This window comes from Somniosus microcephalus, chromosome 24 (assembly GCF_052327205.1).
Source record: "Somniosus microcephalus isolate GS21.2 chromosome 24, FLI_Smic_1.0, whole genome shotgun sequence".
Lineage (NCBI taxonomy): Eukaryota > Metazoa > Chordata > Chondrichthyes > Squaliformes > Somniosidae > Somniosus > Somniosus microcephalus.
The window spans coordinates 33,237,433-33,359,734 of NC_141010.1; the positions used below are offsets into that span (position 1 = coordinate 33,237,433).

The 122,302-nt window shown below is 46.4% G+C and overlaps 1 protein-coding gene across 2 annotated transcripts; it reads left to right on the forward strand.

Moving 5' to 3' along the window:
- The first annotated feature begins 25,248 nt into the window (after positions 1–25,248).
- Positions 25,249–92,058, forward strand: cavin1b (caveolae associated protein 1b). 2 transcript variants are annotated; one of them, XM_085966451.1, is made up of 2 exons: positions 25,249–26,027; positions 88,193–92,058. In XM_085966451.1, the coding sequence occupies exons 1-2, from the start codon at positions 25,602–25,604 to the stop codon at positions 88,922–88,924; spliced, it is 1,158 nt and encodes a 385-aa protein (XP_085822577.1). In that variant the 5' UTR covers positions 25,249–25,601; the 3' UTR covers positions 88,925–92,058. The 2 variants fall into 2 exon arrangements, 1 of the variants encoding a protein (XP_085822577.1); XR_015073458.1 differs by lacking the exon at positions 25,249–26,027 and adding an exon at positions 35,817–37,841 and having other exon boundaries at positions 88,193–88,278.
- Positions 92,059–122,302: the final 30,244 nt, after the last annotated feature.

Consider the following 122,302-nt stretch of genomic DNA (forward strand, 5'->3'; position numbering starts at 1 on the left):
CTGTTAGCGCCCCAAGAGGGACGCGGGATGCTACTGGAAGCGTGCTACGTGCGGCGGTACTGCAGGCCTCCCTCCCCTTATTAAAGGGGAGGGGCCTAGTGCAGCGCAACCTGGGGCCCAGCTGGGCCACCAGGGATCAGAGTGCCGGCAAAAGAGCCAGGCACTCAAGAGAAGTGCCGGGCTCATGGAGAGCAGCTGGCACCCAGTGGGGTGGGGGGCTTCACAGGAGGCCGGGGACAGCAACAAAAATGTCCGTCCGGCACCTCCCCTTTAATTTGCGCCACCCTGGCCGCAGGTAGGCCCCCCTGACCCTGTTGGACATAGCGTCCGGCGGTAACTCAGGGGGTGCTACCGAAGATCGCGGCCGGGGCACGAGCGGGGCGCTGCGCACGGTGATTACGTCATCGCCGGAGGCACAGTGCCACGTGGTGCTAATGGTTATCGCCGCCGCTAACCTCCCGTTGAATTAAGCAGGAGGCGTTAGCGGTGCAGCGCCCGGGTGCTAGTTGCTTTGCGCCCCGTTAGCACCCTCTTAGGGCACTAACGGGAGGAGCAAATCAACCAAACTTTCCCCCCCATATCTTTTGTTTGTGTTACAGAATTCTACAGTAGAATTTGGAAACATAAAATGGGTTCCATTTGAGAAATGAATACCAAGAGTTGTGTATACCATGCAAGTCATGTACAATGATTTTTTGCTATGATTAACTTCTCCAATAAGGAGGAAGAAGTGTAATAGCGCCACCTCGTGACTACTGATGTATATAATAATAAAGCACATGGGTGGTACAGTTCTTACCGGAAGCCATGTTGTACAGCTGTATATATATGCTGTGTCCCAAGATATCACAACTATTAACCAGAAACTTAACTGGACCAGCCACATAAATACTGTGGCTACAAGAGCAGGTCAAAGGCTGGGTATTCTGCGACAAGTGTCTCACCTCCTGACTCCCCAAAGCCTTTCTACCATCTACAAGGCATAAGTCTAGAGTGTGATGGAATACTCTCCACTTGCCTAGATGAGTGCAGCTCCAACAACATTCAAGAAACTCAACACCATCTGTGGTGTATGTAACCTGTTCCACCTTAAGAGAACTACCTTAAGAGATGTACTACTTTCTCTTGGCTGCTGTATACTGTAATACTGTAATACCGGTGGTGACCACACCAGTATATAAGTGTTGTGCAAAGATTTGCTGGGCAGTTCAGCCCTGACCTCCAAATAGTAAAGACCTGTTAAAAGTTATTCTTGTTGTCTGTGTCCAGTGATTGATCCTAAACATAACTGGGACACACAGACTCAACAGTGGCGACGAGTCCGATCTTACCCTGTGGCAATTTTACATCCAAGGCAGCTTTGTCCTCAAAACGGGCGTCGAGAAGAGGCATCCGCCCTCATCATCCTGCTGAGCACCATCGCACGGGAGGCATCGAGAACCCGGGTTAAAAAGAAAAAGAATTCTGACCACGAAGCCCTCCATCAGCGACAGGCAGTGATCGTCCCTTCTACCACGGTGGTGGGTAAGCCGATCAGCGACACGAGCAGAAAGTTGGCCGCGTTGACTGTGGAGTAGGGGAGGGAAAACGGAGGAATAAGGGCGGAGAGCTCGACCACGGCCGGTAGAAAGGGCCGGGCTGCAATCGAGGCCAAGAGGCGCAGCGACTGGGGCAGCTTAAGGCTCGAGAGCCGCGGAGAACTCAAACGCAGCCGGTGTACAGGACCGGGCTGCAAGCGGGGCTGCGAGGCAAAGCAGCGTCGGGGAGTTGAGAAGCTTAAGGCACGAGAGCTGCGGAGAATTCAAACGCAGCCGGTGTAAAGGACCGGGCTGCAAGCGGGGCTGCGAGGCAAAGCAGCGTCGGGGAGTGAGAACCGCTGGGGAGGCGAGAACGGCAGCAGCAAGGCAATCGCCATTGCAGCCAGCGGGGGAAGAAGGCAAACGCGGGAATCCGCCATTGTAGTCGGCGGGGGAAGAAGACGAGCGCGGGAAAGACCGCCAAGCACGGGAAGCCGCCATTTTAGTAGGCGGGGGAAGAAGACAAGCGCGGGAAGCCGCCATTTTGAGAAAAAGAAACATTTAAAAACTTGCAAGGATGCCTAAACATGGGAGCATTAATACCTTTGATAGTGATATCGAAGATTGGACCACGTATGTAGAACGCATGGAAGTTTATTGTAAAGCAAATAAGGTACCAGATGATGAGAAAGCACTAACCTTATTAAGCTCAATGGGTGCGAAGACATACGGGCTATTGAAGCACCTTCTATCACCAAATAAACCGGCGGATCAGACTTTCGCGAATATTGTTACTGTCCTGAAAAATCATTTAAACCCCACGCTGCTGATGATAGCGGAACGATTTAAATTTTACAGGAGAACGCAGTTGAAAGACGAAAGCAACGCTGAATTTTTAATTGAACTACGTAAGCTATCGAAGTACTGTCAGTTTGGAACAGGACTAGCAGATGCGCTGAGAGATAAATTTGTGTGTGGATTGTTAAAAGAAGGAACACAAAAGCGACTGCTTGAAGAGAATGATCTTACGCTTGATAAAGCTGTCACTATTGCAGCATCGCAAGAAGCCGCAGCGAGAGGCACTGCGGAAATGCAGCTACGGTCACCGGAACTCTGCACCAATCAAATGGTCTTGAGTACAGTAAAATGTTATCGTTGTGGAAAGACAACGCACGATCAGAACCAGTGCTGGTTCAAAAATCAGGAATGCAGAAAATGTGGCAGGCTTGGTCACATAGCTAAAGTATGCCGGTCAGGAAAGAAGATCAGCAACAAAAAGTCACCGCAGGAAAAGTACAGAAAGGTACACAAGGTGACAGAGAACAGTTCGAACGAACAGAAGTCAGATTCAGACTCCAGCAGTAATGAACTGGGTAGTCTAAGAGTACACAATGTTGGTAAGGAAGCAGACCTCCAAACAATTTGGGTCACACTTCAGGTAGCAGGAGTCCAAGTGAAGATGGAATTGGACACTGGATCGGCATTGACGGTCATGAATAAGAAAGATTACAAAAGGTTATTCCCACATATTCCCCTACGGGATACGGAGATTGTATTGAAAACATACACGGGGCAAAGAGTATACCCCATCGGGAAGATAGAGGTAAAGGTGGTCCACAAGGGCAAAGAAAGCCGAGGAATGGACTTATATGTGCTACCTGAGGGAGGTCCACCACTACTGGGACGGGAGTGGATTAAGAAAATAAATATGGACTGGCATTCCTTAAAAGCACTAACGGTAGATTCCGGTACAAAAGATGTCAAACCTAAACGATTGTCCAGAATATTGGACGATGCTAAAGAGGTGTTCCAACAGGGACTGGGAACACTGAGAGGAATTACGGCAAACATCAAGGTTGAAGAACATGCAAACCCGAAATTTTTCAAAGCCAGACCGGTACCTTATGCAATACGACCTGCTGTGGAAGCTGAGCTGGAAGGGCTAGAACGTTCAGGAGTACTGTCTAAGGTAGACTGGAGTGAGTGGGCCACGCCCATTGTCCCCGTCATGAAGCGTTCATCGAGCAACAAGCCGGGGGAACCGGGGAAGGTTCGCATCTGTGGAGATTTCAAGATCACTGTTAATCCGGTGCTTCACATGGTGCAGTATCCGCTTCCGCGGATTGAGGATATCTTCGCTTCGTTGTCTGGCGGGAAACACTTCAACAAGATAGACCTGGCGCAGGCATACTTACAGATGGAAGTTGAGGAAGAGTCACGCCAGTATCTCACAATCAACACGCATAGAGGCTTGTACCGGTATAATAGACTGGTTTTTGGAGTGGCATCGGCTCCAGCAATTTGGCAGAGGGCCATGGAGCAGGTATTACAGGGAATTCCAGGTACACAATGTTACCTGGATGATATTCTGATTACAGGAGATGATGACGAGGAACACCTTGCAAACTTGGAACTGGTGCTCACCAGATTGAAAGAATATGGTCTTCGAGTTAATCGCCAGAAATGTGAATTCTTTCAGAAGCGGATCTCGTACTGTGGTCATGTCATTGACCAGGAGGGGCTTCATAAGTCTCCTGACAAGATCAAAGCTGTTGTGAAGGCTCCCGCTCTGGATAATGTATCCCAATTGAGGTCGTTTCTAGGGTTGATTAACTATTACCATAAGTTTCTGCCAAATTTATCCACGGTGCTGCACCCGCTGAACGCTCTTTTGTAGAAGGGAGTACCATGGAAGTGGAGCGAGGACTGTAAGAGGGCCTTTCGCGAAAGCAAGGCATTGATCACCTCAGAGGAAGTGTTGGCTCACTTCAACCCAACGCTGCCTATTCGTTTGGCTTGTGATGCTTCTCCATATGGTATTGGGGCAGTACTCTCACACAAGTTGCCAAATGGCCAGGAGAGGCCAGTTGCGTTCGCATCCAGATCATCGACCTCCGCTGAGCGCAACTATGCTCAGATAGATAGGGAGGCTCTCAGCCTTGTGTGGGGAGTAAAGAAGTTTAATCATTACCTGCAGGGCCAAAAGTTTACGCTTCTGACAGACCACCAGCCGTTGGTATCCATTTTTAACCCTAAGAAGGGTGTTTCGGTGATGACAGCACAGAGACTCCAGAGGTGGTCCCTTTTCCTAGGGGCACATCAATATCAGATAGAATTCAAAGGTACAAAGCAGCATGGTAATGCTGATGGGCTGTCGCGCCTGCCACTACCTACAGAGGAGGAGGCACCGACGGTTGACCCTGTTGAGTTATTTCACTCGACCATCATCGAATGTTTACCAGTCACCAATGCAAGTATTGAAAGAGAAACCAGGAACGACCCAACACTGTCCAGGGTCTACGAAGTGACAGTGAAGGGATGGCCAGCACATGGTGATCCACTGTTACCGGCATTCTCAGCAAGACAAGAACAGCTGTCCGTCTGTCAAGGAACATTGATGTATGGAACAAGGGTGATTATTCCTCCTAAGTTAAGAGAGAGAGTTCTAAAGGAACTGCATGAAGGTCATCTGGGGGGAGTCAAGATGAAAAGCCTTGCTAGGGCTTATGTGTGGTGGCTGGGTATCGACCAACAGATAGAGGAGCTGACGAAAAGCTGCTCAGGGTGCCAAAAAGTGCAAAATGCACCTCCGATTGCACCGCTGCATCCATGGGAATGGCCTTCAACCCCATGGCAACGTGTACATATTGACTTTGCTGGTCCTTTCATGGACTCCATGTTTTTAATTGCGGTGGACGCACATTCTAAATGGCCAGAAGTGATTAAGATGACTACCACTACCTCGGAAAAGACGATCGCGGTGTTAAGAACGATATTTGCAAGAAATGGATTGCCAGAACAAATATGTTCAGACAACGGGCCGCAGTTCGTGTCAGAAGAATTCCAGAGGTTCATGAAGAAGAATGGGGTGAAACATTATACCTCTGCCCCATATCATCCGGCTACAAACGGGTTGGCCGAGAGATTTGTACAAACGTTTAAAAAAGCGATAAAGGCCATGAGCGAAGATCAGATTCCACTACAACACAAGGTGGACAAATTCCTACTGGCATATCGAAACGCCACTCATGCAGTGACAAACCAAAGTCCTGCCATGATGTTCTATAACAGGAGGTTGCGGTCCAGGTTGGACTTGTTAAAACCAAATGTGCGGAGGGAAGTTGAAAACAAACAGTTCCAGCATATAAATAACAAGACCACTCGGAGCTTCGAAATAGGACAACCAGTGTTAGCCCGGGACTATAAAAACGAGAAATGGCAATCTGGAACAATTCGGGCCAGACAAGGACCCCTGATGTACACGGTAGATATTGGTGAAAATGTAATACGGCGTCATGCTGACCAACTGGTAGAATCGAGAACAAGGGTTGAACCCATGGTTACGGCAGAGACAACCGTGGAAGAAGTTAGTGAACCTGAAGCATCTACCTCAGAAGTGAATGTACCTGATGATGATGTCCAATCCATAAGAGACCAACTAGATGAGTCACCCCAGCAACGAGAATCAGAGACCCCTGAAAGGCGTTATCCAACTCGAATCAGGAGGCCTCCTCAGAGACTGAATCTTTGAACTGTTTTGCATGAAGTTGTATATATATATATATGTTATTATGTTATGTTAAATGGGGATATAACTGTTAAGCTAAAAAGGGAGGATTGTGGTGTATGTAACCTGTTCCAACTTAAGAGAACTACCTTAAGAGATGTACTACTTTCTCTTGGCTGCTGTATACTGTAATACTGTAATACCGGTGGTGACCACACCGGTATATAAGTGTTGTGTAGGGATTTGCTGGGCAGTTCAGCCCTGACCTCCGAATAGTAAAGACCTGTTAAAAGTTATTCTTGTTGTCTGTGTCCAGTGATTGATCCTAAACATAACTGGGACACACAGACTCAACACCATCCAGGACAAAGCAGCCCGCTTGATTAACACCCTGTTCACTGCCTTAAACATTCACTCCCTCCACCACCGGCATACCGTGGCTACAGTGTGTACCATCTACAAGACGCACTGCAGCAACTCGCCAAGGCTTATTCAGCAGCACCTCCCAAACCCGCGACCTCTACCACCTAGAAGGACAAGGGCAGCAGGCGCATGGGAACACCACCACCTCAAAGTTCCCCTCCAAGTCAATCACCATCCTGACTTGGAAATATATCGCCGATCCTTCATAGTCGCTGGGTCAAAATCCTGGAACTCCCTTCCTAACAGCACTGTGGGAGTACCTTCACCACATGGACTGCAGCGGTTCAAGAAGGCGGCTCACCACCACCTTCTCAAGGGCAACTAGGGATGGGCAATAAATGCTGGTCTTGTCAGCGACGCCCACATCCCAGGAATGAATTTAAAAAAAAACTCAAATCGCAAAGTGCTGAAAGGGTGAAATTCAGGTTGGCGCTGAGGATGGTTTTCTGAAAAGCCAGAAAATGTTTATTTCTTTTGGACTAATGCACACCGATGCCATTTTTCAGAGCGAAGATGTTAGATGATCCCAACTAAAACAGGAACAGTTGGGAGCTGTGGGGCTGAATTTTCCTTCACGGAAACCTGGCAAAAATGGCAGGAAAATAGGGCAGTGAGGCCTATCATCGCCTTCCTCTCCCAACTTCAATTTTCCCAGCTCCGCCCCACCAGGACCACTGCTGGCTGTACCTTCCCTGCAAGTCATATGTAACTACCGGTGTTGACATTGCCAGAGCCTGGTCTGCACTGCCATTTCCACCCCATCTATCCCAGTTATTGCCACTTCCCAGGACTGCCTGATGTAAGGTGGCAGTAGACCCAGTGTGCCAGTGGTCATGACCCCACAGTGGACCGAGTAAAGGCCTCCTGTCCATCCAATCTTGTCCCGCTGACTTACCTGTGAAGGCCATGATCTCTGCTGAGGCCTACAAGGCTGCAGCTGTTGTCGACTTTGGGGCTTTTCTGCCCCTTTATGGTCCCTTGCTGCCACAGCGACGCCCCCACTGCAGCACCGCTGCAGTTTCCTCATTGACGCTGGCAAGCTTCCTTTTGATGGCGGGAATTCCACTGGGAGGCCGGCAGGTCTTTGTAATGAACCCCGACCCAGGAAGATGGGTCGAGGTTGGACAGTTTTGGAGAGTCAGGCAGAAGTCCCGCTCTGCATGACGAGGAAAATCTGGCTGATGGGAGGGAATTTTAACCCCATCTATGACGGGAGGGAGAGGGTCGCGGGGAGGCATTAAATCGTCAAATTTGCGAAACATGACCCCAATCCAGCTGTGCGCACGCCTGTCCCTGTTTTAACCGCAGTTGGGAGGCTGATTTAAATTTGACGCTGCGGGCCTGGTTTCCCAGGGCTCGGAATACCCGGCAGCTGAAGGGAGGCAGGAGCAACCGGATCAAGCAGGTAATTGCCTTTTATAGCACTGTGTGTGAGCCAGGAGGAACAGGAGCGCTTCCCTGCGGCCCCTCAAGCAAATCTTCTGCCGCGATTGGCCGAACCCCAACCTCCCCGCCCCTGTTTCTGCCCCACGATCTCTCCCAGCTCCCCCCTCCTCCCAATTGCAGGTGCGTCTCCTCTCCCCATAACCCCCGATCTTTCCCGGTTGCCGGGGACCATCCCCAACTGCTGGCTTGCCCACCTGGCAGCCTCTCAATCTGGCCGGCTGCCGGCCTAGAAATAGGGTACAAAATGAGATTTGAGGTCCTGCTGTTAAATTCGGCAGGATCTCCATGTTCCTGGGATTTCTAGGTTTTCCCCCCTTCCCCCTGCCCCCTGGCAACCCCCACCCTCTCGGCAAACACGTGCTCCCTCCCTCCCCGCCTCACCGTGAACATCGGGGGGCCATAGGGCAGGATTTTCACTGGGCCGTGGAGTTGGGATTGGAGGCGTTGGGAGGGGGTTAAAATCCCGAAATCAGGGGTCCCGACCTTTTCCTGCACCCAAACCCGCCTCCACGCCAGTTTCAAAGGAGGCAGGTACCCGCCCCGCACTGGGACCTGCCTACCCGAGCAGGAAGGGATTAGTGCCAATTAACTGCCTGTTAACAGGTAGTTAACTGCCTGTTAACAGGTAGTTAACAGACAGTTTTTAGCCTAATCCCTATTTTTGATATTGAAGTGTGGGATTCCCGACGGCTCCAAACCACGTCAGGTTAGAGGAATCAGGCCGTCGGATTGAAGGGCTTGGAGGGGTCGAGATGTCGGTGTTCAGGTGAGTGATATGTGCATGAGTGCAAAGGTAAGTGTGTTTGGTGTGTCTAAAGTGTGTAAAGAAGTTTAAATTACCTTTTCTTACCTTTTCAGCCTTCCTTCCTTTAGGTTCCGGGAGTCCCTCATCTCACCGGAACAGAAAGCAGAATGGCTGCGAACTGTCAAAAGTGACAGCCTTCAGCTTTCTGTGCAGGAGAGATTTCTAACTGAGTCTGTGGAGAAGGACTCAGGTTAGAAGTAAGACTGTCAGTGTTTGACAGCTTCAAACAGCTGTAAAACACTGATATGTCATCTGTCAAAAGGTCTTGACAGATGAAATTTCAGTCTGTGACATCACCTGTTGCCGGGTGGCCCTTAATTGGCCTGCTGAGCCCGCTGGACGGGCTCAACAAGGTCAATCAAGTTAAAATCGCGTGGATTGGCCGCATCTCGATGGAGGCGGGACTACAACCCCGAAAGTTGTAGTCCCGCCTCCAACCTGACTCCTGAGTTAAATTCCTGCCCATAGTGTCTACACTTTGGGCTTCTTTCACTAGAGTTAAGGGGCAACCTGATAGAGATCATCAAGACTCTGAATGGATATGATAAGGTAAATAGCGATAGATTGTTTCCATTGGCTGCCAAGACAATAGTTAAAAGTCTCAAAGTTAAGATATTACAATAGATGTTAAAGGAGAGGTCGGAAAATGTTTCTTTACACAAAGGATGGTTAAAATGTAGAATTTTATGCCACAAACAGTTTTTGAAGGAGCGCCCATAACTTCTTTAAAAACAGAAGCAGATGGTTGCTCGAACAGAAGTAAAACTGAAAGTTATATACGGGTAATGAGCAGAAGAGTGAGATTAGACCGGGTGACTCGTAAAGAAAAAAATGCCAGCAGAATCTTGATGGGCCAAATGGCCGCTTTTGGTGCTGTCACTCTCTATAAATCCATCCTTATGACCATCGAACTCATTGTCGATCAGATATTCATTAAAATCCTTTTTAAAGCAGTCAATCACGAGACCATTAAACACTTTTGCAGGGAGTCGATCCAACTGAATGTAACTTTTGGGGGGGGGGAAACATTTCTCCCAATCTCTAGTCTCACTTGACACTTGCCAATTTTAACCTCACGTCCTTTAATCTGGCAAATCTCAGTGTAAAATAAATAAATCTGGCTCTATCCACATTATTAACGGCTTTCTGCATTTTACTCACCTGCTGAGGAATACTAGAGCTGACTCCATTGCCCCACACTCCCCAGCAGGGAGCTGTGTCCTCAGGGAGGGCTTCGCAGAAAATTGCAGGCCGTGAATGTCTGACCGGTAATTTTAATGTGCGGCCTCAATTTCCCATGAAGCTCTCTGTGGAATCGGTCCTGCTGGTCACATCTCCTGCGGCGGAAATGTCGCGAAAAGCATTATTGAGGAGATCTGCTGTACTGTCCACCCACCGCCAGAGGTAATTCCAAGCTCCTGCCCTTTCAACAGGAGCCGCACTCACTGGGAGCGCGGGTTAGGGAGGTGGCATCAACACTGTAGCCCCAACCGGCGCCTCCTGTGAGAATGATCTCAACGGGCAGCATGGGATCACAGAATTCTCCCACCACCTCTTCTCCTCAAGGGCCCACACTTGGGCGGGGGTGGGGGGGGGGTAATTTTGACTTTGGGCAATAGTGTAAAATGAGCAATATCGATTCAACCGTTATTTTACGTCTCTACCGATCAGCGGCTGAATCAATATTGCCCAAAGTCCAGATTACCCTCTGGGCCTTTATACTTCAATTAATACAAACACTCTCAAAAAATCTCTGAATTTCCCTCACAGCCCACTGTGATTTCCTTTTGCTCTCTGGTTACTGTTCTTAATGTTTATATTTTCCAGCTTTCCTTCTTCCCTATTCTCTTAAATTGAACCTTCGCCCCGCGGCACATTACAGAGCAGGTCTTACGTTGGGGCGGCAGGTGGACACTTCCTTCGGCCTCCCTGGGCTGGGGAGGAAGAGAGGAAGAAAATGTGTTAAATCAGCCAGGGCTCCCACTGTTAACTGTTTCCCCATGATCCCAGCTGGGAATCTGAGTGTGCGCATGTTGGTTGAGGACAGCATGAGGTTTGCCTGGGCCGAATAGCCCGCCCGCACTTACTGTCAATGAAAACTGGTTCCTTGGATAGGAAGAGGAAGTCGAATATGTAAGGAAAGAAACAATCGTTTTTCCTTCATGCAAGCTCTTGGGGGGGAACATCCGGTTGCTTTGCGCTTCCCGTTAGTGCCCTAAGAAAGCAACTAGTGCCTGGACGCGGCGCCACCAACGCCTCCCGCAAAATTCAGCGTGAGGTTAGCGGCGGCGGTAACCGTTAGCGCCCCGGCGCTGGGCCGCTGGCGATGACGTCATCACCGTGCGCTGTGCCCCGGCCGCGACCTTCGGTAGCGCCCCCTGACTTACCGCCGGACGCTATGTCCGATGGGGCCAGGGGGGCCTACCTGCGGCCAGGGCGGCACTAATTAAAGGCGAGGTGCCAGGCCGCCATTTTTGTTGCTGCCCGCCTGCCAGCACCTGCCCCCGTTGCCGTCCCCGGCCTCCTCTGCAGCCCCCCGTGGGGTGCCGGCTGTGCTCCATGAGCCCGGCACTTCTCTTGAGTGCCGGGCTCTTTTGCCGACACTCCGATCCCTGGTGGCCCAGCTGGGCTCCGGGTCACGCTACGCATGGCCCCTCCCCTTTAGTAAGGGGAGGAAGGCCTGCAGTTCTGTGGCGCGACGTGCCGCAGAGCGTGGCGCTGTGACACGTAGCGCTGTGATATTCCCTCGCAGCGCCCCAAGAGGGAGGCGGGGCGCTTCCGGTAGATCCCCGCTTCCCTCTTGGGGCACTACTGATGAATTTCGGCCGCGGGAGCGCCCCTGCGAAGTTAGCGCCCCAAAGGGGGCGCAAATCAATTTTTCCCCCTCGGTTTGATTACTTCGGCCTACCGATGTCCTTTCCTCCAATTTCCGTTCCTTCCTTTTGGCCATTAATTTGCCTTTGTGGTGCAACCGACAGTCAGGCTGCACTCGAAAGAAAACCTGCCTTTATTAGAGCCTTTCACAACCTCAGGACGTCTCAAAAAGCTTTACAGCCAGTTAAGTACTTTTGAAGTGCAGTCACGGTTAGAAATGTAGGGAAATACAGCAGCCATTTTGCACGCAGCAAGGTGCCAGAAACAGCAATGAGTTAAATGACCAGATAATTCTTTTTGTTAGTGATGTTGATTGAGGGATAAATATTGGCCAGGTCCAGTGTTCCTGTTTAGCTGTGCAGCCACGCTTATTGCAGCTCCCGCGTCGGCTGCTTGCTGGCTTTTCACCGCAGATGCATGGAAGTTTGAATGGGCCGTGCAGCCCCCTAAAGGGGCCGCGCACCCCCCAAAAAATTACAGGGAACAGGGCCAGGACACACCTGTACTTGAAAAGTGCCATGGGATCTGACATGAATCAGTCATTCATGAAAGAAAGACTTATGAAATAATACTGAGCCGCCTACGGGTGGCGCTGTCCAGGGAGAGTATAAATACTCGGGCATGGGCCCAGCTTGCGCAGGACATTCTTAACAGGAACTAGTGAAGGACACAACTAGACCTCCATGTTGTAAAACAGTTGATTAAAGCTTTGTTTAATGCTTCGACCAAGTGCCTAGTAGTTTTCTTACGTCAGGATCTCCTTTTCATTCCACCTGAATAACCGGCATAAAAACCAGCGGCAGCGACCAGAGGCCCGAGACCAGCATCGGACCTAGGAGTGAGCAGCGAGGTCAGGAGGAGGAGCTATAACCGGCATAAAAACCAGCGGCAGCGACCAGAGGCCCGAGACCAGCATCGGACCTAGGAGTGAGCAGCGAGGTCAGGAGGAGGAGCTATAACCGGCATAAAAACCAGCGGCAGCGACCAGAGGCCCGAGACCAGCATCGGACCTAGGAGTGAGCAGCGAGGTCAGGAGGAGGAGCTATAACCGGCATAAAAACCAGCGGCAGCGACCAGAGGCCCGAGACCAGCATCGGACCTAGGAGTGAGCAGCGAGGTCAGGAGGAGGAGCTATAACCGGCATAAAAACCAGCGGCAGCGACCAGAGGCCCGAGACCAGCATCGGACCTAGGAGTGAGCAGCGAGGTCAGGAGGAGGAGCTATAACCGGCATAAAAACCAGCGGCAGCGACCAGAGGCATACCAAATCAACAGCAGAGGAGAGAGGTAAAAAATAATCCAAGAGTGACGTCACCAGGAAGCAGGTAGGTGATTGGTTGGATTGGTTGGTGAGTATTTCTTCTTTTTATTACAAGCTTAAATTCGGCGGTTTTTTTCTAGGGTCTGTGCTGTAAGGGAGACAGTTGGCTAACCATTAAACTGGTGTAATTTAGAGGGATTGATTTAATCTAATTAAATTTAAAAAAAATTATAATTAATTACATAGAATGGAGCAGATGATGTGTTACTGTTGCGAGATGTGGGAGCCGGTAGACCCCATTGAGGCTAACGGTGATTACATCTGTGACAAGTGTCTGCTGCTACAGGATCTCCAGCTCCGTGTTGATGAGCTGGAGTCTGAGCTTCAGATACTGCGACACATCAGGGAGGGGGAGAAGTACCTGGACTCTGTGTTTCAGGAGGTGGTCACACCTATGAAGTTAATTAATTCAGATGTAGCCCATGGTCAGGGACTGGACGGTGTGACCACAAGTGAGGCAGGTACGGGGATCCAGAAGGTAGTGTTGGAGGAGCCACAGCCGTTGCTCTTGTCCAACAGGTTCGAGCTTCTTACTCCCTGTGGAGACGGAAGCAGGGGCTGCAGGGAGGATGAGCAACCTGGCCACAGCACCGTGGAGAGGGGGGCCATTCAAGAGGGGGGAGTAAATAGAAATGTTGTAGTGGTAGGGGATAGTATTATTAGGGGGATAGATAGAGTTCTCTGCAGCCAAGAGCGAGAGTCCCGTAGGCTGTGTTGCCTACCCGGTGCCAGGGTTAAGGACATCTCCTCTGGGCTGGACAGAAACTTGGAGTGGGAGGGGGAGGATCCAGTTGTCGTGGTCCATGTTGGTACCAACGACATAGATAGGACAAGGAAGGAGGTTCTGCTGAGGGAGTTTGAGCAGCTAGGGGCCAAATTAAAAAGCAGAACCACAAGGGTAATAATCTCTGGATTATTACCTGAGCCACGAGCGAATTTGGCTAGGACAAATAAAATAAGAGAGTTAAATGCGTGGCTCAAAGACTGGTGTGGGAGAAATGGGTTTTGCTTCCTGGGACACTGGCACCAGTACTGGGACAGGAGGGAGCTGTTCCGTTGGGACGGGCTTCCCTTGGCCAGTGCTGGGACTAGAGTCCTGGCGGATCATATAACTAGGGCTGTAGAGAGGGCTTTAAACTAACTAGTGGGGGGGAGGTTCCCAGAGAGCAAATAATACAAATGACAACAGAGAAGGTCATAGACTTAGGTAGCAGTGGGGAAATTAAAAACCAGAGCGTGTCAGGAAGGGGTAGAAGGTGTGGAGTAAAAGGTAAAGTAATAAAAAGGGCAATAGCAGGAACTAAGTGTCACAAAACATATTTGAAAGTTCTCTATCTGAATGCACGTAGCATTCGTAACAAAATAGACGAGTTAAAGGCACAAATAGCTACATATGGGTATGATCTTGTGGCCATTACAGAAACATGGCTGCAGGGTGACAATGCCTGGGAATTAAACATACCAGGTTATTTAACAATCAGGAAGGACAGGCAGGAAGGAAGGGGAGGTGGGCTGGCTATGTTAATAAAGGAAGGAATCACTGTAATACAGAGAAATGATATTGGGTCAAAGGATCAGGATAATGAAACAGTTTGGGTGGAGATAAGGAATAATAAGGGGAAAAAAACACTAGTGGGTGTAGTATATAGGCCTCCGAACAGTCGCAACTCGGTTGGACGGAGTATCAATCAGGAAATAGTTGAGGCTTGTAATAAGGGAACATCTATAATTATGGGGGATTTTAACTATCATATAAATTGGACGAATCAAATTGGACAGGGCTGCCTTGAGGATGAGTTCATTGAGTGTATTAGGGATGGGTTTCTTGAGCAGTATGTAACTGAACCAACCAGGGGGCAAGCAACCTTAGATCTGGTCCTGTGTAACGAGACAGGATTAATTAAAAATGTCCTAGTAAAGGATCCCCTTGGAATGAGTGACCATAACATGGTTGAATTCCATATTCAGTTAGAGGGTGAGGAGGCTGTATCTCAAACAAGCGTGCTAAGCTTGAATAAAGGAGACTATGAAGGTATGAGAGCGGAATTGAGTAAAGTGGATTGGGAAAATAGGTTAAAGGATAAGACGATACATGATCAGTGGTGTACATTTAAGGAGTTATTTTACAAATTCCAAAAAAAGTATATTCCACTGAGAAAAAAAGGGTGTAAAAGAAAAGACAGCCATCCGTGGCTAAGTAAAGAAATTAAGGATAGTATTCGACTAAAAACAAGGGCATATAAGGTAGCCAAATCTAGTGGGAGGATAGAGGATTGGGAAAACTTTAAAAGACAGCAAAAAATAACAAAAAGATTGATTAAGAAAGGGAAGATACATTATGAAAGTAAATTAGCAAAAAATATAAAGACAGATAGTAAGAGTTTTTAGAGTTATATAAAAAGAAAAAGGGTGGCTAAAGTAAATGTTGGTCCCTTAGAGGATGAGACCGGGAAATTAATGGTGGGAAATATGGAGATGGCAAAAACACTGAATGAATATTTTGTATCAGTCTTTACAGTGGAGGACACCAAGAATATCCCAACACTTGACAAGCAGGGGGCTATAGGGGGGGAGGAGCTAAATACGATCAAAATCACTAAGGAAGTAGTACTTGGTAAAATAATGGGACTCAAGGCGGATAAATCACCTGGACCTGATGGCTTACATCCCAGGGTTTTGAGGGAAGTGGCTGTAGGGATTGTGGATGCATTGGTAATAATCTTCCAAAACTCCCTGGACTCAGCAAAGGTCCCGGCAGACTGGAAAACTGCTAATGTAACACCCTTATTTAAAAAGGGCAGTAGACAGAAGGCTGGAAACTATAGACCGGTTAGCCTAACATCTGTGGTAGGTAAAATTTTGGAGTCCATTATTAAGGAGACAGTAACAGGACATTTGGATAATCATAATTTAATAAGACAAAGTCAGCATGGTTTTATGAAGGGGAAGTCATGTTTGACAAATTTGCTGGAGTTCTTTGAGGAAGTAACATATAGGGTGGATAAAGGTGAACCAGTGGACGTAGTGTATTTAGACTTCCAAAAGGCATTTGACAAGGTGCCACACAAAAGATTATTGCTTAAGATAAAAAATCACGGGATTGGGGGTAATATTCTGGCATGGATAGAGGATTGGCTATCTAACAGAAGGCAGAGAGTTGGGATAAATGGTTCATATTCAGACTGGCAATCAGTAACCAGTGGTGTTCCGCAGGGGTCAGTGCTGGGTCCCCAACTCTTTACAATCTATATTAACGATTTGGAGGAGGGGACCGAGTGTAACACGTCAAGGTTTGCAGATGATACTAAGATGGGAGGGAAAGTAGTGAGTGAGGAGGACATAAAAAACCTGCAAGGGGACATAGACAGGCTAAGTAAGTGGGCAGAGATTTGGCAGATGGAATACAATACTGGAAAGTGTGAGGTTATGCACTTTGGCAGGAAAAATCGTAGAGCAAGTTATTATCTTAATGGCAAGAAACTTGAAAGTACTGAAGTACAAAGGGATCTGGGGGTCCTGGTGCACGAAACTCAAAAGGTTAGTATGCAGGTGCAGCAAGTGATTAAGAAGGCCAATGGAATGTTGGCTTTCATTGCTAGGGGGATAGAATATAAAAATAGGGAGGTATTGCTTCAGTTGTACAAGGTATTGGTGAGACTGCACCTGGAATACTGCATACAGTTTTGGTGTCCATACTTAAGAAAGGACATACTTGCTCTCGAGTCAGTACAAAGAAGGTTCACTCGATTAATCCCGGGGATGAGGGGATGGACATATGAGGAGAGGTTGAGTAGATTGGGACTCTACTCATTGGAGTTCAGAAGAATGAGAGGCGATCTTATTGAAACATATAAGATTATGAAGGGGTTGGATCGGGTGGATGCAGGGAGGATGTTCCAGATGATGGGTGAAACTAGAACTAGGGGGCATAGTCTTAGAATAAGGGGCTGCTCTTTCAAAACTGAGATGAGGAGGAACTACTTCACTCAGAGGGTGGTAGGTCCATGGAATATGCTGCCCCAAAAAGCTGTCGAAGCTACATCATTAAATAAATTTAAAACAGAAATAGACAGTTTCCTAGTAGAAAAGGGAATTAAGGGTTACGGGGAGCGGGCAGGAATTTGGACATGAGTCTAGGTTCGGATAGGTCATGGCCCTGTGGGTAGCGGAGCGGGCCCAGGGGCCGTGTAGCCTGATCCTGCTCCTGTTTTCGTGTGTCTAATGCTGTTAGATTCAGGAGATAGTCCTGTCATAGTGGATTGGCGGTTAGGATCAGATCAGCCATGATCTTATTGAATGGCGGAGCAGGCTCGAGGGGCCAATTGGCCTACTCCTGCTCCTATTTCTTATGTTCTTATGAAAGGCAAGACATGGCCTCGGTTTGACATCTCATCCAAAAGACGGCGTCTCTGACAGTGCAGCACTCCCTCGCTATTGCACTGAAGTGTCAGCACGGAAACTGTGCTCAAGTCTCTGGAGTGGGACTCGGAACCCAGAACTTTCTGACTCAGAGTTCGAAAGTGCTGCCCACTGAGCCAAGGGTGACACTTAAAGACTCACTGCACGCAGGAAGCCAAAATTAAATGACAGCAGAGGCTGGGACTCGAGCTCGACTTTCCTGATACATAGTCAAAGGCATGAGACAATCGCACTCTGCTACTTGCCCATGAATCACCTGTTCAACTCCCTTGTACTATTCCACTTCAGTAGGCCTACACAAGAGGTTATGAGGCCATTCAAATAAACTACCTGAACAACTGGAGGAAATCAGTTTTTCACACAATGAAGTGAAGGTTTTCAGTAGCTGTGAACCTCTTTGCGTTTATCTGATCTCTACTCTGCACGACATTACTATCAGTGTACAGAATTTGACACGGGAGCTATAATTAACTCAGTATATTTAGAAACTGCTACATTAATCGCGTGTCACGAAATGGGATCATGGTGGAAGTTGTTTTCCAAATGCATATGCAGCAAAATTAGCGGATTAAAGGAATATATTACAACTCTAAATATTAAATAATAAACCAACTGAATTAACCATATTGTAATATTTTACAGCAGCTAATAAAGGCAGAGAGGGCTGTCATCTCCCCCTTGTGGCAATGAAGAGAACAGCAACACACAATTAAACAGTTCACCTTTGTGTAGGGTGTTTAAAATATTTACTTAACATATATTTCCTCATTCTCACCATTGTGGATGTTTGCATGGGTCTGGTGATTAGCGTGACCTTGCATCTGATTACATTTCCTGCAAAGACCGAGGGTAGGAAGTGCCTTTAAGCCATGGTTAATTCATTAGCCGCAAAGGGGAAGTTGGGGAAATCAGTTTTTCACAGTCTGTCGTGTAGGAAATAAAGAGATTGAACTAAGTTATCTGGACAGGGCCAGAACAGCTGAAAACAGATTCACAATGAATTTATTAATGCTGCAACCAGCCCTACTTCCCGTCCCAGCTTTCTGGGAAACACCACTGAATATAGCAGCAACGTTTGATTCGACAAGCAGTGCCCGGTTGTAGCTCAACAGAAGTGTTCTGATGGCACCACAGACTGAGAGAGTTAAGTTAGTGCAGGTCCTATCATCGTCAGAACACCCTGGTAACACACTCCATCCGACTATCATTGTTTTCCCCCAATAAATTCAATCTTCCGTTTTGCTGTTTAAGATTGGATTCACACAGTAACTGTAGTGTCAGCGTGAAGCTGTTTGGTTTTTGCACCGTGTAAGCGCAGCCTGAATCCAAGGTCAGGGGCTGGCCTGACACCAGAATGAAGCAGAAGTGAGATTCAATGAAGAGGGATTCTCACTCCGCTTCAACCTGCCTCCCTGTCACTCAGATTCTCCTTCCACAAGTCCTTTGTCAAGTGAATAATTGATAGAAACATAGAAACATAGGAGATAGGAGCAGGAGTAGGTCATTCGGCCCCTCGAGCCTGCTCCGCCATTCAATGAGATCATGGCTGATCATCCAAACTCAGTACCCTGTCCCTGCCTTCTCCCCATATCCCTTGATCCCTTTAGCCTTAAGAAATATATCTAACTCCTTCTTGAATATATTTAATGAATTGGCCTCAACTGCCTTCTATGGTAGAGAATTCCACAGGTTCACCACTCTCTGGGTGAAGAAATTCCTCCTCATCTCTGTCCTAAATGGCTTACCCCTTATCCTTAGACTGTGACCCCTGGTTCTGGACTCCCCCGCCATCGGGAACATCCTTCCTGCACCTAGTCTGTCTAGTCCTGTTAGAATTTTATAAGTTTCAATGAGATCCCCTCTCATTCTTCTAAACTCCAGCGAGTATAAGCCCAATCGACCCAATCTCTCCTCATACGTCATTCCTGCCATCCCAGGTATCAGTCTGGTGAATCTTCGCTGCACTCCCTCCATGGCAAGAACATCCTTCCTCAGATAAGGCGACCAAAGCTGCACACAATACACAAGGTGTGGTCTCACCAAGGCCCTGTACAACTGCAGCAAGACATCCTTGCTCCTGTACTCAAATCCTCTCGCTATGAAGGCCAACATACCATTTGCCTTCTTAACCGCCTGCTGCAACTGCATGCTTACCTTCAGTGACTGAATTCGCCACCTCTTCAGTGTTAGATGTAGAAGCATTGCTCACAACGGCACCATCTTGTGATAAAACACCATGATCTAATGATGTTTACCGTATCAGCTGTGGCTCAGTGGGAAGCACAGTCGCCTCTGAGTCAGAAGGTTGTGGGTTCAAGTCCTGCTCCAGGGGCGTGAACACATAAATCTAGGCTGACACTGCAGTGGAGTGCTGCACTGTCTGAGGTGCCGTCTTTCGGATGAGACATTAAAACGAGGCTCCATTTGCTCTCTCAGGTGGACGTAAAAGATCCCATGGCACTATTTTGAAGAAAAGCAGGGGAGTTATCCCTGGTGTCCTGGCCAATACTTATCCCTCAACCAACATAACAAAAACAGATTATCTGGTCATTATCACATTGTTCTTTGTGGGACCTTGCTGTACACAAATTGGCTGCTGCGTTTCCCACATTACAACAGTGACTCTACTTCATTGGCTGTAAAGTGTTTTGAGGTGGTTGTGAAGGGTGCTATATAAATGCACGTCTTTCTTAATCCCACTGTCACCCATAGAACAGATGGTATTGTCCAGCTGATCAGTTGTTGCTCTGTTCAAAGGCTTGTCCTCCATGGCCAAGCTTTCTTTACTTTCACATCTCAATGTGAAACCTGTAGAGTGTGAATGCCCTCTGAGTTTTTGCCCCGTCACTTTTGATTTTTTTTTGTCGGTCCCACCAGTTTTTGGTTTCTCCTTCTGTTGTGTATCTTCCTTTTCTGGTTCTCTGTTTGGTGCTCAGCATTCCCGTCTTCTGCTGCTGCTGCCGCCGCTGGGATTTGTAGTTCAGATTCCTAACATTGGGGAAAATGTCTTCCGGCGGCAAAAGGCTTATTCTCAGTGAGATCCAATCAAACACCATCATTTTCACTGCCTGTAGGACTTCTTCATCCAAAATTGCTGGGCCCAGGCAGCAGGTTGTGCTGGGCGTGGTGAATGTAGAAACAAACAGGATTTGCCGTAAGGATAAAAAACAAAATACTGCAGACGCTGGAAATCTGAAATAAAATCAGAAAATGCTGGCAACACTCAGCAGGTCAGGCAGCATCTGTGGAGGGAGAGAAAGGTAGAGTAAATACTTGAAGGAGAAAAAAACTGCAGGGATATGGGGAAAGAGCGGGACTAACTGGATTGCTCGTCGAAAGAGCCGGCACAGACTCGATGGGCCGAGTGACCTCCTTCTGTGCTGTACTATTCTATGATTCTAGGATTCCAGGGTTAACGCTTCAGTTGCATGACGTTCCACCACACAGATGCTGCCTGAACTGCTGAGTGTTTCCAAAATGTTCTGTTTTTATTTAGCATAGGACGTTGTGCCGAACTTCATGTTCTATCTTCCATTTACCCTTAGAGCGTCTTGAAGCAGCTGCCATGTGACAAGGAGGTGCGTTGAGGCACGTATCCATGCATTGTAGTTGAACCTACTCAGCTATCAGTATCACGAAGTACAGACTTCATTTACCATTGCGTTACCATTGAGCTTGTGTGTATATTATGCGATCAGCTCTTTTTGAGTTGGCGTTCTAGATTGTTTGGACCACACAGGTAGTTAGATGAGTAGTGTCTCTTTTATCCTGTTGTTAAGAGTTATTTCTAAATTTCAAAACCAACGTAACACAAGATTGACAGTACAGCAATACAGAGGTAAAAGGGTCCATTTTAATTCGGTGCGCCTGGGCGGGAATGAGGCAGTCACAGCCCTAAAATCACAGTGCTGCACATCCCTGTTCCCGCTCCGATCCTCCCCTGCCACCTCTTTGCCCAGGCCTCTCACAAGGTAAGGCGTGACCACATTACAGCATGCTAATGAGGGCACTAAGACGTACAAAGGGCCCCGATTGCAATTTTGAGGTACAATTGGTGGGAGGGTGCGCCCTGCCCATTTGTACCGGCAGTGAGAGGCCACTCGGTAAACAGCTCAGGAAAGACCTCTTCTCTTTTTTTTCTGGTGGGGCCCAGGAGAAGCAGGAGTGCCCATCCTGGGACCCCAGCATCGCCCCCCCCCACCCCGCCACAAAAAGACTCCGTCAGTCAGCAGGCTCAGCATAAACGCCGGCTGAGTTCCCGTCCTCTCAGAACCGCCGAGCTGCAGCGGGACTCCTGTTTGGCGCCCGTTACTCACAGGCGGAATGTCAATGTTGCCCGGGCCTAGGGTCGCCAACTCTCCAGGATTGTCCTGGAGTCTCCAGGGATTGAAGGTTAATCTCCTGGACACGGCTGCAGGTAATCCAGGAGAAAAACCATAGGGACGTTAATAAAAAATTGTTTTTTTTTCCATTTTCTTTGATCACCTTGATTTATTAGTTTAAAAAAATATTGGAGATGGGGGGAAAAGGAGCTGTTTCAGTAACAGTCAAGAATAATCCAATTGGATAACAAAGAGCCTCTTCCCTTTCCAATTGGCCGGGGAAGGCAGTGCCACCTGGAGGATGGACCAATGGCGGGAGTGTGGGGGCGGGGCGGATCGAGGTGGGAAGTCATGTGATGAAACCGCCAGGAATCCACCCAATCAGAGTTGGCAACTCTACCCGGGCCGCTGAATGGCTCGAGCAAGAATGGGCAGGCAGTGAACGCACTCCACTTGCCTCCCGCCCATTCTCCACCAGCGGTTAAAATGGACCCTAAAGTTACATCTCAAACGAGGACTTTTTTAAAAAAAGGAACAAAATGCAGAGCAATTCCAAAACAGGAACAGAACAAAACTGAGAACTGGGGGCCACAAAAGTAGAGCAGACAAAATTGACTGCTGTCCAAGTTGATCAAGTTCGGAGGAACAGGCACAGGGCAGCTGAGGACGGAGTATCCATCTTGAGACCAAAATGGCCCTCAGAGTCACAGGAAACAAAGGTGGAGTTTATTGGATCCAACACAGTGAATAATCTTTGTTTTAAGTTGCAATTGGCTGTCTTACATGAGCTGACAACACTAGTTGTATTTGGCACTGATGTGTTTGTCGACACAAGTGTGAAGTATGCCACTGCTTTAAGCAACTAAAAATTGAAGGCCTGGAGGTGGACACACGCTGTTAAAAATTTGAAATGCCAATTTCTGATTCCATCGCCTATAGGGGACACTGCTGTCAGTTTCATCACTGTTACTGGGAACATTCCTCTGCAAGTAACATCACCAGACAACAGCAAAATACAGCAACGTCACACAGTCCAACATCAGCAAATCTCCACAAACCTACCTCAGAGCAAGTGCGCAAAATGAGAAAAATATCAACAACTTTTAGTAAATCCTTCAACTCATTAATTGGAGAAGAAAGGACTCAAAATATCTCAGTTTCCAAGGGCGCGAAATACAGACAATTGTCAATGTTTAACGTGCTCATGTAAATAGTGTGGTTGACAGGGATGGGTGTATAGATGAGAGGGAATTGATTACCAGTATCCACACTGACAGCCACTGTCAGTGACAAACCTCTCGGTAATGTGAGCTAATAACATATATTTACTGTGCTATTTCATGGCAATCAACTGTTAATTATCATTCAGTAAAACCTGCAGTGACTGACACCATCACGAATTCTGTCCTCAGGTCTCCGCAGCACCAGCTGTTCACACCTTTCTGTTGCCCCGGGGCTGTCCCTCAGGAGCAGAGCAGGACTCGTCCCTGCAATAGGGGCCGGCCCAACATTATTGTGGTAGTGAGATGGGAGGGGCCATTTCCGGCACTTCCACCTCAATTTCCTCTCCTCACGTCTATGTGGTGGCCATATCCAGGTGCAGCCCAAGAAGCTTGTGCCTTGTGCCTTGAACCCTCTCACACCAGAGGATCTGAGGGGATGGGCAGCAAGTCAAAGATAGCTGGGCAAATTGTGTAGCCCCACACTCTATTTGTTCTCTGTAAAGTCTGTGGGTTGTGCAGTAAATAAATACACAGACTTTTGAAGTACAAACAAACAGGTCTTTACTATTCAGAGGTCAGGGCGAATCTGCCCTAGTTATCCTGTAACATCACTTATATACTGGTGTGGTCACTGTCGGTATTACTGTATACAGAAGCCAATCAAATAGTGCCACACCTAAAGTAGTTCTCTTAAAGGTGAACGGTTACACTCAATCGTTCCCTTAAAGGTAGACGGGTACATACACTACATTCTCCAGCAGCCAAGACTGCAGCTGCAAGCCTCTCAGGCTTTCAACAACCCTCCGCTCTCCACCCCCCATCCCCCCCATTTCCCGGTGCAAGGCTCGGCCAGAGAGTGGGGGTGTGACTGGGCCATGTTAATGGACTGGACCACCAAAATCGGACACAGACTGGCCTTGAAAGGTGCAGCGCATTTTGGGTACACTGCAACTGTCCAACGCCCAGCCAGACTGGGGCCAGGCAACACGGCCCCAAGAGTCGGTCTGTTCATTAATTGTAGAAGAATTTAAATTGGAGGATAAGGTAGCTGTTTACGATACCACCACAAGTAACGAACAGAGGAACAGAGGAAGTCCTCCCACTAAGTGAGGACAGGGATGGGCTTGGCTGTTCTTGTGATGCTCTTTATGGTTAAACAGCATAAAAAAACACTCTCTGATACTTCTCCCAAATGGCCATTAGCCATGAGAATGGTCATCTGGGAGAGCTTTCAGAGGTCTGCCAGCACAGAATCATAGACCAGCGAGAGAGAATAATTTGCCCCTTCAGAAGAACAGAGAAAAGAAGGGGAAAAATTAGAATTTTTTTTTATTAATAAACTCGGTTTGTATTAGGAAAAAAGAGGCCATAGAAATAGAAACATTGAAAAATAGGAGCAGGAGTAGGCCATTCGGCCCTTCGAGCCTGCTCCGCCATTCAATATGATCATGGCTGATCCTCTATCTCAATACCATATTCCCGCTCTCTCCCCATACCCCTTGACGCCTTTTGCGTCTAGAAATCTATCTACCTCCTTCTTAAGTATATTCAGTGACTTGGCCTCCACAGCCTTCTGTGGTAGAGAATTCCACAGGTTCACCACCCTCTGAGTGAAGAAATTTCTCCTCATCTCAGTCCTAAATGTCCTACCCCGTATCCTGAGACTGTGACCCCTCGCTCTAGACCTCCCCAGCCAGGGGAAACATCCTCCCTGCATCCAGTCTGTTTAGCCCTGTCAGAATTTTATACGTTTCAATGAGATCCCCTCTCATTCTTCTAAACTCTAGTGAATGATCGTCATGATCGCCGCGTCATGATCGTTGCGGCTTATGTAACATCACACGGAGAAAGCATTCTCCATGTTATTCCTCACTCCTTATTCATTATTCTTTGTAAACCCTTTACTACTCAAGGGGTTCTCTAGTGAACTTTTATTCCAGCACAAAGCCCCAGTTTGTATGATGCCGCTTTTGTTGACTGATTTTTTTTTTAATCTTAGGAAAGTGTTTCCAGCTGTTTCAAGCCTGCTTCATTTTTAGAATGTTACACAGATGTGAAATTTTACCGACTGCAGAAAAACACAGATAACAGTGAGAGCCTAAATATAGATTTATGCTCATTTTGAAAGAAATTGGTTCAAAGTTGCAGTAAAGCAATGGATAGGATGTTAGCTGCGGCTGGATTAAACAGTGGCTTGGACTCGGCACTAAAATCTAGCTTTCTTTACAAACAGAAACTGCTTAGGCAAGTAGATTTGCTACAATGGAAATTCAGCTGTCCCTTTGTATATGTGGGTCTACGTAATAGTTTGTGCAGCAGTCTGTTTCGAAGCAGGATTTGACCAGCAGCAATTCCACAGTGTCTCTAATACAAAGTGCAGAGCCCAGCTCTGTGTGCATTCCTGTCTAAGGTCTAGCATATTTTATGTTAGCAGTGTGCATTCCTCATTAGATGTGCCTGTGCTTGTATTGGAAGTCTTCAACTCCCTCCCAACTATTCTAATAATTTAAGGAGGGGGCTGACGTGTACTTTCGCAGTCTTGCTCTGCACAGCTAGGTGGAGTTAGCCGATGTCCTTTTAAGCTTGCAAATTTTTTTTGGATGCTTCTTGAGCAGCTGTGTAACTGGAGTGAGCGCACACACATACACTCTCCTCTCTCTCTCTCTCCACAGCACTGGCTTGCATCCCAGCACAGACAGCCCGGGTTCAGTCGGTATTTTGAATCCCAGTTTGACATTTCTAACCATGGCAGACTCCATGCAGACCGAAGAGCAGGAAAGTCCTGAGGTTCCCGAAGTCCCCGAGCTGCAAGAGCAGGATGAAAGCCCGAAGCAAGAGCCTCAGTTCAATGGGGTTCTGGTGCTCACCCTCCTAGACAAAGTGGTGGGCATGGTCGATCAGATCCAAACCAGCCAGCAGCAGCTGGAGCAGCGGCACCTGGAGATGGAAAACGCCGTGTTCAGCATTCAGAGCGAGCTGAGCAAGCTTACGAAGTCGCACACGACCACCAGCAACAGTGTCAACAAGATGCTGGAGAAGATCCGAAAAGTCAATGTCAACGTTAAGACCATCAAGTACAACATGGAGAAGCAGGGTGCACAGATCAAGAAACTTGAGGCAAATGAGGCCACGCTACTGAAACGGAATAACTTCAAAGTAATGATTTACCAGGTAAGACTTTCACTGAAGTTAACGGTGTGTGTGTGTGAGTGAGAGAGATGTTGCTATTTGGGAGGTTAGAACTCAGTTTGATACCAGTACCATTGTGATTCTATACGTACTGGGATGATTTGAAAAAAAATTAACTTTTGAGGAAAAATTAACTCATGGGGTGCAATAAACCAATTCTTTTTACCTGGCACTTAACTTGACATTTATCAAAAGTGACCACAATAAAGCTTCACCCAAGAGTAGGCGAGAATGGGGCGGGGTTGCTTGTTTGCTAGAGTGAGAGCTAATTGTATATGTAGTGTGAGGAAGGTTGATCAATGGCCCGTGTGATATGACAGCCACTAGAGCTATTTTCACAGTGAGCCCCTGATGCGTAGCGAACAATGCTTCATGTGACTCCAGTCCTCTTGTACAAAAAACAAATGCTTGTCGTGTGCATCAGACAACTAAAATCAAGGCAACGTGAGCGCACAGCACAGTGACCAGATTATTAGGTGGCAGATATCGTCTGGTCGCTCTGTATTAGAGACATTGTCAACACAGATTTCCATTCTCGACTAATTCGAGTGAAACTGTGAAAATGTTCCAAAGTAACACATTTATGATATTGCTAGATGCAACCAAAACAGGAAATTGTCCCATTTCACTTACAATGTCACCAACACAGCGCTCAGAGGGAATCTCCTCCAAGATGACACAGCAACCTAATTTTGCAAGGCGATCTTGCCTGTATGTCAGTAATTGGTACTGCAGCAAGGGAACCATTAACTGCAAGCGTTTTTGTCAGTGATTTCTTTTCAATCAATCTAATCAATGCAAACTGGAAAGCACATTTAATACTAATGAATTATAAAAATTAATTTCTCAGTTTCTCCGTCGGGTTTTGCTCCTATGTGCTTGTGAAGGACGAATGGTTGTCCAAATCATTCACACCTTCTTGCACTCAGTTATAGAAAGTCTGTGGCCCTCTCCACTGGGCAACAGTGCATGGCCTGGGAGGGGCCCAATACAAAGAAGGACAAAAATAATAAGGAATCCAGCAGCAACTAAAATAAACACGCGCAAAACCGTTGCTCAGGTTTGATTCTCAGAAGACCTAAATAAAGCACCCCTTTGAGAAGCAGTTAGTTTTAACAAATAAAAATCCACTTTTAACTCTTGTGGCATTTGAGGATTTAAAATTAAAATGAATGGAAATAAAGGTCATAAAAAAACACGTGGGTTTTATTCACGGGGGCGGTGACTATGAAAGGAAAGAAATGTTAAATTTGAGCAAGACCTTAATTTGGCCACAGTTGGGGTATTGTATGTGGTTCTGTGCACTCCATTATAGCAGAGATAACAGTGCCATGGATAAGATGCAGTGAAGATTCACTAGAATGATACCACAAATGAAATGTTTTAGATATGAAGGCAGGCTTGAAAAACTAGGGCTTTTTTCAGACGGTTAAGACGGAAGCTAACCAAGTTTTTCAACATGCCCAGAGATTTTGAGAGGCCACATAGTGAACAATCGTCTTCACTGTTTGATGAATGGGTAACATAGGAGAGACCCAAAGTTATCATGGGAAAATAAAAGAGAGGAATTAGAAGATTTTTTTTCACAGAGGGTTCTTAGAATATGGAACACTTCAACCCAAGTAGCTTTTAACATAACATCATTCAAAAAGCAATTGGATAGGTATTTAAAAAGGAAGAATATAAAAGTATATACAGAAAGGACAGAGGAGTGGGATTAGAATAGACAGCTCCAGTTGAAAAGATAATGATGGGCTGGATGGCCTCTTTCTGTGCTTTAACTTCAATGATTTCATTGCAGCCATATTATTCATCTATAAAGATGAACGTTTTGAGACGCAGCTATCACACTTTAGGTGTCACACCCTGTCACATATGCAAACTTCTGTGTCAAAATGTATTAAAAAAATAGAAAAACAGTCATTTACTGCTGGTTTATTTTGCCCTTGGGGAGGGGCCAGCAATTCATCAGCACCTGCCAGTCTACAGAGAAATCTACCAGTAACAGAAAATACCTATTAATTGATCTCAGGATCGCCCTACGAGCAATTATCCTCTAACTGACCTTGTCAGGATGTACCTATTTGCAGCAATTAGACTTTGAGTAATCTAGAAAACAATATTCTTATCGTTTTGTTATTTGGTGATAGAATGTTTCCACTTGTGGGGGGGGGGGTCCAGAACTAGGGGCCGTAAATATAAGATAGTCACTAATAGATCCAATAAGGAATTCAGGAGAACCTTCTTTACCCAGAGAGTGGTGAGAACGTAGAACTTGCTACCACAGGGAGTGGTTGAGGCGATTAGCATAGATGCATTTAAGGAGAAGCTAGATAAGCACAAGAAAGGAATAGAAGGATATGTTGATAGGGTTAGATGCAGTAAGGTGGGAGGAGGCTCTTGTGGAGCATAAACACCAGCATAGACCTGTTGGGTTCTGTGCTGTAATGTCATTCTATTGAAGTCCTGCATTGTCAGAGAGCACCACAGCTTTCAGCTTATTCTAGCAGAGCCAATATGACATACCCTACGTGGCCAACCTGCTTATAAATATTAGAATAAGCATAAATATCACCATAATTATAGAAGCAAGCATTTCAGAATAAATTGAAGTGTTCAATAATGTTCTTTTAATAAAAACAACCTTGGTTGTCCTTTTTGGCCTGATACCTTTCAAGTTTCATAGGAGCTGAAACAGTTCAAAAGAGATGTTGGAGCTTTGTCAGAATTCTTTTCTGAAAACTGCACACAGCCGGTCCCCATTTCAGTTGTGGCTCTAACTTGTTATAAGGCTGCTGACGACTGCAGAGTCTGCAATACTTAAAAACCTTTAGTGTGCGTGGTACAGCGGAAAACAGGCATGGCTCCGGAGAAAAATATTAGACTGAAAGTGAAATGATTTGTATCATTGAGTTTTGCGCCTGATGTATGAGTTTGCTTCAGATATCTTTGGATGTGAAAATGTTCTGTTCCTCTGCGTGACAGTCGACACAGGGGATTAATGTACTGCTACTGAGAAAAGAATGCGCTGGATTTGGAAGCAGCAACAGGACTGAGGCCAAACTTCAAAACAAGGGCCTGTGCCAGACACCCACCTTCAATAGAAATGCCAAGACTGCTCCCATAAAGGTCATTTTATTGAAAGCATTCAATCTAACAATTCCTATATTGAACTTACTTGCCACATTGTACATTCCACCCCAAGTCATTGGTAGAGAAAGGAAAGGAGCAGGGAGTTTTCTATACCAGTTGACTAAGTTAAAACTAGTGAAGTTGCTGGTATACCTAACCTTGGCCACTAAGGGAATCAAGGGATATGAGGATCGGGCGGGAAAGTGGAGTTGCGGTAGAAGATCAGCCATGATCTTAGTGAATGGCGAAGCAGGCTCGAAGGGCCGTATGGCCTACTCCTATTCTTATGTTCTTGCCAACACAAGTCCAGACTCCTGAAGAACGCTGAATATTGCTGCCTCAGTTGCACTGTTGATGTTATTCCCACCACATATGAGGTGTTCCAGTTTATTCCAAAACTTGCAGCACCATTGTGTATGCTCAGGCACTTATGTGCTGAACTTTTGATGACCGTGTCTGCTGATGGGAGATTGGAACCGAGTCTGTCCTCTACGGCAGAGCTGGTAATCTGGTATCTGAATCAGACACATTTGCGTACTCTGGGTTGCTGTCGATGATTGATTAACGAACCTGGCTCATTATTGAGATTTGAGATGTAGACTTGTCTCTGGGAGCTGGGAATCTTCCCACCTGGCCCTGGGTACCCTTGGAATCTGATGCTCCAAAGGGTTGGATAGTCCAAGCTGGAGAAGCAGCAGGGAGCTTCCTGCTGCTCTTTGCTGATGAGATATATGGTCATAATTGGTTAAACCCTAGCTGTATCCCTACTGGGTGGAACGGTGGGGTGTCCCTAAGCCATGACCTTTGCAAACCCATGCCTAAGTTCTCTGGGCTTAGTTAGTGGGGTGTGTCCCTACAGGAAAACAGCATGTACGCTGTCAGAGGAGAATTAGCTACAGTACAGATCTGCATGCATCATACTTTGGATTCTGCTGGGAAGGGAATTTTGGAAACATTCAAGTGGGGTTTGCATGTATGTATTGCGCCCCTTATAAAAAAAACTGATCCCTTCTATAAGGCTCTCCTCACACAGTGTCAGATCCCAACAATGGATTCAAAAGGTAGTTTGTTGCCTGCCCTCCTCCTATGTAGTTCTGAGCTGGCCGCTAAAACCAGTGTGAGAGGGACGCAGGTTGTTGATCCACTCTCTGGTTTGCCCTCCCTCCAAAGAAGCATTTCAGTTCTGCTCAGAGCTTCACTTAACCAGCTCAAAACAGATCAAAACTCATATGTGGGGTTCATGGTGGAGACCCATGTCCCACCAGCCAACAACGCCCAGAGGTGTTGTAGGTTTTAAAATGTCCGGGGAATGGTTGCAGTGGGTCAGCATGCGGTATTTCACCTCTGCTTTCAAATCCAGCCTAGACTAATGGGATGAAGATCTCTGTCTGTCAAACGCAAGGGCAGCTCCATTAAATGAGTTCAGGCATTCACACTGCAGGTAGTCACAAACCCACAGCACACAACTGCTGGCAATTTGCTATAAATTAGTAATCTCACTCAGAGAGGCCACGAATTAGCTGATGTGGGAAATGGAAAAATGTCATACTGTTGCAGTGAAGGGTGCTTTTCTGAGGTTAGAGGAGGCACATTGTTGGGGCAGTGTAGAGTTAGCTCTGGATCTAATTGCTCTATAACTCACAAATGGGAGTGCTTGATGCTGACAGTGGATGCCCAAAATGGAAAATGTTCCATTCCCCAGCACAAACATCCCTCACCTTAATCAGCACAAGATTCACAAAAAAAGGTCAATAATCAATATTAATATTAAGACGACAGGACTGATTTTCCAATCGGGTGCTCCTCACGGAGCGATACTGATTGGAAAATCACGGAGCTTGATTTTCCATCGTTTAAGTTATTGGATAGAAAATGAGGCACTGCCAGGCTCGCGGTTTCCTGACCAGCACCCGTCCTCAGCAGGAGATGCCCCACTGGGGAATCACCCCTAACAGACCCAGCCTGTGTTTGACTGGAATCCACAGAGGGCCTGCAGAGAAATGACTTTCTAATCCCACAACGGAAAAAATTAATGAATTCCACAGCAATTTTCAATAATTTGGTTTAGAAAACAGCACGTAAAGTTTTCCCTAATATGGCACAAGCTCTGTCCTGAACAAAAACATGATCCAAATTGCAACAGTCTCTGTGGGGGATCATTTCCCCCTTGCAGTGCTGGGTATCAAAGTTAATTCCAAATAAATCAGGGACACATAGACAGAAAAAGTTTGCTCAGCACCATTGCTCATTTGTGGGGCCTGCTGCAGGATATCCATTGTAGAAGTTGTCCTGCAACAAAACATAGACTAAATACATAGGGAGCTTTTCATAGTTTATTAGCACTAGTCAAATCTCCTGTGGTGTTGCATACAGTAAGTCATAGAATATGGTCACTCTCCAATGTTGCTGCTTCACAGTCGCTCCTTTTCTGCTTCTGTCTCTCTCTTTCCTTTTGTTTCCCTTGTTTTTCAAAATGATTTAAAGAACAGATACTGAATAGAAAGTGCTAGAAGCTAAAGAAAAATACTCCTTCAGTACAACTAACTGAATAGAAGTGCCACATCCTGGGAAATTAGGCGCACCGCACAATCCAAATCGACGCCCACAGAGTCAGAGCACTGGGCAAAAATACCAAATCTAAGCTCAGATTTTTGAGAGCGGCTGAGGTCTTCAAGTAAAAAGTTTAATGAAGGCATTAAAAACAGAAAAGAAAGAACTTGCATTCATATAGAGCTTTTCACATCCTCGGGACATCTCAAGCCCTGGAGTGGGACTTGAACCCACGACCTTCTGGCTCAGAGGGGAGAGTGCTGAGCCCTGGCTGATACCAAAAGATTAGTGAATGAATTTAATCATATTATGTGAAATATGCCATTTTTAATTTCTTTTGATTAAACCCTTATTTTGGACGTAGAAATGTCCGTTACTGAGGGAAAAAAATGGCAATTAATTTTTTTTCAGAATTCACTTTGAGCAATTTGTGGGAATCCCCAGTGGCCAGATTGTGTAATCCAGGGTGATATGCTCCCCCTATAAAAGAAAAGAAAGACTTGTATTTATATAGGGCCTTTCACGACCTCACGATGCCCCAAAGAGCTTTACGGTCAATGAAGTACTTTTGAAGTGTAGTCACTATGTAATGTAGAAAACGTTAAATAACAGCTAATGCACGTCACAAGGTCTGAGGGGGTGAAATTCAGCTTCGGCAGTGGCGCAGACTGGATGATAGTGGATCGGCCGTCCGACTCCCCGTTCGATTTTCTTTTCCATTGAAGTCAATAGAAAGGGAACGAAAGCCGTCCGACACATTACCACTTGTTTTGTGCCATCGCTAATGTTGAATTTCACCTTTAATATTAAAAATACCGACCACTGCGCCCCATACAGGATTCCAGCGGGGACTGATAATGAGTTTTCAATTAAATGTATCCCTTATGTACTTAATTTAATATATAGTAGATTTGGAACTGCAGCCCAGATTATTACCACAACCTTCATGATTTCAAATGTGGATGGCCCTTTTAACTTTCTTTTTACAGTCAAATATATGTATTTGATGAAGCCATTGTCTATTCAAGTGTACACTCATTTGCACATCGGATGAAGCTATTGTACATGTTGATTGCTCAGTGCTTGCTCAATGTATTGACTGATACACCCACTTTTTAACTTCTTACAAAACTGAACAGACATTCTTTGTCTCCCTGTGCTGGATTCTCTCATCACCCTTTACTGTTATGTACAAATGTAATGTTTTTGCCAATAGCTGGTTTATAATAAAATGATGTTACTTGACATTGGATTTACTTTAGAGGAGTTTGCTTCCCTGCCTCAGGCTCCTCAGTGCAGGAGTCATCGGCACCTGAGACCCTCCGAGCATGTCCATGCACATCTGCTGCAGTGATACTCTTAAACTGTTTTATGTTATTACTGGAAACTCTCATTTAAACGGCACCTAAATATCCGGAATTCTCTATTAACCGGCAAAATTCTCACTCCAAAAACAACACCTCAATAACCGGCAATGTTGCCGAGTCTGAGTCTTCCGCGGTGGCTGAGTTAGCCAGTGGGAATAGTTCTCCAAACTGCCACTACTCGGCTTCTTGATGCTGTCGGAAGTCGGAACACCTCAATACCCCTGTAACAGGAGTCTGACTCTCCCGCGCTGCCGGTAGTCTCTTCTGATCCGCCATTTTACAGGGGTACTGTGTGTCTCCCTGGTATTCATTGCATTGTGGCGACACGCCACCACTGGACATAATCCGCTCACGGCGGCACGGACAGTTTAAGCAGACGCCCCCAGCCGGGGGCCCTTTCCTCCAGCAACTGGTTTCCCGCAGGGACAGGCTGCCGGGAGCACTTCCTGTCTGGGGAGTATTTAAGTGGATGCGCGGGCTTTTCCAGTTTCTCTTTGCCATGAGGTAGAATAAAAGCAGTTGTGTTTTACTAGCTCTGGTCTCGACTCCCACGTTTGCCGCGGTATCTCAACACTGGTGACCCCGACGCTCAGGACGAATCCTAAGCTAGCATGGCGGAAACAAACGCAGTCACGGTAAAACTACCGGACTTTTGGGTGAACCTGGCCGAAGCCTGGTTTGTTCAAGCTGAGTCCAGATTCCGGCTGAAACACATTACAGTCGACGCCACAAAGTACGACTACCTCGTCTCCTCTCTCACCTACGCCACAGTCCCCAAGGTTTGGGCAGCGCTGCAGGATCCACCACCGGAAGGCAAGTACGAACATCTGAAGGCTGCGCTCCTTAAAAAATTTCAAACATCCTCTTACCAGCGCAACTGCCAACTCCTTGACCTCCCCGGCCTTGGTGATGCTTCACCCTCGGATCTGCTTTCCCACATGCTGTCCCTCTCGGACGACAAAAACACCGGCGCCCTCTTTCGCACGCTTTTCATTCGGTAGCTCCCCGCCAGCATCTGCCCGCTCATTGTGGAGTCTGGCTCCACGGACCTGAATGACATAGCCGAAAAGGCCGACCGGCTGCTCTCTGCACAGTCCGCTCGCGACGTCGCGCCCGACCTCACGGCAACGACCACGCGGGCTTCCCGGCCCACTAGGCCCAACCGCCCTACCGCTCCGGGTCACTGCTACTACCACACCTGTTTTGGCGCTAGGGCCCAACGCTGCACGCCACCGTGTACTTTCAACCCCCCCCCCCCCGGCACCGGCCCCAGCGATGGCCGCGGGGCAAAAGGGGCCTCTACTGTACGTCACCGACGACAGAAACAACCGCCGATTTCTGTGCGACACAGGGGCCCAGCACAGCATCACCCCCGCCTCCGCCCTCGAAATCCAACCCGGCACACGGGGTATCACGCTGGCCGCAGCCAATGGCTCTGACATCCGCACATATGGCACCCGCATGGTCACGCTCGACCTCGCGGGCCGCCGCTACCGCTGGGAGTTCCTCACAGCCAAGGTCCTCTGCCCACTCATCGGCGCCGACTTCCTACGCGCCCACGGTCTCCTTGTCGACACTCCGAGGCACCGCCTCGTCGACATCAACACTATGGCCCCCATCCCTGGCGCATTCACCCCGGCCCGTTCGGCCGGTCTGATGACCTACTGCCTCGCCAGAGCCACGGACGACTACTCGGCACTCCTAGCCGAGTTTCCCGCCCTCACTAACCCGACCTTTTCGGCCAAAGCCGCCAAACACGGTGTGGAGCACTATATCCCCACCACCGGCCCCCCAGTTTCTGCCGACGCCCGCAGACTCAACCCGGCCAAGCTGGAAATCGCACGGGCCGAGTTCACCACCATGGAACAACTCGGCATCATCCGCCGCTCCAGCAGCCCTTGGGCCTCGCCCCTCCACATCGCCCCCAAGCCCGGCGGAGGCTGGTGCCCTTGCGGGGACTACCGCCGCCTCAACGACGCCACCACCCCCGACCGATACCCGGTGCCACACATCCAGGACTTCTCGGCCCGACTGGCCGGACGAACCGTCTTTTCCAAGGTCGACCTGGTGCGCGGTTACCACCAAGTCCCCGTACACCCCGCGGACATCCCCAAAACGGCCGTCATCACCCCATTCGGCCTGTTCGAGTTCCTGAGGATGCCCTTCGGCCTCAAGAATGCAGCCCAGGCTTTCCAGCGCCTTATGGACTCAGTCCTCCGGGACCTGAACTTCCTATTCGTCTATCTAGACGACATTCTCGTGGCCAGCTCCTCCAAACAGGAACACCTCGAACACCTTCGCATCCTGTTCGGGTGCCTAGCCCAACACGGGCTCATCCTCAGCCCGGCGAAGTGCCAATTCGGCCTAACCGAGATCGATTTTCTCGGTCACCACATCACCCCTGCTGGGGCCGTCCCCCTGCCCAACAAGGTGCAGGCCGTCCAGCAATTCCCCCGCCCCACAACCATCAAGGGCCTCCAGGAGTTCCTCGGGATGGTGAACTTCTACAACAGGTTCATCCCCAGAGCTGCAGCCCTCATGAAGCCCCTATACAACTCCCTCCGAGGTAAATCTGGCAAGATGGATGTAGCCTGGACCACTGACATGTCAGCCGCCTTCGACGCCACCAAAAACGCGCTCGCCGACGCCACCCTGCTCGCGCACCCGAGGGCCGACGCCCGGGTCGCGCTCACCACCAACGCCTCCGACCACGCGGTCGGTGCCGTGTTCGAGCAGTGGGTCAATGGCGCATGGCAGCCACTTGCCTTCTACAGCCGCCAACTGCGCCCCCTGGAGGTCAAATACTCCACTTTCGACCGCAAGCTTCTCGCGCTCCACCTGTCGGTCCGCCATTTCAGGTTCCTCCTGGAAGGCCGCCCCTTCACCGCGTACGTGGACCACAAGCCGCTCATATACGCGATGGCCAAGCACACCGAACCCTGGTCCGCTAGGCAGCAGCGCCAGCTCGCGGCCGTGTCCGAGTTTACTACGGACATCCAGCACGTCTCCGGTAGAGACAACGTTGTCGCCAACTGCCTTTCCCGTCCCGCCATCTGCGCGAATCACCTCGCGGTCGACTACGCGCAACTAGCAGCGGCCCAGCTCACGGAACCAGACCTCCTCTCGGCGGCTACCAGCCTGCCAGGGCTACGCTTAACCAAGGTCGCGCACGGGCCTGAAGCCACGGCAGTCACTTGCGACGTCTCACTCGGCCAACCCAGGCCGGTCGTCCCTGCAACCTGGCGCCGCCGCACCTTCGACGCGCTCCACGGGCTCTCCCACCCGGGTTCCCGCGCATCCGTCAAACTCCTCTCCCAGCGCTTCGTCTGGCGCGGCCTCAGCAAAGATGTTCGGACTTGGGCCACCTCCTGCCTCGCCTGCCAACGGGCTAAGGTACAGCTGCACACAAAAGCACCCCTGGGAGACTTTGAGGTACCCAGCCGCCACTTCGACCACGTACACGTCGACATCGTCGGTCCTCTGCCGCCATCGCAAGGCCAAACTTATCTCCTCACGATGGTCGACCGCTACACATGCTGGCCTGAGGCAGTGCCGCTGACCTCCACCACCACAGCCGACATCGCCAGGGCGTTCGTTAACACCTGGGTTGCGAGGTTTGGCGTACCGGCCGACATAACCTCCGACAGAGGCGCCCAGTTCACCTCCGAACTCTGGACGGCCACAGCACGCAACCTCGGGGTGACGCTCCACCGAACCACGGCGTACCACCCGCAGGCCAACGGGCTTTGTGAACGCTTCCACAGGTCACTCAAGGCCTCATTCCGCGCCGGCCTGCAGGACAGTACCTGGACTGACCGCCTACCGTGGGTGCTACTAGGCCTACGCACCGCGGTCAAGGAAGACCTCCAGTCCTCAGCAGTGGAGTTAGTCTACGGACAACCGCTGCGCGTCCCAGGCGAATTCCTTCCGGAGGCTACCACGCCTTGGTCGGCCGAACAGCAGCGGCTCAACTCTTTCTCTTCCGCTCAGCAGTTCGCCCCACTTCCGGTCAACCGACACGGCGAACTCGCACCTCACGTCCCGCCAAATTTACAGCAGGCGCGCTTCGTCTTCGTGCGACACGACGCGCACCGCGGGCCCCTGCGACCCCCGTACAACGGACCGTACGAGGTACTACAAACCGGGGACAAGGTCTTCAAGCTGCGACTCGGCGACAGGGTCGACACAGTCTCCATCGACCGGCTCAAACCAGCACACACAGAACCAGGGGAACAGGTCCCCGTGGCCCGGCCTCCAACTGGAGGCCATCCCGCCAGCAAGCCAGCACAGCCGGCGGCGAACCGCCCGGCCCCACCAACTAGACCAGCGACCACTCAGAGCCGCTGCGGCAGAACCATCAGACCACCGTCACGACTCGTCCACTCCTCCTAAGCGGATTCTGGGGGGAGCTCTGTGGCGACACGCCACCACTGGACATAATCCGCTCACGGCGGCATGGACAGTTTAAGCAGATGCCCCCAGCTGGGGGCCCTTTCCTCCAGCAACAGGTTTCCCGCAGGGACAGGCTGCCGGGAGCACTTCCTGTCTGGGGAGTATTTAAGTGGATGCGCGGGCTTTTCCAGTTTCTCTTTGCCATGAGGTAGAATAAAAGCAGTTGTGTTTTACTCGCTCTGGTCTCGACTCCCACGTTTGCCGCGGTATCTCAACAGCATTGCATTACCCTCAACTGGCAGTACTGTACTTAATCAAGTATCTTCCACCATTCATTTAACACAACATTCTGTAGGTGAGTACCCAATTACTGTATACTGCACATTTCTTGATTTAAAACATTTTTTCTTTGTTAAAAATAGCCTCGGTAGATAACCCTCTCCGTCATCCGGAATTTTTGATCAACCGGCAACACGGCAGTCCTGTCGGTGCCGGATACCAAAGAGTTTCCTGTATCCAGATACTATTAATAAGTTACCAGGCTCTTCACTTTAGTTTCCATGGATTTTTCAACAAAACGTAATTGCTTAAAGCTAACTTAAGAAACCAAATCATAAGAGAATTACACAATGATAATTAACAGTGACCTTTCCCTTTTAGGGAAATATTAGTTTGTGTGTGTATGTGCAAGCACTCTCACATCAGTTATATACAGGCACAGTAAAGCTTCCTCTACTCTACCTCATTAATGCATCTTCACCTCAACCTCAGAGGAGCTCACGCTTAGTACTCTGCGGTGACATATTGTTTCTTTAACCAGCTATCCCTCTCGTCTTCTAGAGTGAGATTGGGAAATCTATCATGGACTTTCCTCCCACACCACCTGTTGATCCCTTACTTCAGCAATCACTAAGCTAACATGGTAGAAATTCACGTTAGGTGGTAGAGCAAAATGAGCGATAGTGAATTGGCAGCCCGTTTTACAATCCGCTCCATTTTCTCTTCCAATTCGCTATTGCCCATTTTGCGCTATCTCTCAAGATGAATTTCTACCCCAACAACTAATGCTAAGAATCAAACAGTTATTAGTTATCCTGATAACCCTCAATCCTACTTCTCACCACCTGCCTTTTTAACAATAGCAAAATACTGCGGAGGCTGGAAATCTGAAATAAAAACAGAAAATGCTGGGAACGCTTAGCAGATCAGGCAGCATCTGTGGAGAGAGAAACAGAGTTAACGTTTCAGGTCGATGACATTTCATCAGATGCATAATCACACACACACACACATACATGCACACACACACACACACACACACTCCAACATATCTGATGAAAGGTCATCGACCTGAAACGTTAACTCTGTTTCTCTCGCCACAGATGCTGCCTGACCTGCTGAGTGTTTCCAGCATTTTCTGTTTTTATGTGAATTTAAAGCTGCCAAATGCCTTCCATGAGAAGCAAAATGTTCTTGAATGCCTAACCTTGCTTGAGATTTGTGTGACAATGCGTGTCCATGATCCCACTGCCGGGATAAAGGAGCTGACTTTAGCAGTGTCTGCTTACTGGGTCTTGACAGATGTTAGGTTAGAAGCTGTTGCCTACATACCAACAGTAACTACATTTCAAATGTAATTAATTCTTTGACGCACATTGGGATGTTTCAACATGATAAGACATTATATAAATGCAAGTGTTATTAGAAAATACCATATTAGGAGGCGATATAAAGAAATACTAATGTCCTGTAGGAACTGAGATACAGGCTCAAATTATGGAAGTAAAGTAAGTGTTGTGACTGGTTAGCTCTTGCAGCAGCCTGAACAGTGACTGTAGTCTGCAGCTCTGATGTTATGCAATAAATGGATGTGCTCTGTTATTTGTCAGTAGACTTTGATTTAAAAAAAAATAAATGTCATGCCGCGTTGATTTATCCTGAGTGGAGCTATGGATTGTGCTTTTCAAGCAATCGTCATGGCCAGTACGATTCATGAATAACCAGTGAACATGTCAAGGTTGTTTCAGGCTCTTTATTTATGTAGTTTTAATGCAGCTGGATTGTGGAGAAACATACCTAACCCCAGTTCTAAAAAATCCGCGGAGGGGTTGAGTGATTTCTTATAACCGGACTCAGGCCCTTTTGGTCCAGGTACGATCGAGTTTAAACTATCTTTACCTCTGCAGGTCCTTAATTTGTAGTTTTTTTTTTTACTAATGCAGTTTGGCCTCAGTCGTAGAAGGTCTAACCCTTATCAAACTAGTGTTTCCAAGACAGCCATCCTTATAGACTTTCTAGTGAGATTGCCAAGTCAGTGCCAAGTTATGGGCAGCTTTAAGGGCAGGAGAAATGGGCATGTGGCCAGTTTTGAGTGGAGGTTTTGCGGGCTCCTCCGAATGGTGTGGTTGAGTTTGTCAATTCACCACAATTGAAACTGCAGTTTTCAATCTGCACTCCACCAGTGAGCGCCTCAGTCCCAAACTATGACCACAATCCCTGCGGACACCCAACCATGAAGGAACACACACACATCTTTTTCCTCTAATCTTCTCCTATACATCTGCAGCAAGCAAGTGGGTGGGCCAAGTTGCACAGTGCTCCTCACACAGCGGAAAATATTAAACCTGTTGTTCATGCAGTGAATTGAGATGTCGTTGATTTTTTTTAGAATCACTTATTAACTATATTTGGGTTTTTTTGTAAGTTTTATTTCCACTTTTCCCTTTCTGAAGTCTCCTGTGCCTGCATGCTCCCTAACCAAGAGCATGGGCTACACATCTCTCTCTGGACCCCCATCTATGCTGTTCCATAACCAAACACTGAGAGAGATCTAAGAGCAGTCAAAGTTCTGGTAAAAACATTCTACAGGACACTGTACTGGATTTGTAAACAGAAGATCTCTGCACTCCTCCAATTCTGGCCTCTTGCCCATCCCCGATTTTCATCGCTCCACTGTTGGCGGCCATGCCTTCTGCTGCCTTGGCCCTAAGCTCTGGAATTCCCTCCTTAAACCTTTCCCCCTCTCTGCCTCTTTCTCCCTCTTTAAGACGCTCCTTAAAACCTATCTCTTGTTATGCGGCTCAGTGTCAAATTTTGTTTGATAACGCTCCTGTGAAGTGCCTTGGGACATTTAATTACGTTAAAGGCACTATATAAATGCAAGTTGTTGTTGTTGTAATGGCACAATTATTGCATTCAGTAACCATATCTGTTTCTAAAGCATTTTGGCCCAAAATACCTGAAGCCCTGCTCCCTGGGCATCTGTCCTTGCTGCTCCGTCAGGAGGGGTAATGAAGACTGTTCCAGCCATTTGCTAAAGAAATGCTCTCATTTGAGATTGCAATAGGAAACCAGCATTGTGGACCCCGCTTCCAGCACGATGATACCTTGCATTGTAAGTACACTCCCACCTCCGTTGAGTTTCTCGTCATTCAAAAAAAGGGACGGAGACCTATCAGAACAGGGTCCATTCTTCATTCCCTTAGGTTTTTTTTTTGACACTAAGGGAATCAAGGGATATGGGGATAGGGCGGGATAGTGGAGTTGAGGTTGAAGATCAGCCATGATCTTACTGAATGGCGGAGCAGGCTCAAGGGGCCATATGGCCTACTCCTGCTCCTATTTTTTATATCCACCTCTCCACCCCCTTTCCCCCCTGATTTACACTTTAGAAGAACTCTCCTCAGGCCATGAATATCAAGCCCTTTATGCTATGTAAAAATTTAACAAAGAAAATCTGAATCTATATCAGAAGATGGCTTTGCAAAAAGTTGATACTTACCAGTGCAGTGCGAACTCTCCCTGCAGCTGCCTGACCAGCGTTCAAATTAAGCTAAAGGTCTCTATTTTATCGACAGGCTAATTCTGGCATTGTGTAGCTTGTACTTTCAACTGCCCTTCCCATTCCCAGTCTGAGGTTACAGACAGCACTCTTGGGCCTAGAAATTCAGTATAGCCACTTTTGGGGCGGTAAAGTCAGGCGGGCGCTAAAGTTTGCGCCCGCTGGAAAGTGGAGGCCACTTCACCGATATTCAGTAGCTTTGGCCAAGGAGTTTGCTCGAGCGCTAAAACTGGCGTTGCACCCCTATCTTTAGATGCTAAGCCGGCGGTGCAGACTGATACCGCCGAGGCCGGGCGCAGCGCAGGTGCGGTCATGTTTTGATTGAGAGCAGACACCCTGGCGCCGGCCAGCTCTTAAAGGGGGAAGGGTCGACTTGGTCTGCTGCCACGCCCTGGATACTGCAGCCCTCCAGCTAGGCCTAAACACTGCTGCTGGAGAGAAATAGCGCCAGCAACGATGCAGAGGGCCCGTGAGCGAGCGCAGCGCTTCTCTGCCCATGATTTGAAGGTGCTGCTTAGGGGTTTGGAGAAGAGAAGAGATATCTTGTGCCCGGACAGTGGCAAGAAGGCTCCCAAGAGGCTGTACAGGAGAGCCTGGAGGGAAATCGCCCAGAGGGTCACAGCCAACAGCGATGTCCCCAGGACTGGTGACCAATGCCGGAAAAAGTTTAACGACCTCACTCGGTTGGTCAGGGTGAGTACCCTTTCCATTGTCCTCCTCATCCTTGCATGTGCACCTCACATTATGGGCAAAGGGACCTCAAAGGCCTAATGGCCAGTCCTCCTCCAGCAGCTATGGCACTGGTATGAACATCAATAGCACTTTCTGCACTTTACACACTGGCCAAGCTATTCGACCATGGGAGGCAGTGCACACAACAACAGGGCACCACACTGGCCAAGCTATTCCACCATGGGAGGCAGTGCACACAACAACAGGGCACCACACTGGCCAAGCTATTCCACCATGGGAGGCAGTGCACACAACAACAGGGCACCACACTGGCCAAGCTATTCCACCATGGGAGGCAGTGCACACAACAACAGGGCACCACACTGTACTTAGAGGCCGTCCTTTCTCTTGCAGGCCAAGCTGGCCCAGAATCTGAAGAGCCGGACTGTCACCGGGGGAGGCCGTGCCCAGTTCCAGGAGCTCAGTGACCTGGAGGAGCGCGTGGGTCGACTCATGGGTGCCCGGGTGATTGGCCCCATTGCAATTGGAGATGCCGACCCTGTGCTGGGCCCCAATGGTAAGGACATGAGCGTTTGGACCTCTCTCGTTCCCCTTGCGCTTCAGATCTACATCCTTTGCCACTGTCCGACCAATGCGCATAATGCCACCACTCATGCCTCCCTCGCTGACACCCTGTCCTCACTCTAAAGCTACTCTTGTGCCGTCCTGCTTTCAGCTGGTGAGGAGGAGGTCCCTGAGGCTGCGAGTGTCAGTCCCTCGGAAGAGTAGGACGACGAGGAGCAAGAGGAAGGCGGCACATTGGGGGAACCCTCATCCGCGCCAGGGGATGGCAATGGAGGGGACACATCTTGCCTGGAGGAGAGCCAGGGGGAAGTGTTGCAGGGGGGTGTAGCTCCTGTGCCCAGTGGCGTCCAGCCACGCGGGAAGGGTCGGGCAGCACGGCTGCCTTCTCCCCAGAGGGGGGAAGTGTTGCAGGGGAGTGCAGTTGCTGGGCCCAGTGGCGTCCAGCCACGCGGGAAGGGTCGGGCAGCTCGGCGGCCTTCTCCCCAGAGGGAGAGTCCGGCCTCCAGTCCGGAGACGGTCCTCGCCCAGGAGGTGCGCCTCCTTGATCAAATGTCCGCGGACTCGGATCGTCGGCACACCGAGTTCATGGGGGTTGTGGGACGGTTGCCTGAGGCCATTGAGTCCCTGGCTCATAGTGTGGCCGATTTCGGGGCCTCACAGGCCAGGGGTTTAGAAGAACTCGCGGCAGCACAGGCCAGGGGCCACGAACAATTCGGGGCAGCACAGGCCAGGGGTCACGAAGAATTCAGGGCATCACAGGACGCGAGTCGGGCCGATTTCAGGGCAGCACAGGCAGCGAGTGCAGAGTTGATGAGTGGTGCCGTGCAGTCACTGGCTGGTCTGATGCGGGCACAGACCAGGGCAGTACGGGCACTCACTGCTGCCACACTCGCTGTGTCACGCACGCATCGCCAGGGCACCCGCCGCGCTGCTGCAGCACAGCGGTCTGGGCTTCACCAGATTGCTGCGCTTGCTGCAGTGCCAGCCCGGCCGACTGCCAGTGTCTCTGGCGACCAGCGAGCGCCTGGCATCAGCCAGCTTGCCCCCATTGCTGCAGCCGCCACTGCCACTCCCCCAGCAAAGCTGCGACGAGCTGCTGGAGAGACTGATGCTGCCCAGCCACAGCTGCAGCAGTCAGCAGCCGGCCCCTCCAGGGCCGGAGCTCGTTTAGGCCGACCCCCAAGGGCATCTGCTGTCACGCATTGTGCCCCTCAGGAGCCTTCCCCCAGCCTTGCAACACCCACAGGGCCCAGGTTGAGGCGGAGCAGCAGGTCGGCCAGGGGCCGGAAAAGCCTGGACAAGGACTCGCCCTCTCGGCACACAAAGTAGAGTGTGTTGCCAAATGTTTTTTTATATGGGGGTGTCTGTGTTCTCTATGGGGGGGTTTATTTTGGTAAGGCCGAAGATGAAGGCAAATGTTTTTTTATATGGGGGTGTTTGTGTTCTCTATGGGGGGGGTTTGTCTTGGTAAGGCCGAGGATGAAGGCCATTTGGATGGACAAGTTTTGTTATTCCTCCCCAGGTTGTGGGAGTGAGATATGTTTTTGACTGTTTTTTGGGGGTCTTGTCTGTTTTTGGGTTTCATGTGGGAAGGGCCCTGAGTTTGTTCAATAAAGCTTTTTATTTATTCAGCTTGTCCATGTGTGATGTTTCAAGTGGTTGTTGCGTTAACCGGCTGAGGGCTTGCGGAGCGGCTGCATTCAGGTGCGTTCATTGCCACAAGCCATTCCCTGGCGGGGCCTAGAAGTGTCGTTCAATAAGCCACCGACGGACGGCCCTTGGACCTTGTGGCTCCCTCCTGGGCTGGTACTCCTCCTCCTCCTCCTCCTCCTCCTCCTCATGGTCCTCCTGCTCGTCCTCCTGAGGCGGTGGTCCAACGTGAGGTGGCAGTGCCTGAGTCCTGCGGATAGCCAGGTTGTGCAGCATGCAGCAAACGACGACGAACTGGGAGACTCTATCCGGCGAATACTGCAGAGATCCGCCGGAACGATCCAGGCAGCGGAACCGTTGCTTGAGGACGCCAATCGTTTGCTCTATGATGTTCCTTGTGGCTTGATGGCTTTCGTTGTATGCCTCCTCAGCAGGGGTCCTGGGCGCGCGGAGCGGGGTCATGAGCCATGTACACAAAGGATAGCCTTTGTCCCCGATAAGCCATCCTCTTGGGGGAGGCTGTGCCTGGAACATGTCAGCCACAGTAGTCTGGCGCAGGATAAATGCATCGTGGCTGCTTCCTGGAAAGCGGGCATTGACAGCTAGGATGCGCTGCCTGTGGTCACACACCAGCTGTACATTGAGGGAATGGTAGCCCTTCCGGTTGCGGTAATCCTCGGCATTGTCGATAGGTGCCCGCATAGCCACATGCGTGCAGTCAATGGCGCCCTGCACCATGGGGAAGTCGGCGATCCTCGCAAATCCGACTGCACGCTGCTCCTGCCTCTCTAGGGTCATGGGGAAGGAGATGAATTGGTGTCTCCTTGCGAAAAGGGCATCGGTGACCTGCCGGATGCAGCGATGCACGGCGAACTGGGAGATGTTCGCTATGTCCCCAGCAGCGGCTTGGAAGGAGCCGCTTGCATAAAAGTTCAGAGCCACCGTGACCTTCACTTCCACCAACAGAGACGTCCTGCACATCAGCTGTGGACGCAGATCTCTGTGAAGCAGCTGGCAGATCTCTGCAACCACCTCCCTTCTGAAGCGCAGCCTCTTAACACACTGCGCGGCAGTCATGGTGAGATAGGACACCTGCTGGCGGTATTCCCTGAGTGGGTAAGGCCTACGTTGCCGACGCCTGATGGCCCCTCTGCGTCTAGGCATGGCTGCCCCTCTCACACAGCGTCTGCGAGCCCTTCGCACATAATGCTGGAACTGAGGGTTGGAACCCCATGCAGCCCCCATAATATACTTGCAAACAGTGAAATCACAATGAGACAAATTTGCAAGCTCTGGCCAGAAGCCAAAAATACCTCTCCTATGTTGGCCCAATTCAGTAAGGTCTCTTCCTTGGTCTCTGTCCAGAAATCCGTAGCACTAAAGTCATTGCAGCAAAATGGCTGGCCTTTATAGTTCAGTCTAAGTGCCCTTTAATTAGCGCTCCCCGAGGCCTGCAGGGCCTCTGCTGCGTTCCACTTCACAGTTCTTAACAGCGCCACGCCCACATTGGGCGGGCGCCACTGAAGTTCCGGTTTGGGGCGCACAAACGGCGTTGCACGACGAAATGACGTCATAAGCTGCGCGCGCAGCTGAGCACGCGCAAACACTTTGCGCCGGCGCTAAATGTCAACTGAAGTTGGGCGTAGGCGCAGATCGGTCTGCGCCCGGGCGCTAAGTGCCTAGCGCTCGAAATCTACCCCTCTTATGGCGCTAACGGCTGGCGAACGCAACTGAATTTCTAGGCCTCTTTCTTTGGCCTCCTACACCATTATCACTAAGTTCAACTCTTGTTTTTCAAACTTCAGGAACAGTGCCTTACCTTTCTCTTGGCTGTAGTCCTCTGGTCTGAACATTGACTTCAACAACTTCAGACTTTAGCTAACTCCCGATTTCCCGTCTGTTTCTCTCATCCACCTTTCACTCCATTCCTTCCATTTTGGAGTTTTGAGCTCTTTCGTCTTTCTAGAAATATCGAATCATACAGCACAGAAGGAGGTCATTCTGCAAAAAGTGCCTGTGCCTTTTTATTTAGAGTATTTCACCACGGTGGCATAGTGGTTAGCACTGTTGCCTCACAGCACCAGGGACCCGGGTTCAAATCCGGCCTCGGGCGACTGTCTGTGTGGAGTTTGCACATTCTCCCCGTGTTTGCGTGGGTTTCCTCCGGGTGCTCCGGTTTCCTCCCACAGTCCAAAGATGTGCAGGTTAGGTTGATTGGCTGTGATAAATTGACCCTTAGTGTTAGGGGGATTAAATATGTGGGGTTACAGGGATAGGGTGGGATATGTGTTGGTGTAGGGGTTGCGGGGATCGGGTGGGATATGTGTCGGTGCAGGCTCGATGGGCCGAAATGGCCTCTATCTGCACTGTGGGGTTTCTGTGATTTGGTGATTACCAGCTTAAAAAAACACCTGTTCACAGGCTATTAAACCTATCAACTGCCTTATTGTTAGCATATCTGAATCTTGACTTTTGTCTGTTCTCTCCTCCCCTCTTTATTTTGTTCAATCCTATGAAGAGGCTCGGTTATATTCTGGTTTCCAGTTCTGACAAAGCGTCTGTACCTGAGCCTGTCTTGCCTCTTTACAGATGGGCTGATGGGTCTGCAGTGCCCTTGCAGCATTTTCTGTTTTTATTTCAGATTTCCAGCATTTACAGTTTGGTTCTTTTTATCTGAGTTTCTGGAGCTGGCTGTTCCAGGAACTAGGCCTATCCAAACACGCCCCTTTAAGTACTTTTTTGGCTTTGTAGAGCCTCTTTCATATCATAGATCAATGCATTTCTCAAATACCCATGTGTACGGGCATTGCGAACTGGTACAGACTAGTCCAAATAAATGGCTCCATAATCCAAACATAACACTGATGCACATTTAAAATTCCAATGTGTCATTCTCACTCACTCGCCCTGTACACAGATCCCCATGCAAACATAATAGGTCACGGCAAATTATGTAAACATTTACCAGGTTTCAGCTGCAATCTGACCTCTGAGCCTCAGCTGCAATGTAGGGTGGAGCCCGGTGTTCTGTTTTATTGCAGACTTTGTGAGCAGTGTACATTCCTTTTAAAGAAAACCTCTCCATAATTGTAACCTGCTTGTTCTGTAATCTCTATCTGGCTCTATAGATGCTATCTCAGGCGTTCGCTGAATGCAGGTTGGCAGCTTGCTCGTGTGTTTTGTCCCATAGCTCTTGCAGGGTCGCATGTTCTGCCCTTAGACTTTGGCATTCTAGTTTGGTTTCTTTGCACGTGTGTGAACCGGGCAAAGTAATGGGAAACCAGTTGGCAGGGCTGATGGCGCAACTGGTGCCTTCGAACATTTAAAAGCTAACTCTTGTGTTTTCTATTTTGGTGGATCAACGCTTATGTATTTCAAGTCCCACTCCAGAGACTTGAGCACATAACCTAGTGCAGTACTGAGGGAGTACTGCATTGTTGGAGCTGCCATCTTTCGGATGAGACGTTAAACCAAGGTGACTCTCTGGTGGACATAAAAGATCCCACGGCACTATTTCAAAGAAGAGCAAGGGAGTTCTCCCAGTGTCCTGGCCAACATTTATCCCTCAACCAACACATAACACCTGGCATGAGGGGAGTGGGCCGGGAAGTGCAGTTGAGGCCAAGATCAGATCAGCCATGATCTTATTGAATGGTGGAGCAGGCTCGAGGGTCCAAATGATCTACTCCTGCTCCTACGTCTTATGTTCTTATGAACCAGGGCACTGTGGGGACACTACAATTGGCCTCAGTGTACTAAGGAAGAGGAAAGTCAGCCAAGCTTTTCACTTCTGGTGGCTATCCAGTGGCCTCCTGCTGGAAAATACATGGCCGGGAATTTCCTCGGAACTTTGCTGGACGTGCAGCATCTCACTGCACATCTCATTGCAATACATTGCTGGAAAGTGCACGTATGTGGACATTAGATGGGGATAGGATCGGGTGTGCCTGTGTGCACCCGCAATCAAATATTCCAAAAGAAAAGTATAGATTACAAATGCACTCTTCAGAGTGAGAAAGATAGTAAAATAGGTTGCACTGTTAAACTACATTTGTGAGTGTCGTTCTCAATGAGTGAAGTTTGGAAGGTCTGTAAAAGAAAAGAAGAAAGAATGAATTTGCATTAATATAGCACCTTTCATGACCTCGGGACATCCCAAAGAGCTTCACAACCAATGACGTATTTTTGGAGTGTAGTCTCTACTGTAATGTGGGAAACACAGCAGCCAATTTGTGCACAGCAAGGTCCCACAAACAGCAATGTGATAATGACCAGATAATCTGGTTTAGTGGTGTTGGTTGAGGGAGAAACATTGGCCAGGACACCGGGGAGAACTCCCCTGCTCTTCAAATAATGCCATGGGATCTTTTATGTCCACCTGAGAGGCCAGGTGGGGCCTCAGTTTAAAATCTAATCAGAAGGGTGGCGCCTCCAACAGTGCAGCGCTCCCTCAGTTTCTTTTAGTCAAAAAGACCCTCAGATTATTGCTGACAAACCCATTTGTAAGTCTTGTACAGAGCTCCAGGATGACAGGAGGGACTAAGGTTGCTGTCAAACTTGAGTCCTCGGGCTAACTCAAACCGACATATTGTGGTGGTACCACTGGGTTAAGCTAGCTAACTGTATATAATTCCCTATAACGATGTTCTAACACCAGCCTTAACCTGTACCATTCAGTTGGGCATTACTGGGTTTTGTATACAGTGTTTGCATGTACGGGGCGTGGCCCCTTTAAGGGCACGGGCAAACGCGATGACGTCACGTCGCAAATCACGTGACTGCCCAAACGCGGGCAAACGCGATGACGTCACGTCGCAAATCACGTGACCACCCAAGCGCGGGAAAACGCGGGCAAACGCGATGCCATCACGACGCGAACCACAGGACTGCCTAGCCAGTCCTCGTGGCATCCCCGTTGGGGAAAGACCTGCTCCATGGCTCTCCTGTGTCGATCTCTGTTGTTTTTGGGAATTCATCTAATCCTACATTAAAGACCTGTTTGATTGTTCTCCTGAGTCGACCTCCGTTATTAGTTAGGAATACGACAATTCCTACATTACCACAGTTTAAACAATAATTTTTTTTATGCCTTGTGAAGCAGTCTGGAAAAGAGAGGTTACTGTATGGCTGCTGACAAATAAACAATATCACTAATTTTTTATATGATGTGGTCCCAATTTGTGTGTCCAAGGTAGTTGGTGCTGTCCTTACTGCACCGCCTACCTGAGGTGTTTGAAAACCATACCTTTCAGTCAACAATACTTCTTACTGTTTCTCAAAAACTGGTGCCCTGTTGTCCCTCCCCAATCTCCACCTCCAATTCCCTCCTAAGCTTCTTGCTGACCCCGGTCTGAGTCCTGGAGCGTTTTCTTTCCCTCTCCACCACCAACCTAATCCAAACTCGGGAGAAAAACCCTATTGCTACATTGTGAGCCATGTCCTGAGAACGGGCTTCAAGTTTTACAAAGGTAAGTAAAATGCAATGAGCACTTGAGAGAACCTCCGCCCCCCACCCTGCCACCGCCTCCCCCCCCCCCCCGCCCCACCCCCCCCCGCCACCCCGGTTGCCGAGGCTTGGCTGGGAACATGGCGATAGGCTTTTTCTCATGGGTGCAGGTTTACACCAACAGCTTTCCTGGCACTGAGTTGGAAGTTTTAGTTACTTAAACTGTAATTAATAACATATCATCGTTAATTACAGTAGGAGCACGTTAAAGGCCTTAAATAACTAAAACCGGGTTCCCAGCTCGGTGCTGCAAAACCATTCTGCTAAAAAATCCTGGGGTGAGGAAATTCATTAAGGCGTAAGTCATTAGGTCCATACCCGAACCCGCCCTCAATCATCCCAGACCACAGCACCCCTATTTCCCATTGCTCGCTGACCTGCAGTTCTCATTAGCTCGATGCTTTTTCCCACCAATACATTTTTCTCAAAATTTCCTAACAGATTTTCGAAGATTTGCTTGGAAGTAATCAATCTTGATCTGTGCTTCATACAATGTCTGAGAATGTTCGTTTCTGCTTTTCAATTATAGGGCAGCAAAGTATTTCTTTCTCCCTTCACAGAGATGCACCAAGCATTACAGCAAGCACTGAGACTTGGCACTTGACATGGCTCTTTGGGGTAATGCCTGAGAAAACTAGAGAATCCTAGTCTTCTATTTTCTTTGGACACGGTGCAGGAATCCTTTAAAGGATTCCATTTCCAACAAATGTTGCCTCTGGTCCGATAAGCAAAGCCACAGTTCAGCTCTTGTTTTCCTGCTCTGTGCCTCTATCATCCATCAAGCCCTCCCTCCTCAGTGGAATTGTGCATGACTAATAAATCCCAGAGCCCGTCCTTTGCGTGGACTCACTTACAGCTGCAGATCTCATCCAACAGCAGTCTATTTGTAGCCTGGCTCAAGCTCAAGTGATTCATTGGGGTCTGACAGATGGTATTTGCTGCTCATGTGAAAATTAATATCAACAGGAATTTGCATCTTGTTTATTTCTGCAACGATGGATCTAAGTATTGGGGGGGGAAGCAATTAGAAAACAAATATGTAAATGTAGCTGTGCAAGATATTGTAGCACTTAGTGCTACATGTTTTGAGAAGGAAGTTCACTGAATCACACCCAATTTCCATTGTCCTATTGAACACAATGAGCAACAGGGGACCTCACAGGCCAGTCAGCAAACTGGCCTATACGTGCGGTGTGATTTCCTATTCTGAGACAGTTTACTACTGGTCGCCATAACACTGTGGCACAGCTCATGTTACAAGCGGTGGAAAAAACATACCGATTAAAAACTAAACAATCAATTCCTCTGCAGGGCAAATTGAATTTTCCAGCAGAACACTTGCCTGTTCCTGATATTGTTCTTTTCAGGAATGTACCTTTCCACTCTTGCTAATTGAGACAAAGCTTTGTACTTAGAAGGGGACACTTCTCTGTGGTTGCTTCGTTTAACCGTTGAAACACAGGATGATATGTAAACAAAAGGCAAACTTTATTAAAGAGATGTTAAACTTCACCTGAGAAAAACATTGCAACTGTAGATGTTGGTGTACTAAAGAAAGAGGGTATGTCAGTTTATTCTCTTCACTTATGAATAGGCTGCGAAATATTGGCCATGTGTCCAGTTATATTACCGAGAATGCTTTATAGTGCCCAGAATGTATGTGTTCAGTCTAGGCACAAAATGGGGCTTTGGTTCAGCCCTGGCTAAGAAAGAAATTTCATTGTCAGAATAGCATTAAGGAGTTAGTACCATGGCCCCTTTAAGAGGGGCACTAAACCAAAAAGGTGGGTATTTCAAAGCTTTTAATGACACAAGATAAATTTCAAACATTACAAATAAAATTAGATCTGAGGTGGAGCAGTCAAAATTATGCCATAATTTTTCCAAATATAAAACGCACATTTTTCAAAGGATATGCTATCGGTTGGGGAATGGAACCTGATTTTTACACCGAGCTCTGCACCGCTTCCTCCTCATCATACAGTCCAATGTACCAGCACACATGATATACACGTTCAAGTCTAATGTACATGTGGCTTCTGTGCCACTCTATGCCACACTGTACCCTGCAGCAGGATAAACCCAGGTAGTTTATGCAATAAAATCATAAATTGCAATTCTTATCAGAATTGACCTTATGCGGAACCGACTAGTAAATAAGAGGGAGTACAATCTATGAATGGGTAGTCTTGTACGTTGTGGTCAAGCCAATCACACGATGATCATGTGACTGTCAATATACACAAGGACCCTCAAGTGTTCCAAAACACCACGAGGAATAATGCTAAGCAAACTTTTACTACATGGGAGGGGAGGAAAAATGACTATTTGTCCATTTCTTAGACAGTGTATCCATAAAATAATATATTGGATGCTTGGAAGGATGGACAGAGTGTATGGATTTCACCTTCCCTTTTAAAGAGGCTTGGGGGAATAACATCCATTAATGTGTCCAGTTCACTCCAAGCCAGAAGAAGTAAGGTTATTTTGGGTACAAACTAGAGAAAGTAGATAATTTGGGAATTGTTATTATTCTGATCCTATGGGAATTCCGGCAGGGATTCAAAAGTGGTTCTCAACTCCAATTTCTCATTTCTCTTAGCCCCTGATTATATGTTAGATCATTATCTAGTCTGAACTTTGTTCATTTTCCATTATGACAAAAGCATGTTTGCATTGAATGTTGTAGAATAAATGCATTTTGTAACAGGATCAATAATGCCTCCCAGAGTGCACTTCTGTCACAGTACACCATGATGGAGGGGCGAACTGTAACTATGCAGTGTCCAGAGAGTTATAACAAAAAATACTGTATTAAGTTGCAAAAATCACATTTTGGGATACATGCCATTTGGCCATAGAAAGAGTTTGTTGTAATTTATATTAAAATTAAGATTTAGAATAAATTTAGCTCACAGGGCATTAAAATCTCACAGCAGCCAAAGGTTGCGGTGGGGGGGGGGGGGAGTCGGGGGGGGGGGGGCCGCAAGATGTGTATTAAAGCTAGATGAACCAGGGGGAGGGTATGCTGTGAGGAGGATGTTGTGAAACTCCAGCACGATTTGGACAGGTTGGTTGATTGGGCAGAAACATGGCAAATGCACTATAATGTGGATAAATGTGAGGTTATCCACTTTGGTGGCAAAAACAGGAAGGCAGATTATTATTTGAATGGTAATAGTTTGGGAGAAGGGGAAGTGCAAAGAGACCTGGGTGTTCTTGTACACCAGTCGCTGAAGGTAAGCATGCAGGTGCAGCAGGCGGTTAAGAAGGCAAATGGTATGTTGGCCTTCGTAGCAAGAGGGTTCGAGTACAAGAATAAGGATGTCTTGCTACAGTTGTACAGGGCCTTGGTGAGACCACACCTTGAGTATTGTGTGCAGTTTTGGTCGCCTTACCTGAGGAAGGACGTTCTTGCCATGGAAGGAGTACAGCGAAGATTCACCAGGCTGATACCTGGGATGGCAGGAATGACGTATGAGGAGAGATTGGGTCGATTGGGCTTATACTCACTGGAGTTTAGAAGATTGAGAGGGGATCTCATCGAAACCTATAAAATTCTGTCAGGCCTGGACAGACTAGATGCAGGAAGGATGTTTCTGATGGCCGGGGAGTCCAGAACCAGGGGTCATAGTCTAAGGATAAGGGGTAAGCCATTTAGGACTGAAATGAGGAGGAATTTCTTCACCCAGAGAGTGGTGAACCTGTGGAATTCTCTGCCACAGAGGGCGGTGGAGGCCAGTTCATTAAGTATATTCAAGAAAGAGTTGGATATATTTCTTAAGGCTAAAGGGATCAAGGGATATGGGGAGAAGGCAGGGACCGGGTACTGAATTTGGATGATCAGCCATGATCTCATTGAATGGCGGAGCAGGCTCGAAGGGCCGAATGGCCTACTCCTGCTCCTATCTTCTATGTATCTATGTATCTATGAAATGGTGCATCTTGCATACCTCTCCAGCTTGAGTCAATGGAATTTGCTAATGCTTCTTGTGGGCCATCCACTCTCATTGGGCTGGATTTCCCTCAATCCATCCCTAAAGGGTCAGAGCAGGACTTCCACCCGCATCCATGACCCTGTCTCAGTTTCCGAGGTCAGGTATATGTGTTCCCAGCAGGATCTCCAACAGCAAGGTGGCCCCCAGGAGGCAGGGCCACCACTGCAGCAGTGGAAGAGGTGCAAGGAAACGTTAAAGGGCCACAGGGAAAGGAGGACTGGAACAGACCTTTCACTGGAGGCCTCGGCTGAGACGGATAGTCCTCAGCAGGTAAAGAATCAAGGGATGTTGGCCACTACTAGGTCTTCTCCATTTACATAATTTGGGGCCATTTTGAGCGCTACCCAAGGCCTACCATCACCTTTCACCAAGCAGTCCTGGGAGCAGTGATACGAGGTGTGAACAGGGGCAAAATGGGGCGCCACCTCCTCAGCCGGCATTTGCACATGGGTGGTGGGAAAGGGGTGGTCAGCAACAATTGTACCTTGGATAAAGGGAGGAAAATCAAGGTTAGGATACGAATGTGGCAGTAGGCCTCAACGCCTCATTTTCCCTGCTGTTTCCACCGTTTTATTTTTGAATCTAGCCATTCTGTCAGGATGTTCATTCATTTGGGAACAGCAGAAAGTAGGTTCTATGGTACCCCAGCCAGGGAGTGGTAGCCAGGTTAATTGGAAACTCTATGGGCCAATCCCTGGATAGGAAGAGCTTGAAGCGGGTTAGAGGTCACGCCTTCTTCTCCAGCTTGGAAACAAAAGAGAGAAGCCATCGGTCTATGGTCAGTAAGATCTAGGAAGGAGATAGCTAGAGAAGGTTCTTGCACCTTAAGTTCATCGCTAGTCAGCATCAGAGGTATGACTGACCAGAAAAATGTTTAGCCTGCTAACGGAGACAATGTAGCGTATTTATTATTTTTCTGTATTACAAGGGACTGAATAAAGTTGAAGTAAGGTGAGATTTACACTAAGTATTACTCTATACATTCACTTACTTTCTGTAAAATAAAGCTGCCTGATGATTCGTAATTCGCCTCAGCTCACTAAAGTGTTAATTAATCCACCTTTCAGAAGATTGGAGAAGCGCAGATATGAGATTAAGAAAGGAGAGAGAGAGAAAATGGGGAAACTTCAGACCAGTTAGCCTGACATCAATAGTAGGGAAAATGCTAGAATCTATTTTTAAGGATGTGGTAACAGTGCACTTAGAAAATAATAATAGGATTGGGCAGAGTCAACACAGAGTTATGAAAGGGAAATCGTGTTTGACAAATGGAATATAATGTGGAGAAATGTGAAGTTATCCACTTTGGTAGGAAAAATAGAAAAGCAGAGTATTTTTTAAATGGTGAGAGATTGGGAAATGTTGGTGTTCAGAGGGACCTGGGTGTCCTTGTACACGAATCACTGAAAGTTAACATGCAGGTACAGCAAGCAATTAGGAAAGCAAATGGTATGTTGGCATTTATTACAAGAGGATTTGAGTATAAGAGTAAAGATGTCTTACTGACCCTGGTGAGACCACACCTGGAGTATTGTGTATAGTTTTGGTCTCCTTACCAAAGGAAGGATATACTTGTCATAGAGGGAGTGCAACGAAGGTTCACCAGACTGATTCCTGGGATGGGGGTTTGTCCTATGAGGAGGGCTTGGGTAGACTAGGCCTATATTTTCTAGCATTTAGAAGAATGAGAGGTGATCTCATTGAAACATACAAAATTCTTACAGGGCTTGACAGGAAGGATGTTTCCCCTGGCTGGGGAGTCTAGAACCAGGGGTCACAGTCTCAGAATAAGGGGTCGGCCATTTAGGACTGAGATGAGGAGAAACTTCTTCACTCAGAGGGTGGTGAATCTTTGGAACTCTCTACCCCAGAAGGCTGTGGAGACAAAGATCGATAGATTTTTGAATATTAAGGGAATCAAGGGATATGGGGATAGTTCAGGAAAGTGGAGATGAGGTAGAAGATCAGCCATGATCTCATTAAATGGTGGAGCAGGCTCAAGGGGCCAAATGGCCTACTCCTGCTCCTATTTCTTATATTCTTATGTTGTTACAGTATCCACTTCACATAACAAAGGGTTTAATTTTTATAGCCCCCTTGGGTCCCGCTATCATATTGGGCAGTGAAGGTAAACTCCAGATCGGAAGGGACATTGGATCCTCTTCTGGGAGAACACTGAACCTGAAAGAATATCTGGTGTAGACCTGAAATTTGTGACAGTAATCAATAGAAAAAATTGACTCTACAACCAAAGCATAGAGGAATACATCAAAATGGCCGACTATGTGTCTTAACTATTTGCCTGAAAGAAATCCTCTTACATACAGCAGTCTTATTTTGCAGCCAAATTAAGGAACAAAATACTGTTTGTGAATGTGATATATTCTTGTTCAGTTGCCTCTTAAGAGTTTTTCCACCTTGTGTCAAGTCCAAGCGTGGGGTAGGGTTGGAGCAGAATAGTTGGATCATGGTTTGAGTTCCGATACTTGTTTCGCTGATGATAAAAATCAATTGGAGACCGTAACAACATTGACAGCTCATCACAAGATACAGAAGCAGGTTGGGATAACTTTTTGTGTCCAGTTTACAGTGTAGACATTTCTGGCTGGTCCACTCGAAAGTTAGCCAACTGGCAGCCTTAGAGTAAGGAATAACCATTTTCAGAGGCTTTTAGGACCACTTAAGCCACTTCGTTAGGAGAAGAAATGGAAACAAAGGCCGACACAGCTCATGAGTTTAACAGGAGGTAGTGAGTCATCGAGATCAATCTCAAACCAAATAAAATCCACTGCATAATAATAATGTGAATTAAAATCTCTGCTTTGACAATGTACCTGCACAAATGGCACAAAAACCATTTTTTTCCATTATTGCCTTAAAAATAGACCATGCCTCATGTAATACAATATTATTGCATTTACATCATAAAAAGACATCTTTTGAAGGGAAGAAATCATTTCACCAATTATATTTAATTAAAAAATCAAATATAAAGACATTTTTATATTCCTGTAGTTACATTTATTATAAATACACTTAACATCATTACTTATCAGACGTGAGTCATCCCGTACAATCACCATCAATTTTCCTAAACAGGTTATTGCAAGCCTACCAGACCCCGGTGAGATGCCAACATATTTGACTTAAATGGCTCCTGCTGGATGTGGAAGTGGTTAATGCACTGATAGAGAATAGTACTGTTTGCCTGATAGCTTACTGGAATGCTTCAGGTCTATTTTTATGCAGTCATGTCATGAATACAGAGATGGAGGATAACGTACGGTAAGTGACTGAGATTCTTTCACACAACAGTAAAGAATGACTAGAGTTTACTGTCATTCATGAGATATTCTGTTATTCTGTGAGTGCACAACTCCGGGAAATATCTCAAATGCTTCTTTCTGGGAAAAAGGGCTTTGCGTGCCACTGCTGTCCATTGCACTTCAATTATTTTTACACAAAATATTAGGTTACTATGCATCAGCCTGAGAGGCCTGAATTCAAACCCTTGCTTGTCACCTTGACAGGGCTGTCAGGTTCGTAGATAACACGGTAAAAGGAAAAAGAGCGTATGAGGAGTGGCACTAGATTGGTAGAGGCCATAGTTAACGGTCACTGCATGTACAGTTCGGGGTACTGAGTCCGAGAGGAGACAGGCGGAGGAGGTCTACTGCCCTTATTTAAAAAGGGCAGTAGACAGAAGGCTGGAAACTATAGACCGGTTAGCCTAACATCTGTGGTAGGTAAAATTTTGGAGTCCATTATTAAGGAGACAGTAACAGGACATTTGGATAATCATAATTTAATAGGACAAAGTCAGCATGGTTTTATGAAGGGGAAGTCATGTTTGACAAATTTGCTGGAGTTCTTTGAGGAAGTAACATATAGGGTGGATAAAGGGGAACCAGTGGACGTAGTGTATTTAGACTTCCAAAAGGCATTTGACAAGGTGCCACACAAAAGATTATTGCTTAAGATAAAAAATCACGGGATTGGGGGTAATATTCTGGCATGGATAGAGGATTGGCTATCTAACAGAAGGCAGAGAGTTGGGATAAATGGTTCATTCTCAGACTGGCAATCAGTAACTAGTGGTGTTCCGCAGGGGTCAGTGCTGGGTCCCCAACTCTTTACAATCTATATTAACGATTTGGAGGAGGGGACCGAGTGTAACATATCAAAGTTTGCAGATGATACTAAGATGGGAGGGAAAGTAGTGAGTGAGGAGGACATAAAAAACCTGCAAGGGGACATAGACAGGCTAAGTAAGTGGGCAGAGATTTGGCAGATGAAATACAATACTGGAAAGTGTGAGGTTATGCACTTTGGCAGGAAAAACCGTAGAGCAAGTTATTATCTTAATGGCAAGAAACTGGAAAGTACTGAAGTACAAAGGGATCTGGGGGTCCTGGTGCACGAAACTCAAAAGGTTAGTATGCAGGTGCAGCAAGTGATTAAGAAGGCCAATGGAATGTTGGCTTTCATTGCTAGGGGGATAGAATATAAAAATAGGGAGGTATTGCTTCAGTTGTACAAGGTATTGGTGAGACCGCACCTGGAATACTGCGTACAGTTTTGGTGTCCATACTTAAGAAAGGACATACTTGCTCTCGAGTCAGTACAAAGAAGGTTCACTCGGTTAATCCCGGGGATGAGGGGATGGACATATGAGGAGAGGTTGAGTAGATTGGGACTCTACTCATTGGAGTTCAGAAGAATGAGAGGCGATCTTATTGAAACATATAAGATTGTGAAGGGGTTTGATCGGGTGGATGCGGGGAAGATGTTCCCGATGATGGGTGAAACTAGAACTAGGGGGCATAGTCTTAGAATAAGGGGCTGCTCTTTCAAAACTGAGATGAGGAGGAACTACTTCACTCAGAGGGTGGTAGGTCCATGGAATATGCTGCCCCAAAAAGCTGTAGCAGCTACATCGTTACATACATTTAAAACAGAAATAGACAGTTTCCTAGAAGTAAAGGGAATTAAGGGTTACGGGGAGCGGGCAGGAATTTGGACATGAGTCTAGGTTCGGATCAGTCATGGCCCTGTGGGTAGCGGAGCGGGCCCAGGGGCCGTGTAGCCTGATCCTGCTCCTATTTCGTGTGTCTAATTCTGTTAGATTCAGGAGATGGTTCTGTGATAGTGGATTGGCGGTTAGGATCAGATCAGCCATGATCTTATTGAATGGCGGAGCAGGCTCGAGGGGCCGATTGGCCTACTCCTGCTCCTATTTCTTATGTTCTTATGTTCTTATGAGAGATACCAAGCCCTACCAATGCCTCAGTTGGTATGTGACCTGCCAGTGTGGAACTGAACCATTTAAATCAGTAATGTCCTGGGTTTGAATCCTTGGCCTAGACATTAGGCCGCTCAGGGCCTGTTTTTTGGGCGCTAAACGGCCTCCTAAGCCTCCAATATGGCAGGCAGTAAGCGCCGCTCATATTAGGAGCCACAAATGTGCTATCTGCCATATTGGCATAGGCAAAAAAAAAATTGGCATTCAGTGTCCATGCCTGAAACAGGCGTTAGGCCCTTTGCATTTGCAAATATTGGACTTGTCTGTGATGCCCTCCATATCTAAATTAGCCTGCCAACACTCACTGTCTAGACACACATAAACTCCATCTTTAACACGTCTCCATATCAGCTGAAAGGAAACTATTCACAGCTGTATTAGCGAAGAGCCTCTCATCCAGCAGGTTAACACAGTGGAGCAAGTTAAGGAGCCCTTTGAAGTTGTTCTTTTTAAAGTAGAAGCAGAGTGTTTCCCCAGCCACTTATCCCCACATACAGAAATACATCTGCAAAAATATGCCATAAAATATACAGTTTTTAGGAAAATAGCACAACTTCTGTGTAAAGATGAAAGGACTCTCCATTTCAAGAGGTTGGGCTAAGCCTCTGATAATTAATTATAGCCCAGGGACAGAATATTCCACTTGTGTACCTCGACCAATACTGGTGTATACAGGATCCAGATACACTGAGCTTGTGATGAGGCATCCAACTCTAGTTTCATGTACCATAATTTCTTTACTTCTTGTCCCTTCAGTTTTCTCTCTTCCTCTGCTGAAGGTACTAACTCACGATGGGGTACATCCATTCATCAGACTGAGCGTGGTCACAGGGCCCATAGAGGCTTTACAGCTGAACCTAATCCTGTCCTCACCTGATGCCCACAGACATGCACTTTCCAGGAGAGCTCACTAGACAGCCATTGGGTGCCGAATGTTGCCCGGCCCTCGCTCAGGGGTGTTGATGTCAATGATAACAGCCCCAGTGGCACCCGGGCAAAATTTGCTCACCCAGCGCACACAGCAAACCAAACTTGGGATCTTCCGAGTCTACATGGCTCAGTTTCACACTCGGCAGTGCATTTGCCGTTGGAGCAGTAATGAAGACATTTCTAGGTCATGCTGTGTGATACTAGTATATAGACGCCCCGTCTGCCTTCTCATGTGGATGTAAGAGATCTATTGGCACGATTTTGAAAAAAAAGGGGAGTTCTCTCCAGTTTCCTGCTCAATATTTATTCCTACATCGCTATCGCTATCGCGTTTCCTACATTACAACAGTGACTACACTTCAAAAGTACTTTATTGACTGTAAAGCGTTTTGGAACATCCTAAGGTCATGAAAGGTGTTATATAAATACAAGTCTTTCTTTCTTTTGTATTTTCCATTCTTATCTATCCAGTCATAGCCAGAGAATCACCTGCAATGGCTTCCCTTCCCACTCTCGCACCGTTACCTCTGCTAGCCCCCAAAGAACTATCCTTGGCCCCCTCCTGTTTCTCATCTACATGCTGCCACTCGGCGACATCATCTGAAAACACAGCGCCAATTTCCACATGTGCACTGACAATACTCAGCTCTACCTCACCTCCACCTCTCTCGACCCCTCCACTGTCTCTAAATTGTCGGACTGCTTGTCCAACATCCAGTACTGGTTGAGCAGAAATTTCCTCCAACTTAATATTGGGAAGACTAAGGCCGTTGTCTTCAGTCACCGCAAAACAAACTCCACTCCCGTGCCACCAACTCCATCCCTCTCCCTGGCAACTGTCTGAGGCTGAAGCAGACTATTCGCAACCTTGGTGTTACCTTTGACCCCGAGATGAGCTTCCTACCACATATCTGCACCATCGCCAAGAGCGCCTATTTCCACCTCCGTAACATCGCCCAACTCCACCTTGCCTCAGCTTATCTGCTGCTGAATGCCTCTTCCATGCCTTTGTTACCTCTAGACTTGACTATTCCAATGCATCCTGGCCGGCCTCTCACGTTGTACCCTCCGTAAACTTGTGGTCATCCAAAACTCTGCTGCCTGTGTCCTAACTCGTGCCAAGTCCCGCTCACCCATCACCCCTGAGCTCACTGACCTGCATTGGCTCCCAGTTAAGCAACGCCTCAATTTTAAAATTCCTTGTTTTCAAATCTTTCCATGGCCTCGCCACTCCCTATCTCTGTAACCTCCTCCAGCTCTACAACCCCCCAAGATCTCTGCGCTCTGCCAGTTCTGGCCTCTTGAGCATCCCCGATTTAAATCGCTCCATCATTGGTGGCTGTGCCTTCAGCTGCCAAGGCCCTAAGCTCTGGAATTCCCTCCCTAAACCTCTCCGCCTCTCTACGTCTCTTCCCTCCTTTAAGACATTCCTTAAAACCTACCTCTTCCTGCCCTAATATCTCCTTATTTGGCTCGGTGTCAAATTTTGTTTGATAACGCTCCTGTGAGCTACCTTGGGATATTTTACTACTTGAAAGGCGCTACATAAATGCAAGTTGTTGTTGTTGTATACACATGTATAATGCATTCAACTGAGATTGCCCTCTTGCCATTTTAGTGGAGACATTACCCATTTATTTTAAGCATTAATAAATTAGTATCCCACAGCAAATTTCAGACGGACAATGTTTGTTAAAGTAATCATCACACAGAAGCAAGAGTCTTTACATTGCCCTGAGCCATTTCCTTGTATTCACAGTGCTATAAAAGTGGATACTATGAAAGGCTGATGTTTGAGTATCTTTGTGCATTTTTTTAAAGGTTATATTCTGAACTTCTGTTGCACTGTAAACAGGAGTCCTTGCGAGCCTCTCATTTTTAAAAAAGCCAATAGCTTGTGACACTTTGGAAAGTTTTATTAGTTCTGGGTGAGGATGCTCCACTCCCTGTTGTGAGGAGGAATCAGTGGCTCTGATTGATGTCTACTGCAGTGCTCCTGCTCCAAACTGTTAGCGCAATTACATCATCATCATGTCTTAAATCAGTTGAGGTGATTATGTCACTGCCGGCGAGATTAAGTTCAAATGCACCACTTCAGCAGGCACCAGATAGATAAACAAACTCACAAATGCTGGATACCAGCTTCATGGCGCAGATATTTAATGGAAATTTTAGCAGGGATTTCGCACTTCTGTGCTTGGCAACCCTGGACAGAAAATCACAGCCCTCTAAGGCGTGTGTCTAGGAGCTTCTTCAATGGCTTCAATGCTAAGTTCACTACCTAGTATAAAAGTGAGCCACACCGACCAGCAGTGGTCCAAGGTTCAATCACTAACTTGTGCTGAAAGAATTGATCTCAGCTTATGTGATAGTTGGGGTGGCATTAAGGAGAGATTGAGTAGATTAGGCCAATATTCTCTGGAGTTTAGAAGAATGACAGGTGATCTCATTGAAACATATAAAATTCTTAGAGGGCTTGACAGGGTAGATGCTGAGAGGCTGTTTCCCCGGCTGGAGAGCCTAGAACTAGGGGTTATAGTTTTAGGATAAGGGGTCGGCCATTTAGGACTGAGGTGAAATAAGATGGGGGGGGGCGGGGTGGTGGGGGAAAGTATTTAAGGTTCTTGTTATTCAGTGGCCCATTGCTGGAAAGCTTGTGCGCATGAGGGCAGGATCGGACGTGGCTGTGATATCCTTCATGGTCGCATGGCTACCAACACTCACTTTCTAGGTTCATGAACAAAGAATAGCAACTAGAGGGTGGGCCATGACATTGTACCCAGGAAGAGCCGGTGCCTTCATAAGAGGGGGGGGGACAAAAAAGCCGAAAATGCCTTGTCAGCCAGGCATTCGGAGCAAAAGTAAATTTAAGAGGGAGTATTAAATGGTGCACACCATAAATTGAATAATTTTTTGTTGAAAAAAAAGGTGTGTCATTTTTTCCTTCTGACACTTGCTGCCAGCAGCCACCTCTTGTACAAACAGATCAAGCATTGCTCTCGTATGCCAAGTCCTTTCACTGTTTCCAGCACTGTACCTCAGCTTTAAAAGAAAATACACATCCTTTGTGAGCCGGCTGCAAGTTCTATTTCCATCAGACTATCAAAGAGGCCCGGGGGATGCAAGAGCAGTAATTTTTTCCATGCTGTGAGTGAGACTGTTTGGTTTATGGGCCTACTACAGCTGCCAAAAAAACAGCACGGATTCTCCCTTAAAGGGGCATTTTTCAGGGATCCGCTGAGGCAGTGTTTAAAAAAAGTTACAATCAAAAACAAACACCCGGGCTGTAATGTTGAAGTTAACTTCGATGCATTCGGTCAAAGAATTGCACAGCTGTGGAAGACCGCTGCCATTTTATTTATAAACCATTAAATATATATCGTTGCAGTGACAGGGCCCTAAATTATCTTGTATGTGGTCCATGCTCAGGGGCTTTTTGAGGGGGTTTTATTCTTGCTCGAGGTAATTTTGGTGATACCATGTGATCTCCTGCCATTGTGTTACTGCAGCTTAATTTATCTCAAACAGCAAGTACTTAAGGCAGTAACAATACATTGGGGCGATTTTGTCAATGGGGACGCATTGGAGGCGGGACTGCTGCTTGTCGGGTTTTAGTCCCGCCTCCATCGACTTCTGGCCAATCCACGCTATTTTCCCTTGATTGACCTTGTTAAGCTCGCCCAGTGGGCTTAGCAGGCCAATTAAGGGGAAGCCGGTTACAGAGAACGTCAGCGTATGACGTTTCATCTGTCAAAAAGTTTTGACAGATGAATTGTCATCTTTTGACAGGTCTGTGAAGCTGTCAAACACTGACATTCTCTGTTGTTTGATGAGCCCTTGTATTCAAGACTCATCAAACCTCTTTTGTGAGCAGAAATTAGATGGTTGTTGCATCGGAGAATGCAGCAGCCATCTGTCATCTCTGCCAATGAGACGCGAGAGTCTCTGCATCCCCAACGATTGAAGCCTGCAGGAAGAAACAAAGGTAAGTAAATATTTTCTATCACTTTCCACTCACCTCACATACTTACCTCTCCACACTTGCACCCATCACTCACCTCCACAGCGCACTTTTGCACCCCTCTGACCCCCACAGACCCACTGCTCGCCTCGGTGACCCTGGCAGGGTTTCCTGCCGTCGGGAAGCCCGCGCCTCTGTTGGAAAAACGGGGATAATCCTTTTAACTGCCTGTTAACTACCTGTTAACAGGCAGTTAAGTGGCTGTAATCCCCTTCCCGCCTCCAGGAGATGAGACCCGGCTCGGGTCGGCTACCCGCCTCCTGGCAAGATGGTACGGAGGTGGGTTGGGGGCGGGAATGGGCACCCGCCCCCAGATTCTGCCATTTTCCCGGCAGTCCCACCTCCATACCCACCTCCCCAGGGCTGGCAGGATCGCGCCCATTATTTTCAGATAGGATTAATGAAAAACAGTCTCTCTTCCACCCCCATTAGGATCACATGTCTGTTTTTATTATTGCCCTCAGATGTCACTTAAACCTTTTACATAATATCTGGTACAGATAATTATGCAAATGAGATAGCTCAGGGCAGCTTGTCATCCAGTAAGTGTTCCTTCTCTTGGTTGTAACTTCTCTTTTTCAATCACAACTTTCTCCTCCTCTACTATAGTCATTGGTCCTCCAATTGTCCCTCTCTTGTTCCTCTAAACTCCACATGCATCACTTACAAACTCGTTCTCCTGCATGCATCCCCAGGTATTTCTAAAATTCTTTGCACAGTCTTCTACTGTAAGTCATTCTTTTCCACGACCCCCCAACTGTGAAATTCTGAGGTCTCTCAGTCTTTCCTTCCTCTTCCAATCCAAAGGCTTTGAAAACCAAAGCTTAGCAGAGCCTAACCACAAGCTCATTATGTATCTCACCTTCTCTCCTATTCTTTTTGAGCTTGGCGATGAACTTGGTCCTTCAGCTGAGGTTCACAATAAAACTAATAATTTGAAAGAGCTGTTGATAGCTCAACTCTGAAGAAGATATCAACCGGGGCCACTGCTTTACTGTGCTAGAACTAGTCAAATTCACTTTTATCACATGGGGTTTGTGGAAATTTTACTGGTGATTTGGGATTTCATTCTTCAATGCTTATCCTTGAAGTTAGGCCCAATGTTTTGTGGCATCTGAATGAGTCAAATTCTGATTTTATTACATGGGCAATTGAATTTTCTAGGACTTTTACCAGTGTCTTGGGATCATGTCTTGTAATTCATGAAACTATGATCTCTTAGCCCCAATATTAACACCCCGGGAGGGGAGATCATGGGCCAGCAGAGGCCCAGGCAGGTAAGGGTTTAAATTTTTTGATAGGTTTCCTTGTGGGCCAGGAGCAGTGCTTCATTCAACCTCCATTCGAAAGCCTCAGCTCCCACATCTGCTCTGCTGTCATCAGATTGCAGTTTAGAAAGCAGGGAAATAGTTAGGCTGCAGCTCACTCAGTCTCTCTGTTACACTGGACCAAAGGCACCACATTTATAGTGAAATAACGCTAAAACAAAATGGACGACAGAAAAAAGAAACAAGGAAGAGAGACCAAAAAAAAATCCAAAATGCCAGAACAAAGGAGTCAAGGAAGGTTGAAAACAACCAAGAATAAAAGAGAAAAACCAAAAATGTGCTTCAAGAGAGGGGAAAAAAAATAGCAAAGCATAAAAATGGGGCAGAAGCACCAAGAGAGTAGTAGGAATGTGGAGTGTGCTGCCATGGGAAGTGGTTGAGGCGAATGGCATAGATACATTTGGAGGAAAGCTAGATAAGCACATGAGGGAGAAAGGAATAGAAGGATATGCTGATAGGGTGAGATGAAGAGGGGTGGGAGGAGGCTCATGTGGAGCATAAACGTCGGCATAGACCAGTTGGGCTGAATGGCCTGTTTCTGTGCTGTAAAACAAGATATGGGAAAAAGTAAAATTTCACAACAAACTCAATTTTTCCAGAGTTTGGCATTTTTCTTTTGTTTCCCCATGAGCTATGCCAGGTGAAATCTGCTCGCAGTACATCAAAACGCTAAAGAAAATTAACTGCAGCTTACTTTTGCTGCTTCTACACATTGCACACTGAAAGGTGATGCGGAGAGAGAAGACTATAGCAAAATGTGTAGCAGCAGTTGGCAAGTTGACCCTATTAACTATTTTGTCAGCGAATCCTCGGAATGGAACGCACCATTTTTGTTTTTTTGCCAACATACCCTTCAGACTGCTGGAGACACAAAGGTTTATTTTGCCTTTGCATAGAAACAAGCGTTTCATTCATTTTAAAAAATACGTTTCATCCCTTCTCGGGCGGGTAGTGTCGTCTTTAAAGGAGAGGAGCTGAGACTCATCCAGTTCACGCAGTCAACAGTAACTGTGCCTCCCGTCAACCAACAGCAAAGCAGCATTGACACCCGTTGGCCTGAGGTTCAGGGAGTGTTGCCAACTCTGGTTGGGTGTATTCCTGGAAGTTTCATCACATGACCTCCCGCCCCGCCCCCACACTCTCGTCATTGGTCCATCTCCCGAGCACACTGCCTTCCCACGGCCAATTGGAAAGCGAACGGACTCTTTGTTAACAAATTGGATTAATCTTGGCTGTTAGTCAAAGAGCCCTTTTTCCCTCTTCTTCAGTATTTTGATCCCTAATAAATGAAAAGGAAAACACACAATTTTTTTCGTTAATGGCCCGGTGATTTTTCTCTCGGATTGCTTGCGGGAGTGTCCTGGAGATTAATCTTCAATTCCTGGTGACTCCAGGACAATCCTGGAGGGTTGGTATGGTAACCCTAGGTTCAGGCTGAAGGAGGTGAGGTCGTTTCTGGCAGCTGCAGGAGTTGAAAAATAAAAGATGAATAAATCTGTTGGAAAATAGAATCTCCTAACTTTGCAGATTTTGAGAAACAATGGGAGAAATTTTAACCCAGTGGAAACTCTTGGCTGTTACAATGGATTTACCCACCCGGTTCCTGTCCAGATTTGGCCAACTGTAATTTTAAATTACAGTTGCAAAGGATACCCACCCCAAGCTGGCAAGGGGCCTTTTTAACTATGTAGATCAAGCTCCATTGACATCATCAGGGGCCATTGGCTATTTTTATTTGAGGCCTGAATGGGGGAGGTGTGTGGTTTCCCTATCAGGCCAGACTTGCTGGGAATAGAAGCCAGGGTCATAAAAAGCACAGTACTGTATAGTACATTTTTACATTTTTTGAAAGGTTTCTTGTGGGCCAGGAGGAGCAGGATTGGTCCTCCACGCCCCACGTGGACAACTTTGGCCTCCCCTGTCCCGGGCTTTCCCCCCGTCCCCCGACCACGTCCTCCTCAAGCTCACACAGCCACTCACCTTGAGTCGGGGACCGTTCCCTTGGGTCGGGGAAGTTTGCGAGCGGCATGCTAATCAGGCCTGGCCGTTAAAATCAGCCGAGCCTGCCTGCTGTTGCTCCCGGACGGGTCAGCCTGATCACTAGGCCGCTTTCCTGCGCGGGAGAGTAAAAACGACCCCAAATCTGATTTTCAACTGTCAGCGCTGAAAGAGTTAAGTCAGATGCATTCCGTGATTGCGTGGAACAGGGATTTCAAAGCTGACATTAGTGAGATGGAAATGTCAGCTGATGAATGGAGTCACTGAAGCTCTTGCTTTATCAGCTGCTTCAGATATCTCCCAAATGACAGATGTTGGTCACTTTTCCAGAGAAGCCAAGCCTATAGCGCTATGATATACAGTACGTACTGTGTGATTTGGAACATTCCTTTCAGCCTGTGCTCTCCCACGCCCTGTGACTTCTGTGTCAATTTCAGCAGTTTTAGGTTAGTCCAGTGATCCCTTCAGTTCATTTACCGGACACGCAGCCACTAACCAAACATAAGTAATCTAATACCATTTAAAAAGAATACTTCAAGTCACTTGCCTGTTTCTTTTTAATAATTTGAGCCCTTTCTTTCATTTAATGAAAGCTAACCCCTCCCAAAAAAATATAACTCTATGGCTGTTAAAGTATGTTTGCCCGGAATTCAGAAATTTGAATGACGACCAAAAACTCCCATACCTACTAAGGGAAGAGAGAAATTGTGTAACCTTAGCGGCACACTATGTTACAGCTTGCCATAAACAGAGGGACAACCACTAAATATAAGAAAAGAGTATATACAAATTATATGAATGTGTATTTGTACACTCAGGGATATGTCTGTTTATACACTGTATGGATAGATCTGTATTTATGTGTTCAACCATGAATGTTTTTCGATGCTTTGGCAACATAAGATGTACCTTGTCATCATGCCAATAAAGCGATTTGAATTGAATTGAATTGCTGCACCTCTGGGAAGCACCTCAGCATGTATATTACACTAAAGGCGCTATATAAATGCTTGCTGGTGTTGTCTGCTTAGCCCACCATGTGTGAAACATGCCAACAGTGATCAGGACCACTGTGCATAACTTAAGAAACATAGAAACATAGAAAATAGGAGCAGGAGTAGGCCATTCGGCCCCTCGAGCCTGTTCTGCCATTCAATGAGATCATGGCTGATCATCCAAATTCAGTACCCTGTCCCTGCCTTCTCCCCATATCCCTTGATCCCTTTAGCCTTAAGAAATATATCTAACTCCTTGAATATATTTAATGAATTGGCCTCAACTGCCTTCTGTGGTAGAGAATTCCACAGGTTCACCACTCTCTGGGTGAAGAAATTCCTCCTCATCTCTGTCCTAAATGGCTTACCCCTTATCTTTAGACTGTGACCCCTGGTTCTGGACTCCCCCGCCATCGAGAACATCCTTCCTGCATCTAGTCTGTCGAGTCCTGTTAGAATTTTATAAGTTTCAATGAGATCCCCTCTCATTCTTCTAAACTCCAGCGAGTATAGGCCCAATCGACCCAATCTCTCCTCATACATCATTCCTGCCATCCCAGGTATCAGTCTGGCGAATCTTCGCTGCACTCCCTCCATGGCAAGAACATCCTTCCTCAGATAAGGCAACCAAAACTGCACACAATACTCAAGGTGTGGTCTCACCAAGGCCCTGTACAACTGCAGCAAGACATCCTTGTTCCTGTACTCGAATCCTCTCGCTACGAAGGCCAACATACCATTTGCCTCCTTAACCGCCTGCTGCAGCTGCATGCTTACCTTCAGCGACTGGTGCACAAGGACACCCAGGTCTCGTTGCACTTCCCCTTCTCCCAATCTATTACCGTTCAGATAATAATCTACCTTCCTGTTTTTGCCGCCAAAGTGTATAACCTTGCATTTGTCCACATTATACTGCATCTGCCATGTATCTGCCCAATCATCCAACCTGTCCAAATCATACTAGAGTTTCTCGGCATCCTCCTCACAACACACACGCCTACCCAGCTTTGTGTCGTCTGCAAACTTGGAGATATTACATCTAGTTCCCTCGTCTAGATCATTAATATATATTGTGAATAGCTGGGGTCCTAGCACTGATTCCTGCGGTACCCCACTAGTCACTGACTGCCACTCGGAAAAAGACCCGTTTATTCCAGCTCTTTGCTTCCTGTCTGCCAACCAGTTCTCTATCCAAGTCAGTACCTTGCCCCCAATCCCTTGTGCTTTAACTTTACACGCTAATCTCTTATGCGGGATCTTATCGAAAGCCTTCTGAAAGTCAAAATACACCACATCCAAGAAGTGAAGTTTCTCATTTGATAAAGAGCTGGGAGAAAGGCTGTTTTTTTTTTATCACTAATGAACTGCTAACAAAATTGTGAGATCAAAGAGATTTGAAACACATGGTAAGATTCTTACCTTTACTGGCTGGACATTAAGCCTCACCCAAGTGGGAAAGAGAGAGGAAAGTCGTGTGGGTGGGGCTTGCACTCCTGTAATACAGCGCACACAATTTGCCTTCCATTTAAATTAATTGATGGAAGTAAAATTGGACGGGCTCATGGCAATCCTCTCCGCCCGAATTCCCTCTCCCTTCTCCCCTCAGGCGATGCTCAGCACACCGGTACAAAGGGCAAACATCTACCCCGCGATTTCTGAGAATGTGATTTTGCTACCAGGTCATTAATTATGGAGATAAGTGGGAATCCCCGTGTTTTTCACTCCCCCGTGATCTTGCTTAAAATGGTGATGGAGTAGCACGCCACTGGCCAAGAAGCTGGTGGTTAATTGAACGTGTGCACTCGTGCGAGGAGTGTCAGAGGGCAGCAAACTGCAACCAACCCGAGAGGCACAGAAAAGAAAACGCGTTATGGTTTCCTAGGTTTGTGGCTCTTGGCTGCTTCAAAGGTATCATTGCTTTTTTTTTTAAGAATATTTTTGGACCTGCAGCCTTGAATATTCCTTTCATGACTTTTAGAAATTGTTGTTTTCCAAATGAAACACACACATTTTGGTAGCCTAGCAGTTCTGAGGGTAGAGTGCCAGACACCTGACAGAAAGAAAAAGAAAACTATGATGTCTGGGAATCGAAAAGTAAAGAAAGAAAGACTTGCATTTCTATAGTGCCTTTCATGACCACCAGACGTCTCAAAGTGCTTTACAGCCAATGAAGTACTTTTTGAAGTGGAGTCACTGTTGTCATGTGGGAAACGCGGCAGCCAATTTGCGCACAGCAAGCTCCCACAAACAGCAATGTGATAATGACCAGATAATCTGTTTTTGAGATGTTGATTGAGGGATAACTACTGGCCAGGACACCGGGGATAACTCCCCTGCTCTTCTTCGAAATAGTGCCATGGGATCTTTTACATCCACCTGAGAGAGCAGACGAGACCTCAGTTTAACATCTCATCCAAAAGACAGCACCTCAGACAGTACAGCACTCCCTCAATACTGCACTGGAGTGTCAGCCTAGCTTTATGTGTTCAAGTCCCTGGAGTGGGGCTTGAACCCCCAACCTCCTGACTCAGTAGGTGAGTGTGCTACCCACTGAGCCACAGCTGACACTAAAAGTAAAAGAGAAACACACACAGCAAGTGAGTGAACATCTGAAAGGGAACAATGGATTAATGTTTTGGGTCTGACTCTTCATTAACAGTCCAGAACCTTTTTAACTTTCTCTTTCAGAATGTTGGCCAATTTTACATAAGAACATAAGAATTTTAATTAATTCACCACTTACCTTGTTAAAAGCAGGCCTTGTGCCTGCTTTTTAAAAGTGTAACTCCTGGAGACTTACCCTCCCGGGAAAACCTGCAAAAAAAACGTAAGTTCGATGTGCACACGCTGCCTCTCCTGCGCACGTGTTCCACCTCTGAACCCCTTCTTTCAGGGGAACGGAAGTGCCGGTTTCCCACGCATGCGCAGTGCATGCACGAAACCGGCACTTCCATTGGGCTTACGGGTGAGTTCCATGTAGTGTATGTACCCGTCTACCTTTAAGGGAACTATTGAATGTAACCGTTCACCTTTAAGAGAACTACTTTAGGTGTGGCACTATTTGTTTGGCTTCTGTATACTGTAACACCGACAGTGACCACACCAGTATATAAGTGTTGTGGCAGGATAACTGGGGCAGATTCGCCCTGACCTTCGAATAGTAAAGACCTGTTTGTTTGTTACTTCTGAAGTCTGTGTATTTATTAACTGCACAACCCACAGACTTTACATTCCCCATGCGTACTCACCCATGGAGACCCGAATTTCTGGGCCAATAGCGTTTTCCTGGGCTTTCCTGTGGGGATTGTTTGATGTGGGCTAGGTGCTTCCCTTTAATAGTGGAGATTGGGAATTTGCCCTGTGGATAATTGCAGGTGCAAATCAGCATTCCAATTCTCCAATATGTTGGGAGGGCCAGTGCGTTTTTCCCTTTCTCCCCTTAATATAAAAACCTATTGCTTGTCAACCTGGGTCATGATATTGGTAAAGAACACTGAACTCCTACATTAGGGAGTCTGGCTTTATGAGCTTGTCGAATGCATTGCTAAGACAGTTCTGGTTGCCATATTATAAAAAGGATATAGAGGCACTGGAGAAAGTGGAGAGAAGATTTACATGGATGATACCAGAAATGCGAGGGTATACATATCAGGAAAGGGTGAACTGGCTGGGTCTCTTTTCTCTTGGGGGAAAAAAAGGCTGAGGGGGTAACCTAATTGAGGTCTTTAAAATTAAGAAAGGTTTTGATAGAGTCAATACAGAGAGAGTGTTTCCACCTGTGGGGAAGAGCATAACTAGAGGCCATCAATATAAGATAGTCACCAAGAAATCCAATAGGGAATTCAGAAGAAACTTCTTTACCCAAAAAGTGGTGAGAATGTGGAACTCGCTACTACAGGGAGTGGTTGAAGCGAATAGTATAGATACATTTAAGGGGAGGCTAGACAAGCATATGAGGGAGAAGGGAATAGAGGGTTATGCTGATAGTTAGATGAGGAAAGACAGGAGGAGGCTCGAGTGGAGCATAAACGCTAGCATGGACTGGTTGGGCTGAATGGCCTGTTTCTGTGCTGTAAATCCTATGTAAAGAGTCGGCCACTTGGCCCCTCGAGCCTGCTCCGCCATTCAATAAGATCATGGCTGATCTTCTACCTCAACTCCACTTTCCTGCACTATCCCCATATCCCTTGATTCCCTTAATATCCAAAAATCTATCGATCTCTGTCTTATATACTCAGTGACTGAGCCTCCACAGCCCTCTGGGGTAGAGAATTCCAAAGATTCACCACCCTCTGAGTGAAGACATTTCTCCTCATCTCAGTCCTAAATGGCCGACCCCTTATTCTGAGACTGTGACCCCTGGTTCTAGACTCCCCAGCCAGGGGAAACATCCTTCCTGTCAAGTCCTGTAAGAATTTTGTATGTTTCATTGAGATCACCTCTCATTCTTCTAAACTCTATAGAATATAGGCCTAGTCTACTCAATCTCTCCTCATGGGACAATCCCCCCCATCCCAGGAACCAGTCTGGTGAACCTTTGTTGCACTCCCTCGATGGCAAGTATATCCTTCCTTAGGTAAGGAGACCAAAACTGTACACAATACTCCAGGTGTGGTCTCACCAGGGCCCTATATAATTGCAGTAAGACATCTTTACTCTTATACTCATTTTCTGAGCATTTTTTGTTTCTGCTCCCTCTTGATAGACTCAGAACCAAGCCTGAGTACTGCTTATCTTTCAAGCTTGATTCACCTCAGTGGATGCATTTTTGAGGCTCTCAGAGGGACCACTTGGAGCGCACTGTGGTTACAAAGGTGGACCTTTCTCAGAAATAGACAATGCTCACAGGACCATCCCTGTGCATTCCCCCTCTCTACTCGCCACAGAATTATATTGAGGCAGTTGCTCTGTTCCAAAGTGGGTCTGTCAGACAACCTGGAGGAGCAAACATGGTGAGGAGCACCAGCTATGGATCTGGTGCAAAACAAAATAAACCTTGAGATAAAGGTATAAAGAAAGAAAAAGAACTGCTTTATGGTTGAAACATGTTGAACATTCTTGTGGTCTATAGTCTGAGGCACGTGAATTCCCATCACATCAGATGCACTTTTGATCAAGTTGCAGCTGTCTTACTGGGTGGGATTTTCTGCGCTTGAGTGGGCGTTCCCATACCTCTGAGAGATAAACTGCCTCTATCACTGCAGACTTTCTAAGTGCGCCTGCTGAGTCAGTTCACTGAATATCCGAATATCGAAGAAAAGAAAGAGCTCTGCTTGACTACACTTCAGTTACAGTAGTTACAAGAAGTGCAAAATGATGGTTTCACTAGGCTTGAATTCATCAGTACAATAAAAGTCGCACTGCCAATACGTCATGATTTCCTTAACAATTTGCTGATTTTGCTTTAATGCATGGGATTCCCAAGTATAGAATGGAGAGCGATCACTTTCCCCTCTCTCCCCCTTTTGCATGCATTAATACAAAATGAAATCAAAGAAATTGGCATCGCGGCCGAAGCGATCAGTAAAACCATTCTCAGATGTTTCAACAAATTTTGAGTTTTTCCATCTGGTGTGTCCACGAAGCCAGAAAGTTTAATTTCTAAGGGAGAATTTTAACTCTCCCCGATCATTAGGGAGAATTAGTCCAGCAGTCTTGGTGTGGTTTGATAGAGATAAAACAAAGGCCAAGCTCGAGCTCCATTCTGGCGTGGTCTCCTTTGCACAGAGATGTCTATGGGCTCAACCTACTCCTCATTCTGGTCAGAAAGATAGTGAAGGCAGACAGCCAACTAAGGTGGACTATTGCAGGGGGAGAAGGGTGCAAGAATTTGGAAGAGTGTTCAGTACTTAAAAGTATGGATAAAATAAAAAAACATATCTCAAATATAAAGCAGATGCCTGCCACAATCTTTTCATTAAAAATTTTTACAGCTCAACAGGTACCCTAGCTCTTTCAGTAATGCAGAGTTTAAACATCAAAGTAAGTAAACACAGCAAGTTTCCAACAGCTTTAACCTGTTCAGTTTTTTCGTATAATGAAACGTTGGGGAACAGTGGCTTTATGTAGTCACAGTATAAATTGGCTTGTGAAGATTTCCACTGGTTGATATTTTTCAACACTGCACATTCTGACCGGCCAGAGGAAATCTTCATGAACGCATTTACAGTGTTGCTAAACACAGCGATTCCTCCCCATCATGTTCACAGCCTGTTAACTACAACACTAGAGCATGAGACACTCACTGGGACACACACTGAGCCTAGTCTCACTCTCGAAATATACTCTCTGACGTGAATCTTGTCATTCATGTGGAAATGACTTATGAAATAATAGTGGGCGGCCTGCTGGTGGCGCTGTCCAGGGGGAGTATAAATACTCGGGCATGGGCCCAGCTTGCTCAGGACATTCTTTAACAGGAACTAGTAAAGGACACAACTAGATCTCCATGTTGAAAAACAGTTGATTAAAGCCTTGTTTAACGCTTAGACCAAGTGCCTAGTAGTTTTCTTACGTCACTCTCACTTGTGCTTGCCAAGGTGGATAAATCTGTCCTTCTCCACTGGGCCATCTGGGGGAGGGAGGAAGAAATGGGTTGGGGGTCACCTCTGTACTGATCAAATGCTCCTGCATTAGGGCAACAACTTATATAGCGCCTTTAACATAGCGGAATGTCCCAAGGCGCTTCACAGGAGCGTTATCAGACAAAATTTGACACCGAGCCACATAAAGAGATATTTGGACAGGTGATGAGGTAGGTTTTAAGGAGTGTCTTAAAAGAGGAGAGAGAGGTAAAGAGGCGGAGAGGTTTAGGGAAGGAATTCCAGCGCTTAGGGCCTAGCCAGCTGAAGGCACAGCCACCAATGGTGCGGCGAAGGAAATCGGAGATGCACAAGAGGCCAGAATTGGAGGAACGCAGAGGTCTCGGAGGGTTTTAGGGCTGGGTGAGGTTACAGAGATAGGGAGGGGGCGAGGCCGTGGTGGGATTTGAACACAAGGATGAGAATTTATTTATGATGTCGGATGATGAGCAAGCAAACAGCAGCATAGACTTTGCTCACTCAAAAAAAGGAATGTGTGGCTCACAGTTGGGCAGGTGACTTATCCTAGTTAAGATTATAGAAAAGGTCCACAGACTTTGAAAGCAGTAAAGGGCACATCACACAATCAGAGAGTTCTATGGGACGGTATTGGCACTTTACACTGGACTGATAACATGTTTCCAGATACTGCAGTTCACTTTTGTTTTTAGTCTCATGACTCATCCACAGATAAAATCATGTGGGGGAGGGGAGACTAAAATACTTAGTTGCTACAGCAACAGCCAAAATAACATGTCAATAGGGTGGAAATGAATGGAAAATTCGAACAGAGTGAGCATTTTTTGTACATTGTAATTAGCAGAATCTGTTTGCCTAAAACTTCCCAGACAGTTTGTCTTTTGTTATTCGGATTACATAGAATATACGGCACAGAAACAGGCCATTCGGCCCAACCAGTCCATGCCGGCGTTTATGCTCCACTCGAGCCTCCTCCCATCCTTCCTCATCTAACTATCAGCATAACCCTCTATTCCCTTCTCCCTCATATGTTTATCTAGCCTCCCCTTAAATGTATCGATACTATTTACCTCAACCACTCCCTGTGGTAGCGAGTTCCACATTCTCACCACTCTCTGGGTGAAGAGGTTTCTTCTAAATTCACTATTTGATTTCTTGGTGACTATCTTCTATTGATGGCCTCTAATTTTGCTCTTCCGCACAAGTGGAAACATTCTCTCTGTGTCTACTCAAAACTTTGCATCATTTTAAAGCCCGCTGTTAGGTCACCCCTCAGCCTTCTCCTTTTAAGAGTAAAGAGACCCAGCCTGTTCATCCTTTCTTATTAGTAAAATGTGGAAAACGGCTCATTATGAAGTGGCGAACTGCCAGCACAGCTCTAGTGAAGCAAGCAGAGGAATAATAGGGCGGAGAGCTGCTTTAGAAGTTTTAAAACTCAGCAGTGGTGGGTACACTACATGTGTCCCTGTGCTGGGCGGGCGGGGAGGGGGAATCAGTGTTCCAGCTCCGGATCACTCTCCAGGACTTATTCTGTCGTGTGTGTGGTTGTCAAGTGAGGTCAGAATCAGAAAAGAAAACATTTTCAAAAAATGCATTTAAAGGAGCACCACTACTCTTTCTAGGAGTTACAGGACGAGCTGATCTCCTGGGACAGCCACCTCTGTAAAGCCACCACATTGGAAAGTCCTCCCTGCAGTAGATGTTGTATCTGTTCCAGAGCTGACTTTCACAATGCAGGTTTTGCAGGGATGCTGCACACTTTGTAAAGGATTATTTTTTTTTCCATGGCGATGCAATTGGTGGTATGGATGATGCCATTCAATTGTGGACAATGTCCCTCGTCTGCATGTAAACAATCACTGGGAAGGCCTGGCAAACACTGTTCAGTTGAAAGAGTGCCCCACTTTTTTAAACTAACCGTTAATAAATATAAATCAGTTATAAAGAATTAATCTTTTATTTCTGTCCCTGCTATTTTTCCTTGAATACTTTTGTTCAGATAGCGAGTTGACTGCACTGTGGCATGAACTTGGCTCAAACTTGACAGTGCAACACAACCCAGTTAAGATCAACAGAGATATCACGGTATCACACTTACCAGCACTGAGTTTCACTCTTTAACAGAGGGTCATTGTAAGCTAAAGCTACCCTGAAGTCAAATCGGGCAAGGTGTTGAACGGGCAGCTGATCTAATTCTGTCAGTTCCCCGTCAGGCGGCTTATGTTAAAATGACCCTAAATGTTGGAATGTACAAGCCCTCCCTTGCTGACGGGGTTGCTCATTACCTCTGATGAACTCTGAGTTGCTCCGTTTCTGTTTAGCTAGTTGTTAGTATTATTTTCTCTACGTACTTGGGGCTGAAGCTATTGCTTTAATTGTTTAATTCTAAAAGTATGAGTAAAAGCTTGTGGAAAAATGCAACAAAATCTAATTATCAGAAACTGGGGCTATAGTACACAGGGCCTCTGTCTCTTAATGAACGCCAGCTCCATCAGGCTTGCATTCAGGACACTCCCACTGCCAGAGTTCCCCTCTCCAACATTCCTTGCTGTAACATTTTCAACGCTTTTTTTTGCAGATTTATTATTTTTCTTTTACATTTCTTCTGTGCATTCTCCGCAGCACTTGTCCTCCTCCAGCTGAGATGGAGAGATGGCTCCGTGACTGGCACCCATCCTGCACCCTGGTTAGATGGCAGGAGTGTAACTGAAGAATTGGACGATGTCCAAAATCCTCCACCCCACAGAGCGGAACACTGATTGCTGTGTGAGCCTCCACCTAGTAGCCAGCTTTAGAACTGACAAAACCCTTCCAATTCAGACAAGAGATTCAGACTAAAATGCAGCCCTGGACTTCAAGTTTATTCCTTCTAGATGGAAATCAGAAGTTGAATTTGGATGGCATTCCACAATTTTTGAGGGTGTGATATTCTCTTTTATCACCAAGTGCCTTGGCTCGGTAGTCGCATTCTCACCTGAGTCTGAAGGTCATGGATTCAAGTCACACTCCAGAGAGTTAAGCACATAATCTAAGCTGACACTTCAGTGCAGTACTGAGAGGGTGCTGCACTGTCAGCGGTGCAGTCTTTCGGATGAGAGGTTAAATTGAGGCCCCATCTTTCCTCTGAGGTGGACGTAAAAGATCCCATGGCAAATCAGCAAAAATACTATGGTCCACTGTCAGCCCATGCACAGCCCCCTCCAGAATTGGACCCCCTCCCTCCGCTCCCCTCCCCCCTCCCCCTGCCCCCCTCCCCCCCCGCCACCCCCTGCCCAGGCCCACCCGCCCAGCCGACACAGCATAGGAGCCGGCCTGTTTCCCACAATCTCACAACTGTCGAGCTCCAGCAAAGGCCCCACTGTTTGCCGGCTGCATTCAAATTGAGACCTTTGCCTTTCCATTTTCCCACCTTCTCTTTTGCCTCCAATTTTATTAGCACCACTTGTTGAGCCCAGAGACCATCTACGCTGTTTATGATCTGAATTAACTTCTACCTGATAGCTTTCCTTTGAAATCATTGGGCAGTAAACTCAACGCAGCTCACTGCTGAAATGGTCTTGAAAAGATTTCCCCTAATGCTTCCTCCCAATCTCTAGGCTAGGCTGACAATCAGTTGGTAAGGGAGCAGGAACATGATGCCTTTGGCTACTGTTGTTCACTTAAATTCTCAGGGATTGAGTTTTCTCATCTGGACAACGCCCAGGTATTTGCAGTCACAGCTGTTTGATCGAAGGCCAGATCCACCATCTGTCTCATTGAAGAAAAGGCGAAAGGGCATTGTCATTATATCTGTCAAACTAAGCACAACTGCATATGTCAGACCTTGCTTGTACCTCACAAGGTTTTCCCAACAAGCAAAAGAAACATTTTTCCTGCAGTCAGATCTTCCTTTATGTCACTTTCTAAGATGGGCAGAATGTTTTACAGAAAGTGTCTCAAAATCTAAATGAGTTTCCTACAATTACTGACAAGAACAGATTTTGCCTAATTGTTTAATAAATATAGCTATAGTAATTATAAGTATTCTCAAGCTTATCCACTAATAAGTTTTTATTTGTCATCGACTACTTTGTTTTATTTTCTTCACTTCCTCTTTATGGTCTCCTTGCTCAATGCACCACCCATTGCTAAAAGAGAAAGCTGCTCCCAAACCAATCCTGCTCTGTAACCAAGCACTTGTGAGCAGTTGAAAGTGGCTTTCCCTCTGATTTTCCTTCCATGTCACTGGGACATTCGTGGCCTCTGTCTGGGGGTCAAACAGGCTCAAACCTGCACATTCCCACTCCGTAACATAGCTTAAGGGCAGGATTTTCATTGAGCCATGGAGGCGGGATTGGAAGCGTGTGGGGGGTTAAAATCTCGAAATCGGGGGGCACGAACCCATCCTGCCCCCAACCCACCTCCATGCCAGTTTCAAAGGAGGCGGATACCCGACCTGTGCTGGGACCCGCCTCCCCGAGGCGGGAAGGGGATTAGTGCCAATTAACTGCAGTGTACAGATTGTAAGTGTTTGACAGCTTCAAAGATATTTCATCTGTCAAAAGCTCTTGACAGATGAAGTGTCAATCTGTGATGTCACCTGTTGCCGGGTGGCCTGCTGAGCCCGCTGGACGGGCTCAACAAGGTCAATCAAGTGAAAATCGCGTGGGTTGGCCACAACTCGATGGAGGCGGGACTACAACCCCGAAAGTTGTAGTCCCGCCTCCTCAATGAAAATCCAGCCCTAACTGTTCCTGCACCAGTGCTGGGTCCTGGCTGCAGCTTGTTACACAGCCCAATAGACTGCGCTACCACACTGGCCCCATTTATCTACAACTAGAATTCCAGTGGCACGGTCATTTTAAAGAAATAAATTCATTTTCAATCAGCAATGAACCACAGAGCAACAAACCAATCCAATAAGGAATTCAGAAGAAACTTCTTCACTCAGAGAGTGGGTAGAATATGGAACCTGCAGGAGTAGTTGAGGCAAATAGCACAGACGCAGTTAAGGGGATGCTAGATGAGCACATGAGGAGGAAAGGAAGAGAAGGATATGTTGATAGGGTGAGATGAAGTAAGGTGGGAGGAGGCTCGTGTGGAGCATAAACACCAGCTTAGACCTGTTGGGCCGAACGGCCTATTACTGTGCTGTAAAAATGAGACAATTTTAGTTAGTTTGATTCAGAGCTGGAAAATTACTTTCATCAACTAGCCTGTTAGTTTGGCAAGGCTGCAAAAAACAAAGAACCTCATCGCTTGCAAGTAGTGTTAAGGATGTGCCCTCCCTCTGCATTGCTTCTTTATCTGGGCCTAGCTTCTGCCTATCCCACTGACTAGAGCCCCCAAAATCATATCCCGTTACTTTTTAAGATGAATCTCCCGGGATCAATGTTCAAACGACAGCTTTTGAGTACGTTTTAAGTTTAATTAGCAAGTTTAAAGTAGCCATTCTCAGCAGTGTGGAACGTTTAAAACAATTTTCCAACCTGGTTTTAGCCTTTTGAGAATAAACTGACATGTAGATTTTTCATATTCTCCAACCCTGGATATTGTTTGTAAGTGGTTGGAGAAATCTCTAAAAACTACCAGAGGCTACAAGTTGCGGAGGCTCAGGCTTTTTGCTTCATATTGTTCTACACTCACTCTACAATTGATTTAATCCCGCGATCTCTGTTTATGTATTTAAGCAACGCCTGTAGATCACCCATGCTCACCTAGAATGAATGCAATGATCCCACAACTTTCTTAAAGCACAGGTTACCCAATATGTTGATACAACACGCAAATTAAATATCACTTCCAGTTCTTACCATTCGTTACTCCACCATAATTATTAAAGTAATGTCACCACAAAACCAAAATATTCAAATCTTGTAACTGTTATGTAACCTTTCCCATCCTAAAATTCTGCCATGATGCAAAATAAGAAATTAAATTGTCTAAAGAGAGGAAAACATCCAGAAGACACAAGGGATGAAAACAATGAGACTTTAGATCACTCAGGCCTGTGAAAATACCGAGAATCTTTTTTGCTGGGTGTTCCTCAGCATTTTCTGTTCGAACTTTTTTGTATTTGTTCTCAGGATGTGGATTACATTACAGTGCCCAATCACTGTCACCAGAGGGCGCCAGTAAGCTGTGTATACACACTTACAATGTGTTGGTACTGGGTGGAACAGCACCACAGTTTAGACTGAAATTCTCTGCAATTATACAGACTTTAAAATCTTAAACTGCTGCAATTTTAAGATCCTTTCTTTTTTTTTACCTAAATTGATAAATCTGCAAAAACAAGCCAAGGGAACTTCCTCCAGGAGGACATCTCGCTGGCTGGAGTATAACTCCATCCTGGGGCAAAGTAAGCAGACTGCTGATTGGATCTCCTGGGCACTTCACTTTTTAATGCTTTTTACTGCTAAGAGCAAGCAGATAATCCCAACGCCATACTTCCAACATTAAGAATTAGCCAAGCACACATGCAGAGAGCTCCTTTGTGGCTGGCTGCAGTGTAACCCACAGCACTGCGCAGCTGGCAGTATAACTTTGGTCTGCCGACTCCTCATCGAATTCCACAGATACTGGCTGGAGACCATTAGCTCCAGTAGCTTTGTGGACTTTATCGGGTTAACAATTACAGGAAAGATGAAGCAAGCCAGACTATGTTTATATTAGATGTCTAAATTCTGCATGAAAAATGTATGGCTCTTAAAGAGGCAAGCCCTGTGTGAATAGTTCAGGCCTCCAAGCCTAAAAAGTGTATCAAAATCCACAACAAGGCCTTGGACAACGTGGACCACTTTCCATACCTCGGGAGCCTACTGTCAACAAGGGCAGACGTCGACGACGAAGTCCAACACCGCCTTCAGTGTGCCAGTGCAGCCTTCGGTTGCCTGAGGAAGAGAGTGTTTGAAGACCAGGACCTCAAACTCGGCACTAAGCTCATGGTCTACAGGGCAGCAGTGATACCCGCCCTGCTGTATGCCTCAGAGACATGGACCATGTACAGCAGGTACCTCAAAGCACTGGAGAGGTACCACCAACGCTGCCTCCGCAAGATCCTGCAAATCCATTGGCAGGATAGGCGCACCAACGTCAGTGTTCTTGCTCAGGCCAACATCCCCAGCATCGAAGCTCTGACCACGCTCAATCAGCTCCGATGGACGGGTCACATTGTCCGCATGCCCGTTACAAGACTCCCAAAACAAGCGCTCTACTCGGAGCTCCGGCACGGCAAGAGAGCCCCAGGTGGGCAGAGGAAACGCTTCAAGGACACCCTCAAAGCCTCCTTGAAAAAGTGCAACATCCCCACCGACACCTGGGAATCCCTGGCCCAAGACCGCACAAAGTGGGGGAGAAGCATCCGGGAAGGCGCCGAACACATCGAGTCTCTTCGCCGGGAGCAAGCGCAAGCCAAGCGCAAGCAGCGCAAGGAGCGCACGTCAACCCAAGCACCCCACCCACCCGCCCCTTCAACCACCGTCTGCCCCACCTGTGACAGAGACTGTAGGTCCCGCATTGGACTCATCAGTCACCTGAGAACTCATTTTTAATGTGGAAGCAAGTCATCCTCGGTTCCGAGGGACTGCCTAAGAAGAAGAAAAAGTCTGGGCATCGGTTTGGCCCCTGACTGTTTTCTGGAAACCAAAACAAATTTCACTATCATTTAAAGATTTGCCAGTCCTGACCAACTTTAATATCACCCCTGACACAATGAAGTGAAAGGGAAACCTAATAGCTGGATCAGTGCGTGGAATGGAATCATCAGCATTAAGCTCAACGTAAATCCGCACAAACAGGACAAGGGAAGATCCACTGGCTTATTTGAGTGAGTCGCCACTCCACTAAAGGAAGGTTGAACAGCGAGTCATGTCAGTCATGTTCATGCGCCGCCTAGTGGCCCCGTCAAGAAGGGTATTGCTGGAAGCCTGGTTGCAGAGAGGCTATTGGGCAATAGTATGGAGGGGAAGCAGATGAGAAAGAAAAGGCAAACAAAGGATCCCCTTTATGTAAGCCACAGAATGGTCAGATGCTGAATGTATGCAGTGTGCGACCATTCAATCAGCAGCATTTCCATTCTCTCATTAGGGAAACCTGCCCGATTTCCCTACTTACTATCCGCTGATACCAACAAGCTCAGGGGTGGTGATAGACCCTGGGATAGCAGTGGCAAGCCCCCTAATTGGTTGATTTTAGGGAGAGGGCCGAGTAAGTGGTCTCCCCTCGTTCCATAACACCACCCTCCCCATCAATCATTAGTATTGAAGGGCTCAGCTCATTCTGAGGCCTTCAGTGAAAAATTTGATGCATTCTTCTAGGTGCTTCTGCCCCCTGTGAATGGGCTGCGTCCCGTACTGTCGTTGCCACGGGCGACCCTCTTCAGTAGCAGTGGGCTCCCTCTTGGTGGTGGAGATCGCGTTGGCCATCCTAGGGAACGGTAGCACAGTGGTTATACTGCTGGACTAATAATCCTAGAGATCTGGACTAATGAGCTGGTAGACACGAGAGCAAATCCCACCACGGCAGCTGGGAATTTAAATTCAATTAAATAAATCTGTAATATAAAGCTAGTATCATGAAACTACGAGATTTTGTAAAAACCCATCTGGTTCACTAATGTCCTTTAGGGAAGGAAATCTATATGTGACGCCAGACCCCCAGCAATGTGGTTGACTCTTAACTGCCCTCTGAAATTTGTACCAAACCGCTACAAAGAAGTATACGACTTCACCACACTGACTGCAGCGGTTCAAGAAGGCGGCTCACCACCACCTTCACGAGGGCAATTAGGGATGGGCAATAAATGCCGGCCTTGCCAGCGACTCCCACATCCCATGCATGAATTAAAAAAAAAATCCTGGCCAGTATAAATAATGAGGCCCAAGGAGAACACTGGGGGCAGAGGTCCCACACCAACCCACCGCCCCCCCCCGCTCCCCCCCCCCCGGCCCCACCAAGTGCGGTGGGATTAGGACAATCCAGCTCTTGGTTTAATCATGATACAGGAAGGAGACAGAATTCGTGATTACAAAATGACACATTTCAGGCCCCCTACGATGACTTTGGCAGGATGAATTGTGGGTTCCTTTCCATGTAGGAGAAGGTTAAAAAGGCTATTTTAATAACTCTTGCTCAAACTGTGCAGTGTATGCGCCCGGCAGCAGTTTAGCTCATAGATCCAGTTCTTGCTGCCACCAAGTTAGTTGTTAGTGTACAATAAATAACACAGTAACACAACACCACATCTCTGTACATTGATGCTGTGAAACATTTTGATCGCACAATGATATGGACGGTGTTTCCCGTCAGCAGTATTGTTGTCACTGGCAGTAAACCTGCTCCCGCCTACTCTGGGGAAAATCCCACCAAGGTGTGTGGAAATTTCTTTGTAAATGTCCTTCAATAATTTTTCTTCATAAGATTTATTTTAAAGATCAAGCGATTGTTTAATTTGTGAAGCGGGCATAGAATTGACATGCAACTGGAATAACCACCAATAACAAATCACTTTGCTCCATGAACAGATTGCCACGTCATCCTGAAAGGCAGATATCTGCACATGTACTAGTGTTTCTCAGTTCTCCTTTGTTCTTATAGTTTATGCAGGTCAGAAGTAGCCTGAAAACAGAGATTTTGTTTAAAGTTCTTACCTTCAGTGATATCATGAAAGAAAGAACAAACTTACACTTATATAGGGCCTTTTAGGATTTTAGGCTGTCCCAGAGTGCTTCACAGCTAATGAAATACATTTGAAGTGTAGCAATGTCGAGAACACAGCAGCCAAATTACACACAGTAAGGTCCCCCAAACAGCAATGGGATTAATGACCAGATAATCTGTTGTGAGGGGTAAATCTTGGCTGGGACACTAGGAGAACTCCCCGCTCTTCTTTGGGGAGAGAGCGGAATTGTTGGGGTCACTGTTACACCAGCTGAAGCCCTTGGTGAGCGGGAATCTGGTATTGAGATGGAGGATCAGCCATGATCATATTGAATGGCGGAGCAGGCTCGAAGGGCTGAACGGCCTACTCCTGCTCCTATTTTTCTATGTTTCTATGAATACTGTCATGACATCTTTTATATCCACCTGAGAGGACATACAAGGCCTCAGTTTAATATCTCAGCTGAAAGACGGCACCTCCCTCGGTACTACACTGAGAGTGACTGCCTAGACTATCTGCTCAAGTCTCTGGAATGGGGTTTGAACACACACCTTCTGAGTCAGTGGGGAGACTGCTATGACTGAGTCAAGGCTGACACCCACACATTTCCCTCAAAGTGTTCACAGTGAATTCCGCTCCCCATTCATCATTGGCTGAAGGTCCTTTTACCTTATTGATCAAGTAGCAGGTAAACTATGCTCAAAATACCTCCATGCATTGATCGCCTGGTTTATCTTGTGACTGCTTTCCCTGTGAGCACATTGTCTGCTGATTCATGTAGTAAAATTACTGGACAAATATACACAATTCAGGCAGCTATTAAGAGGGACTGTCAGACAATGGGTGACAGAGGCTATTCTACCCTTTCTAGGAATGTTGTTGTGTTGGTCGTGAAGGACGGTGATGGCGAGCTTCTATTTTCTGCTTCGCCACAGCCTGCCACTTCCTGTACAGGGTTGTATTGTGCACCTGCTGGGATAGCATCAAGAATGGCATTCAGACTGCTTGGTACTTTTCCAGATCCAAGTGGAGGCCCAAATGCTCTGACGGGCACATGTCCCATATTTCTGAGGGGAAGGTAGTACAGCTTCGCTATAGTGGAGATATGCACCTTTTCAAACTAGCGAAAAATATAAAAACGGATTGTATAAGCTTCTGTAGGTATGTGAAAAGGAAAAGACTGGCGAAGGTAAATGTAGGTCCTTTACAGTCAGAGACGGGAGAATTTATAATGGGGAATGAGGAAATGGCAGCGAAACTAAATAAATACTTTGTTTCTTTCTTCAAGGAGGAAGACACAAAAAACCTCCCAGAAATACGAGAAAACCAAGGGTGTGGTGAGAATGAGGAACTTAAAGAAATTATTATTAGTAAATAAACAGTACTAGCAAAATTAATGGGACTAAAAGTCGATAAATCTCAAAGACCGGATGACCTACATCCTAGGGTTTTGAAAGAGGTGGCCATTGGGATAGTGGACGCATTGGTTGTGATCTTCCAAAATTCTATAGATTCTGGAACGGTTCCTGCAGATTGGAGGATAGCAAATGTAACCCCACTATTTAAGAAAGGAGGGAGAGAGAAAATGGGGAACTACAGACCTGTTAGCCTCACATCAATAGTTGGGAACATGCTGGAATCTAATATAAAGAACATCAAATGTATGTTGAATGTTTAAATGTCTTAATCCAAATGTACACTCTCGGGAGCCGCAAGCCTACATTTTGTTGTACTGCACTTGTGCACTAACAATGACAATAAAAGTTGATTTGATTTGATTTGATTTGATTTGAATGCAATAACTGGGCACTTAGAAACTAATAGTAAGATTGGGCAGAGTCAACATCGATTTATGAAAGGGAAGTCCTGTTTGACAAACCTATTGGAGTTCTTTGAGGATGTAACTAGTGGAGTAGGCAAAGGGGAACCAGTAGATGTGATGTATTTGGATTTTCAGAAGTCCTTCGATAAGGTCCCACACAAGAGGTTGGTGAACAAAATTAGGGCACATGGAATTGGGGGTAATATACTAGCATGGATTGAGAATTGGTTAACAGACAGAAAACAAAGAGTAGGGATAAACAAGTCTTCTTCAGGATGGCAGGCTGTGACTAGTGGGGTACCGCAAGGATCGATGCTTGGGCCCCAGCTATTCACAATCTATATCAATGATTTGGATGAGGGGACTAAATGTAACATTTCCAAATTTGCTGATGACACAAAGCTAGGTGGCAGTGTCAGTTGCTAAGAGGATGTGAAGAGGCTTCAAGGGGATCTCGACAGGCTCAGTGAGTGGGCGAGAACATGGCAGATGGATTATAATGTGGATAAATGTGAAGTTATTCACTTTGGTAGAAAAAACAGAAAGGCAGAGTATTTCCTAAATGGTGAAAGATTGGAGAATGCAGATGCTCAAAGGGACCTGGGTGTCCTTGTACATGAGTCACTGAAAGTGAATGTGTAGGTGCAGCAAGCCATTAGGAAGGCAAATGGTATGCTGGCCTTCATTACAAGAGAATTTGAGTACAGGAGTAAAGAAGTCTTATTCCAATTATATAGGGCCTTGGTGAGACCACAGCTGGAATACTGTGTACAATTTTGGTCTCCTTACCTAAGGAAGGATATACTTGCCATAGAGGGAGTGCAACAAATGTTCACGAGATTGATTCCTGGGATGGTGGGACTGTTGTATGAGAAGAGATTGAGTAAACTAGGCCTGTATTCTCTTGAATTCCGAAGAATGAGAGGGGATCTCATTGAAGCATACAAAATTATTACAGGGCTTGATAGGGTGGATGCTGGGAGAATGTTTCCCTTGGCTGGGGAGTCTAGAACCAGGGGCCACAGCCTCAGGATAAAGAGTAGGCCATTCAGGACTGAGATGAGAAGAAATTTCTTCACACAGAGGGTGGTGAATCTTTGGGATTCTCTACCCCAGAGGGCTGTGGAGGCTCAGTCATTGGGTATATTCAAAACAGAAATCGGTAGATTTCTGACTAGTAAGGGCATCAAGGGATATGGCGATAGGACCGGTGAATGGAGTTGGGGCAGAAGATCAGCCATGATCTCATTGAATGGTGGAGCAGGCTTGAAGGGCCGAATGGCCAACTCCTGCTCCTATTTCTTATGTTCTTATGTTCATCACTAACAGTTGTGCTACTCCTTGCACCATTGGGACAAACCCAACAAACAGGAGAGAGTGCACAATGTGGTGGGGGTGGGAGGGGGGGTGGGGCGGTAGGTCTTTTCTATATAAGGTTGAAATTGTTGGGGTCACTGTTACACCATCTGAAGCCCTTGGTGAGACAGTCTGGAACTGGAACTGAACTCTCCATTCACCCGCCGCTTCCACAGTATGAATGGCTATAACCCCCTGCCCTTTCTACCTTCAACAAGGGACCAGATAACCTGCCCTTTCATTCCCTTCTCTTTGCCATGGCGATGAGGACAAACAAAAGCAATTGTAGCGTGCAGGCTGGAGGGATAGAACAGAAAATATCACCGGTCTAATTCACTGAGCCACGACTTGTTGATGGATAGTAGGATCCCGCCTACCAGTGAAAAGCATTGAGCTGATCTGAACAATATATTGTCAAATACTATGACCGAATAGCTTTTATAGGATTTTTGTCAAAGAAACCAACTTCCTTTGCTATAATTTTGCATTTTCTATCTTTCAGGATGAAACGCCAATGCCTGCGAAACTGAGCCTTGGTAAATCTGTAAAAGAACACCTGAAAGCACCAGAGGAAAGGGAAGAAGGAAGTGAGCTTGTGACCAATGAGAACCACCCTGAAAGTGAAGCTATCTCACTCTCCTCTGATGAAGAGGTCGAACTCGAAGTCATTGAAGAGGAAACAACGGCAGTCCGCCTGAAAAGAAGTAGCATGAAGCGTATGGATGACTTCAAGAAAGCATTCTCCAAGGAATCAGTGGAAAAGGCTAGGCAAAGGACAAAGGAAAATCTGCAGAAGACCAGACTGAGAACAAAGGAGAATATGGAGAAGACCAGAAAAGCAACAAAGGAAAATCTGGAAAAGACGAAGCACACATTTGAAAAGAAAATGAGCAAGCTCGGCAACAAGATAGTGACACAAGAAAGGAAAGAGAAGTTGAGGGACTCAAGATCAAAGCTGAGGAAGTCCTTTACACCAGATCATCAAAAAACGGCAAGGTGTAGGACAACCGTCTACAGAATTCCACCATTTACATTTTGGGTTAAGAAGATGAGAGATGGAGATGTGGTGGTGCAGGAGGTGGAGATGATGGAAGGTCAGGGAGAGGAACACATGGTAGAAGATGAAGACAACACTGAGTTCCTTATTGAAGAAATCCCTGAGGAATCACTGGAGGAAGATAGAGATACAGAGGAGACCGAACTCCTCCTGCTTCAGAAAAGGGGAATTGAGTAATGACTTTATTGAGTGGACGTGACGTCATGTGGCTCTTGCTGGTTGGCTAGGGCAAATAAACAGAAATGGAGGAGTGAAATGTTTTTGGAATAGTTGATTATAAAGTATAAATAAATTAAGAAATGAGTGTTGTACAACATTGTAATCCTCTGGACTTAGTTATTCCAAGGACTTGTTGCCAGTAAGCATTGCTTTGATAAGACAAAGCAAGCTGTGTATCACCTCACCACTAAAATACTAAACAGGATTCCATTTCTAAATTATTTCAATTTGAAGAAACAGCCTTCTAAAAGTGCACTTGTGGCTTTTTAGTTTAAATTATGGGCAAATTAAATAATAATCAACCATGAAAGGGATCAATCTCGTTTTCAGAAATAAGTGGGTGAGCAATGCTAATTCTTGCTTTCCAAACTGATATGAAAGTTGTAATCATGAGGATTCTTACTGTTTGTACAATTATTTTTGCATTGGAGAAGCTTGTATATAGTGAAAGGTTTTAAAGTTGAAGAGATTTTTTCAATTATTATGAAGATTAGTACAGAAGATTATAAGCCGTATTTCTTTTTCCTTTTGGAGTTCTTAATCTTATTTTACTGATTAATTTTCCCAAGAAACATAAGACATGATATTGTGCTGGCCAGCTTTATCAAACAATTACAAACTTAATCTTACAAACATGAGTAAAACCTAGTGCAAAACGAGATGTTATTTGCCTTGTTTTCTGGTTAGCAACAGATATTATTAGTTCCAGTACAACATTGCCATCCAGAACTAAATCATCAAGCAGCAACATAGAATATAACGTAGCTCAATAGCCTTTCTAACCTGAGTTTTGATGACACGAGCTTATGGTAGCAGTTGAAAGTATGGACAAGGTTTTGTGTGATACAACACAGGCCAGGGAAAAGGCAAAATGACCCTTGTTACTAGCAAGGAGTAGACTTGGTGCAGTCAGGATGTGAAAAGAAGGCCAGAGAATGGGGAATGATTCAGAAGATTACTGTGCATCATATTGCTATGGCAATGAAACTTGGTAAAATTAGAATGAAATGTTGCTCTTGCCAACGAGTGAGAACGAGAGACCTTGTATGACGTCAATGCTTTTGTCTATATAAAATGAAATATCTTCTGCATTCATCACAAAGCTGGCATATCAATTACTTGGCATATCTTACCTTTGCAGTTTTCTGTCATTTGCTTTTATACACAGTAACCACAGTAACAGGCAAAGATGTAACGCATTGCATGGTACAGGCATTAAAACTGCATAACTGTATAATAATTCATTTTAAGAATTTATGTACATTATTACATAAATTTGCTGTAGCAGCTGCTTATAAATCATAGAAGTTAGTTGATGATTTGTGTAAGTAACTTTTTGAACTCTGCAAAGGAGTTTTTGCGCCATATCCAAATACTTTTAAACGTACATTTTCTTCAGTATATAATTTTACAGAAAAAAGGCCTACACTACAGTTTTGTAATTACATTCAGTAATATGCAAGGTTAAGTTTTTTGCATCTATCTAGAATATATTAAATATCTTATATCTGCATGTACTGTCACCGTTTTAGCATAATAACTTCCTCTGTGCCCATTTAGAATGGAAACAACTGCTGTCAACTTGTCATGCTGTAATTACACCTTCCTGCCAGTAGAAGTACTGTGGCATCGCCACTGCAGGAGGGTCAAATTGACAAACTTACGTAGTTAGGCAGTGTCCATTATCAATGTGGACAGAGGAATTTATAATGAAAATATAAAAATAAAGACAAAATGTATAACTTAAAAATGACAACTGAATTACGTCTGTGTGCCCTGATCCCATTAATCCTGCTTGACCTGAAGGCCATACTTGGTCTTGATTGTCCATGTGCAACACCATGAGAGATCGATAATTTTAGAAACCAATATGAAAAACAAGGCATAAATAATCTTTCAGTCCTGAAATGGTTGATGGCCTTGAAATTATACTGCGTGATATTAGCATATAAATTCTTAACATATTTGTATGAAATTCTGGTGTCTGCTATTTTAATGGATCAGTTAATTTGCTAAAATAAATGGGTTATTGTCTCTGTTCATATAGCAGACAAAGGAATTTCACACAAATGTATTAAATGCTTGTAGCTAATATTGTGCAATATAATTTCAAGGTTGATATTCCAAATATTGGTTTAGCTTGGATTCCATAAACAGACACATCTGCTGGTTTGTCATGGTATTTGGAAATGTGCAGTTCCAACATTTTGGAATTATATATATTGCAACTTGTAAATAGTAAATATGTTCCAAACACCATACTTGAGAGATTGACCATAACTAGTCTGAGATCTAAATGCTTTCTGACAGTTGGAAACAGTGGAACATCATAAGAACATAAGACTCTTTAGGAATAGGACAAGGCCATTCGGCCCAACATACCTGTCCCATTTCAATAGGTCAACCACACATACCTGCCTTCTCACCATATACCTCAATCCCTTCTCTCACCAGAACCACACCTAACTGTCTTTTCCTCCCAATTATACTGTCTGCTTCAATGGCCTTTGCTATTCCACAGCATTCGATCCTTTGCCCATTTTTCTGTCAACACACAACACTCTGACTTGCAGTGATGCTTCTTTGTGCTTTGATACCTCATTGCATCTCACAGCTTCCTGCTTAAAACTGGATTAGCTTTATGGATCTATGTTGCAATTTTGTTTCAATGCCGTCCTGTCTGAATGCAAAGGGAGTGTTGCGGTATAAAGAGGCTGTTTCATGTTTGCAATAAGTATCTTTCCAGCAAAATATAAATTTCCAAAAATGTACATTTCCACGGAGTGTCGATGTCAGTCTGAATGCAAACCAGTAAATGGATAAAATGTATCTGGGTTTGGTAAAGTATATGACTGTATCCTGGAGATCAGCATGAAGCAAGAAAGCAAACAACATATGTAATATCTGTATTGAAGAAAGATATAGAAAAACAGAATTGATATTTAGCTTACAATTTTTTCAATACAGCAACAGTGTTTATGAATATACATTATGCAGCAGACTTTAAATATTTGCCTTCTATATACAGTATTGTATTTTCATTGTAGGCAAATGCTTAACAATTCATAATAAAATCAATCTCGTATACAAGAGGCCATTGTTTGTGAGCTTGTATTATTCCTTTGTGCTGTGGTATCTAGAGTAATACTAGCAACATATTCTCGCAGCATGAGGTAAAAGAGCTACCATGTAATATAGGACCTTACATTGTAACTCTGCAATGTTATGCTTTTCTCTCTCTATAGTACATATCTATATTTATTATTACACCCTTTCTTAAAGTTGACGAATTTTAACCGCATTTTCTCCCATTTTGTCTCCTTCACTCCTGAGGACACTGGCTCACACTTGGGTGCAATTCCACAGACACTTTCCAGTTCCTAGCCCAATTACCCTAAAGCAGCCACAAACTCCTACAGGCACATAGAAATTCATAAAACATCCAAGCTCATTCAAATATCATTTGAAGCATGCACTGATGAAATTTCCACAATCTAACAGACGGTTTGTGTGAAACAATTGTCAGAGAACTTGCAGTTCTGTATTAGCTCATGTTGTCCAATTCTAAAAGTAACTGTGTGGACAGAGTATCAATGAACTACTAAAATGTTTCATTTTTCCCTAACTAGCCTCACATGTAGAAGAATAAGCAACAGTGATGTGCAGGTTACTCAATGTGGATAAGGTTTATAATGGCAGCCAATACTATACATTAGCACATAGATAATGCTCTGCACAATCTAGCCAGCAGACACCACCACTACAGGATCCGGCATTTATTAGGACTTTATTACAGGTAGACTATCCCTTATCTGAAAACCTTGGGACCAGCTATGTTTCAGAATTCGGAATTTTTCAGATTTCGGAAGGTATTATGAGACTGGGAAACTCTGAACATTAAATTAATTTGGTAATTAGTATTTGTATTTAATATAAATTTTAAAAGTTCAGGCTACCTCTTGCGACTGTTCCGTGTCTCATTCCCCTTCCTGCTTCTCTGTGCTGCCGCTCATAGTCTGTTTACAGCTCCCCCTGCTCCGTATCTGAATTCCTTGACTTAGCGGGGGTCTGGGGCTCAACTGCTGCCGCCAGTTGTGGGAAAGCCGGATATCGGCTGACTCCTACGCTAAGCTGGCCCGCAAATCAGGTCAGAAAAGAGGCAGTGTGCAGGAATTCTTGTTCTGGGCCCCGGAGGACCACTCCTGCTACTCTAGGGCCCACAAAATAAAAATGTTAAATTTGCTGAGCCAGTTTTTGAACAGCCTCCAGCATGCTCTTTAATGACCGCTGGTTAGACCGCTTAATGTCTGATGCCTCACACCTGCGTGGGTCAAGCATCGGCCGCGTCGGGTCATGTTTGGCGCCACTCGGGTCATGTCGTGCGCACGACTTACGCTCCACGAAAAATCTTCATGTCGTGTGCACGACTTACGCTCCACGAAAAAACTTTCGGTTTTCAGAGGTTTTCGGTTTTCAGAAGTGCGGATAAAGGATAGTCTACCTGTATAGGGATTCTGGTAGAATTAAAAGTGGTACCACTTGGGCAGCAAGCTTTGGCCTGTTGGAGAAAGCACCAAGCACCATGCCAGAAGATGAGACACAGGTTTGATCCCCACTCTGCTGTTTGGAGGGACTGACAAGAAACCAGGTACCTCCTGACAGGCTGGAGGAGAAATCAGAGAGAAATCACAGGGCCAGTCTGTCATGCCAGTACCCAGCTGAAGAGCATCATTGGTGGAAGCCTCAAAGCAGATCAGCAAACACAGGATGTAACCAGAAAGAATGGACAAAACAAGGGAAAGTGTCAGAAGCTGACACCCTCAAAAAATGATCATTAAAAACTAAAAAAAAAGTGGTACAACACGTAACCTAACTAAAATTGCCAATAATGCTGATGGCTCTTTTTTCCAATTGGGAACTTGAAGTTATTGCCTTATGCTTCAATTCTCTGTGCCATTTCCCAGCTTAGAAACTGTTGAAATCTGAAATACAATAACATTAAATACACTGATGGTAGCAGTCTCAAACTAAAGAATGTATGTGACTCCAAGTGTAGCATTATTACACTGAATAGTACCAGTGGGTTTTTGGCAATTAGTCCAGTGTAATAATCCAGTGGACCAACGTGTTCCGCACTGATAGTCAACATCCATTCAATGTAGAGACTGCCGAGTATAATGAATGGATCCCATCCAACAACTGCTCTGAACCGCGACCGCTCATTTACTCCTCTCAGGAGAAGAGTATAATACAGCAAAACATATGGCTCTAAAATGTGAAGAGTAAAGATCAACCGAGCCGATGGGGCCAGAGAAACATTGCAGCAGTGCATTAATGCCCTTTTTTGATGAGAGGCAGAACTGACAAAAACAGGAAAGAAATCATCCGTTTTTACACTGCACAGGACTAATCTGTCGATGAGTTTAGATTCCTCTGTCCTCAGTTCAGCAGGTTCCCTCTTTGGAGAAAATGCAATTCTCTTGATTAATGGAAATCAGTTCTGGTCTATTTGTAGAATGGCACTGACATTAAAAGCCATTCACAGCTAGAGGAAAGTACACTGTGAAAGATGAGCAAGATATAGATAAAGGAAAATAAATAAATTAGAATAGAATTATCCCTATGTCACAAGAACATTATTAACCTTTTGCGACATATTTTGTCAGAATAGATGTTGTGCTTCCTCATCCTGTCAAGTAACATTACAGCCAACCACCATTCACAGAAGGTTGTCACAATGGAATGGAGATTTTCACAGAATGGCAGGCTCTTTGCCAAGGCAGATCATTTGTCTTATAGTAACTAGACAATGACTGAAGCCAAATAAATGAATTCTGATAACATCCTGGAAAATGAACATATAGGCAGCCATTAATGTGATCCCAGCAGTACTGCCCCGAGGACCGCTGCTGCTGAGGTCCTGGCCGCACCAGCACCCAAAGGGGGAGAAATTCATTACAGCCCAGGAATGGGCGCTAAGTTTAGAAAAGTTTGAGATTAAGCGCCAGGCACTAATAATTCAGACTGCATGCAAAATTCAGTCTCATTGCTGAAAGAAAGGACTGGAGCGCTAAATCAAGCGCTAATGGCCTAGCTCAGTGACATTAAACTCAAAGCGCTGACCAATATCGGGTGCAGTCTAATCTCAAGTCATCGTTGCCTCGGGCTTTTCCCAGTACTTAAAGGGGAGGTTCATTGATACTGCAACACCTCATTCTTAGTATTGCTGGCTGTGCAGCTGCCTCAGCAAGGAGAAGCACAACAGGGAGATGGAGCCGGGGGGCTGAAGCAGGTGTGCTCATGGCAGATCCACCTTAGTCAGGTAGTCAGGGTGATTCAATGCTTCACCAAATGCTACATACGACCATCTATACCACAAGCTTCACACACTGCCCAAAGCACCAGACGCCCAGTACTCACAAAGCAACAATCTCTACCTACCAACAATCACACCCACATCTCACACCTTGCACACAATGACAGCTATTCAACTATGGCAGGCGCAAGGGTCATTAGCTGTTGGAATAATTGTGATATGTGTGATATGTTTATGCATAAATTTATTTGTGGAGTTTGCAATTTTTTTGTGTCTCTCTCTCATTTCAACTTTGCGCCCAGGAGGATGCTGTGATATGGCATGACAGAGATGGCATGATGGATATGCGGTGAGCAAAAGGGATCTGGGGTTTAAGTCATCCTGGTGTGAGGCTGGAGGTCTGTTTGGAGGAGGTGGCAGAGTTCTGTGACCACCACCTTGGTGATGCAGAGCCCTCTAATACACTACTCTTCACTTCATTGAAGGTAGGAGAAGTGCTGTCAGAATACTCTCGGAGGGTAAGGCCTCCTGTTGGGAGCCCTGATGGTCCTCCTCTTCCCTCTGGCCACATCTTGCAATCTTTCTCACTGCCTCCGCTCCCTCCGCAGTAGATCTTGGAGGGTGAGGGCAACTGCCAGTACAGCCCCCATTAATGTAACGATGTGTAGCACTTTGAAATTTTGTCAGAATAAATGTAACAAATTTTTAGTAGCCACAACACTCCTAATAGTAAAGAATAATTTAAAGGACTGAATTAAACTGTTGCACAATCGCAAACCAACAAGGAAGCAGTTAAACAGCACTAACTTGACAGCTGCGACTCACCCCTTTAAATATCACCCCTGGAGCCGCCATCCGCCTGCTTCACGCCTCCTCTTCCTGTCATTGTCGGGGCGAGGCACTAAGGCAGATCGGGCACTCAGATGTCACGATCTGCTTGACGTTAAAGTCGCAGGTGCTAACTGTTAGCAGCAGCGCTAAGTGGTGACTGGATTTGGCGTGCGACGCTGGATTCGCCTCGCCCCAGCGCTACTTCATTAGCGCCCTGTTGGCGCTACTTCATTAGCGCCCTGTTAGTGCTAACAGGAGGCGCTAAGCAACTGAATTTCTCCCCCAAAGTGTTGACTATGCCTCATTACTTGGGGCAAGCTCAGTTAAATTTATTGCCACTCTGAGTGCATAACACATGACGTGCTCACGAAGTCGAGGCCAGAATGCCAGGTGCCAGGAGTTAGTAAAAGGCTGCTAAATGCCAGTACAATGTCTCCATTTGTTTTATGCTAATCCATCAACAGGGACATAAATCTCATTGCTCGCTGTGGCCATTGAAGGCCTAAAACAACAGCAGCAGCAAAGAAGTGCAGCTTTATATTAGGCAGCAGGCTTCCCAGCAACAAATTTGCGCCCCCCCCCCACCCCCATCCTCCAATGGGCCTCTGCTGATGTCCAAATAGGTGCTTAGTATCTGAAGCGCTGCTCAGACATTCCAGTAGCATTATGGGGCGGTCCCTTAATTTAAAGAAATTCTAGGCCTTCATGAGCTTTACAAACATTTTATGCACAGGCCTCACAACAACTTGCACTAGCATTGCCTCATTGGAGTTCGTTGAGCAAATGGCCCCAACATTGCCGCACAATAAAAGCAGCAGCACTCTTGATCTACTTTTCTCTACTTGGATGAAGACGTGATGACCACTTGTCACCACAGATCTTCAAAATCAGGGATCAATGTAACGAGACGTTACATAAATAAATGAAGATTCATAAGGGGAAAATCCTGTCACAATGGCCCAGAAATTCGGGTCTCCACGAGTGAGTACGCATGGGGTATTTACCTGTAAGCCCAATGGAAGTGCCGGTTTCGTGCATGCACTGCGCATGCGTGGGAAACCGGCACTTCCGTTCCCCTGAAAGAAGGGGTTCAGAAGTCGAACGCGTGCGCAGGAGAGGCTGCGCGTGCGCATCAAACTTACGTTTTTTTTGCAGGTTTTCCGGGAGGGTAAGTCTCCAGAAGTTAGACATGTAAAAAGCAGTCGCAAGGCTTGCTTTTTGCAAGCTAAGTGGTGAATTAATTAAAATTAAAACATTTTTTCCACAGGTTTATTATTTTAAATACTTTAAAGAAAGGTAAGTTTATTTTTAGCCCCGCTAGAAAATGTAATTAATTTTTTCAAAAATTTAAATTATTGTTTAAAATAGTTATTTCATGTAATTTATAGTTTATTTTTAAAATGTGATGGTTTTTTAAAAAATTATTTGAAGTTTTAGTGATGTTTTGGGGCTTATAGTATTTATAGGTTTGACAGGTCTTCCTGTCAAACTTATGAATGAAGCATTCCCTGCTACCATTGGCTCTCCATGGCCCACGTGATCCCAGGGGACGCATCGAACTAACTGCGTCCCTGGGATACGCAAGCACTGCGCACCGGCAGTTGGAGGAGGCCCAGGATCAGAATCCCATGGGAACCCGCAGCTCAACGGCCGGCACACTAGGTAAGTGCAGGTCAGGGGCTTGCACCCGCGGGAAGCCCCCGACCCGAATTTCTGGGCCATTATGTAACTCCAGTACTACTTTTTCTTCATTATGCATTAACAATACAAACTTACACATCGATAAAGCTTTATTTCCTTTTATGCTGGTAAGTCAGCCCGAATTGACGAAGTCTGAAAGTACAGCAAAGGAACAGAGGTGATGCAATTAAGCGTCATGGCACGCAGTCCACCTGCCCACCAGCAGCCGTGTAACCTGGAGAGGCCAAATAATTGACAAAAAAAAACTAGGCCAATGGGTCCCAATAATAAGTAATTTCAGGTTAATATAATTTATAGTCCTGGATGCCAATCCGAAAGTTGATACGGTAGGGAATTTAAGCACCAAAATAATACTACTTACAAAGTTACCCTTGTGGCGGAGACCACATAGGGACAATAACACAATTCACAATGTATACCAATGTTGTTATATGTACCTAAACACAATTCACTATGTATAGCCGATGTTGTTATATGTACGTACTTGGTTGGGTTATCGGGGCAGGGTCCCTTTAAGAGCGTCGGTAGCATGATGACATCATGCGTCGGTAGCGTGATGACGTCATAGCCCTGCAACGAGGCTGAGACCCTCAGTCCTCATGGAGAGTGAATAAAGTAACACGCGTTTTGCCTTTGCTGCAACAAAAGTCTCAGAGCCTGTTGATTTCTAGCGACCCCAACACCCTCATCATATTGTTCATTCTCCAGCTATGAGACAAGACAGTTGGCCTACAAAGATGTCTCCAGCGGAGCATTAAGGAGGTACTCAGAAGTGGCCTGGGACGATTCACCCGCAGTGTTGCCAACAAACAATTGCTGATTTTCAGCCTGTTTATCAGCACAATGCATGTTTTACTGAATCATGACATCAAACTGCTGCCTACGAGTCTTCAGTGGCAGCTAGTAATCTCAATGAAGCCATCTGGAGGAGGTGCAGAGCAGAAGCAAAGCACTTCCAAGTTTAAAGGGGTGTTTTTTAACTCTACCCAGCTGGTAGAAACCAGGCAGGTGGGCAGTTAAAATACCCAGGGTGATTTACCCATTGGTTTTCGCAGTGATCCTGATTTGATTCTGCTCTTCTGAAGCTGGTGGGGTTCATCTTGAAATATGCACCTTGGGGTACAATCATGTCTTTTGGGCCATGATCAGTTGTGTCAGATGTGGCTCAGTTATTGGCACACTCGTCTCTAAGTCAGAAGGTTGTGGGTTCATAGTCCCTCTCCAGGGACTTGAGCACATAAAGCTAGGCTGACACTCCTAGTGGAGTGCTGCACTGTCGGAGGCGCCGTCTGTCAGATGAGACGTTAAACTGAGGCCCCGTCTGCTCTCTCAGGTGGATGTAAAAGATCCTATGGCACTATTTCGAACAGGGGAGTTATACCCGGTATAACAACAGAAAATGCTGGAAAAACTCAGCAGGTCAGGCAACATCCGTGGAGAGAAATTTGAGTTGACGTTTCGGGTTGGACCCTTCTTCAAAACTGGAAAGAAAAGAAACTAGATCGGAGGCAGGGCTGCGATCGGACAAAAGAAGGGTGAAGAAGGGTCCAACCCGAAACGTCAACTCAAATTTCTCTCCACGGATGTTGCCTGACCTGCTGAGTTTTTCCAGCATTTTCTGTTGTTATTTCGGATTTCCAACATCTGCAGTATTTTGCTATCGAGTTATACCCGGTGTCCTGGCCAATATTTATCCCTCAATCAACATCACAAAAATAGATTATCTGGTCATTATCACATTGCTGTTTGTGGGAGCTTGCTGTGTGCAAATTGGCTGCTGCATTTCCCACATTACAACAGTGACTCCACTTCAAAAGTACTTCATTGGCTATAAAGTGCTTTGAGATGTCTGGTGGTCATGAAAGGAGCTATATAAATGCAAGTCTTTCTTTCCGATTGATTCATCTTCTATTCTGTACAGAAACTCATGTGACTTGAAATGAAGAAACTGAGATGTAATAACTGTCCCAGCACAACTGGATAAATTAACAGTAACTGTTACAGAATGACAGCTTTAACGATATATTAAAGGAAACAGTAACGAGAGCAAAAATTATGTACGGTCAAAAACTTGAACTTTTCCCTTCCTCTTCTGAAGAAGATGACTCATTCACTGGGCACAGTTCCATGAGCTTCCAGTATCTTGCCCAGTGACCATTATTCATGTAGGAACCTTAATACTGAAAGGACATTACAGTCAACCCCAATGCTGCCCTCACCCAATCTTCATGCACACGTGCTTACAGTAAAGGTCTGTACAGCAATTAGGAGCAGGAACGATGGCTGGTTTTCCCTTTCTTGGCTGTAGCTGGCTACGACTGATCCAATTAAGATGAGCTAATTCAACAGAGATCAGAATGCTACCCTGGGTCCTTCCTGGGGTGTATGGTTCTGAGCCATCAAGATAGTTTCAAACGTCTAACCCCCCCTTAGGATAACATGGTGCGGATGCCACTATTTTACAGGAAAATAGTGAATTTACATAAGAACATAAGAAATAGGAGCAGGAGTAGGCCATTCGGCCCATCGAGCCTGCTCCGCCATTCAATAAGATCATAGCTGATCTTCTACCTCAACTTCACTTTCTTACACTATCCCCACATCCCTTGATTCCCTTAATATCCAATAATCTATTGATCTCTGTCTTGAATATACGTAACAACTGAACCTAGACAGCCCTCTGGGGTAGAGAATTCCAAAGATTCTCCACCCTCTGAGTGAAGAAATTTCTCCCCACCTCAGTCCTAAATGGCTGACCGCTTATTCTGTGACCCCTGGTTCTAGACTCCCCAGCCAGGGGAAACACCCTCCCTGCATCTACCCTGTCAAGCCCTGTAAGAATTTTGTATGTTTCAATGAGATCTTCTCTCATTCTTCTAAACACTAGAGAATATAAGCCTCGTCTACTCAATCTCTCCTCATAGGCCAATCCCCCCATCCCAGGGACCAGTCTGGTGAACCTTCATTGCACTCCCTCTATGGCAAGTATATCCTTCCTTAAGTAAGGAGACCAAAACTGTACACAATACTCCAGGTGTGGCCTCACCAGGGCCCTATATAATTGCAGTAAGACATCTTTACTCTTATACTCAAATCCTCTTGTAATAAAGGCCAACATACCATTTGCTTTCCTAATTGCTTGCTGTACCTGCATGTTAACTTTCAGTGATTCGTGCATATGGACACCCAGCTTCCTCTGAACACCAACATTTCCCAATCTCTCACCATTTAAAAAATACTCTGTTTTTCTATTTTTACTACCAAAGTTTCCTCCGGGTGCTCCAGTTTCCTCCCACAGTCCAAAGATGTGCGGGTTAGGTTGATTGGCTATGATAAAAAATTGACCCTTAGTGTTAGGGGGATTAAATACGTGGGGTTACGGGGATAGGGTGGGATATGTGTTGGTGTAGGGGTTACGGGGATCGGGTGGGATAAGTGTCGGTGCAGGCTCGATGGGCCGAAATGGCCTCTATCTGCACTGTGGGGTTTCTGTGATTCTGTGAAAGTGGATAACTTCACATTTCTCCACATTATATTCCATTTGCCATGTTCTTACCCACTCACTTAGCCTGTCTATTTTTCCTTGAAGCCTCTTCACATCCTCCTCACAACTTACATTCCCACCTAGCTTTGTATCATCAGCAAACTTGGATATATTACATTTGGTCCCCTCATCCAAATCATTGATATAGATTGTGACCAGCTGAGGCCCAAGCACTGGTCCTTGCAGTACCCCACTAGTTACAGCCTGCCAACCCAAAAATGACCCGTTTATTCCTACTCTCTGTTTTCTGTCCATTAACCAATCCTCAATCTATGCTAGTAAATTACCTCCAATCTCATGAGCCCTAATTTTGTTTAATAACCTCTTGTGTGGCACCTTATCAAATGCCTTCTGAAAATCCAAATACACCACATCCATTGTTCCCCCCTTATCTATTCTGCTAGTTACAGCCTCAGAAAACTCTAACAGTTTGGTCAAACACGATTTCCCTTTCATAAATCTGTGTTGACTCTGCCCAATTCTATTATTATTTTCGAAGTGCCCTGTTACCACGTCCTTAATAATAGATTCTAGCATTTTCCCTACTACTGATGTCAGGCTAACTGGTCTGTAGTTCCCCGTCTTCTCTCTCCCTCCTTTCTTAAATAGTGGGGTTACATTTGCTACCTTCCAATCCGCAGGAACCGTTCTAGAACCTATGGAATTTTGGAAGATGACTATCTCTATAGCCACCTCTTTCAAAACCTTAGGATGTAGGCCATCAGATCCTGGGGATTTATTGGCTTTCAGGCCCATTAATTTCTCCAGTACTATTTTTTTACTAATACTAATTTCTTTCAGTTCCTCATTCCCTTGGTTCTCCACTATTTCCAGGATGTTTTTTGCATCTTCTTCCATGAAGACAGACACAAAGGGCTGGATCTTCCCAGCCCTGATGAGGCGGGTTTGGAGGTGGGACTGCTGAGAAAATGGGAAAAATTGGGAGCGGGTCCCAACCCCGCTCCCAACCCGCCTCCAAACCATCTTCCTGAGAGGCAGGTCACCGACTCGCGCACGGACCCGTCACCTAGCGGCGGGAAGAAGATCAGAGCCAATTAACTGCCTGTTAACAGGTAGTTAACAGGCAGTTAAGAGGCTTTTCCCCATTTTCAGCCTGCTGATGATGGCTTCCCAATGGCAGGAAACCCCACCAGGGTCAGCGAGGCGAGTTGTGGGTCTGCTGCAGTGTAAATGTGCAAATGACAGCTGCAGAGGTAGTGTGATGGGTGCAATTGTGCACATGTAAGTATGACAGGTAAGAGAATGTAGTGAGAAATATTTTTATTCTGTTTATATGTATCTGCAGGTGACAAGATTTGATGTTTCTGTGAAGCCTCATCTGATCAGGAGAATTAATAGATGGTTTCTGCAATCTCACATGCAGCTGCCATCTGTTTTCTCCTAAGGAGAGAGTCATTGGTGAGCCTGGGTTCAAGGACCCACCTTTGGACAGTGATTGTCAGTGTTTGACAGCACCTCAATGCTGTCAAACACTGACAATTCATCTGTCAAAAAATTATGAGGCCTGTCCCTTTAAGGAAACCAGCAGATGAAGCGTCATGCACTCACGTCATCTGACATCGGCTTTCCCTTAATTGGTCGGCAAGCCCGCAGGGTGGGCTTTACAAGGCCAATCAAGGGAAAATAGCATCTGTTCGTCAGATGTCGCTGGGGGTGGGACTAGAACCCGGAAGGCAGCAGTCCCGCCCCAACTCATCCCAGCTGGGAAAATCCAGCCCAAAGTATTTGTTTAACTTCTCAGCCATTTCCTTATTCCCCATTATATTTTCTCCTGTCTCAGCCTGTAAGGGACCCACATTTACTTTCACTAATCTTTTCCTTTTTACATATCTATAGAAGCTTTTACAGTCTGTTTTTATGTCTCTCGCTAGTTTACTCTCATATTCTATTTTCCCTTTCTTTATCAATTTCTTGGTCCTCCTTTACTGAATTCTAAAATCTTCCCAATCCTCAGGCTTACTACTCTTTTTGGCAACATTATAAGCCTCTTCCTTTGATCTAACACTGGGGGAGAAATTCGGTTGGTAGCGCCAGCGATTAGCGCCTAAAGAGGCCAAGAAGTGGGGCGCTAACCAACTAGCGCCCGGGTGCAGCGAACCCTGCGCCTCTTGCCATATTGAGTGGGCTTTTAGCACTGGCTTAGCGCCCGCTTGCGGGCGCAGGCAGATCGTGACATCATTTCAGTGTGCAACGCCTTTTTGGCGCCCCGAACCGGAAATTCAGTGGTGCCCCCCTCCGTTCCGCCTGGCGCTAATAAGGACTGCTTACCTGGAACGTTCCCCAGTCACTCTCGGGCTGGGGGGGCGCTCTTTAAAGGGGACTGCACTGGTATAAAAGCGGCAGCCATTTTGGGAGCACAACTTCTTCGAGACTTTCACAGAGTTGCTGAGCTGCACTCTGAGAGCCATTGCACCAGTGAGCCAGCGCTGGCCAGAGGAACTTTAGCCTTCTGACCATCACCTTGCTGCTGGTGAGCATTTACAACGTTAACAATTTCTTGTGCGCTATTATTATGGGGGCTGCATTGGAGGGGAACGTCCTGCTGCTGAACCATCTGGAAAGGGCACAGAGACGCAGGGAGAGAGGGGCAGGAATGGCCAGATGGAGGAGGGCCAACAGACGTCGCCACACCAGAACTTACGCTGCCAGGGTTTTCAGACAGCAGTTCTGTTACTTGAACATGTCAGAGGAGCAGTGTCTGAGAAGGCTGCGCTTCAGAAAGGAGGTGGTGACTGAGCTGTGCCACCTGCATCAGCCAGATCTGCAGCCTCAGATAAGGTGCAGGACCTCTCTGTCGGTGGCTGCCAAGATGACTGTTGCCCTGAATTTCTATGCGACCGGCTCCTTTCAGGCCGCAACTGGGGACATCGCCAACATATCGCAGTTTGCGGTGCATTGCTGCATCCGTCAAGTAACAGATGCCCTATTTAAAAGGAGGCGGCAGTGCATCTCCTTCTCTATGACGCTGGAGAAGCAGCGGGAGTGCGCAGAGGGCTTCGCAGCAATAGCGGACTTCCCCATGGTGCAGGGCGCCATTGACTGCACACACGTGGCTTTGCAGGTGCCTGTTTTGAATCCAGAGGAGTTCCGCAACCGCAAGGGGTTCCATTCCTTGAATGTTCAGCTGGTCTGTGACCACCGACAGCTGATCCTCGCAGTCAATGCGCAGTTCCCTGGCAGCAGCCACGACGCCTTCATCCTGCGCCAGACTTCAGTTGCAGACCTATTCGAGGCCCCGGCTCAATCATGAGGCTGACTTTTCGGTGACAAGGGCTATCCTCTGTGCCCATGGCTGATGACCCCGCTCCGTTCGCCCAGCACCTCTGCTGAAGAGCGCTACAATGCGAGCCATCAGGCGACGAGGAACATTGTGGAGCACACAATCGGTGTGCTGAAGCAGCGGCTCCGCTGTCTGGACCATTCCGGAGGCGCCTTGCAGTACTCACCAGAGCGAGTCTCCCACTTCGTGGTTGTCTGTTGCATGCTGCATAACCTCGCCATCCTATGCACCCAGCCAATGCCACCAGACATTGACGCACCAGCGGAGGAGGAAGAGGAGGAGGAGGAGGAGGAGGAAGACGGGAGGGAGGTACTGATAACAAGCCGCTTCTAGGCCCCTCTCACAGAATGCTTGGTGCCATTCGAAGAGCAGGAATGGAACCATTCGGATAACCCAAAGCCTATGAAGGGCAGTATGAATGTAAATAGCAGACATGGCCAATGTAAATAAAAAAAGTTGTTTATTTTGCAAAATGTGCTTCCTTCCAACATGACAAAGCAATGGCTACAGAAAGCAAAACTAACACACTAACACATAAGTGACTCGCACACCCGGGAGACTATCCAAAACATTACTAACATTCAGACCAGCATCCACGGCCTTGATTTCGACAAATAAGACGTCTCAGCAGCACCTTCTACTCTTTCCCCCTTGATGGTGATCTACTTCTCTTGCGAGATCGGCCCCTTCCCTCCCTGCAGCTCCTCCGTAATGGGACCCCAGTGGCTGCATCAAGGCTGGGGGAGGCCTGCTGGCTGTCCGAAAGCGCAGATGCCCCTGAGGGACATCCTGGACGACATCTGGCCTTGGAGGGCCTGGATGCTGACTGCTCCAACTGTGCATGGGTGGAAGCAGTCTGTCCTGTAGGTGGCGGCAGCTGCAGTGGAGACGTGCCAGCGGTGGCATCAGGAATGCTGACATCCTGAGAGCGGACAGCAGCTCCCTGGTCGGCCGACACACTGGCACTCTGACAGGGCAACACCGCAGCATGCGAACCAATCGGCTGGTCCACAGATTGCTGGCCTGCTGTGGTGCTCCAAGGGCCCCGGGTAATCCTGCCTGATCCAGCGAGGGTGGCAGCAGTCATTGGTCGCGTGGCCTCAATATGCGTCTGCATGAGACCAGCGAGTGACTGCGTGGCAGCACTCACCACTTGCGTGGAAGGTGCCAGTGCTTCAGTGAAGCCCTGGACAGTCCTTTCCAGTGCTGCCCCGAAGTCCTGGACAGTTCTTTCCAGTGCTGCCCCAAAGTCCTGCGCACTCCTTGCCTGTGCTGCCCCGAGGTCCTGCGCACTCCTTGCCTGTGCTGCCCCGAAGCCTTGGACACTCCTTGCCAGTGTCTCGATGGATTCAGGCATCCTTGCCACTGCAGCCATGAGCTCAATGTGCCTGAGCCAAGCCTGGGCGCTCATTTCTGCGCGGGCACGCACCTCTTCTGTGCTCTGTGCAGCAGCACTCGCGGCCTGACTCGCCCTCCGGGGAGACGGCCCCCGAGCTTCCCTACCCCCCTCGCGTTGCTGCAGGCCGCTGGTTCCTGGAGCTGGTTCCTCCTCAGAGCCATCCCCCCCGCTCCCCTCCAGGGAAGTCGTCTCCCCAGTCTGCAGATGGGCTGGCTCACCTGAGGGTGGTACAGATGGTCCAGCTTCCTCCTGCTCGTCGCCTCCGGAGTCAGTGGCAATGGCAGCTTGAGGGCCCGACTCCCGAGCTGGTGATGCAGCATCTGAAAGCAGGGAGGTTGAAGAGTGGCTTTAGCGAAAGGACAGGGTGGCAGCAAGGGATGCATGAGTGCTGCATTGCTCTGACATGGGTCCAGAGTGAAAAAGCATGCTGGTGGGGGGAACAAGTGGAAGGAAAGAGTTCAAAAAGGTGATGACCTTACCATCGCTGTGTACAATGAGGTCGGCAGCTCCAGTGGTGACAGGACCACTCATCCGGCCTCCAACAATCTGGTGGACTCGTTCCTCCAGGTCCGTCAGTGTCTGCAGCTGAGGAGGGCCTCCTCCGGCACGAAGCTGCTCCCTCTGGTTCCTGGCCAGCTTGGCCTGCAGGAGAAAGGACGGGAAGTGATGAAACATGCTGGCCTGAGCTGACATCACATGCCCCCCATGGTAGAATAGCCCTTACATTATGTATTGAGCTGACATCACATGCCCCCCATGGTAGAATAACCCTTACATTATGCATTGAGCTGACATCACATGCCCCCCATGGTAGAATAGCCCTTACATTATGCATTGAGCTGAATGTACGTGTGTGTTTCCAGAAAGGGCCATGGGTGCTGGCTGACAGATGGCCATTGGGGCTTCGCACACCCTCTGGCCATAATGTCAGGTGCAGATGGAGGGATGAAGAAGATTGCGAAAAAGGCACTCACCCTAACGACCCAAGTGAGGTCATTGAACTTCTTCCTGCATTGCACAGGAGTCCTGGGCACCATGCTGCTTGAGGTGACTCTTTGACAAACTTCCCTCCAAGACCTGCGGTACTCGCTCTGATGAGGCCTCCTGCCATTGTCGGGGTACAGCACAGCTCGCCGGCGCTCCACTTCGCCAACCAAAGCATCCAATGCCCCATCGGTAAAGCGCTCCGCTCTCTGCCTCACCCTCTCCATATGTTCAAAGTTCGGAACGCCACAGAAAGCACAGTGCCAATTTTGAGGCCTACAAGGCACAGAGTGTGGCTGCTGATCCTAATTGACCCGTCCCTTTAAGAGCTGGCCGGCGCCAGCATGTCTCGGGATAATCGATTATTGACAGCACCTGCGCTGCGCCCGGCCGCCGACATATTGAGTAGCGCTGCCGGGTTAGCGCCTTAAGACTCCCGTGCAGCGCCTGAATCAACGCTGCAATCACCTTTAGGGGCGCAGCAACCCAATATCGCTCGAGGTGGCGATAAGTTGCGCCTGCCGATAAAATTTGCGCAGCGCCAATTCTAGTGCCCCAAACAGGGCTATACCCAATTTCTCCCCCATTATCTTTAACTTCTCTTGTTAGCCACGGTTGGACCACTTTTCCTGTGGGATTTGTGCCTTAAAGGAATGTATTTGTTGTAAATTATTGTATTAATTCTTTAAATACCAGCCGTTGCTTGTCTACTGTCATACCTTTTAATGTAGTTTCCCAATTTACCTTAGCCAACTCATCCCTCATACCTACGTAGTTTGCTTTGTTTAGATTTAAGACCCTAGTTTCGGATTTAACTACAGTAAATCATTTTCAAACTCAATATAAAATTCTATCATATAATGGTCACTCTAAAGGCCCCTTTACTACAAGGTTATTAATGAACCCTTTCTCATTGCACAATACTAGATCTAAAATAGCCTGTTCCCCAGTTTGTTCCTCAACATACTGATCTAGAAAACTATCTTGCATACATTCCATGACTTCGTCCTCCACACTATTATTGTAAATTTGGTTTGCCCAGTCTATATGTAGATTAAAGTCCCCCATGATTACTGTATTACCCTTGTTACATGTGCCTCTAATTTCTTGATTTATACTCAGCCCTGCATTACAACTACTGTTTGGGGGCATATAACCAACTCCCACCAATGTTTTCTGCCCCTTGCTGTATCTTAGCTCCACCCAAACTGATTCTACTTCTTGATTTTCGAAGCGAAGATCCTTTCTCTCTACAGTCTTTATCCCATCCTTTATTATCAGGGCTACCCCTCCTCCTTTTCCATTTTGCCTATCTCTTCTAAAAGTTAAGTATGCTGGAATATTTAGTTCCCAACCTTGGTCACTTTGCAACCACGGGTCGATTTCGCCAATGGGGGCGTGTTGGAGGCGGGACTGCTGCTTGTCGGGTTGATGTCCCGCCTCTATCGATTTGTGGCCAATCCACGCTATTTTCCCTATATTGACCTTGTTAAGCCCGCCCAGCGAGCTTAGCAGGCCAATTAAGGGAAAGCCGGTTACAGAGAACGGCAGAATATGACGTTTCATCTGTTAAAATTTTTTGACAGATGAATTGTCATCATTTGACAGCTCTGTGAAGCTGTCAAACACTGACATTCTCTGTAGTTTGATGAGTTCTTGAATTCAAGACCTCATCAAACCTCTTTCTTTAGCAGAAATTAGATGGTTGTTGCATTGGAGAATGCAGCAGCCATCTGTCATCTCTGCCGCGGTGGTGCGAGATTCTCCGCATCCCCAACTGTTGGAGCCTGCAGGAAGAAACAAAGGTAAGTAAACTTTTTCTAACACTTTCCACTTACCTCACATACTCACCTCTCCACACTTGCACTCATCACTTACCTTCACAGTGCACATTTGCACCCCTTCGAACCCCGCAGACCCACTACTCACCTCGGTGACCCTGGCAGGGTTCGCAGCCTTCAGGAAGTTGCACTTGTGTGGGTAAAATGGGGATAATCCTCTTATCTGGCTGTTTACTACCTGTTAACAGGCAGTTAAGTGGCTGTAATCCCCTTCCTGTCTCCAAGGAACAGGACCCGGCGCGGGTCAGCTACCCACCTCCTGGCAAGATGGCACGGAGGCGGGTTGGGCGCGGGTTAGGCACCCGCCCCCAGATTCTGCCATTTTCCCAGCAGTCCCGCCTCCATAACCGCCTCCCCAGGGCTGGCAAGATCGCGCCCCACGTCTCCGTAATGGCTATTAGATCAAACCTATTAATTTCTATCTGCGCTATTAATTCATCTATTTTGTTGCGAATGCTTCACACATTCAGATATAGTGCCTTTGGCTTTGACTTATTTCTATTTTTCCCTGATGTCACCGTAGTCACTGATGCCCTATTACCTTTGTTACTCTCTCTGTCCCTTCCTGACCCACTCTGCTTATTTTTACCCAAAACTCTACTCTGCTCGAGAGCCTTGACATTTCTCTCGCTGCTTTTTGCACAATCAGAATTTAACTTGCAATGTTGGAATTATATCAGTGTCATCATGTTGCTATTCTTCCCTAAAACTATCAGAAAGGAATGATTGGCTGCAGAATGACAAGGGATTTGCCAGGGTCCGGAATTATTTGCAGACACAAGCTGCAGCTAGGTACAGTTAGGAAGTAAAGCATGAACTTGTAGCTAATTATCAGATGAGTTTTATGATTATACTCACCACCATCTATCATCTAGACAGCATTGAATTACTATTACTACTGCCTGATTGGAGTGGATTTTAGGCACTGGATTGAAAGCACCTATTGAAAGTAATTACTCAACAACAACTTATCTCATAATTGCTGTTATGGATTAGAACGTTTTAGAAATTGAGGTGGAGAGGTTTGGGGTTTATTTCTCTGCTTGCATTCACGATGATTCCTTGAATAAATATGATGCTGTCACTGAGTATTGACATTGTCTGCAATGGTTTTCCTCCGCTCATCTTCAGCCTGCAGCAGCCTGGAAGCGAATTATTTCAGATGATCAATGTAAAGCCTCACAGCTGAAGCTACTAACTTCCTCCTTATAGTTTTTACACAGCTGTTACTACATGTAGCATATACACCCCTTTCGAACACTTCACTATCAATCTCTGTGATATTAGAATGTAGAACTACTTGAATGCCAAAGAGGGAGTATCATCAACTGGTATCCCTTCCAAAAAAGTAGGTTACAAAGCATTATGATGAACTTTAACATCCTAACTTCTATTTCTGTTAAGTTTAAATATTTATATTTTCACAATGTGTGCGACTAACATTGTCAAAGAAATTGCATTGCTCGAATTACTGAGTCAATGTGAGTCAACTGAATTAACATACATATTTTCATTAGACTGATATGATTGCTAACAACAACAACTTGTATTGATATAGCGCCTTTAGCATAGTACTGTAATACATCCCAAGGCGCTTCACAGGAGCGTTATACCGAGCCACATAAAGAGATATTAGGGCAAATAAAAGCTTGGTCAAAGAGGTAGGTTTTAAGGAGTGTCTTAAAGAAGGAAAGAGAGGTAGAGAGGCGGAGAGGTTTAGGGAGGAAATTCCAGAGCTTAGGACCTTGGCAGCTGAAAGCACGGCCACCAATGGTGGAGCAATTAAAATCAGGAGGAGCGCAGATATCTCGGAGGGTTGTAGGGAAATCCTTGGCCATCAATATTATCAGTGTGGAGAATAATCTTTTCTTCTATAATTGTAATAATGCTGAGAATGACAGACAACTTATAATTCACATTGAGGTAGAGGTTGTGAGCAGAAAGGCTTTGTGTGCTTTAGTATTTTTGCTCTCATGTTTTTTGCATTATTAGCAAAGACGGAAAATAGCTTTTTATGGAGTGAAATGTACTTCAGCTGTTATTGCCATTAAATTGTATTTTGAATTATAAATAAATTATCATCCAAGTACAAAATCACTAATTAGGCAGGAGAATGCACAAATGGAAGCCTTGTTACCATTTAGCATCACCTTTTTTCCCCTCTGTCCCCTTCTTTGCTGAAGGCAGGGACTCACGTTGAGGTACTGTTCTATTGATGCAAGCAGTTTCCTAGTATCTCACCTAAGTGGCAATTTTTCATCTGTGAACCTAAACAATTAGGGAGGGATTTTAACTCAGGTTTGGGATGGTGTCGTGTTATCTGAATTTCGTGTTTCCCACACGAATCTAAATGGATGTGGGAGATTGATGCAATTTTAACTTAATTGGCCAATTGATTTCCAATGTGTGGGAAGCCTTTGCAAATGGGGTTTTCATGACTGAAAGTCCCCTCCGATGACATCATCATTGCTGCTGCATTTAAGGTCCGCAGCAAGCCTTGCTTCTTCTGCAGACTGCCAAGCTTCTTGACTGTGCAGTGTGAGGGAGCTGCAGCAAATATGACAAGCGGGAGGGCCAGATCAGCTCCTCGCTTTGACGAGGTGGCACTGCAGGCATTAGTGGATGGGGCTAGGGCCAACAGGGAGGTGCTCTTCCCTTCATCAGGGAGGAAGAGGCCTCCCACTCAGACCAAAGCAGTGTGGATGCAAGTGGCTGAGGAGGTCAACTCCTTGGGAGTCACCCGCAGAACCTGGATACAGTGCAGGAAAAGATTTCATGACCTTCAGCGCACTGGAAAAGTGAGTATGAATTTCCCATCACCCTCAATCTGATCCCCATTGCCTTTCCTCACCAGCACTCAGCTTTAGCAATCTCTTCCTCCACATCCCACTTGACACTGACATCCATGCACCCTTACCCATTCCCTCTCTCTCTATGCTCACATTCATATAACTATTCGACCTTGCAGCCCTCACACTCCCTATCACTCTGATGCTTTGAACACAACTGACAACACACAGGGAGGACCCTTGGTCTTGCAACCTCACTCCATCTTTGTCTTCTAAGTATCTATGCTATGCAATCGCTACACTCACTCCTTCATTCTCACTCAACCTCCACTTGTCTCCCTCATTGCAGGAAAAGAGAGCGCACAACAAAAGAGAGCGAGCCAGGACAGGAGGAGGGACAGCCTCATTAGCCCACCTGACCCCCCTGGGAGGAGGCTGTCCTGGAAATTATGGGCATTGAGGATGATTTGCGCATGGGGGATGGACAGACGGGTGTAACGCAGCAAGCTGGTGACAGAAAAGTTTCCCATCTCTCTCTTTGAAATTGCATGAGTCGCTGATAATGATTGTGAAGCTGTAACAGATGGACTTATGAGCATCTGCAAAAAGCTATGTGCATGTAGCCTTTGCATCACATCTCTGACTCTTTCCTTTACTCCCCCACAGGACCATCACAAGCATCCGTCCCCCCTAGCCAGGAAGAAGAGGCTGAGCAGCCAGACTCCTCAGAGGAAGCTGCAACCTCTGAGGGTGCAGCTTCAGCAGAATTCAGCACACCCAGCACCAGCGCAGACACTCACACCTCGGTGGGACTTTCGGGACATAGAGTAGTGTTTTCACCTGGTGTATCACAGCTCACAAGTGAGCATCAGCAGATTGTGGAGACAGGGACAGCAGTGGAGAGTGCTAGTTGGAGGGCGCAGGACTCTGCCAGCTCGGCTCAGCAGCATGTCGACCCTCTGCCTCTGGGTCCATCCATAAGATCAGAGGTGATGGAAATCCATGCACAGATGCAGGAGTCTCTGGCAGGTTTTAACTCTAGGGTCGCTGCGAGTGTGGAGCGAATGGAGGAGTCCATAGCGAACATGAGCAGAGCCTTTGTGGAGTCACTGGCACATGAACGCATCACCACGGAAAGGATGGCTACCTCCGTGGAAAGGATTGCTACCTCCGTGGTAAGGCTGGCTACCATAGAGGAGAGGATGGCTACGGCCATGGAGGAGCTTAGTCACCAGGATATGGAAAACATGGTCATTGTTCAGAATAGAATGACATCTCTTGAGGAGCAATGGGCATCTATTGAACAGAGAAACCAGACCTTCATGGAAGTCCTTCTGAGTAGGACTGCCATTGCAGATACAGGTCCCCATGGCCCCCCTGATATGCAGCAAGCTGCTCTCCAGCCACTTGCAGGTGCTGAGGGGGACCTGACGCATGAGAGGGAGGTTGGTGGCAGACCTCAAGGAAGTGGGGGCTCCTCTCCAAGCACTCACACTTCCATGCCACTGCAGAGCCCTCGGTCAGAGCCCCACCGGAGTCCACACCCAAGTGAGATAGACGTCTCAACCCCTGCACAGCCGCAGGAGCAGCAGACTGTTGACGAGCCCGCACAGACTCGCAACCCCAGAGGGCGCCCGGCAAAGGTGTCGAGACAGGAGCTGCAGGAAAGTGAGCAAGGGGCCTCCACATCTGCTGAAGCCACAGGGGAGGCACCACGTAGGAGCACGCGTAAGAGGAAAATTCTGCACAAATAGTCACAAGGGCAGTCACTTGGGTGCAATTTTGTGTTTATTGTAAAAATGCCATCACGTCGTTATTGAACATAAAAATTCTGATGGCAAATGTTGCAGTTGTGGCGTCTGTCATTTCGCTATTGGGACTTCCACATTGAGGCCTTAGGAATACTTGCAACTGTCAGTATGGTGGTCAGAGTGCTAAGAATGCTCTGGTTCTTGGCCATTGTCAAAGCTCTGGTAAGAAGCAGTGGGGCAAAAGTGTTTGATTGACTAGGCTAAGCAAATCTGGCCAGGATGAGTGTGTTCCTTGCATCCCGGGCAGCAATGTTCTCACATAATACTGCCGCTGGTTGATGGGCCTCTGCAGGATGTTCGTTTTCGCACTCCTCCTCCTCCTCCTCATCTGAGGAGGATATGTGAGGAGCCATTTGGTCCTCAGGAATCTGCAAGCCACAACACTGTGCCATATTGTGAAGTGCACAGCAAACCACGACGATTCTGGAGTCCCTGGCTGCTGAGTACTGCAGGGCTCCACGTGATCTATCCAGGCATCTGAAGCGCATCTTCAGCAAACCGATGGTTTGCTCGATAATGGATCTGGTGCAAATGTGGCTGGAGTTGTTGCGCTCCTCAGCTTCGTTGGCTGGCCTCCTCAACGGCGTCATTAGCCACGTCCTCAGGGGATAGCCCTTGTCTCCAAGTAGCCATCCGTTAAATTGGTCTGGCGGACTGAATAGCAGAGGCACACTAGACTGGCGCAGTATGAAGGAGTCATGGCAACTGCCAGGGTAGATGGCACAAACATGCAAAATTTCCTTCTTGTGGTCACACACCAGCTGAATGTTGAGGGAGTGGAAGCCCTTGCGGTTGACAAAAATACCTGGATTGCGATGGGTTGCCCTAAGGGCCACATGTGTGCAGTCAACGATGCCCTGTACCCTTGGAAAGCCTGCCAGATTAACTAATCCAACCGCTCGCGCCGTGACACTTGCTCGATCCTTGGTGAAATGGATGTGATTGTGCGCGAGGGCAAAGAGGGCATCGGTTACCTGCATGATGCAAGTGTGTGCGGCCGCCTGGGAGATGCCGCTGATGTCTGCTGCTGATCCCTGGAATGAGCCTGAGGCAAAAAAGTTGAGTGCGGTAGTGACTTTGATGGCCACTGGTAATGCTTGTCCATCTGGTACTCTGGGCAGCAGGTCTTGTTGTAGCATTGCGCAGATATCAGTCACTACCTCTCGCGAAAGTCGGAGCCGCCTTTGGCACTGCTGCTCAGACATGTTGAGGTAGCTGACCCTGCGTCTGTAGACGCTGTTTGGGGGGCATCTCCTGCGCCGGCGGGCTTCCAGGTGCTGGCCCCTTCTGGCCTGTGAAGCTTCAGGTGGGTGAGCAGCAGCCTGGCACTCCTGCTGCTGCTGCTGTTGTTCCTGGTTCTGCTGCTGCCGCGGTTGGTGCTCAAGCTCCTCTAATGCCCAGATGGGAAATAATAAATGGCTCCCATGTTTCTGATATATGCCTCTGTTGAGGAAGCGCTGGGTGAAGGTGGCGAGAGGGGTTTCCCAGGAGGTCACACTGGAGATGATTGTGAGACTCCAACCTTCCACAGGTGTGGTTAAACCTTCTAAAAGTTGCCCCAGACCTGAGACCACTAAGTCCTGCCGCCTGCAAATCATGGCTGATCAATTCTCCTCTTTAATGGTTGACCTGCAGTTGATAGTCAGCAATCCAATAGTGCTCCCGCCAGGTTTCACATTTGTGTTTCCCACCAGGCGTGTTTCACGTGGGAAAAGGGTTAAATTCGCAAGGGCCTTTCAAAATAGGATTATAGAGGCCATTTAGTGGTTGTTAAAGGCCTTAACAACCAGTCCCGGCTGTTGGATGCGGGACGGAGTCAGGACCATCAGACACGACTGAGTTAAAATTGCTCGGAGTCGGGAACCAGGCAGGGCGGGGGTCCGGGAACCAGGCGGGGGGGGGTCCCGCCCGCCCCCCGCCAGTTTTTGCGATTTTAACCCCCCGCACGCCTCCAAGCCCGACTCCACGGCTCAATGAAAATCGAGGCCTTAGTGTTGACAAGCTCAATAACTATCACAGTCTTGTTCTCAGTCAATGTCCATGCACATGAGCTTTCAAATGGCAGTTCATGAATAGCGATAGCGATTAAGAGCAGGATCCCTGTCTGATTTTTTTTTCCTGTTGCTAGCCTGGATTCAGTTGCCAGCCAATTCAGCACACATCTGGGATCAAACCTGGGATTTTCCTGGTCTGCATTGTTTAGTAACACAGCAAATGTAATTACGATTTACTCAGATAGTCACTGGGAGAACTGCTACACTACCCTTTTCGAATACGAAACGTGTATTGTTCAGGCTCATTTGAAAGAGAGTTTCATTTCTTTCATGTAAAAGAAGTGCTTAATTACAAATCTCGTATCTTATGCTACATGTAATTTATGAAACACTTGGGATTCACTAAAGGAAAGGAAAAGCCAAGAGACAGTTCTTTTGTTATGAAGTAATTCAATCTCTCCAATTAAAAAAACTATCTTCTACATCAGGAAATATCACCAAATTGGCAACTGATTAAACCTTTCCCTTGGAGAGCTGTCATTTTTGGTCTCCACTTACATCTGAAGCTGTTGCAGTGTGTGCACCCTGCAGCAACTCGATTCACTTGCAGATACCAACCAATCCAAAGCCATCCAAGTACCTGTTGCGTACTTAACCAGCATTCTTGGAATTTATTACACAATTTCAAATTGCTACCTGTTCATACAATGTTCAGAACTATGCAAAAGTATGTATCTTCATGGTTAGCACCATACATTATGTGCAAGAATTACTGATCACATTAATCTTTGGTTCCTTGATCAGTGTGTTTACATTTAGGCATGCAACCAACTAACTCCACTGCACATTGCCAAGAAGTTTTATGAATCTGAATCGCCATGCCCAAACAGCACGACACAGCGATAAATAGAGTAAACTAAATCCTAGGGTATATCTTTAAGAGTTGAATTGAGAGTCCCAGAAGTTAAATGAAAGCTCTACAGTGCCCTGGTTAGGCTGCACCTGGAATATTACATATAGTTCTGAAGCGGTGCAGAGGAGAGCTGAAAACAATTAAATAATCCCGCTAGCCTCTAAAACAGACATCTTAGAGTGGACCTTGTAGAGGCACAGAAGGTACTTATTGGGATAAAGTAACTCAGGAAGAATACTTTCAGGTACAGCAGGGCAGAAGGATAAGAGAGCACAGGTTCAACGTTTTGAAAGGCTAGTCTAGCACAGATGCCACAAAGTATTTCCTTACCCAAAAGATGATCAGTAGCTGGACATGGTTGCTAAAAAAAGTGATTGATGCCAGGACACTGGACTCATTTAAGAAACAGCTAGATGCTGTAAAGGTCGGATTGGTAAAAAGAAAGAAAGACTTGCATTTATATAGTGCCTTTCATGACCACCGAACGACTCAAAGCACTTTACAGCCAATTAAGTACTTTTTTGAAGTGTAGTCACTGTTATAATGTAGGTATTCTGGAAGGATGAAATCAAATGAACTGAAGGGCCTTTTTAATCGAAAACTACCTTGTAATTGCGCATTTATCTTACAGTATTGTCACAGTTAGCACCATCCATTACTGCAGTAGCAATACTAGAACATTACTGAGGTGACATTGCTACCTTTGGTGATCCACCAGCAGAGATTGTTTCCCCAATATCATTGAGGTACCAGCACCAACCAGAAATGCATATGCTTACCTCCAGTCATGACAGACCTTTTTCTTTTGACTATGGGCTCCACAAAGTCATTTAGCTGTATAACCAAACCTACTTGAAGAGTCCTGGGATACTTCCACTTGCAACAGGCCCTAGCTATATCATCATATTATCTCATACCCAGCCTCCAAGTAATGCCTTCCAGCAGTTATCATCCCAAGTATCAGAATTTCAACAACTTGCATTTATATAGCACCTTTAACATAGTAAAACGTCCCAAGGCGCTTCACAGGAGCGGTATCGGACAAAATTTAACACCGAGCCACACAAGGACAGATGACCAAAAGCTTAGTCAAAGAGGTAGGTTTTAAGGAGCGTCTTAAAGGAGAAAAAGGTAGAGAGGCAGAGAGGTTTAGGGAGGGAATTCCAGAGTTTAGGGTCCAGGCAGCTGAAGGCATGGCCGCCAATGGTGGAGCGATGAAAATCGGGAATGCGCAAGAGGCCAGAACTGGAGGGGCGCAGAGATCTCAGAGGGTTGTAGGGCTAGGGTAGGTTACAGAGATAGGGAGGAGTGAGGGGATGGAGGAATTTGAGAATAAGGATGAGAATTTTAAAATTGAGGTGTTGCCAGCCAATGTCGGTCAGCGAGCACAGGGGTGGTGGGACTTGGTGCGATGATTTTCTCATCGGCTATACGATGGGCATCTGCTTTCAGCTTTGTGAAAGGCCCTAAACAGGGCAACTTGCATTGTGCTGACCACCTTGATCAAGATGTGCAAGGCTTACTCATCACCAACTGCTTAATCCAGGTCCTCATGTGAGTGGCATTAGCAAAGAGGCATCCTCTCTGTGAGGCTAACTGTCCCATCAGGTATTCAGAAGGACCTTGGTGTGCAGATACACAGGTCATTAAAGGTGGATAAACAGGCCATAAAACTTCTGAGAAAAAAGAACTTTCCCAATAATTCTTGCCTCCCTGTCAGTGACAATTTTAAATTGATGTTACTATGCAACAACACAGGTGTCAGCTATGGCTCAGTGGTAGCACTCTCGCCTCTGAGGCAGATTGTGGGTTCAAGTCCCACTCCAGCGACTTGAGCACAAAATCCAGGCTGACACTCCAGTGCAGTACTGAGGGAGTGCTGCACTGTCAAAGGTGCCGTCTTTCAGATGAGATGTTAAACCAAGGCCCCATCTGACCTCTCAGGTGGATGTAAAAGATGCCATGGCACGATTCGAAGAAGAGCAGGAAAGTTCTTTCTGGTGTCCTGGCGATTATTTATCCCTCAACCTACACCATTGAAACAGATTATCTGGTCATTATCTCATTTTGTGCTAAATCAGGAAAGGAGATTGTTGAGATTCTTCCAATTTTTTTCACTCTCTCCTTAAGAACTATACTGGGACCAATATTCCCTCTTTTTGGGGGGGGGCTGCGTGGCCCCTTTAACAGGCCATGCAGCCCATTCAAATTTCTGCACAGGCGCGGTTTTTCCATTTAAAAGCCGCTGAGCGGCCTGTGCCGGACCTCCAGACCGCTGCACAGCCACATGGCCACGCAGTTTAATGGGAAGATTGACTGGGACGTGGTTCCACAGGTGCCAGACGACCTCTAGTGCTGTGGGTATAGAGAGATCGTTTGTGCAAAACCAGGACAGAAGAACCAGAGTAAACCACAAGCTAAACTGAACATAAAGTACTTCTTCATACTTAGAATCATTGACTACTAGAATAGACTGCCATTTTATACATTGCCTGAAGCTTTCAAAGGGAATGGGATCAATTACTGATATAGGAAAGGATGCAGGAAATGAAAAAAAAATCGTAGTGGATCCTGAAAATGCCGTAAAGACAGGGAAAACTGAATGAGTGGCATGGCCTTTCCATCTTCCTACAATCTTATTTTCTCTAAAAAAGGCATTGTCTAATTCTTGATGGCTTTGTGACTAATTATACAGTGTGATATGGTGTTTATTGAAGCTCCATGATTCAATCCCTAGTCTATGTTGAGTTAGCTAATCTCAGATAGAGTGGAAATAAAGGCACTATAATTGACTTCAACATTCCTGGATTAGGAGGAAAAAAGAAGGAACTTGCATTAATTGGCACTTTTTCACATCCTCAGGATCACTTTTTAAGTGTATTATAACTTGCTATGTAGCAAACGTGGCAGCTAAGGGCCCACGAACAGCAAATGAATGAATGAATGACCAGATAATCATTTTTTTGGGGGTGCTGATTGGAGAATGAATGTTGGCCAGGACATAGAAAATAAACCATGGTTTCTGCTCCTGATCACTATCCATTGACTCCTGCTGGAAAGTGGGTATGTGTGCATGTTAAGTAGAGATACAATTGGGCATGGTTGCTTGAATGCCTGACACAACACTCATTGTTTAGGTTTATACAGGAAGATGGCCAAACGGGCAAAATAACTGCTGCTCATGTGCGACAAAACATTTGCTTTGTGTCTGTTACATTTTTGATTGGGTTTCTTATGTCTAGAAACAGCCTGTGAGAGATTAAAATCCCACAGGCAAGCAGGGTATTTCGCAGAGGAAAATCTGTAATTTTAGAGACCAGAGAGGCTGGCTGCTGCATCCTTTACAAGGTGCAACTTATTAAGGAAAAGGCAACAGGGGCTCTAAGGTGCTAACTGTGTTATATGGCTGCAGATTTCACATTGCATGGCAAGCACTGTATGTTATTGTCACAGATTAGCTATAGATTTAATATTGATCAAAGAAACTCAGTATAACTACAAAGAAGCTTGGATTGTATTTCTGTGGGAAGCTTCTTGTCCTCAGGGACTGTCAGTTTTCCAACCACCAGGGAATTTCTGTGTTTAAGTTACAATGTAAGAAGTAAGCTTCTGTTTTAAAGTCTATGTATAGAGAGAAAGCGAATGACATCTTTATTATTTATGTATATGAACAGACGAATAATCATGGACAGGTAAAGACCCTCTGTCCGTCAAGCCTGTCCCACACAGTTGCGATACCTTGTGTATCACAACATATACACTCTCCAACCCAGCCAAAACCATGTGATCTCATGGGAGAGGTGAAAAACCAGATTAAAAAACCCAGGCCAATTTTGGGGGAAACAAATCTGGGAAATTCCTCTCTGACCCATCTCGGCAATCAAAACTAGTCCAGGAGCCCACTCTGGCCCTGAATTCCCTGCAGTACCTGCATTCTGTAAGAGCTGATCTCCGCCCCAGTCAGAAACAGCCAGAAGGTAGATAGATAGTGAAGTGTATGATTCACTGTTTTATATTGTATACTGTTCATTTGCCCATTTAATTTAAATAAATTGCCCATGGTTTAAATCCTGAGTCTCGCCCTGATAAAGTGTATGACATAAGAAAACTACTAGGCACTTGTTCTGAGTATTAAACAAGGCTTTAATCAACTGTTTTTCAACATGGAGATCTAGTTGTGTCCTTCACTAGTTCCTGTTAAAGAATGTCCTGCGCAAGCTGGGCCCACGCCTGAGTATTTATACTCTCCCTGGACAACGCCACCAGCAGGCCACCCAGTATTACTTAAGTTATTTCCACATGAATGACAGGATTCATGTCAGTGTATACTTAGTCCACTTTTCAGAGAGATGAGAATCACATGGAGGCATCATATACAATCCAGTAGCTGATAAACAAAATCAGAGTTCTCTGATGTGATCCCTGAGTTTAGCTATTGTTTACCTAGAGTAGGAAAAGGTACATTCAGGTTCATTGGCAGAGTGAGGTCCATTTATGTGAGTGGTTGGTGACATTGAACCAGAGAAGATACATAGCATAAACACTCAAAAATGTGGCACGATGGGGCCATACTCCAGTATGACTCAGTTCTGCTGGGAAAGGAGGAGAAAATTGTGGAAAAAATGCACATGTATACAGCACTTTTTGCTACAGTCCACAACAATGCTGTTTAAAAATGTATTCAGAAGCCTGCCAACTGCCACCAAGCACACTATATTTGAGAGACACAGTACTGCTAAGCAATTAAGTTCTATCACAGCAGCTGTTTATTCTAATCTCCGGATATTTTCTGTTACGATGCCATTAATTGTCTCCAGATACAGAACATCTAAACCAAAACATAGGATGCTGATTGCACGAGTTGGCAATGCCCGTGTCTGAATAAATGCAGCCACCAAGTTCTGCTGGGGAGACATTAGTCCGGAGTGCACTTCAATACTGCAACTGGCTCTAGATTTCCAAGCAACGCAGGGATTATAGCCAGCTCAGTTTACTAGCAAACACAGGCAAGAGGAGAAACATGGTTGATCTTACTTCCTTGTTCAAACCCTCTAGGGTCAGAAAACATAGCAATATAGTCAAGAGGGTCTCCAGTTAATTTGTCTCATTTCTTTCAGATGTTGACAGACCTGCTGGGTATTTCTAGCATTTCTGTTTTTATTTGTAATATGGTTATATTTGTGAAGCAATATTTTTGCATATGGGAGTTTTTAGGTGGGTTAAGTTCTTGGAACAACCTGCTTTGAGAATTCAGCTCAAATGTTACCACATTGGCTGCTGCAGTAAATTTAAATAAGGCACAATTTCACATGTTATGAAAACCTGTTATTTTACATTCTCAACCTTACTAACTTGATAAATTATCCTCCGGGTAAAACGCCCTTCTAGTAAACGTGTACATAATATTCTTGAGTACTGAATAAAAAGGAGTTGAAGAGAAAAATCTATTTAAAAAATGTTTATTCTGTAGAAACTAGAAAATCGACATAAATATTCCCAACTGATGATAAGCTTTGCATGCCTTTGTGAAATGAGGATTAAATTAAATCATTTGGACCCCTTCCAGGAATAGTAAGTGTAAAAAGACAGAAGTAGACTCAATTGCAGATTCTACTGAGTAATCACAAACATAGCATTGCTAATGAGTGAGAACCTGTACTTTCACATCCTGGCTACTAACTTATTAACGCAACCATCCTCTACGTATAATAAAAATATAGATTGGTGCACTCAGGTTAGTTTTCGTTTCCAAAGCAAAATCTAATTTTGTCAATTGAAATCAGAAGTTTAAAACCTTTTCAAATGATAATAAATATTCATTATATTGCATAAAACCATAAGCAATTGACTGTTTCCCTTTTCCTGAAAAATAGGGTTAGTCATTTGACTGACAACAAAACTCCCATCAATTT

Excerpts from the sequence above, each read along its gene's own strand:
- cavin1b (XM_085966451.1), top strand. The coding sequence starts at position 25,602 with ATGGCAGACTCCATGCAGACCGAAGAGCAGGAAAGTCCTGAGGTTCCC. Across the intron at positions 26,028-88,192 it reads TCAAAGTAATGATTTACCAG|GATGAAACGCCAATGCCTGC; the intron begins GTAAGACTTTCA and ends TCTATCTTTCAG.